At 42.0% G+C, this 144,179-nt stretch overlaps 1 protein-coding gene across 1 annotated transcript; it reads right to left on the reverse strand.

The window, feature by feature from the left end:
- Positions 1-10,599: 10,599 nt before the first annotated feature.
- RFFL (ring finger and FYVE like domain containing E3 ubiquitin protein ligase) lies at positions 10,600-95,885 on the reverse strand. The gene is made up of 7 exons (XM_063457224.1): positions 95,757-95,885; positions 34,634-34,803; positions 26,303-26,644; positions 24,632-24,694; positions 18,855-19,065; positions 14,095-14,115; positions 10,600-12,756 (listed from the first exon to the last, which is right to left on the reverse strand). Exons 2-7 carry the CDS (start codon positions 34,793-34,795, stop codon positions 12,578-12,580), a joined length of 978 nt encoding a protein of 325 aa, XP_063313294.1. The 5' UTR covers positions 34,796-34,803; positions 95,757-95,885; the 3' UTR covers positions 10,600-12,577.
- Positions 95,886-144,179: the final 48,294 nt, after the last annotated feature.

The following is a 144,179-nucleotide window of genomic DNA, read 5'->3' on the forward strand; positions in this document are numbered from 1 at the left end:
AAAAGAGAATGCACATCCAAGATACAATCCCTCATTAAAACCATTAACTATATCCACAGAGGACATAGCGTCCACCTTTGGGGACTTCTACCATGACCTTTACAATCTCCCACCACCAGCCTGTAACTCCTCAGAACTACGGGAATACATTACCTCGAATCTTCCACTCACAGTCCCTAGCGTAACAGACGCCCAATTAGAAACATAGAATGTGACGGCAGATAACCATTCGGCCCATCTAGTCTGCCCAGTTTTTTAAAATACTTTCATTAGTCCCTGGCCTTATCTCATATCTAGGATAGCCTTATGCCTATCCCACGCATGCTTAAACTCCTTTACTGTGTTAGCCTCTACCACTTCAGCTGGAAGCCTATTCCATGCATCCACTACCCTCTCAGTAAAGTAATACTTCCGGATATTATTTTATAAACCTTTGCCACTGTAATTTAATACTGTCCTCTTTTTGAGGTAGTTTTTCTTCTTTTAAATATAGTCTCCTCCTTTACTGCGTTGATTCCCTTTATGTATTTAAATGTTTCTATCATATCCCCCCCGTCTCGTCTTTCCTCCAAACTATACATGTTAAGATTCTTTAACCTTTCCTTGTAAGTTTTATCCTGCAATCCATGAACCAGTTTAGTAGCCCTTCTCTGAACTCTATCTAAAGTATCAATATCCTTCTGGAGATACGGTCTCCAGTACTGCGTACAATACTCCAAGTAAGGTCTCACCAGTGTTCTGTACAATGGCATGAGCACTTCCCTCTTTCTACTGCTAATACCTCTCCCTATACAACCAAGCATTCTGCTAGCATTTCCTGCTTTTCGATTACATTGTCTGCCTACCTTTAAGTCATCAGAAATAATCACCCCTAAATCCCTTTCCTCAGATGTTGAGGTTAGAACTTGATCAAATATTCTGTACTCTGCCCTAGGGTTTTTACGTCCAAGATGCATTATCTTGCACTTATCCACATTAAATGTCAGTTGCCACAACTCTGACAATATTTCTAGTTTACCTAAATCATTTGCCATTTGGCTTATCCCTCCTGGAACATCAACCCTGGTACATATCTTAGTATCATCAGCAAAAAGACATACCTTACCATCAAGACCTTCTGCAATATCACTAATAAAAATATTAAAGAGAATGGGTCCAAGTACAGATCCCTGAGGCACCCCATTGGTGACAAGCCCATGCTTCGAATATACTCCATTGACTACAACCCTCTGTTGCCTGCCACTCAGCCACTGCCTTACCCATTCAACAATATTGGAATCAAAACGTAAAGATTGCAGTTTATTGATAAGCGTTCTATGTGCAACAGTGTCAAAAGCCTTACTAAAATCTAGGTAAGCAATGTCTACTGCACCACCCTGATCTATTATTTTTGTTACCCAATCAATAAGATTAGTTTGGCATGATCTCCCTGAAGTAAACCCATGTTGTCTCTGATCTTGAAATCTATTTGTTTTTAGATGTTCAACAATCCGATCCTTTAACATGGTTTCCATTACTTTCTTGTGAATGGGCACAACATTCGCTAACTTCCAATCTTCTGGGACTACTCCTGTTAATGATTGGTTAAATAAATCTATTAATGGTTTTGCTTGTACACCACTAAGCTCTTTTAATAACTTGTGTATTCCATCAGGTCCCATTGACGTATTTGTCTTTAGTTTTGACAGTTGAAATAGAACCTCTTCCTCTGTAAACTCACATGTAATACATGACTAATTTGTCCCTTTTCCTAACTGAGGCCCCTTTCCTTCATTTTCCTCTGTAAATACTGAACAAAAATATTCATTGAGGCAGTCAGCTAGACATTTAACCTCTTCTACATACCTTCCTTCTTTTGTTTTTAATCTAACTAATCCTTGTTTTACTTTCCTTTTCTCATTTATATATTTAAAAAATGTTTTGTCCCCCCTTTTTTTTTTTTACTGACTGTGCTATTTTCTCTTCTGTGTATGATTTGGAAGCTCTTATAACTTGCTTAGCCTCTTTCTGCCTAATCTTATAGATCATTCTGTCTTCCTCACTCTGTTTTTTTATAATTACTAAATGCTAACTTTTAGTTTTTTACTATTTTGGCCACATCTGCGGAGTACCACAGTGGTTTCTTGAATTCTTTGCTTTTACTGACAAGCCTAATGCAATTTTCTGTTGACTCCTTTACACATATTCTAATTTTAGAAAAGTCTGTTTTTCTAAAATCTAAAATTTTTGTTTTTGTGTGGTGTGACTCAGTCACTGTTCTTATATTAAACCACACTGACTGATGATCACTGGATCCTAAACTTTCACCTACAGTAATATCTGATACCAAATCTCCATTTGTTAACACTAAATCTAGTATTGCCTCCTTACGAGTTGGCTCCTCAACGACTTGTTTTATAGACAATCCCAGTAGGGCTTTTTTAGATGAGCCATTCTCTATAGAACTCTACATAGCCATTAAAACCATGCCCAAGGACAAGAGCCTAGGACCTAATGGCCTGGCAACATGTTACTACCAAACCTTCCAATCCACATTGGCACCACACTACCTTAAGACTATTAATGGGCTGACCCCTGACTCCACACTCTCCCCCCCCCCCACCAATGCCGAGAGCCTCAATCACTATCCTCCCCAAACCAGGAAAGGTGCGGTAGCTACAGACTGATATCCCTCATTAACCCAGACCTTAAGCTGCTGCCTGGACTGATCCACCCTCCTGCCTGGACTGATCCACCCTCCTGCCTGGACTGATCCACCCTGACCAAGCTGGTTTTGTGCCGGGCCGTGAAGCCAGGGACAATACCATCAAACTCATGAGCATACTTCATGGGGTGACCACAACCAAAATACCAATGCTACTACTGGCGATTGATGCCGAGAATGCGTTTGGCAGGGTGGATTGGTCCTACACTGGAGGCATTGGGGCTTAGGCCGAGGCTGCAAAACTGGATCCAGGCACTGTATAGAGTGCCTGCGACCAGTGTTTGTGTTAATGGACAACAGTTCAGTCCCTTCGTAATTAGCAATGGCACACGCCAGGGCTGCCCCCTTTCTCCTCTCTTGTTTGTCCTTGCCATGGAATCTTTCCTCACGGCACTTCGGAACAATAGCAACAAGCCCTGTAGAACAGCAAGAGGTCTTATTCCAACAAAAATAGAGGAGAGGTCTATATATCCATATGACCAATAAAGATTGGATGCACCTGCTTGAGGCAAAGCCCCGGTCAGTAGTTCCAGAAAGGAGGCTATAAGAGGGTCACCAGATGGTACAGAACCCCTGCACAGCTCCATACTTACTGGCCCGCAGTGAGTGATAAATGTTGGAGATGCAATGGGGGATGCCATCCCAAGTCCTTCTAGGTTGGCCAAATTCCACTAGTGAGAAACCCAAACAACAACTACTGAACATACTGCTGGGTGAAGCAAATACCCTCATCCCTGTACACTGAAGAAAGACGAGTATACCCACTAGAGAACAGTGGGTGTAGAGGGTTAAGAGAGTGAGGGAGCTGGAGGAAATTCACTGGTCAACATTAGAAAAAAGGGATAAATGCCTAGGCACATCGTCACCCTGGATACGATATTGGAAAGATATACTTGGGGACTCTAAGTTAGAATTGAGTGAGCCTCAAGCTTGAAAAGATATGTAACCACACCATTACTAATACAGATCAGTGATGGAATAGCAGAGAACCTACCCAGTTGCAGAACCAGGCAGGCCCCTTACCTTACCTCTCCCCCCATGTGGTTCCCCCTGTCCCAACCTGCATGAGTCACGCAAGCTAGATATAGAGGCAATGTAGGGCACACACCTTGAACAACGACCAGAGATTGAAGCAGACCCAACCTAGTCAGGTTCGGTATAGCCCTAGCCAAGGGAACCCCACCAGTTCCATACAGGAGGGAGAGCGGGAGACAGATAGTCGAATGTACTTCAAAGGAACTCTCCAGGCAGCCCTTTTTACTCACCTGGTTCCAGCGCCGGGAGCCTCGTGAAGCCGCGCCCCCTATTTCGTCAAAATGATGGAATAGGCGGGCGCGAGCAGGGAGCAATTAGACACTTCCATTCGGAAGTGTCATTGCTCCCTTGTGCACATGCCTGGCTTCACCACACATACACACATACTTCATAGGGCGGCATTCATGCCGCCCTATGAAGTCCTGAGCGCACTACCGCGCATACAGCTCAGCTTGCGGTCTTTGCCCGCTCCCTCTCCTCTGCTGACAGGCAGGAGAGAGAAGGCACGCACACATTGCCTTCTCTCTCCTGCACACGTCAGACATATTTTAATACGTCTGACGTGTACATGGCCTTTTTAGGGCCATACATGATAGGAAGTCCCTCTGGTGGCCGTCTGAGTGACGGCCACTAGAGGTATTCCTATAAATCAATGTAAACACTGTATTTTCCATGTTGTCTCTGAAAATACAGTGTTTACATTAGATGCCTACAGGGAGCTATAGATCTCACCTGAACAACCACATTAAGCTGTAGTTGTTCAGGTGACTATAGTGTCCCTTTAAGAATTGATATTGAACAAAATAACTCCTGATTGTGAAATGCAACAGGGAATGATAGAGGTTGGAGCTGTATACATTTTTATTAAAAACTGAATGGAATGAAAAAGCCTTAGGATGTTATGATGACAACATGCTAATTCCCCTATTTTCTTTTGTATCCCAGTTACCTGTTGATACTAAAAACAATAAAAACTTATTTTAAATAAAAAAAAATGCCATGTAGAACTAAAAAAATTCCACATTTCTTCATTCCTTACTTTTTTATATATATTTTATTAATATTAAATTGTTTCTTATATAAATATTTGATGTGACATGGAAGCCCTATTTCTCCTGAACAAAAATACGGTTGAAGAGATTTATAGCACAAATTCAAGGTTTTGTTTATGTTTTGATCTGAACTTGGACAATTGCCTCAGTCCTTAAGGGGTAAAAGAGAAACTTTTAAATTGCGGTGGAATAAACACATTCAAGGATTTGTTTTGGTTCAGAAATTTTGCATCCCTCCTTAAGGGTATAACACTAAAATGTTTAGTAAAGGGGCAGTAGTCACCCAGACCACTTCAGCTCCACTTAGTCCTGCAATAATTTATGATAAGCACCTGAGTGACATCACAGAAAAGGGGTGGAGACAGATGTTGCTAGGGGAGCTGTTATTTTTTTTTTAACGAATGTCAATGTTGCTGCTGAAGATGGTGTCTCACCTCAAGTTAAGCTCAGCAATAAAGCTATGTTGAAACCAGCTCACCGTGTTATATGCATTTCATGATATGGTGTCAGAAGTACTAATCTGCACATCTGTTTGTTAATCTGTATAAATGTAAATTTACTCCACCTGAACCATTTTATTTTTTGCAGTCTGCGGCATGACCTACCTGGTGCCAGCGGTTTGCATGCTTTAGGATTCATCCAAGTTGGATAAGGAGAGTGGTGAATTTCAAGTTAATTCTATTTTATATTCAATGGGGAATCATGTGGAGCCTATCTACAATACATTTACATTCTGTGAGGGGGGAGAATTTGACTTTGAGATAGTTATGAATAAGCTCATTGCCCATTTTGTGCCCAGGAAGAATGCAATTCATGAGATGGCCTGTTTTCACAAGCGTGCCCATTTGTGCACAGCCTTTATGAATTGGCTTGAGTTGAGTTCTGTGAATTTGGTGCTGCCAAAGAGAAGCAGATCAGAGACAGAATTGTCATAGGAAGTGCACACTCAGAAGTCTTACTGAAGCTGCAGCTTGAGTCTGAGTTGACACTTGATGATGCTATATGAATAACCTGCCAGAATGAGCAGGTGTACTTTGTAGGGTCTGTGATTGAACAGTCCAGCTCTGATGAAGATTGTTGAGTTACTCACAGTGATTGGTGTAAGGATTGCTTTTAATATTGATACGGGAGCGGACATTACCGTTATTTGTTTTGCAAAGTTCATGAAACTGCCATGAGACCAAAACTTGTGAGAATGCAGGGTATGGATGTTATTGAGGAAGTCACTGAAGCAACTGACTGGTGTGCTCTCATTGTGCCTGTCGTTAAGAAAAATGGGAAAGTTTACATTTATGTAGATATAAAATGCATGAATGAGGCTGTGAAGAGGGAGGGATATATGCTGCCGACATTGGAAGGTATAGCTCGAAGGATGTCAAGAGTTGAATAATTTTGCATGCTTGATGAGTCCTGGGGAGCAGCAGGCTTACCTTTATTACACTGGTAGGTCGGTTTTGTTTCCACAGACTTCCCTTTGGGATATCTTCTACACTTAAGATCTTCCAAAGGAAGACAAGTTCCCCCTCATGAGTGACCATGAGAGCACTTTAGTAGTCCTGGACAACATCCTAGAGTATGGGTCCACTCAAGAAGAGTATGATTTGGAATGAAGCTGAAACAAAGATACATGTCACTTTGGGAAAATGGAACTGTGCTACTTTAATCAAATTATTAGTGGAGATGGCGTTAGACCAGATGCCAGTAAAATTTTCACTATTTAGAAAATGAAAAGCCCTTCTGACATAACTGAACTGAGACAAATACTGGGCCTTGTGAACTATGTGGGCAAATTTCTATGAGAATTATCCTCAGTGATACATCCTATTACAGAATTGCTAAAGAAGGATGTTGCTTGGACTTGGGGACCTCCACAGGAGTATGCCTTTGCGCTCTCGAACTTGGGTCTGTCCCTGTGCTGGGGTTTTATGACTTCTAAAAAGACAGTGGTTAACAAAGATGCTAGCAGTTATAGCCTAGGAGCAGCCCTGTTGCAACTAAATGAAGGAAAACTTGAGCCCATTACCTACCGCTCTTGTACACTGACAACGTTTGAAACAAGATATGTCCAAATTAAAAAGGAGTGTCTGGCTGGAGTTTGGGCCTGTTATGAGACTACAGGTAGTCCTCACATTGCAAACTACCTGCTTTACGACTGCTCTGACTTATGAACATCTCTCTTGCGTGGGGATTCAAGGGATTCCCCATATTAGAGAGTTAGTCTATATTGGGAATAATACACTTTGCCTATACTGACCCAAGGCTCAAGCTACAGATGAGAGGATGTTCAGTCTGTTTAAAATTGGCTAACTTGCAGCATGTCAGCCATTTGAAATAATATACTTTGTCTATATACAATGCTTAGTGAATATATCACTAGACAAGAGCTATAGAACATTGTGTAACAAGTGTTAGTATCATAGCCTCTGTGTTTCTCCCTTTGATCATAACTGCTTAGTAATGTGTAATTTAGAACTGCGTAGTAAATATCTTTAATTCTAAGTGGGTATTAATTCTAAGTGAAACTTAGCTTTGAGCAAGGCCCGAACATGAAGATACACCTGCAAGCTTGCTATAGGTTAAGATAAGATAGATGATTTTATTAGGATTGGATAATGTTTGTAAATACCACCCCTGTTTCCTGCTGTATATAACCTGTTACACAGCCCATTAAACATCAGAAGTCACCTCGAACCTTACATTGTCTTGTCTCGTTCATTGGGGCTCCTTACCAGCTGGTTTGGGGACAAGGAGAAATACAGAGAGTTGCAAATTGATACAAAAGACCATAGCAAGGGGAAATTCAGTCTATGTTCAGGGAACATAGATTTCAGAGATTCCCTGCGCTAATGAACTAATCTCTGTTCAGGGAATGTGATCACATTTAGAAGTTATTCATCTTTTAGGTGCAGTCTAGGTTTTGTTTATTTGAGCTCTATATTTTCACAAGGTTGGGAAATCTTTGTAAGGTTTGCTGCTTCTTCATAGTATTTACTGAGCACCTAATTTTTTTATTTGTTTTAGATAGATGTATATCTCTACCGTCCTATCCCAGTGAACGTGTGCGTATATTTTATATATAATGGATAAAAAAATTCTACGGTGTCCTAGCTTATAAAGAAGGCATGCTCTCTCTTGTGTTCAAGGTTGCTAGGCTTGAAGATGACACCTACATCTCCCCGTCTCTTTTTCTTGTAATCGCTGCATATAGTAGAGATGCACTGAATTTTTCGGCTGTCATTATGTACGTGTATAATATAACAGGTCAGTGGGTAGGTATCCAGGTTGATCGGTAGGTTCCCTCCCCCCCCCGTGTCATTGTGTAAGTTTGTAGCACCCCCCTCCCCCCAAATCACACAATGTATACAGATCTGTGCAACGCCTGATATACGGTGTTATATAGCTAGCCCTATGCTGCCAGTGTGAGTGTGTGTGTGTGTGTGTGTCCGGTGCCGTGCTCAGTGCTGCCCGTACCTCTCCTCCCAGCTCCGCCGCTCTCCGTCCCTTTGTGATCAGCCTCTGGCCGCAGCACCGCCCCGGAGCTTGCGGCCGTGATGTCAGAGAGCGCCTGCCGCCGCATGTGTGTAAGTGAGATCCCACGGCAGCACAGTGCGGCCTCCCAGTACACAGGCCAAGAGAAGGCTTATACTATGACCTGCTAGATCTATGGCTGGTTCAGCATTGTGGAAGCACTATCAGAGCAGTCTAGTCAGGGGTGTTTTGTTTCAGGGCCTACTTGTACAGCAACTCCCATCACGCTGAGCTGGCACAGCACAAGCAAGGCATGGTGAATAGCATGCCACTAATAGAGAACCAGATGGTGATGAGATGTAGTAAGCTACAAAAGTAGCTTACAGGTCCACAGGATTCTTTTAGTATTGAGGAGTCAAACACATCATAGGTTCCTGGTGATTCACTCTTATTATAGGTCTTATGTAACCAAAGTTCAATATGGCCCACATGGTCAATACAGGTCTCTAGATCTGTGGAGAAGTCTCTTGCTCCCAGCTCATCTTTGAGCCTCTTTGACAATTAACCTTGGTCACCATATATTTTACTACGATCATTCACTAAGAAGCTATAGTCACAATGCACCCAAATATATTGAGAGGATCACTGGCAGGATATCAAATCTACCTCACATCCAGTATCCTATGAAACCATATAAGTGAACATATCTCCATGGAGATGGACAACATACACCATTTTTGTTATGGGCATTTAGGCAGAGTACAGCTTGTATTTTATAATCTCATCTGAAATCACAGAAACTGAGTAATAAAGTGTAATACTACCTCAAAACAGGGTAATGCAGTGTAATATTACCCCTAAACTGGGTGATAAATACAATCTGCACACTGTACAGATATCAGCTGCTTTCTGTCTAGGTTATGGTATCTGCACACACTGTACAGCTTTTACCAGTATAGCTGCATAATTTTAATGTTATGGTATCTGCACACATTTATAGCTGTATACTGTCCAGGTTTTCATTTCTACAGATTACTGTACTAGTTTATATCTGCAGTTTACTGTACTGGATACAAAAAAAGAAAAACGTCTGTTAAAATCAGATTCTGTTACATAGAACTGAATGAAGAATTTATATTGATATTGAATTAATATTAACAATATATTATTATTCAGCCCTATATAACAAACAGATTTAACAGAGTTTTATTTATATTTAGAAAAAAGTTATTTTCTGTCCAATTCTGGAGTGTTACTTTTAATAAAAGTGTGGTTATTGTATTGGCTTTTAGTTTTTCATAGTAGATGCATTAAAAAGTCTAATAATAAAATTATAGAAAAAAAAAACTTTTAAAATCATTTGGGTAAAAAAAAAAAAAAGTAATTTTCGGTTTCGGTTTTTGGCCACAAATTTTCATTTCGGTGCATGCCTAGCATAAAGGATGTTGGATCATTGCTAACCAGGATTATAACAAGTTCACAGCGTATTCAGAAGAGAAATGCAATAATAAGAAAGCTAGGAGAAGACGCAGAGGAGAATGCATTAATAAAACACAACTAGGACGACAATATTAACATCTAAATCATGCTATATTCTGTTTTTGTAACAAGATGGTAGAAAGTTACAGATTACTTTCAAAAGGTTTATTTTTGGTAAAATTAGTATTGCTAATCTGCAACACATAGCTCCCCAGTAAAAATATAAATGAAAAGTCTGTAACCCCCTGGAAAACTACAAGTGGGCCAAGCTGGAAACCTGTTATGAAGAGAGGCCGCCTCAGTCACGAACGATCACGATCTACTAGTGAGTTGTCTGAGATCAACTGTTAGACCACCCCAATTTTAAACTATTCAAAAAAGTGATTTCTCTCCCCCACGCATTGGCAACAGTGACACTTATGTAAAGTTATTTGACTAGAACACGGTTTACTTACTTTCTTACTTTGCTATAAAACGGTTACATCAAAAGTATATTTGCATTACAACGATTTTGTGTAAGCTGGAAATAACTAAGCCCCTATCCCTTCAATGCCTACACTGTGATTACCAAGTTTGAACTGTGCACCGCATGTAGGTGTCATTTTGCTGTATTCCCTAACCCAGGGCTTCCCAACAGGTAGATCGCCAGAGGTAGCAGAACTACACCTCCCATGAGGTCATTCTAAATGCATGCAAAGCATCATGGGAGTTGTAGTTCCACAACATCTGGGGATCTACCTGTTGGGCAGCCCTGCCATACCCTTATACAGCTTTGTATGAAATTAAAGTTGTCCCAAACAAAAATTGCAGGGAATGTATTGGTGTGTCCAGCACAAAACATTAAATCACAAAACACTCATATTCTTAATCAACTTAAAACTTTATTACAAAACAAAATAAAGCAGAACTCTTTTGTAAAAATATCCCACAACACCTGGAGCGGGTTTATTAAACTATTAATCTTTCAAAGCTTTATTTAAAATTGGAGGCACTAATGGCCAAGGGACATACTGTCCACGAAGGCACAGCACCTAACTATTAGTCCAGTTGATAAATGTAGCCCTTTTATTATTGTAGTTATTACAGGTAGCAGCTGAGAAGGTCAAGCATCATCTCAAAGGGGACTGGTACATCAGTTATGTGTATGTGGCTTAAGATCTGCTCTATTGGTTACAAAACAATACATGCTGTACCTTTGTAATATATGAAATGAACCCCACTTTATGTAGATCTGCACAGGTGTAAGACTTTACCTTAATCTAATGGTTCATAAAAAGCAATGCCAATAAAGTAAAATTACTAAAAACAAATAAGAAAATGTTTGTGCACGTCTTCATCCATGCCACCATAACAGAGACAATGCACCAGCAACAATGTTGTTTATAAATAAATGGCTGCACATTTAGTCCACTATAATAAATAAATTGGCCTCTTGTGCTTTAGAATCTAATTTATTACATTCCTGAAGAAGATGACAGGTCCCATTTGAAAGTAAACAATTGCATCTGACTGGCCATTTGCTGTAGTGCCCTCTCATGCTTCGAATATGGTTAAAAGTCTGAACATGGCACTGGGACTCAATTGGTTACTAAAAGATTTACTTGCTGCATTGGATCATAAAGCACAGGTTAGGAATATAAAAGAAAGGCAGCAGCTTTAGGTTCTGGCTGGCAATCGGAAACAAAACTAGTATCAGAAACACTGATTTCAGTAAAATATTGCTAGTGTGTGTAGCAGATGTAATTTACGTTCTTATAGCAGTGTCGTCTATCAGTTTGTTTTGTGTGTGCTTTATGAATCACTGGCTCATAATCTGAACCACTTATGTAAAATCAGGGATATCCTAATATGCACAATTTGGGATTCATTTGCAGACCTCCAACAAAAGTTATTTATTTTTTAATAATGCTTTCCTTAAATGTACTTTCAAGCGGATGTCTGAAAAACATAATTACTTTTACCTAAAAAGTACTTGATAAACACCAGTTACTTTAGCTTCCTGGTAATTTATCAATAAACAGTGCAAATGCAAAGTAATCTATCATAAAATAATTATGTCTCTTGCCAAAGAGGCGCTTTGTTTATATAGAATTATGATGATTACTTTTAAGACATTCCTATTTTCTCTGTGTTAACAAAATGCTAGGTGGTGTTATTTATTCAGAAAATAGTGCATACATTTCCCTCGTAAAAATGATTTGGCCTGAGTTTCTAATGATCGCAATAGTAAAGAAATAAGATGAGCATTACTCTTTATATATTGAACTGTAAATTAAGTTTTGTAACTAATATACCAAAGCAAATATTTTCACCAATGTAATGGCTAAGGCAATCGTGTAAGGCACTACTGAATAAAAATTACAAAACATATATATGTAACTCCAAGCTCTCAGTAGCTAGTCATTTAGTCAAAATAATATTCTTACACCAAAACTGAATAATTGATAGATACTCATAGATCACATCTGAAAATTGTTTGTCTAAAAAGCACAAGTGAATGTTGTACAGTTCCTCATAAAATGGGTCGGGCAAAGGGGCCCATTTTTGATATGATAAGACTATTCATATATATGTCAGGGATGCTTCTGAGTTTATTTGTTTTTTTTCCTCTTATGGAATTCACTGGCATTAAGAAACCACTTCATAACATACAAAACCCAGAGAGCAGAATATTCTGAAAATAAAAAGTAAGACTATCTCCACCTTGTGGTGTGATGGATGGATGCAGCTGCCTGTCCTATTTCTCATGCAGCACTCTTCCAGATATAAATGTATAGCGCAGCATAATTGTTTGTACGAGGCTGTAAATATATTACTTTATGCCCCAGAAATGGAAAAATCAGGATCGGAAGACATGTACAGCCCGCACCACATACTGGCGGCATATGGGGCATTCACTCATTCGTTTGCCACACTTTGTACAGGTCACCATGTGGCCACATTCCAGCAGAACACAGTCGATGGGGGAGTCCATGCACACCTTGCATATGTGATCATCAAGTGCTGCACCAGGATTGCCTGTAGGAAGAATTGAAATAGACATACAAATAATTAAAAAAAAAAAAAAGCCATAAAAAGGACATTTTAGTACATGGCTTTCTAATGGATGAATGCCTTCAAAAACTGGTCTTTTCTTGATCTGGTAGCACATCCAGCAGAGGCATTTTCAAATTCCCAGTAACAGAAAACTACTGAGGTTTTGAACCATCGGTGATACATAAAAAAAAAAATTAAAAAAAATTTGAAGGAACTCCGTGTTAATTTCAACTTTTAGACCAAAAGAGCTGAACTGGGAGCAAAGCAATTCAGCTATTTTGGCCTTAAGTTTAAATTTCACTTTGAATTCCTGACAATTCTCATTTTTAATAAATAACCCTGCATTTTACTGGGTGAGAAAATAGAGGTAAAACCAAGAAAGGTTCAATGTTTGGTTTGCTTACGCAGCGTTCAGCTGTATGTTTTATAAATAAATCATTTAAAGATAATGCACAGTATGAATTTAGGTACTTAGAAAAGGAGGCAAAAAAGGTGTTGTGGAAACCACCACTGCTGCCAATCACCACTACGGAAGGAAGCAGCTTAGACCATACTGGGTAATAACTTGGAAAAATTCATCAAGAAGATATAGATGAAAAATAGCATTATCCAATGGGATTTGTGATTTATGGAATATTCGATATATTTGCTAGAGAAAATCCAGATTCCATGAGGAAATGGAAGAGAGTTTTAAAATATTTTTTATAGAAGTGATGGAATTAATTTTCTGCCAGAGAAAGTGCTTTTAAATAATTTAGATACAGAAATCAATTACATAAAATTCAGCAGAAAACGTTGTGGCATAAAAAAATGATTAATCACTACCAGATAACATTTAAAAAAAAAAAAAAAAAAAAAAAAAAGTGCAATTTTAGAAAACTACAAGACCATTACCTGCCTAACATTTTCCAGATATTTGACCATGAGGACACACATTGGCAGTTTAGTTATTTTATTGATCGCCCAACTGTAAGCTCTCAAGTTACTTGGATTTTGAGTAAAAGTACTGTACACAATATATTTTGGGCTCATGGGCAGGCTGTTTCTTTCTGCACAACTATTACATTGATTTTAAACCCAAGCTGTAAATGCATTCAACTATTACAGTGCGTCCTAACATTTTCCATTTTCATAATATAAAGTTAAAATATTTTATAAAAATAAAAAAAATGAGTTTACGCAAGGATTCTCCGCAAGGTCTTTACATTACAATTTCCTAATCGTAATTTTCTTACTACTGGGTTCTTCATCCATCTAGAAGATGGTAAGATCAAGCAAGATGAAACAATTGACAAGAAACAATATAACAGTTTTTCTTACCTCCTCCTTCAGCAACTGCAACTGAAAGATAAAAAAATATATATATATATTAATACATAATTGCATAAATTCAGCACTTAAACATTAGAGCAGAAGTATTCGAAAAAGGAAGGTACAGAATATGCATTTATATTCAATTACTTTGACTTTAAAGTAAGATCACTCTTTGAAGCTAGAGACTAAGAATAAGGAGATCTATTCTGCAAATCACTTTAATGTCAGCCCTGCTTCTATACAAGATTAAGAATTAATCAGATATATGAATGAAATTTTTACAAAAACTAAATTAAACCTTGAGAAAAGGGCTACGTGAAAACAGAGAGAATTGCAATTACTGAAAACCAGCTGCAAGATATTTTACAATATTAATAAAAGTCTATATTTTATCTCACCCCATGCATTTCTATGAGGAGGTGCTGATTGGCCAAGGCAGCGTTTGACCCTGCCCTTGTCCCGTCTCCTTGACAATTTCAACCAATCCAATGGTTTCCCTACGGGGAAAGCATTGGATTTGGCTGAAATCATAAATTCTGATGTCAGCAATGAGTCAGATTGCGGTAGGGCCAGCGCGGTGCTGGAAATAAGGTAAGTTTTATTACCTTTTAAGGGGATGTGTGTTCCTGACCCTATAGTGTTCCTATAATAGTAATTATTCCTCAGCACACTACTAATTAAGTGTTCTTGCATAGCAAGACCACTTAATGTTATCTCACATATATATTATTATTCTTATTATAGCCAAATTTACCATCTAACCCCTCCCACAGTTTTTACACTACATAGACAGTAATATACCGAAATGTGCGGATTGTTCCCGATCGCGAATGGTTCACGGAATATCGTCGTTCTTGTGGTGAAATTGGTCCCATAGGAATGAATGGCAAAATGTTCAAAGCTAGAGTGGGAGATGGCAAAAGCTGAAAAATCAGGACATGATTTCTAAACTGCCACCACTCCCTCATTTTCAGGCCCACCTACACAAATCTTATATCAAAACGTTCAGCTATCCCTGCTGTCACTAAAAATATCCAGAGCTAAGCCATAGTCCTGATAGTTTTTACAATATGACCATTTGTTTGCAACTCACGCCGTCCATTGACATTCATTGAAACTCCACTCTAGCCACCTAAAATTTGAAGGGCAATTTCTAAACTGCGACTGTGCCTTCATTTCTAATATTTCAGAGACATACTATACATGTAGGTCTGGGTCTTGTGATTCTCACAATATAAATCTCTTCGCTGTAGGATTTATTTTTTTAAAATACGGCCGTTTGAAGATGGCAACCGCCAGTGAAGTGAGCAATTTGGAGCAGTTTGTTTTTAACCGCTCTTCTCTGCCCTATTTGAAATCTATTAGTTCCTGTTGGCAGTTGGTGGAATGTTCGAGGGATTTGTCCTTGCTGTAGAGTGAGTAAACCACACTCCAACCTTTCCACAGTTACTCCAGCCAACTCCAGTTGTAGACTACTGGTGGAGGCAAGAACACTTCACACAATTTCCCCAGAAATTGTAGCTTTTCTAGTTTGTATTTAGTTTTATTAAGCCAGCAAAGCAAAAAATGCAGTCATGTTTCAACACCCTTCTGTTTCTTTCTCAAGCCATCAAATAAGTGCATTTCTGTTACATATCTTCAAATTAAATTTGACCTTGGTAGCCACCACATAATGCTTGGGTGCTTGCACAATATTCAGATTGTAGGGTTGGCTTTGTGTAATATTTTTATGCTTAACAATGTAAGAACCAGGATTTCCTGGCTGATGGAAGCAGTGGAAACTACTTTATAGAAGTAAAGAATAGGAAGTGGACAAAATAGTCTCATCCTGGTGAATAGTGAAAAAGGAACACATCAGACACACTTATATGTGAATAGCTAGGAAGGGGAAAGTATTCAAGTACAGTAATGTCAAGTCTACAGAATCTATGAAGTTAAAACACAGAATGTAATAAAGCATTTAAGTTCCAACTTAAAAGACGAGTAACAAAGCGAGCTACTGGAGGAATTTGATCAAACACTATACATTTGAAAGACCATATGCAACAAAAAATAAATGGACAGATGTCTTTTCTTTCAGAGTATTAGCGAACATGATTTTGCAAACTATGTTTTCGAGGATCTAAGATCTTGGCAATCAGACCAGGGATTGCAATGATATTGGTAAGAAAAACAACGCAAATAGGCTTTACTGTCGTACGTTTCTTACCTGCATGAAGGTGTCACTGATCTTGTCAAATATATAATTGGTACTCATGTAGCATTTTAGGGAAGTCAGTTAAACAGATCAATACATCAAAGGGGAACTGCACACATAAAAATATAACTCCACGCTCCACAAAGGGAGTGGTAGTGGTAGTGGTATTATGCACACTCCCAATACTCAATCATTCCAAGCAGAGATCAGGGTACATAACACGTAAGACAAATAGCTTTAATGAAACAGTGTTGCAGGACAAGCTTTCAAATCTAAAAAGTCTTTTTCACGTCACTTGGAATACAAAAGAGAAAATGTCTTAACTTGGTTCCATTAAAGTGGTTTTTACTGCATACAACATACCTTCTATATCTGGCTATACATGAAAGCTAACTTGCTTACACACTAACTATACAAAAAGTGTAAATTCAAGTAAGGGTATTCGTATTATGTACATACAACCTAACTGAAAAAGCCAAGTCTCCTGAAAGACAATTTCCTAAACAACCTACTCAACGAAAGCCGGTACCATGCAGAGATTAATGGGTGTCAAACACTGTGTAAACCCTATCAAAGAATATTCTCAGTATGAAGAGCTTAAGATTGTATATATTTTCTCTTAAATCAAAGTTATCTGTACAAACTGTAAAAGAATGGAGGGGAACAGCAAAGCTTAGATGGTTGAAATAGGTTATAGTAAATTAGAAAAATGTGCATCTGTGTGTATATGAGAATCTGTGTAACTGTTTCAGGGTGTGCATTTATGTGTGTATGTCAGTGTGCATATGAATTTTGTGTGTATATGTCAGTTAATGTTTATGTATGCGGCAGTTTGTGTACACATCCAAGCTGTCAAATACCAACACAATATGCAAACACACCCCTGCAATCTAACACTAATATTATATACAAATACACCCCTTCACTCAAACATCAATACTACCCACAGATGTACATCCACATTTAAAATCAAACATTACATCTAAACACAACCCTGCAATGAAAACGCAAACATTACATACAAACACCAACACTACACACAAAATCACACCTGTATTTAAAATCAATCACTACATACAAACACCCCTGGCATTCAGACACAAACACAACACCCAAGTGCACCACTACATTCCAATGGCAGCAGTACATACAAAAACATGCTTACATTCAAATGCTTAAACAATGCTCACAAATACAACCCTGCAACGGTGGGCAAATGGTAGATCCCCTGCTGGCACAGAATCACTGGAGTTTCCGACAGATGGGGATCTACCTTTTAGCCATACTTGCTCTAGAGGGGGGACCAGAAAACGTACTTGCACCAGGGCCCCTACATTAGTTCCACTACTGGGATACTCAACGTAAGGTGTCTGGATGAAAGAGTGGACAAAGCTCTTCTGAGTCTATGAGTAACCAGTTGTATGCCTCTTAAACGGATTGCCATGATGTGCCAAGTATATGCATCTAAAACGGATTGCCATGGTATGCCAATTTCATGCATCTAAAACCAATTGCCATAGTGTGCCAATTTTATCCATCTAAAGCAGATTGCCATGGTGTGGCAGTTGTATGCATCTAAAACTAATTGCCATGGTGTGCCATTTTTTTGCCTCTAAAGCAGATTGCCATGGAGTGCCAGTTTCATGACTCTAAAGCAGATTGTCCTAATGTGACAATTTTATACATCTAAAGTTCATTGTCACAATGTGCCAAGTTTATTCATCTAAAGCAGATTGTAGTGTGGCTTTAAATACTTGGGTACAGGTATTTCTGCAGTGAGTTTTGAGCAGCATCAAACTTGGATATACAATTTACAATGTGGCTCATGATTATACGCCTGTATGACCTCACTGGAGTGTGACCAAACAATTGTATTTTAATACATTCATAAGACCGGTAAAGTCGTGCGATTGGAAAAGTAAAAAGTTTTGCATCAAATCTGGAGAATAATACAGAGATCTAAGGATCCCACCAAGATTCATGCAAATTTAATAATGATTTTCAATATGGATGGCTTATGCCACAAGCCCCTTCTATGCTGCCTACATCAGTAAACACCAGTGAATATTTACTTGTGACACGGAACAGATGCTTTTTCACAGCATGCTAAATCGCATTGTTCAATTCAGCAAATTTAAAAACAGGTCAAAACTGTTCTGAGAATTGTCTGTAAGGACTAGGAATGTTCTTACTGATTTGAATACTTCATACTTCAAAGTTCATGAACCTTGGTGAAGCAGGCCTTGCATAAAAAAAGCCAAACTATATAATGCTATAAGGAAGTGCTTGCCTTTGAACAACACCTACAAAGTCATTAAACTACAAAACCAGAGCGGATCCAGAGATGCGTAATAAAGAAATCCTGTTTACTGAAATGCAGATGTACTCTTAGGACTTATACACAAGTGCACAGCGTCTATGCACACTATAATTATACTATGGTATCATGCACTGCTGCTCATATGCTATAATTATACTAGCTTTGCTACACATGGTTTGCGAATTAAAGGCAAAAAACGTAAGACTGTTAAGGTTCACTGATTCTAACAGTGTAGCTGATAAATGTCACCTTTTTCCTGAAGACCCTTCTGTTCAGTGTAGAGCCGCGTAACACGTTCCATCAGCTCCCACTTTTCACAGCAACCCTTGTAATTGACAAAGTTCCTGGCCAGGATCTCCTTCAGCTGACGCACAGTTAGGTCTTCAATTTCCTCTACGCTGTGGATGTCAGAGAGTGAGGCCCTCCGCCCGGGCACTAGTACCTCTTCGGAGTCTAAGGACTGCAAATAAGAAGTACACCATAAATCATTCCAGCCCCTTTGCGAACAATAGAAAGGGAACAGAATACCCTTTTTGAAACAGTCCTCATATACAGCAGATAATTAGCAACAAGGTATTAGTTGTTGATTTACGAGAAACTAATATCTGAAGTTAAAACCTAGATCAAGGGTAGGCAACCTTTTAGTAGTATGTGCCAAAATAAGATTTTTGGATTCACTTTGCGTGACAATCCTATTTTTTAAATTGTGTTATTTATTTATGAATACAGCAGTTGCTTTGTAGCCTTGAATGTGTGTGTGTGTGGCCTGTTAAATTGTACAGTATACATTCATCAATAATTTGTGGTACTGTGTATGATACCTATGAATGTGGGCATTGTATGGGGATTCCTGGTGTAATTGTGTGCGCGGATAATATGTCACATTGTCTGTTTTGTGTATGTGTGGGGCAGCTTGGGGTATTGCATGTGAGAGGTGGCTTGTCAGGTTGTCTGCATGTATGTGGATTGTCAGCGGTGTTGTTGTTGTAAGAACTGTGTGTGTTTGTGTTATTTTATGATGGGGAGGCTTCTTATGCAGGTCTGTGTATATCTAGAAGTGTGGATGGCTTTCCTGGAGTCCAGTATGAACTTTCCTGACCAGGTACAGGTAAAGGGCAGGAGCATAGCTGTTGCGGGTTGCTCTATTCCAGCAAGGATTCTTGTGATCGGAGATAACTTTCTCTAAGTGCTGCAATGGGTAAATTAAGGATGGTCCCTCACACCTGCAATCACCACTCAGTTTGCACTAGCAAATATCTAAAGTACCATTGGGGATCCTGATAGGTCAAAGCCTGTTTGTCTCTGGCATCCTGGAGTGCCACACAAACGTACCTCTAGTGCCATGCACAGCACATGTGCCACAGGTTGCTGACCCCTGATCTAGATATTCCAGCATGGAGAAACAAGGGATGAGATACCATGCATAATCTTAAATATTCCTACCTTTGCTAATGTGTGAGCACACACTGAAAGGGTAATGTAGGTTTACATTTTCTATGGTCCTTTGGAATCTTGGACAGATTTGGTTCAATTAAATAGTGACAAGAAGAAGCACATTTACCACTTCTATAAACACACACACATATATGTACAGAAATAAGTGCATTGGTTCCCTCAAAGGTCTAGGATCCATGAGACATCAGTTTGTAGAGCCATCATTTTAAATGGCTGTTGGCAACACGGAAGAAGCATTCTGGACAGAAGCACAGCTGCAGATTTTTGCTTTGTTAATTAAATGTTAAGGTTATCTTTAGGAGTAACGTCTACTATAAGTAGAATCTGGGCTACTGGCCTTGGACATTATTATTATTATTGCCATTTATATAGCGCCAACAGATTCTGAAGTGCTTTACAATATTATGAGAGGGGGGATGTAACTATAAATAGTACAATTACAAGAAAACTTACAGGAACAATAGGTTGAAGAGGACCCTGCCCAAACGAGCTTACAGTCTATAGGAGGTGGGGTATAACACACATTAGGACAGAAAATATCAATCAAATAGGGTGGGAGTGGAGCAGAGCTGGAGGAGAGAGTAAAGGAGAGAGCAAGAGACAGGTATGTAAGGTAGAGGTTACGCTAGGAGGCCATAAGCTTTCCTAAAGAAAAGGTTTTAAGACCAGGTTTTAAGACCCTTCTTAAACGATTGAAGACTAGGGGAGAGTCTGATGGGGGTAGGAAGGCTATTCCATAGGAAAGGAGCCGCCCGCGAGAAGTCCTTCAAGCGCGAGTTGGCCGTACGGGTGCGAGCAGCGGTCAGGAGGTGGTCACGGGCAGAGCGGAGGGAATGAGGAGGGGCATACCTATGGATCTGTGAAGAGATATAAGACAGGCAAGAATTGTTTAGGGCTTTAAATGTATCGGTTAGCACTTTGAATTGACTCTTATAGGATACAGGGAGCCAATGTAAGGACTGGCAGAGGGGAGAGGTGTGAGAGGACCGACTAGAGAGGAAAATCAGTCTGGCGGCGGCATTCATTACAGACTGTAGCAGGGCAATATGGATTTTGGGGAGACCAATCAGGAGAGGGTTACAGTAATCCATGCGGGAAATTACTAGAGCATGGACAAGCTCCTTGGTAGCATCTTGTGTAAGAAAGGGGCGGATGCGGGCTATGTTTTTAAGTTGGAACCTACAGGATTTGGCAACAAACTGGATGTGAGGCTCAAAGGTGGGGCCAGAGTCATGGACACTGATGTCGTCATGTTTCTGGCAGAGTCAAGTATGACGCCAAGACAGCGCGCTTGCAAGGATGGACTTATGTGGATATCACTGACTTGAAGGGAGAGCGAGAGAGGAGGATCAGTATTAGGAGGAGGAAAGACAAGGAGTTCAATTTTAGAGAGATTGAGTTTCAGAAAGCGTGAGGACATCCAGTCAGAGATGGAAGAAAGGCAAGCAGTGACGCGTTGCAGGACGGCAGGGGAGAGGTTTGGGAAGGAGAGGTATATCTGAGTGTTATCAGCGTACAGGTGGTAGTGGAATCCAAAAGAGGCAATACATTTGCCAGGAGGCAGTATAAAGAGAAAATAGAAGGGGACCAAGGACAGAGCCTTGAGGAACTCCAACTGAGACAGGACGAGGGGAGGAGGTATCCTTGGAAAAGGAGACACTGAATGAGCGTTGGGAGAGAGGAAAACCATAAGAAGACAGAGTCACAGAGACCGAGTGATTGAAGAGTTTGAAGGAGGAGAGCATGATCAACGGTGTCAAATGCAGCAGAGAGGTCAAGGAGAATTAATATAGAGTAGTGACCTTTCATTCTTGTAATCCATGTCCACTGGAGTTACAGTTGCATTTATTATCTTACATTAAAATCGATATGGACAGGTTTCTCAAACCAATTCAACCAATAGGAGGTGTATGAGCAGGAAATATGGCTTGAATTGCCAAGACTGAAACAAAGTTCAGATACTGCAACAAACCGTGCTACGGGAAAATTAGCAACTAAATAAACACAACTGAATAAAAGTTCCAAGATTATAATATCGCCATATATCAAAATATAATCTACAACGTTGCTCCTGGTATGGGCTTTGTATTATACCCTTATAATAAATGTTGACAGCTGCTGACAATGGATGACGTACAGAACTGCTGGTCTAACTACTAGTTTTCAGCATCACATATCAAAAAGGAAGGCACTTCAGTCTAGCAAAAATTTTAAAATGAAATGCAGGTGCTTGGTATATACTTCAACCTGTGGCAATATTTTATCAATTCTAAAGCCATTCTATAGAATAATAAACTCCCTGTACTTAGTTTTAGATACTGATGTGTGCAAGACCAAATTAAGAGCCCATTGGGCCTGGTGCTGACAATTATGATGGGCCTAATTACAGAATCTTATTGACCTAAAACACTAAAATAGTTTTAACTTCCAAGCGTCATGTTTCTGGCAGAGGTAGTGCAGGAGGGAAACTCATAGGATGTAGCTATAAGAAAACACATACTTAATCCTAATCTCTCGCTTTCATCTTTCCAGTAAATTCATACCCCCCAATACCAGTGTCCGGTGAAGCAGGATGTCTGTGAGCTGGGTGAAATGTTGGGCCACTGACACGAATCACGTAACCAGAACCGCTAAAAGGGTAAACATGCCCAAAAAGGGTAAGTGTCTGCATGGAAGGCCAACTAAGGGCAGACAGCACACTGAGCTTGGCATAAATGCATTTAATGATGCATTTGATCCACACTTTCTAAGGACAGTCCTCTAACACTCACTTGTCCACTCCTCACCTTCTTACTAGCAAGCAGAAGCTCCTGTTATACAGTCTGTGACAGAGAAAAGGTGGATTTAGTGAATGTAGAAGAAAGAAAGCATGCCACAGTGTTAGAGAGACTGAAGTAGCAAGAGCATTTGCATGGTGCACAAAGTCAGCTTTACATTAAAAGAGCACTATAGTGCCAGGAAAACAAATTCCTTCTCCTGGCCCTATAGGGTCATTAGCCCCCCCCCCCCCCCCCCCACTCTCAGGGCCCCCCTCACGCTGGTGTTAAAACCCCTTTAGCCACTTGCCTTTCTCCAGCACCGGGCTCCCTCTGTGCTGGGGAACTCTCCTCCCTCTGCCGAAGTCAGAACCGAATGCGCATGCGCGGCAAGAGCATTTCGCACGCACATTCAAACCGCCCATAGGAAAGCATTACTCAATGCTTTCCTATGGACGTCCAGCGTCTTCTCACTGTGATTTTCACAGTGAGAATCGCGGAAGCGCCTCTAGCGGCTGTCAGTGAGACAGCCACTAGAGGCTGGATTAACCCTCAGTGAAACATAGTAGTTTCTCCGAAACTGCTATGTTTTCAGCTGCAGGTTTAAAACTAGAGGGACCTGGCACACAGACCACTTCATTGAGCCAAAGTGGTCTGGGTGCCTATAGTGGTCCTTTAACTAATTTTATTGTCAGTCAGTCCACATAGGTTTTATTCCCCTACATAACAAAATACAAAAAAGTAATATTGTGTATTCAGGCGCTTACGATAGATAATAGTGGAGAAAATTGTGCCGCTACCACCAGTGCGCAATCCTCTCACAACTTAGCACAAATACATAAAATGTGATGGTAGACTGAATGGTTAATGAACCGACACCAGTCAATAGGTGGAGCGCTCAAAGTGAGGTAACTCACCCCCTCTTGGGCTGTTTGAATAACCTAGAGGTGGGGATGAGATAAAAAGCCATATCGTAGAATACGTTTGGGTGATAATGGAGTGGTAATAAAAGATATGAACCCACTCACGTGGTTCTGAGCCTTAGCAGGATAGGCTCAGATCACTTAGGCAGTTCCCCTACATCCCTTTTAAGTTTCGTTAGGTAAGAGCATGTGAAGATTAGTAAAGTTAAAAAAAAAAAATTAAAAAAAAACAGCCTTTATGTTAATCCAGCCCTGGATGTGTGTCATCTTCCAAAACGATAAGGGGGTGCGTTGGATTTTCATTTTTACTGTACTTATTGGCCCCAAGCAGCACCCCATTTAAGCATGTTCAGGTGAGTGCAGTCAGCCTCTTGTTTTCCCATATATATACATATATATATTTAGGAGTCTAGCCAGTTCCTTGGTTTTGCACCCCTCCCTGTCACAGGTGCCTCATCTCAGGACCCTATTTAGCCTTGTACTGCAGAGAACTCGAGATGGAAGGATTTCCCCAAGTGAGTAGCTCATTTAGTAGACAGTTGGTTGTTAGAGTAGGACCTGCCAAAGATGGGGTACATTGACGTTGTGGCAGGCTTATGCAATGTATGATCATATAATGTAACTAAATCCCCATTATTTTTTGCCTAGATTAGGTGTTTTTAATAAAACTAGCAACTTTTGTCAGCACCAAAGTAGCTGTTTAGTAGATAAGGGAGTGCGCTGGATTTTAATTTTTACAATCTTCCAAAACGATGACAGATTACAAAATTAAAGTGATGCATTTGTGCCAGGGAACAAAGCTTCAATGACTCATGCCAAAGAAATTCTGATATATAAAGGAGGTATCGACTATTAAACAAAATTACCATACATACACACACGCACACAGTACCTCAGTCTCTTGTTCCGCCATCAAATCTTCTCCATCCTCTGAAGGAGTTGTACTGCTATTTTCCTACAACAAGGAAAGTGTGAGTGAAATGCATCAATAACATACAGAATAAAAAAAATACACACACAAAAAAAATCTGAATACTACTCTTAGGTGCTGTATTAAAAAACAATTCCTAAGGAATTTAGGAAAGCACATACGTATATACACACAGGCCATTTTTAGAATGACTTAAGTTAGCATGGAAAGGCTTTCAAAAAGACTCAACTAATTTTGTAAAATTATAATTGTGACATTATTTCAGTTTTTTTACTTAAGCTATTTAAAATGAACACGATACAATGAATGAAGAGACCATATGCGCTATGGCTAAAATGTCTCATAGAATTTTTTTACCATCTACTTTAAGTCTAAGCTGAATTTAAGTCTTAAAGAGACACTGAGCACTAAAATCACAACAGTTTAATGAAGTGATATTAGCGCAAAGAGTTTATCTCTGGGGATTCTCATTTGTTAACCCCCTCCTTTCTGTGAAAAGGCAATGTTAACAATTGTCCCCATTGACACCTCTCACGGCCATCACTTGAGGTGCTTCTTATTACGCACCTGAAATCTGTGATTGACCTTCCACATCTTGCTTTCTCTGCAAGAAGACTATAAAATGCTCCCCACAGGCACATTAGGAGAGAGCATCTGAGGAGCTGCTGAATATCGCAGCAATGCGATCAACTTGCATGTGGTGTAAGCCCCTAATGCTGCTCTATGACGTAAACTCAATGATCTCGGCTGGGGCATAGTAGTGCGACCAGTGCAGCGTGGGATGATGTATAAGTAATAGGCTTTATTTCAGGCTAATGAGGTGGATCGTGAATCAAATGATTCCGAAAAAAACCTCTAATTTCTAGAAAACCACAAAATACATATTTATTGTTTCTTACATTAGTTTGCTTCTTTAAATTCAGGTGTTTCTCCCAACAGAGGTATTTTGACCCTAACTATTCAATCAAAGCCCTTGTTAGTTGATTTCATAGAATGTGACGGCAGATAAGAACCATTCGGCCCATCTAGTCTGCCCAGTTTTCTAAATACTTTCATTAGTCCCTGGCCTTATCTTATAGTTAGGATAGCCTTATGCCTATCCCACGCATGCTTAAACTCCTTTACTGTGTTAACCTCTACCACTTCAGCTGGAAGGCTATTCCATGCATCCACTACCATGCATGAATAACTTTCATGCATGGTAGTGCACGATTTATTACTAAACCTGGGGAGAACAGTCTAGTTATCTCTTTTCCTTGCTTAACAGGATGCAACCAACATAAAATGCCAGATAATATGAGGTCATAGAATTACATAACCATACACGGAAAATCCCTAAATCTTATTCAAGTTTAAATATGCTTAATTTTAACGCAGTTTAGCACCTCTAGTGTATGGATGATTATTTTTGGTTCTGACCCTTTCATTATAAAAGAGGTACTAGCATGGTCTCGATGGAATAAAACAAAACAAAATATAAAATGTTAATATTTGTGCTCTGTTCACAATAAGAAGAAAGGTACATATATAATTCTAAAATCATATGTGATTTTTGCATCTTTGACATATCAGATATCACAACATTTCCAAACTTTTGAAATATATTAATTGACACAGTCTATGCACACTCACCGTTTGTGGTTGTTGTGAGGGAGCAGGACCTTCATCATGATCAGCTCTGTTCTGATTGGATGTAAACTGTGGAATATCAGAACTTGGAATATCAGTATGATTCACTGTTGGTCTCTGGTTCAACACCAGCTGTATCAAGTCATCCTTCTCTCGACATAGATCAGTAGATATGCCTCTCATAGATAAATAATCCCTCAAGTCTTTCACCTTCATCTTCAATAACTCTTCACGGGAGAAAAAAGTTGAGCGGAACTTCCAGCAGAGTTGACATATGGGTTGACTACCATTTACTTGGGAAAAACACGATCCACAAAAGTTATTCATGCAATCCATGCAAGGGCTCTATAAAGATAGGAAGGAGAATAAAAAATGATGCCTACATATAACTTGGAAATTGTTAGTAATACTAACTACAGCACACTTTATATTCATCTGAAGGAGTGTATGCCATTCACTGTGGCCAAGGATAACCTGTGAGTCATCCAGCTTAACATATGCCCTTTAGAATGGCAGGTGCGTGATGTAATGTGAAGCTTTGTTGTATAATCATTGCAATTTTGTATTACACTGGAAAGATCATCTCTGTCTTCTACCATTATGATAATCACAACAAAAAAGCATATATTTATACATCTGCAAAGAAGGTTTGAAATGGACTGTAGAAATGCTGGACAAAATACAATAAGCAGAACGAAGAACAGATGACCTATACAGCTTAACCAATCAAAACCATTCTTTCCACATGTCAACTGCACATCAACTCATATCAGACACACTCACAGTCGGTCTAGAAACAAAAAGCTATTTTGTTTTCTATGCGAGATACAGCAGCCCCAGAAAATCATTTAATCCTTCTGAAGTACTTATAGTCCGTGTACTGCCCTTATATGTGGGGCAATACCAAGTGCGATTTGGCAATGTGGCATGCTATGTATTTATATTGTTATGGATAGTACTGATCCCTGGGTTTTAATGGATTATAAAATAGCTTTAAAAACACATAACGTCTGATGAATATCATTTACATCTTATATGTGTTTTACTGCTAGTTTGCTGGAGTCAACACTTTTCATATTCTATTTTGTTTGCTTTGCAAATTACCTACTGTCACCAATCATACCGTCTAGCTGTGCAACATATCTTATTTTCTCTTGCTTTGTATCTTCGGAAGTATAAAATAAACTACACTCACTTTCATGATCTGTATTCTAGAGCTATTGTCACTATTTATTTACTGTAAATGAGGCATTTGATTGGTGGGCTTCTTAATCCATTTGCCTCAAAGCTTCTCCCACTTCTTCATTGGACAATGATCATCAAGCTCCATACGAAGCTTGGGAAAAGAGTTGGTAAACAAGGCTTTGAAGGAAGAGGCTGTTCAGTTGCAGGAATAAAGGTAAGTTACGTGGTTTTATTTTTTTGTTTCTTTTTCGCTTTTCACTTTATTTTTAAAATGGGGCATAGTCTTAATGAGATACAACTTAAAATACAGATGGCAAAAATAAAAATAAAAAATAGCACGTAGTATCCCTGTAAATTTTATTTTATTGAGAGCCCTGTTACCCTGTTTCATGTTGGGTAGGTCAACACTTAAAAAAAATTACAATTCCTTGCTTTAAAGGACAACTGTCACCTGGAACCTTTTTTTTTTTTTTCCATTTCATCAAAGTTTTGAAAGGAAATATATATTTTTTTTTTTTTTTTTTTTTGTAAATATAATTTTTATTATTTTTGGAATAAGTATTGTCAAACGTAGAAATTTAACATGGAGACACGCAGGTCTCTAGCTCACATATGTATACATGGGCACGCAGGCCCGTTTATCGTCTGTTCTTAATTTTGGCTCGCAGGCCTCAAGTGATCTCCATAAGTAAAATGTTAACCCCTTAAGGACTGGACTTTTTTTGCGATGTTGTACATTTGCGACCAGGCATCTTTTTGACACTTTTGTGGTGTTTGTGTTTAGCTGTAATTTTCCGCTCTCTCATTTACTGTTCCCATACAAATTATATATTGTTTTTTTCAGGACAAAAGGGGCTTTCTTTACATACCATTATTTATATAATCTCATCTAATTTAATTTAAAAAAAATGAAAAAATATGATGAAAAATTGAAAAAAATACACGTTTTTTGAATTTTATGTGAAAAATCTTTTACTCATCTACAAAAGCGAATGAAAAAAACTGCTAAATAGATTCAAAATGTTGTCCTGAGTTCAAAAATACCCAGTGTTTACATGCTTTTTGCTTTTTTTTTGCATGTTATAGGGCTATAAGTACAAGTAGGAAATTGCGGTTTCAAAACATACATTTTTTAAATGTATCAATAGTGACATTGTAACACTGTTATCTGTCATAAATTGCTAAATAACACCCCACATGTACATATTTTTTTAAAAGTAGACAACCCAGGGTATTCAATATGGGGTATGTCCAGACTTTTTTAGTAGCCACTTAGTCGCAAACACTGGCCAAAGTTAGCGTTCATATTTGTTTGTGTGTGAAAAAAGTAAAAAACTAAATTGAACGCTAATTTTGGCCAGTGTTTGTGACTAAGTGGTTACTAAAAACGACTGGACTTACCCCATTTGCAATACCTTGGGTTGTCTTCTTTTGCAAATGGTATGCCATCATGGGGGTAATTCTCATTCCTGGGCTACCATATGCTCTCAAAGGCAACGTAACCAACCTGGCCATTTTCAATGTAAAAATATTTGACCTATATATTTGACCCTGTAACTTTCAAAACGCTATAAAACCTGTACATGGGGGGTACTGTTATACTCAGGAGACTTTGCTGAACACAAATATTAGTGTTTCAAAACTGGAAAATGTATCACAACAATTATATCATCAGTAAAAGTGCTGTTTGTGTGTGAAAAATGCAAAAAAAGTCACTTTCACTGACAATATCATCGCTGTGATATGTTTTACTGTTTTGAATCACTAATATTTGTGTTCAGCGAAGTCTCCCGAGTAAAACAGTACCCCCCATGTACATGTTTTAGGGTGTCGTAGAACGTTACAGGGTAAAATACAGTGATAGCAAATTAAATTCTCTGGTCTTTCGGCCTGGGTTGGCAGGCAGGTCCCTTAAATTGCAATCAATAAAATAACTTAATTATGTAAAAATATTACCTAAATACGCACGTAGAATTTAAATATATATGCATATTTATATATTTGAAGTCTACGTGTATATTTATATAATTATTTATGTAATTTTGTATATCGACATATGAATAGTTCGCATTCTTTTTATTTATTTAAATATACATAGATATATATACAATTTCATTCTAAGTGTATTTTGATATAAATATATATATATTAATATCAAAATACAGTTAGAATAAAATTTCGGATAGATATATAATTTTTTTTCAATTTTTTATTATTATTTTTAATTTTTTTAATTTAATTTAAATTATTTATTATTCGTATTTTATAATAATATATATATACAATATATATAGTTATTATATATATTATATATATACGTGTGTAAATTAATTATAAGTGTATTTTTATATTAATATATGTACATATTAATATAAAAATACACTTAGCATGACATTATATATATGATATATAGACATATATTATATAGGTATAATATATGTCTATATATCATATATATACACATATATAATAATATATTTTTTTTTTATTAACTATAACTTTAAATTTTTCTATGATTTTACACTTGCAGGGAGACTGCCTGTCAGCACAGACAGTCCCCCTGCAGGCAGAGTCTAGGACACCTATTGTGACCATGTGGTCGCCCTGTTGGGCGATCACATGGCCCCAGGGGTCCTAAACCGCCATGGGGAGACTGTCTGGGCTGCAGGCAGTCTCCCCACACCGGGAGCACCGCCGATCGCCGCCGGGGGAACGACGGCGATCGGGTAAGTACATTTTAAATTTAGGACGGTTCAGGACCGTCGTCGGTCGGCAACGCAAAAATGCCGATGACGGTCCTGAACCGTCCTGCGTCCTCAAGGGGTTAATAGAGAGACAGACCGATCTCAGTAGGATGCTATTATATTCGACATATCTAGACGTTTCAGGTCTCTGGAACGGCAGCTCATAGGAAAACCTTTACTACCCCTGGTTTGGTTAACACTCTGTTTCATGATGTTTGTGGAACAGCTATTTTCGCGCGGCTTGGCCGTGCCTGTCCCAGTCCCATCTGTGCTCTCTCGGAGTGTCTGGTTAGAGGTGTCGGTTATCGTCGGCCTGCCTATGGCAACCGTTACCTGTGCTAGCTTCTAGGTCGGTCCGCTACTCCCGTCAGGCCTGTCTGTTATTTCCAGGTCGTGGACTTGGTCCTTCTTGGTCGGGGTGAGTGGGAGAGGTCGAGGATAGAGGGTTAGGGTCATGGAATTAGGGGGGGGGTGTCGGGTGCGTCTGTAGTCCCTTATGGTTCGTTTCTGTCTATCAGTCTCAAGCGGTCCATAAAGTCTGGTTTCGAGGTCTGTAATATCCAGTGTGTCCATGTGTTAAAGTATGTCTGTTGTGTGTTTGCTGCTGTGTGTTGGAATTCCTCTAGGATTCGGAGGTCTTCCATATGGGCGAACCAGGTGGTCAGTGGTGGGGTTGTGGTTTGTTTCCAATATTTGGGGATAATGGATTTGGCCGTGTTCAGTATTCGTATGGACAGTGATTTTTTGTATGCGGATCTTGGTATCTTAGTATGGTGCAGGAGCATTTCTGCAGGTTTAAGGGGGGGTGGGTCATCTGAGAACAGTTGCAGCATTTTGTGGATTCCCTGCCAGAACGGGATGATTCCCTTGCATTCCCACCAAATGTGCATGTGTGTGCCCCTTGCCTCTTCACATCTCCAGCATTGTGGAGAGTGTGTCGGGGAGATCGCGTGTAGAGTCGTTGGCGTGCGGTACCAGTGTGTCATGATTTTGTATGCCGTGTCCTGAGTCTTGCTATAGCTAGCGCAGTGGTGTGTGAGGTAGCAGATTTTTCCCCATGCCACTTCGTCCAGTGTGTGCCCTAGTGCCTCCTCCCATTTTCCCATGAAGCCTGGTGTGGTCGTTGGTGTGTGAGTCAGTAGTAGGTTGTATAGAAAAGAGACGCCATGTGCTAATGGTTGGGGTTCCAGGCATTCCCTTTCGAATGCTGTGGGGGTTCTCGTGAGCGATGTGCCCTGAGGGAGTGTGGCAATGTAATGGCATAGCTGTCGGTATTTGAATTGCGTCAGGAATGTGATTGGTGTCTCTCCTCTAAGCTCCCTTAGGGTTTTAACGCCGTCGTGTCTAAGGATATGTCTGAGCCTGGGTATGTGGTTTGGGATTATGTCCCTGAAATATATATTTTTTAATTCGCACCTTGGGTCAGACAGTGTGTGGACATCAATAGTTAGTCTCTTTAATCTTCACAGCTTTACTCTCTGCACAAAAATAGGTGAGACCACAGAGGCTAACTTGACACAAGTTGCATGTATATGGCAGAAGGGTCCTGTATTATACTAAAGGTAGAGATTAGTTTGTTTTTATACTTCATTTTTAACATATATTTTAGAAAAATGAAAAATAAATAATAAAAACACTAACTCAATAGCACTTTAAACAATATTTATAGTGTTAGGAATATAACACTGTATTCCTAAACTATAGTACCCTCTGGTCCTCCCCTCGCAATCCCACCCCCTGCACATAAAGGGTTAAAAAAAAAAAAAAAAAAAAAGGATTTAATCACGTACCCAGTTCCAGCACCGATGGCCTTCAATGCTTAGTCACAGTCTGCCTCCTCTGACAGGGGACCTAATGCGCATGCACATTAGGCCTTCCCCACAGGAAAGCATTGCTTCACTGCTCTCCTATCTGGTTTTCTCTGAATCTGGACACTCTCATGCAGAGTGTGAGGACGTCCAGCGTTCAACTGACAGACAGCCACTAGAGGCAGTCAAATTACTGCAATGTAAACATTACAGTATCTGTAGAACTGCAGTGTTGTACATTGCAGGCTTAAGGGGGACATGGACAGGGCACCCAGACTACTTCAATGAGATAAAGTGGACTGGGAACCTATAGTGTACCATTTTTAAAGTCTGCTTCCTTCAATGTAGATCGATAAATTAAAAAGCAGATTAACCACAGTAACATGGTGACGAAAGCCAAGATGTCTGATTTCGATGATAGAGAAGGTAGTTTTCTTACACTGGCTATTAAAGTTTTGAACTGCAAAATAAAATAATTTAAGGGAGAAAAGTATCAAAACACACCTGGCAAAAATAAAAACTGAACGAATGAATGAATGAATAAATGAATAAATAAAATTTAAAAAAAAGAGGAAAGCAGAACTTGTCCTGTCAGGAGAGGATGCCAGAAGTCTTGAAACATGCATTCATCAATCAGATTGGTGGAGTGAATCACTGTGTGTGAACTGGTACAAATAGTACACACTTGACTTTAAACAATGGGTCAGCAGACGGCTAACCAAACAAAGAGGTGTTCTTGAAGATAATTCTGTGTGCATTGTTGCTTTGTTCATTCTTGTCTGAATGATTTAAAATTATATGGAGAAAGGCAGCTAAGTAACAAAACACAGATGGAATAAAGAAGTGGGTGTTTACTGCTCAGTACAGTGTGCGGGTGCTTTATATTTCCTAAGGTAACCATAAAGTCCTAAATTATTATTTAGTTAAATTCAATGGAGTCAAGATACAAATCATAGGATAAAAGACTCGGCTGTAATATTGTGTGCCCAAATTTATCAAACTGAATCTTTGAAATACACATTCAAAAAAATATTTTTTAAAAAATTGGTATTCTCACATTTTAAAAATTAAAGAGCTTTGCATTCAATATACTCTTTTTCCTCTAACTTGAATTAGGATCTGATAAAAAAAAAAAAAAAAAAAAACACCATGTACTGCTTGAGGAAATTATAGGTAAAAATGTTGGCCTTATCTTAGAGAAACAACAAGTAGTGCAACGATCCCGGTTTGGAACCCAGGCAAAAAACAGGATCCAAGTCAAAGACTGCTAGGCCAGAGCAATTATCTGAGAAACTCTAGGAGCTAACCAAATACACCTACTTCCTCCAGAATAGGATACAAATTTAAAGGGACACTATAGTCACCAGAACAACTACAGCTTATTTGTTCTGGTGAGTAGAATCATTACCTTCAGGCTTTTTGCCGTAAACACTGTCTTTTCAGAGAAAATGCAGTGTTTACATTACAGCCTAGTGATAACTTCACTGGCCCCTCCTGAGATAGCGGTCAGAGATCCTTCCTGGGTCATAGCTGCCTAAAATGCATCCAAACATTCAGTGTCTCCTCCCTCTGCATGCAGACACTGAACGTCCTCATAGAGATTCATTAATTCAGTTAGCAGGGAATATGTGACCAAGTTTACTATGTAGATTGTAGAAGGAGCATCACATTGAGAGGAAGCATCTCAAAATATTTGTATCAGAAATATTTCTAGATGATTAAACACAGGCCTTAAAAGACCACTATAGGCATCATACCACGTCAGCTCAATGAAGTGGTCTGGGTGTCAGATCCCCCTAGTTTTAACCTTGCAGCTGAAATTTTTTTTCAAAGAAAATCGCACTTATTTGACGCCCTCACAGAGTCCAGTGTCAAAAAAGATCCCCATAGGAAAGCATTGAGTAATGCTTTCCTCTGGCCGTGCATGCGGCTCCACTCGGGAGCGGATGTCGATGGAGGAGGAGAGGTCACCAGTGCCGAGGGAGTCCGGTGCTGGATTAAGGTAAGCAAAAGGTTAATTAACCATTTATTCACCGCGGAACGGGTCCCTAGTCACCATTTAGGTGACTAGGGCTCTATAGCGTTAGGATTCCTTTAAAGGAAATCTATAGTGTCAGGAATACAAACCTGAACAACTTGAAAAGTATGTAATAATTTAGACTGCATTGTTAAACATGACTCTCAGCCAAGGAGGTTTCTTCCGTCCCACCCACCCCTTTTACTAATTTCAGACTAGTCCACTAATGACAGAAACAGGGGATCATTTTGCAGCAGCAGTAAAGAAAAACGGACACCAATGCCTGTTCTGCATGATAACCCTGATTAGACACCCTTTCTTCTCCCCCTGGGGGTGGAAAGTAAGCAAAAGTTGCTTTTGTGACTATATGGTGTCCCTTTAAGGAGGTTTGCCTGCTTATTATGGCAGCTGCAGAATGTAAATGTACAAAACAAGAATAATTTTACAATTACTGGTGATTGAGTTACTTTGAAATGTAAACGCTTAACCCATAGGCAGCCACAAGTCCAAATAGTGTTGGTATTCAAAAGAAAAATGCAATTAATTAAAATGGTACAGGAAGAAAGTCTCCTGATCTTACCTTTCTGATAGGTAGCTGTGTGCCACAAGCCCTACAAGTGATATTTGGAATGGTAGAGGGGGGTCTGACGTTTGGGTTTGAAGAAGCCTGAGTTCTCCCACTGGGAATAGTGTCTTCCGGCTGAGAATCTAGACAAAGCCAGTTACAGCATGCAGCCCACATAATAGCAGCTGAAAAATACAGAGAAGTGCACTTTAATTCAGAGAAATGAGGCACTACAACAAGCAAAACTCAAAGGATCAAATTAAGGAAAAACAATAAGAAACTCCAACTTTCCATCTATTTTGAAATGTTATATACACATACCTCTGTAACTCTGATCCTAGAATATAATATGGGAAATCAGTTTAGGAGCTCAATCGAGAACATATCTAATAAATCACAATAATTTCTATAATCATTGAGCTAAAATAATATTTTCTTTTTCTGCTGTAAAATATTTTAACACATCAAGTTAAAATTACAAAATGATCAGTTCTCTATATGATAGATATTTAGAAAGTCATATCCTGTCAATGCTATTTCGATCCATAAATCAACTACAATGTGGTGCTGACCAACAGAAAATATCAAGATAACCACTTTTATTCTGTGTGCATATGATCCCTAAATGCAGAAAATAGTGACACCTAATGGCTGAATAAGTAAAACATTGTTTTATGTTGCAAACTTTATTTAAAGGGACACTGTAGGCACCCAGACCACTTCAGCTAATTAAAGTATTCTGGGTGCCGTGACCCTTTCGCACTTAGTTTACATTGCAGCTCTAAGTCTGCCCCCAGTGGCTGTCTGCCAGACAGCCACAGGGGGCGCTTCTGGAATCCAAACTGACTTTTGGTCCGTTATCTGACGCTGGACTTCCTCACGTCAGATTTTCCCCATAGGAAAGCATTGAATAATGCTTTCCTATGGGGAGGTCAAATGCTCGCGCGGCCATTGCCTCGCATGCGCATTAGGTCTCCCCCGCCGGATGACATCGGCGCTGGATTCAGTAATGTGGCTGAAGTGGTTTTAACCCCTTCCGCCCCACGGGAGGGGGGAACCTATTAACTCTTTAGTGCCAGTAAAATGGGTTTGTTTTCCTGGCACTATAGGATCCATTTAACCTTTAGAATCCAAGCAGAACTGAATTCAACAGTAGTAAAATACAAAAGTACATTACGGGGTAAAATTTTTATTTTTAAGATAATATAATAAAAAAGCATTACCGCTTTCTGGTCTATGGGGCCTTTTTTTCATTCCACAAACTCCTGTCCAGCAAGCTTAGTGCTAAACAATTATTTAAATATGTTTGTTTTTTTTTTAAACAAACACATTCTAAGTCACTCATATAGGCACCTAAACTAGAAACCACTTAATCTCTACCCCCCTTAATCCTGCGATGTAAAACATTGCAGTTTTATAGAAACTGCAATGTTTACACTGCAGTACTAAGACTGCCTCTAGTGGATACCTCTACCAGATAGCTACTAGAGGTACTTAATGGAGTTTCACAGATTTTAAATCAGTGAAACAACACTTGAAGTCTTCAAACGCTACGAGGACACCCAGCGTCAAGGAAAATCCTATAGGAAAGCATTGAGGCCTCCTCCAACTGAGGTCACAGAGTGCTACCCAGCGCTGAGGGACATGGCCACAGGAATCGGGTAAGTGACTAAAGGATTGTTGAACCCTTTACAGCTTTGTATTTGTAACACTGAAGTGTTCCTTTAAAGTGGATGGAAATAAGCACAGCATGCAACCATGCTAAGTTGTGATGCTGCTTGGTGTTCTGCCTCCAGCAAAAACCTTTGGAGACATTCAGTGCAGTTTCCTGTATTTGTAGCCTTTTGTTTATGGTTCTGATTATATACCAATTGTTACCTCTGTCCTTTGCAGTGGGCCCCTTACAGGAAACATTCTCTTATGTGTGAACATTCTACACTGTACCCTGACAGATATTTTAAATTTTATAATTTTTCATGCTACTTTATATTAGTATTTTCTGTGATGCAATTCTTTATCACTGATTTTAGTCTATTACTTAGTTTGTATTTCTTGTCAGTTTATGATCCAGGGCTCGAGTCCTGCAGGAACGCATGGGAACGGCATTCCTGCACTTTTTCCACAGCAGGAACGCTGTTACGGTAAGTAGTCCTGCAGGACTTGTTTGCCTGTGAGGCAAACTAAGCTCCAGGTGTGCGGCAAGGGAGTGCTGATTTGTGAGGTCTCCCTGCTCAGCTACCTCACACGCCGCAGAGTGATGCCGGGAGCCGGAATGTGACGTCACATTCTGGCTCCTGGCATCACTCTGCGGCGCGCGAAGGAGCTGAGCAGGGAGACCTCACAAATCAGCACTCCCGCGCCGCCTGCCTGGACCTCAACTGACCGACCGCCTGCCTTACTGCCCGGCCAGCAGCCCCACTGGACCCCAGGTAAAAAAAATCCACCCAGCTCTCCCAAAGGTAGGGAGGTTGGGTGGAATTAAATAATAAAATTTAAAAATCTGTGAGTGGGGGGGGGGGGGGGGAGGGGGAAGGAAGTGTGTGTCTGGCTGTGAGTCTGTGTGTGTATATCTGTCAGCGTGTGTCTGTGAGTGTGTGCGTCTGTCTGTCAGTGAATTTGTGCATGAATGAGTGTGTGTCCGTGAGCCCCCCTACCCACCTCACAGCTTTCCTACCCGCACCTTGTCACAGCCATCCCCACCCTGTCTCCCCGCACATCGTCACAGCCACCACCACACCCCCTCCATACAATATCACCATCCCCAATCACATTTCAGCCCCACACACTGTCACACCTTCACCCAGAGATATAGATACACACACACACACACACACACAATTATAATTTTTTGGGTGTGGGGGGTGAGGATGGATCTTAGGTGAGTTCCCACACTTTTTTCCCCAGGACTTGACCCCTGTTATGATCACTTTTACCTCAGTACATTAGCATAAGGGATGACGTTATATCTGTTATAATACTGCCTCATTGCTACTGTACACTACTTTTTGGTCCATTTTACTAATCTTACTCACTGAGCTACATCATATATCTGTATTTGTGTATTATAGTTTTACGATTTGCGTAATGCACTGCACTGGATTTGGTTATGTGTGATTTAACACAGGGCTGACATTAAACATGCATCACTTGATAATTATTTTTTATAAACCGGCAAACACTTTGAAAATGAATATACAAACCAAATAAACAAATAAAGCAAGATACATTTTTAAAAGTATCTAATAAATATTTTTAAACTTACTATAAAGTTGGTCAGATAGCATTATTGGGCACACCTCACAGGTAGGGGAGTTTCTTCAGCCTCCACCCTTTACCCACCCAGCTCAGTTTACACCAGTCCACTAATGACAGAAACAAGACATCATTCTCAGGAGTGAGAAACTGGACACCTGATCCTACTCTGCATGATCACACTGATTAGACTCCCTCTGTCAGGATGCTGCAAGGTAAAGCGGTCTTAACCCTGCACATGTGTAGGCATGCCCAGTGCAGACCTCGGGATAGGACTAATAGGTTAGATTAGGAGCCCCCTCAACAGTGGGTTTGGTGACCATACGAAAGAAGAATCAGGTTAACATGAAAAAATAAATATTTGCTTGCTTTTTTCAGCCTGTAGAGTGAGGCAACTATTTCAATCAAACCTATAACTTTTGAATGAGATAAGTTGACTTAAAGGAACACAAATAAGGCCAGGAAAACAAACATGTATTCCTGACCCTATAGTATTAAAAGCACAGTCTAGCCCCCCTGCCTCCTCCCCCTCTAAATATAGCAAAATCTTACTTTTATTTGAGTTTGCTGCTGCTGGCTCAGCCACTGATCTGCCTGCTTTGCGGACATCATCAGGAGTGTTATACAAAGCTAAACACTATGCTTTCTCATAGGATTGGCTGAGACTGTCAAGAAGCCAGATCAGGGGCAGAACCAGCACAAGCCAAACACAGCCCTGTTTAATTACCATCAATGCATCTCTATGAGGAAAGTTCAGTGTCTCTGTGCAGAAAGTGGAAATTGTGAATGGCAGTGCTGCGTGCTGTGCAGCACTTCCCATGGAAACAGCTCTAGTGACCATTGGAGGTGTCCCTAGGCATAGTGTAAGCACCGCAATTTCTCTGAAAAGACCGTGTTTGAATGCAAAAGTCTACAGGGACTGTCTAAAACTCACCAGAACAACTAAAATAATCTGTAGTTGCCCAGGTGACTATAGTGTCTCTTTAAAATCAACTATCTCAGCAAACAAATATGGGGATTGAGTGCTACGATAGTCATATTGTGTTAAGCCTACCACCACATTATCATAAGGGTATACGTGCACCAGCAGAGAAGGCACCTATTGCATTCTGCTCACATTATATTGATCTATGGTACATAAATAGTCTGCTTAGGCCATGTTGCGTTCACGTAGTTGATCCTCCAGTTTTGGCACCCTCCGGCCTAGGTAATAGTGGGATACAAAATACAGATTAAGGAACTGCGCAAAAATATGGTTTTAAAATTTTACAAGGTTACTTAATCATCTATCTCCCAAATAAGGGGATTAAGTTCCACCATATAGCCATATCATGTTAATCCTACCACTATGCCAGTGGTGACGTAGTGGTAGGCCTAAAGGAACACTATAGCGTTAGGAATGCAAATATGTATTCCTAATGCTATAGAGCGCTAGTCACTTAAACGGTATTTGTTTACCTTAATCCAGCGCCGGGCTTCTACGGAACTGGTGACCTCTCCTCCGCCATCGACGTCAGCTTCCGAGTGGAGCCGAATGCGCATGCACGGCCAGAGGCGCGCGCATTCAAGCCCGCCCATAGGAAAGCATTACTCAATGCTTTCCTACGGGGATCTTTTTTTACACTGGACCCCGTGAGGACGTCCATAAGTGTGATTTACTCCGCGTAAATCGCGGAAGCGGCCTTTAGTGGCTGTCAGGGAGAAACTGCTATGTTTTCAGCTACAGGGTTGAAACTAGGGGGACCTGGCACCCAGACCACTTCACTGAGCTGCAGTGGTCTGGATGCCTATAGTGGTCCTTTAACACTATATTGTAGAACTGATGACAGTTATTAGCTTGCAGTTGTTCACTAGATTTCTCTGTTACATACCTGAAAAAAAAAATCATAGATTTGATTTCAAGTGCTGTGGAATATGTTAGAGCTATATAAATAATAATTATCAGTCCTGCTTCAGGCTAATTTTTTTTCACAGGTATGTTACACAGTATTCTAGCGAACAACTGTCATCACACAAATACCAGTCAGGAAGGCCAGAGGGTGCCAAAGCTTGAGGATCAATTACATGAACTCAATACAGCCTAAGCAGACTATTTACTATAGATCAATAACTCATCTCACAGAAGTCAAAGCAAGAGTCAAATTATCTGTTGCCACCCTTTCATGTATTCACAGTTGCATTGTAGACTCGCATTCTGAAAAAGATTCATGTATAATCTCTGATCAGTTAGGCAGACATGCAGAGTTGCCTTTTATTCCAGCATATTTTGTTTAACCTAGTGAATGCCTAAACTAGCTATCAATGTTTAAAATGTACCTGTAATAATAAAACTATATAAAAAAAATTAAGTACATTAGCATATTAAAAATAATCTATGCATTGCGCTAGTAGAATTGCTAGAAAATGTATAGATAGTCATAGTCCTACAAATCTATATAAAAAAATGTGTTACTTTAGAAGAATGTTCTGAAGTGGATAATGGACCAAAAATGTCAGTGCAATCTGAATGGGCAGTAGGATATAGAGTTGTGTGAGGTGGGCACAGATTTACCATGAAAACATTGTTTTAGGGGGGGGGGGGGGGGGGGAATCTAAATTATACTAATTGTGATGCACACAAGCAAAAAAGATCTCATCATACTACATTTTTGGACTAATGCCTAGGCTAAATGAAATTAGTCAAGTCAAGTCCAAATTTATGAACTAAGTCTTGTGAACTGTTGTAATGTAACAAAATAATAAATGCAACAAAGATGTTATAGAAAAGCAACAAGCCAACACCAGTGAAACACTCCTTATTTATTTGGCTACAAACTCACCAAAAATTATACCGTAGTATTGAAAGCCTGAAAAATGGGTTTAGGTCGGTATGCCAGGCTGAAACAAAAACATTTTTAAAAATGCTACAGAGATTTCTCTTTTAATTGGATTAGTTTTTTTTTTTTACATTTGTTTTTGTTCTAAATGTATACAATTAAAGATTTTAGATGACTTTTTTTTTTTTTTTACATATTACAAGGGTAGGCACCCTTAGGGATCACATCTCCTATAAGGCTGGCAAATCATCCAAGGAGATATGGTCCACAACATCTGGCGTGTCAAAGGATTCCTAGTTAGGAACGGCTCTGTTTCATCTATACAAAAAACTTAAACTCACAGATTATGTTGTGTTAATACTCAACCTAATCCATACTGGATTAACTACAAAAAAAGATATTCAGATATCCCATATAATTGCATTGCTAATTGTAGTACAAGGTGTTTTGCCATACCGTTCTGTAAATAGTTAATACTAAGCAGACTGCATGGATGCACAAAATATGGATATGAACATGTGGTTTCCTGCTTTCCTTTTATTGTGCACATCACATAGTATGTAAATTAGGTCTTATGCCGTGTAATGATTTATTGGTCAATTTCATGCTTCCATTTTTATTTATTTATTTGCTTGTTTGTTTAAAGACTAATTTTGCAGCCATTTCCTATAGCTTTTATTTATTTATTTATTTTTTTAATTCAAAATAACTGGCATATGAGTTTATTAAGCAGTAATTTGAGGTGCATTAGCAAAGGAATTTGAAACATACCAGAAAATCCAAAAATAATTAAAAATCAGGCATTTTATCCAAAATGTTGGATTCCATGGTCAGTTCATCATACTCTAGAATAGGACTGGCCTAATAGTAGGTCCCTAGATGTTCTAGAAAGTAAATTGCCATGATGCCATGCCAGTCTATAGTCTGCAAAGACCGCAGATGTTGTCAGAGTGGCTTTAGAGATGCCAAAAAAAAAAAAAAAAACATTCTGCATACTTATTATCATGCAAACCTACTCCAGCACCATTCAAATCAAGCTAACAAGGTGTTCTACAGAGAACTATCTTATCACATCTCTCACAACCTACGCTGATCTAAACGTTTTTTTTGTTGGTTTGCTTTTTATTTGATTTTTCCAAATATGGCATAAAATCAGTTTTTTATGGGGGTTGTTAAAGTACTCAAGGTTGAATACCTTTGACTAGCTAGGCCATATGCCCTAATCAAGCGCGACACTTTATGAATGAAATTACACATGCTTTGGAATCTCACACATTTAATGTGTTTGGGTTTATAGGTCTGTAAATTACCTTGCAAACTGTTCACACAACACATCTGCTCTATTTTTCAGAGTAAAAAGTGTAATGATTTGGCAGATTTCTAGAATTGCGTGCACAATTTATTAAATCATTTTTTGGGGTTTTTTTTAGCTATTGTTTCTGTCATTTTTAATTCCAATGCAACAGATTTATCAATCTTTCCATCACTTTTCCAACATCTTTTACACACCACTTTCAGTTTGGTGATCTTTTCTGACATGGACTTTTAAGCAAAAAGTTGCAGAATTTAGGCAGAGAAAAGTGGACACTTTTTAGAACATTTTAATAAGTATTAAATAATAAAAGACTTTTCATATCACTTTGATATATCCAATGTTTCTGAAAGGTCACCGGAGCAGAAGCCATTTTTAAATTGACAGAAAAGAGAAAAGTTTAGTTTGGCAAGAAGTCAAGACAGAGGCACTCCGTTCTAAGATGGGAAAGGGATATTTACTAAAGTGAGAATTTAAAGTGAATTCAAAAGTAAAGGACCACTATAGGCACCCAGACCACTTCAGCTCAATGAAGTGGTCTGGGTGCCAGGTTCCCCTAGTTTTATCCCTGCAGGTGAAAACATAGCAGTTTCATGGAAACTATGTTTACACTGCAGGGTTAATCCAGCCTCTAGTGGCTGTCTCCCTGACAGCCACTGAAGGCCGCTTCCGCAATTTACACGGAGTAAATCACACTTATTTGACGCTGAACGTCCTAACGGAGTCCAGTGTAAAAAAAGATCCCCATAGGAAAGCATTGAGTAGCTTTCCTATAGGCGGGTTTGAATGCACCCGCCTCTGGCCGCGCAGGCAGCTCCACTCGGAAGCAGACGTCGATGGAGGAGGAGAGGTCACCAGTGCCGAGGGAGCCCAGAACTGTATTAAGGTAAGCAAATAAATGGTTAATAAGCCATTTATTTGCCGCGGAATGGTGCCCTAGTCCTGGCTCAATTGCGGTAAGAATCCATATTTGTATTCCGTGCCTTACTTACCTGGCGCAGCAAACATCGATACTCACAGTACCCCTGTGTGCGATATTCTGCTGGACAGAATAGCTGTCCAGGCAGTCCTTAGTCCCTAGTGCTTTGAAAAAGTTAAAACAATTACACACATCCCCATTATTAATTTTGTTTGCCTAGATTAGGTGTTTTTTAAAAAAAAACTTTTCCTAATAAAATCTGTCAACATTGAAGTTGCTGTTTAGTAGATAGGAGAGTGCGCTGGATCTTGTGTATTGAATATATATATATATATATATATTCTGTGAAAGTAAAGTTTCTGTGTGAAAAATACAAAAGAACAAATATGAATACCAACTTTGGTGTAGATAAGCAAGCCTTATGTTTGACCCTGTAACTTAAAAAATAAAACTATAAAAGTTTGAGATCGGGGGTACTGTTGTACTCGTGAGTCATTGCTGAATACAAATATGAGTGTTTTAGAGTGGTACAAAAATGTATAATGCGGAGGATATAATTTGTAAAAGGGCAGTTTTTTTGCAAAAAATAAATATGAACGCTAACTTGGCCAGTGTTTGTGACTAAGTGGCTACTAAAAAAGACTGGACATACCCCATTTGAATACCCTGGGTTGTCTACTTTTGCAAATTGTATACCATGATGGGGGTAAATCTCATTCTAGGCATAACATAATCAATCTGGCAAATTCCAATGTGTAAAAACTAAAATGGGTCAACCCTATATTTGACCATGTAATTTTCCAAAACCCTATAAAACTTGTACATGGGGTGGGGGAGTCAGGGGGGTGGGGAGGGAATTACGGTTGTACTCCTGATACATTACGGAATACAAATGTGTGTTTTATTCCAGTAAAGGTTAACAGTATTATGACATTCAAAGTTAAAGGACCACTATAGTGCCAGGAAAACAAACTCGTTTTCTTGGCTCTATAGGGTCTTAGGGTCCCCCCCACCCTCTGGGTCCCACTCCCGCGGGGCTGAAGGGGTTAAATTCGTACATTTCTTCAGCGCCGTGCGCGCATTCAATCAGTTCATAGGAAAGCATTCTCAATACTTTCCTATGGACGTCAGCGTCTTCTCACTGTAATTTTCACAGTGAGAAGCACGGAAGCACCTCTAGCGGCTGTCATTGAGACAGCTACTAGAGGCTGGGTTAACCCTAAATGGACCTGGCACCCAGACCACTTCATTGTGCTGAAGTGGTCTGGGTGCCTATAGTGGTCCTTTAAAATGCCATGCAGAACTAAACAAAACAAAATGTACTTTCTTAAACATTTTTTTTTATTCAGATTAAAATTGTTTCATATATAAAAATTTGATGCGACATGAAAGCTCTGTTTTTCCTAAACAAAAGTGATATATAGTAGGTGTGGGTGAACTTGATATGAAAGAGGTGAATAACAGTTGAACAGACATATAGCGCAAATTAAAGGTTTTGTTTTGATCAGAACTTGTACAATTGCCTCTATCCTTAACGGGTTAATAATATATGCCTTGGCAATATGTATAAAGAAGTATTCACTTATGTGCAATTGCTGTCCATAATTACCATTGCAAAGTAGCCTCCTAATAATCTAAATTGCAGTAATGACTCCAATTTGCAAAACCTGCTCAACTCGAGTGCAGAATGTCCGTTCCATACCACCTAAAACGAAGGTCTCATTATGAGGTTGTCAGGTTGTTCAAAATGTGACTCATTTTTCGAAACGTAGGAACAGCTTACCAAATGCTGATCTCACAGATCGTTCGGACATGCTTAAAGGGGCACTATATAATGATCCATAACATTATAATTTTATTGCCCCAAATTATTAGGGGGGGTCTTCTGTATTCTATGCCCCCCTTTGAGTGTAATAGGATAAATAAATTGACCCGTTCCTCAACTGGAATCCAGAGCTGAAACACTCTGCAGTCTCATCCGCCTCCACTGACGTCATCAGGCTTGTCCAGTCCAAGGTTTCTCATAGGAAAGCTTTGTGGACTTAATACTCATGAGTCGCAAGCATTGCAATGTGCAAATCAAATGCTTTTCTACATAAGAAGCATCAGAGGACTTTCGACATCCATATTAAATGCCTGGGGATATCGACTTCGTTGTGGGAACTGAGGGACTATCGATTGCCAGTCAGAGAGACAGCCACAAAGTTGTGTTTGTGCCCTGCAATGTACACATTGCCATATCTTCAAAACAGCAATGTTTTACATTGCAGGAGCAATACACCAGGGCCACTACAAACAAGCAACTTAATTGAGATGAAGTGGCCTGGGTGCATATAGTGTCCCTTTAATGGAGTCAAATTCCTATTTTTTTTCCCCCTCCATAAATGTTATTTTCCTAAATAATGAACTCCATTAGCCTAATGTATGATTGGTCAGGTATGTTTATATATAGTACTGTGAAGTGAAATGAGTTTAATTTTCTTCAGAATGCAGTGAAACTGTAAAGCAATGTTTAACAAAAGCCCTGTGATTTAGTTATTGCCCAAGGACTGTGACACAGTCACGTGATCAGTCATGTACAATCTTATGACCTGGAAATTCCAGTTAAACCAGTGAAGCAAATTTTAGACGAACAATAAAAAAAAATTAAAAAAAATAACATCCTTTCTAGTAACTTTATAGCTCTTCCCCAAACAGAATCGTGAGTGTGCAATTTCCAACAACAGAAAAGATCCATTCTATTGTTTGTGTGCTACAGACATACAGGGATGTAGAGCTCACAGTGACAAGCAATATCAGACTTAATACTGGTCTTACAAACTAAGCATGGACAAGGTGACACAAAAACACCAAGGGAAGAATAATCTCATAATGTGCTTAGATTAACTCCCAGGTTCAGCATGGGGATGACAAAACCTCTGTATCTCCATATTACTGTATGTTCAGAAATATATATATATGAAGTACACACAGTGTGTGTGTGTGTGTGTGTGTATTTCTCCTCTTGGGTATAACTATGCTTGGATTAAATATATATTAAAAAAAAAAAAAAAAAAAACTGTTTAGAATAGCGTTTATTGCTGTGGAAATGAAGGGTGTCGTCTGAAACAAGATGCCTGTCTAGAGAGATTATTTCTGGAAATTTCAAAGCCATGGGGGAAAAAAAAATAAATATATATATATATATATATATATATATATATATATATATATGTCAAGAGCATGTGAAGTATTGAGAACCTCTCTTGCCAATACACAAGAACAGGGAGCCACCTCCAAATAAAAAAAATATATATATAAAGAAAAAAAAAGAAAAATTAATAAAAAAAAAAGAGAAAACGAAGACACCATCAACATAACGAAAACTTAATTTTGTCCTGTCTAATCCTCCTGCTGATGCATAGTACCAAAGAGAGACAAAGAACCCTAAAGCAAAGGAGGACTTAGTCTTTCAATGTAAGAGAACTAAAGTTCCCTAGCCTAGTCAATGGTGGGTGAGGTTACCTTTACAATTAGCCCACAGGAGGCCAATAGGTGGGGGTAGAAGGGAATACAATAAATCCCCCTTATCACTTAGGGCCTCCAACCGCCGCTAATGGGTGGAGGCTTAGTGGATTCCCCATTATCATTTAGGGCCCCTAATCGCCATTCAATTCAGGAAGTCCCTCTAGTGGTTGTTTGGTAGACAGAAAATGCAATAATTACCACTGTAGGGTAAAGGGACATGGGACATTGCACCCAGACCACTTCAGTGAGCTGAAGTGGTCTGGGTGCTTACAGTGTCCCTTTAAAAGGGATACTCCACTGCCCAAATAAAATAAATAAAAACAGATAGCAAAAGCAGTAGTAGTGTTCGAGATACACATCTGTTACAGTGTTCCTTTAAGGCTGCTGGATGTCAAATGCAGAGGAGAAAAAACAGTTTTAAAATGGAGTCAGTAGAGCCATGTGATAACGTAAAAAGGATGGCCATGAACAAAGAGCACACACACACACACACACACACACACACACACATACATATATATATATATATATATATATATATATACAACCATGTGATTTACTTAGGGTCTCAGGAAAGTGACTCATAATAAGAATCAGAAATAAAGTGAAATGTCTAAACATGAGACAAAGCTCCCTTGAAAATTGAGTATATATTTCCTACCTGTTCTATGTCAAATTTTATATACCGTATATTGTGTATTAATATTGTTTTTGTATTTTATTGTACCCTATTGTATCAATGCAATGTTTTGTGGACCCAGGACAGACTTGAAAACGAGAGAAATCTCAAATGTATCTTTCCTGGTAAAATATTTTATAAACAAATAAAAGTTTGTGTATTCTCCTGCTTAATGGGGTTGACAATGTCAATTGGTAATAAAGATAACCCTATTTGGATGTATTTTATGGAAATGCCAATTGCAGTGGGAAAATGTAAATTCTGAGAAAATGTGCAAATCTTGAGCCAGGGAAGGGGAGAAGGAGTGGGGTGGAATTTTTTTTTTTTTAAATAAATAAAATTTTAAGCAATATTGATTTTATTGTGTGACAGGGAGAGTGGGAAGGGAGAAAAATGATTCCTCTTGAAGGCATTGCCTGCAAGGCAGAAGCTCTATACATCTGTTGGCAGCGTGCTGTGCGTGCTGACAAAGAACGCATTTTAAGTACATAATTTGAATTACGCCGTCCGGAACAGTGTTCCGGGCTGCCGAAGTCACGCATGACTGGGGTGTAACTAGGCCACGGCACACAAGTGCAGATTTCTCTACAGATTCCTACCACCATAACTACTACAAATCACTGAATTGGTCATGGTGGTTGGAGTAACCGTTTAAATCCCCTTACTCTCTCCCTTGTTCATCACAAAACTCCGTCCCTGGCTCAGAGTGCATGCTTTAATGAAAAATGGTTGGAAAAACCCTTTAAGTTTTTTTTTTTACTATGAGCATTAAAAGCAAAGCATTTTTTCCCAGTTGTAAACAATCTTCCTAAAACTACTGTTTCGTGGATTTGCACTTTAGAAGCAAATTAAAGTTAAAAAAAATAAACTGCTTTAGATAAACACACATGTTATGGACTGATTTTTGCTTTTCATTTTTGGATTTGATAGATCTCATTCAAGAAGTACAGGTGATCTGGCTGGTATACTAAATGTCTCCTATGCATTTTGCTTGATAAAAGGCTAGATGCCTTAGGATTGTGACTTTTTACCCAACATCACATACTAGAAACATTTGCAGTCACTGCAGTCTCATTCATTCTGTATAGTCATTATACCTAGCCATGGAAAATAGAGCTGAGTACATTAATACCTCAAAGAAACTGATGACTACAATAAAAGTATCTTAACAAATCTTTGTATGCTCCACAAATCTGTATTTTGTAAAATAAAATGGGTTACCATGTCTGTGGGACTCGAGGACTAGCATTAAACCTCCTATTCCATGAAGTCACCCACCGATACTTTCACAAATGTTAAATTTCATTCCCTATGGCAACATAAGATACACTGAAAGATCTTCAGAACATGTACTAATTAGTGGGTGTGCCTGCAGTTGCTGGGAGACAACTATAAGCCAGTACTACCAGAAGTGACTGTGCTCCGGGAACCCTCCGCAATATGCAGTTTGCAGTAATGAAAAGTGGTTATGCGCTTACTAACCCTTTAATGGGACACAATAGGCACCCAGACCGCTTCATCTTTCATCTCATTGAAGTGGTCTCACGGTAGTATCACTGTCCGTCCGTCCCCCCGTCCCCCCTTTTTAGTCCTACAATGTAAAACAGGACACTGTAGACAGCCACTAGAGATCGTCTTAGTACTGCAATGTAAACACTGCACCCTCTCTAAAACCGCAGCAGTACCAAGACCGTCTCTAGTGGCTGTCTACCACTAAAAGGCACTTCTGGGAGTTTAGTGGACTAAATGAAGCTGGATGTCCTCACGCTCTGCACGAAGACATCCAGCGCCCGTGAAATCCCTATAGGAAAGCACTGAGTAAATGCTTTCCTATGGGGAGGGCCTAATGTGCTTGCCACGCTCTAGGGTCCCTCTGTCGGTTGACGTAGGAGGAGAGGGACATCAGCGCTGGAATTGGGTAACTGAACAAAGAGTTCTTAACCCTCTATGTAAGTAGACAATCAGTTTCAGAACGTTTGGAGCTGTACAGTTTACCTCACTGGCTGAGAGTGATCAGCTCACGCTCTCCCCGAATGAGCCGACCCTGTACTGCAGCGCCCAGCTCAAGAGAGTCAACAGGACCTTCCGGCTCTGCAGAGAGGCAGGAAACGGCACCCGGCAGACCCCAGTTAAGAAGTCAAGAAGTCAAATGGTTCTAACACGGTTTGATTACTAGCAATGGTAGGGGAACATTGCCCTCACAGCACCAGACATGGTTATTACTTTAATCATAATTGATAACTACTTCTCTTCCAACTGTCATGGGTCAACTGTCAGCATACTTCCCAACCGTCCTGGGTCAAGAACAAAGACAGTTTAATATCCCAGCAGATCTAGGGCCTTTTGGAGATATACAGTTCTCTGTCTTTTGCTGGCAATACATCTTTAATAGGTTTCTCTATTTTTCCTCAGGTACCAAAAAGTTGTACCTTTCAAAGCGAAACACTGCACATTCCAGACTCCAGGCACCAGGACTACTTCAAATCACTGAACTGGTCATGGTGCTTGAAGTAACCCTTTAGAATAAACTTGTTTGTGTGTACCATGACTGGTAATATTGTTTTTGTATTTTATTGTATCCCATTGTATCAATGCAATGTTTTATGAACCCAGGACATTTTTGAAAACAAGAGAAATCTCAATGTATCCTTCCTGGTAAAATATTTTATAAATAAATGGCCATTACCAAGCATATGAATGCTGATTTAGGATCGATTTTTATTCCAGTGTCTCCGAGAAGACTAGAACAAGTTTATCACGAAACACTTCTTTTTCAATGAGGCAGGGATTTCTGTAACCAATGTTTGTCACTACTTAAAACCAGCCCTGATTGGCTACAGACCTTTATTCCATTATCATACCTTTCACAGATACAGCTATTCAATTTAATGACCACATGGTTCTAATAATTTTCTAAATGCAATTTAGATAATAAACTATAACAAAAGCAGTGTGTAACAGTGACATGTAAAAGATTTTTGTATTCACTATATATAGATGGTGAATGTAATAATACTCTGACCTCACTTGACAACAGCTGATGCAGGTTATGAAGGAGTGTTTCAGATTCTTTGACCCAGAGTATAATGATATAAAAACCCTGAGTCATATCAGGTATGTTTTTCTAAGCATGTACAAAGGTAGTTGAGTAAAAAATATATTTGTTTCTTAAACTAGTTTTTTTTTTCTTTATGATTTAACCCCTTAAAGGGACACTGTAGGCACCCAGACCACTTCTGGCTATTGGAGTGGTCTGGGTGCCTACTCCCACTACCCTTAACCCTGCAAGTGTAATTATTGCAGTTTTTTTTAAACTGCAATAATTACCTTGCAGGGTTAAGTCATCCCCTAGTGGTAGAGGGAACTTCCTGCTCTATAGCACACGCTGTGTGAGGACCTCCAGCGTCGCTCAATTCCCCATAGGAAAGCATTGACTATCGCTTTCAATGCTTTCCTATGGGGTGCGCTAATGCGCATGCGCGGCATTGACGCGCATGCGCATTAGGTCTCCTCGGCCGGTGGGCGGGATCAGTCTCGCCCACCGGCCAACGTAGGCAAAAGGTGGAGCGGCGGGGGAGGAGCAGGCAGCGACGTGGGACATGTCGCTGCCTCAGGTAAGTCACTGAAGGGGTTTTCACCCCTTCAGCAACTGGGGATTGGGGGGTGGGAGGGAGAGGAATCCTGCAGTGCCAGGAAAACTGATTTGTTTTCCTGGCACTGGAGATTCCCTTTAAGGACTGGACTGTTTTTGCGATGTTGTACATTTGCGACCAGGCCTCTTTTACACTTTTGTGGTGTTTGTTTTTAGATGTAATTTTCCGCTCTCTCATTTACTGTTCCTATACAAATTATATGTTTTTTTCAGGACAAAAAAAGGCTTTCTTTACATACCATTATTTATATAATCTCATGTAATTGAATTAAAAAAAAAAAAAAAAAAAAAAAACACGTTTTTTGACTTTTACTTGAAAAATCTTTGACTCATCTACAAAAGCGAATAAAAAAAACTGCTAAATAGATTCAAAATTTTGTCCTGAGTTTTAAAATACCCAGTGTTTACCTGCTTTTTTTTTTTGCAAGTTATAGGGCTATAGGTACAAGTAGGATATTGCGGTTTCAAAACATACATTTTTTCAAAGTTATCAATAGTGACATTGTAACACTATTATCTGTCATAAATCTATGAATAACACCCCACATGTACATTTTTTTTTTTTTAAAGTAGACAACCCAGGGTATTCAATATGGGGTATGTCCAGTTTTTTTTAGTAGCCACCTAGTCGCAAACACTGGCCAAAGTTAGCGTTCATATTTGTTTGTGTGTGAAAAAAGTAAAAAACTAAATTGAACGCTAATTTTGGCCAGTGTTTGTGACTAAGTGGCTACTAAAAAAGACGGGACATACCCCATTTGCAATACCTTGGGTTGTCTTCTTTTGCAAATGGTATGCCATCATGGGGGTAATTCTCATTCCTGGGCTACCATACGCTCTCAAAGGCAACGTAACCAACCTGGCCATTTTCAATGTAAAAATATTTGACCCATATATTTGACCCTGTAACTTTCAAAACCGCTATAAAACCTGTACATGGTAGGTACTGTTATACTCAGGAGACTTTGCTGAACACAAATATTAGTGTTTCAAACCTGGAAAATGTATCGCAACAATTATATCATCAGTAAAAGTGCTGTTTGTGTGTGAAAAATGCGAAAAAAAGTCACTTTCACTGACAATATCATCGCTGTGATATGTTTTACTGTTTTGAATCACTAATATTTGTGTTCAGCGAAGTCTCCTGAGTAAAACGGTACCCCCGTGTACAGGTTTTAGGGTGTCATAGAAAGTTACAGGGTAAAATACAGTGCTAGCAAATTAAATTCTCTGGAATTTCGGCCTGTGTTGGCAGGCAGGTCCATCAAATTGCAATTAATAAAATTACTTAATTATGTAAAAATATTACATAAATACACATGTAGAATTTAAATTTATATTCCTATTTATATATTTGAAGTCTACGTGTATATTTATATAATTATGTAATTTTGTATATGGACATATGTACATTTCATATTATTTTTATTTATATATACATAGATATATATACAATTTCATTCTAAGTGTATTTTGATATATATATATATTTTAATATCAAAATATAGTTAGAATAAAATGTCATAGATATAATTTTTCTAAAATTTTTATTATTTTAATTTTTTATTTAATTTAATCTACTTATTATTTCTATTTTATAATAATATATATATAGTTATATATATATATATATATATATATAAACACACACACACACACACACACGTGTGTAATTTAAGTATAAGTGTATTTTTATATTAATATATGTATATATTAATATAAAAATACACTTAGTATGACATATATATGATATATAGACATATTAAATAGGTATAATATATGTCTATATATCATATATCATATATATATATACACACACACACATATAATTTTTTTTTTTTTTTAATTAACATTAACTTTATTTTATTTTTTGATTTTACACTAGCAGGGAGACTGCCTGTAAGCACAGACAGTCCCCCTGCAGGCAGACACATGGACACCTATTGTGACCATGTGGTCGCCCGGTTGAGCGATCACATGGCCCCAGGGGTCCTAATCTGCCGCGGGGAGACTGTCTGGGCTGCAGGCAGTCTCCCCACACCGGGAGCACCGCCGATCGCCGCCGGGGGAACGATGGCGATCGGGTAAGTACATTGCACCATTAGGACGGTTCAGGGCCGTCATCGGTCGGCAATGCAAAAATGCCGATGACGGCCCTGAACCGTCCTCGGTCGTTAAGGCGTTAAAAAAAAATTATAAAGTTTCTTTAAGGGAACACTATAGCATTAAGAATACAAACCTGTATTTCTAACGCAAGTGTTTTCCTCTTTATTTAGATTCAGCACCCCCCCAAATCTAAAAAAAAAAAAAAAAAAAAAAAAAAAAGGAATTACTTACCTTTTGATCTAGCGCCAAGATAGAGTACAGTTGTTCAATCCACCTCCCCAAACGTCATGCTGGAACTTCTAAATGTCCAATCCAATGTTCCTCATACAGAAGCATGGGGACGAAAACTGTGTTTGTGGATTGCGCAATTAAACTGCAATGTTTTACATTAAAGTGTTGAAAAAAAATGAAAAAAATAAAATAAAAAGACCTCTGCACCCAAACCATTTCAACGAGGTGAAGTGGTCTGGGTGCCTCTGGCCTATTGTCCGCATAAAGTGGAGAGTTGACTGTTGCAGTTACTTAGACAAGGATTACTGCTGCCTGTCACATGAACATCTAGTTAAATGAAATAGCATAACATTGTATCTTGACATTCTGTTAACAGAATTGCTGGCAAATATATATATAGATAAAAAATAAATTTTAAAAAATGGCACCATACCCAAACCAATCCATAGCATAATAGGGCTATGCCAGCATAACAGATTGTATCCTGAGAAATGACAAGTAGGAGTGGGAAGTAGAGCCCTTCTCATCCTGCTTTCCTCCCTAACAACTACAGCAGATGCATTATTGTTGCTGTGAATATATCTCTGGCAAGGGCCTTTCATGATTTTTCAGATAAATATATGACAGTGGGAAAGACTGGATTCTTTTTATACACCAGTGCGCTAGCAATGAAGCCAATCTTTCTACATGTACACGGATCTAATAGGTCAGAGGGGACAGGTAAGTTGGTGCCTCTGACACTCAGAGGCAATTAAAATTATATATATGGTTTTATAATGTGAAATATGGTTGATACAAGCCACCCATGTTCATCATTTTAAAATATGATGCAATGTACAGGGTAGCAGTGATTGCAATCTAACCCGATATTGTGCAGTTCTCTTAAATTTCTCCTGTAAGAAGAGCCACATTCATGGCCTAGCAGTACACGGATGAAACCCAAACACTATATTCAGGTAGGCAAGCCCTGGCAAGAGAAGTTTCCCATACAAATACATTTTGCAAGACTAATGGGCCATGGCCTATGAATTAAAACAGAAATCCAGAATACTTGCCAGCTACATCGTATTAGCTAAGCAATAAACACAAATAGGATCAATGCGATGGAGAGATTATGTTCCTACATCCGAGCTGGGAGGCAGAACTAATCTGTAATTGTCTGTTAGTGCAGCATTGGTATGGCAAAAAAATAAAAACATTATCTTAGCATTTCAGTTTGACAATAACTTGGCATGCAGAGTTATTTAAAACAATTTCAGATATTATCAGATATGCTCTGATAAGATACCATTGATCGTGAAACTGTATTTTGCTGTGAACCAACACTTGTATAACTGAAATGCAAGACATTTCACATCATTTACAAATTACAGTGTACAGTGTTAGGAGTGCCACAGGGGACGCAATCTATACTCTCTGCACAGGTGTACAATAAAAGGAACACTAGGGCATCAAAACATCTTTAGCTTAATGAAGCAGTTTTAGTGTACAAATCATGTCCTTGCAGTCACACCACTTTATTTTCTGCCATTTAGGAGTTAAATCACTTTTGTTTCTGTATATGAAGCCCAAGCAACACCTACTTTGGCTGTGACTGACACAGCCTGCATGAAAACAATATTGTACTGTAACTTCCTTTAACCCCTTAAGGACGGAGGACGGTTCACGACTGTCATCGGCATTTTTCCATTGCCGACCGATGACGGTCCTGAACCGTGCCAACTTTAAGATGTACTTACCCGATTGCCGTCGTGCTCCCGTTGTGGGGAGACTGCCTGCAGCCCAGACAGTCTCCCCATGGCGAATTAGGACCCCTGGGGGTCTATATAATATATGTCTATATATCATATATATATATATATATATATATATATATATATATATATATATATATATATATATATATATATATATATATATATATATATATATATATATATATATATATATATATATATATATATATATCATACTAAGTGTATTTTTATATTAATATGTACATATATTAATATAAAAATACACTTCTAATTAAATTACACACGTATATATATATATAATTATATATATTGTATATATATTATAAAATACAAATAATAAGTAATTTAAATTAAACAAGTAAAAATAAAAATTAAAAAAATAATTATATATCTATACGAAATTTTATTCTAACTGTATTTTGATATTAATATATATATATATTTATATCAAAATACACTTAGAATGAAATTGTATATATATCTATGTATATATAAATAAATAAAAAGAATACGAACTATTCATATGTCCATATACAAAATTCCATAAATAATTATATATACACGTAGACTTCAAATATATAAATATGCATACATATTTAAATTCTATGTGCGTATTTATGTAATATTTTTACATAAGTTATTTTATTGATTGCAATTTAAGGGACCTGCCTGCCAACCCAAGCCGAAAGTCCAGAGAATTTAATTTGCTATCACTGTATTTTACCCTGTAACGTTCTACGACACCCTAAAACCTGTACATGGGGGGTACTGTTTTACTCGGGAGACTTCACTGAACACAAATATTAGTGATTCAAAACAGTAAAACATATCACAGCGATGATATTGTCAGTGAAAGTGACTTTTATTGCATTTTTCACACACAAACAGCACTTTTACTGATGATATAATTGTTGCGATACATTTTCCAGGTTTAAAACACTAATATTTGTGTTCAGCAAAGTCTCCTGAGTATAACAGTACCCCCCATGTACAGGTTTTATAGCGGTTTTGAAAGTTACAGGGTCAAATATATGGGTCAAATATTTTTACATTGAAAATGGCCAGGTTGGTTACGTTGCCTTTGAGAGCGTATGGTAGCCCAGGAATGAGAATTACCCCAATGATGGCATACCATTTGCAAAAGAAGACAACCCAAGGTATTGCAAATGGGGTATGTCCAGTCTTTTTTAGTAACCACTTAGTCACAAACACTGGCCAAAATTAGCGTTCAATTTAGTTTTTTACTTTTTTCACACACAAACAAATATGAACGCTAACTTTGGCCAGTGTTTGCGACTAAGTGGCTACTAAAAAAGACTGGACGTACCCCATATTGAATACCCTCGGTTGTCTACTTTAAAAAAAAACAGTAATTTTACTTACCGTAAATTCCTTTTTTCTTAGTATAGTGGCAGTACTTACAAGTGGGATGTTCCTTAGGATTCTGGACAAGAAGCTCCCCCTTCTTTAGAATTTAAATGCTGTGCTCCGCCTGCTGCCTCCATATAAGCTGTAACTCAGAGACACTCACCAGTAATACAAAATATCCAAAACGGAGACCGAATGATGCATAGAATTTAATCTATTTGAAAGCGGAGGGAAAGCCAGTACTGCCACTATACTAAGAAAAAAGGAATTTACGGTAAGTAAAATTACTGTTTTTCCCTTCGTATAGTGGCAGTACTTACAAGTGGGATATAGCAAGACCCCTGCATACAACAAAGGGTGGGAACTCAGCAGGCCACATCTTGTAGCACCTTACGCCCAAAGCAGCTTCAGATGATGAGAATACGTCCAGCCTACAATGCTTGATAAAAGTATGTAAGGAAGACCAAGCAGCAGCTTTGCAGATGTCTTCAGGTGAGGCAGCTGCATTTTCAGCCCAGGAGGTCATCACAGCTCTAGCGGCACGAGCCTTTAAAGGGAAACTAAGGGGAATCCCTTTGGATTGATAAGCCAACCTGATTGTATACGTTAGCCATCTGGCCAAAGAGGGTCCTGAGACAGCACAACCCCTGTTAGTGCCATGAAAGAATACAAATAGATCTAAGGATCTAATCCCTGAGTCTTCTGAAGACAGATTTTCAGGGATCTTCTAACATCTAGGAGATGTCACATTCTTTCCAGATCCGACGTAGGAAAATGACAAAAACCCGGTAGGACAATAGGTTGGTAATTGCAGCACTAGAAATAACCTTAGGCAAAAAAGAAGGCTTGGTGTGCAGGATCACCTAGTCTTGATGAAAAAAAAAAGGTGAATTCCGGAGAGAAAGAGAGAGCTCGGATCACACCTACTCAACTAGCAGAGGTGATAGGCACCCGGAAAACCGTCTTGAAGGTAAGAAACTTGATAGGAACCTCCAGTAAATGTTCAAATGGTGGTTCACAAAGGGCTCGAAGCACCAGAGACAGATCCCAAGTAGGGAAAGGTACTAACTTAGGAGGCCTCTTAAGCCTTATGGACTTAAGAAATCTTAGAAAAAAAGCAGGTTTGAGGCAAAGTCACGAACCAGGAAGTGATTTAGAGCTGAAATCTGGCCTTTGAGCGTAAAAAACTCCCAGGCCGGCTTCAAACCCATCTTGCAAACAAGAAAGACTTTCCGGGATAGAGGCTTTGGCCGGATCCAACCTCGAAGTGAACACCAGGTTCTGAACTTCATCCAAACTCTGAAATAGATTTACGAAGTGGACCAGCGGACAGAAGACAGCAACACATCACATAAAGGTCAGAGAGACCATGGCCTTGAAGGATCACCCTTGCAGCAACCATGCCGTCAGGTGAAAAATCTCCAGAGTTTCCACGGGAAGAGTCACATTCTCCAATACTTGAGAAGAGACTGGAGATGCCAACGCGAGATTGTCAAGTTTTCCACTTCCGAAAACCAACTCCTGTTCGGCCAGAAGGGCAGGACTGCCAATTACTTGCCTTCTCCATCTTACCTATGAACAATCCGTGGTATAAGAGCGACAGGAGGGAAAACATAAGCCATGTCGAAGGTCCAAGGTATCTATAGACTGTCTAGGACAACTGGGTAAATCCTGAATGGAGAGAAGCAAAACATTGTACTTTCCTGTTTCTCTTTGTGGCAAACAGGTCTATCTCCGGCCTGCCGAAGCGTGAACCCAGCTCCAAAAAAAAACTTGGCTTGACAGTGCCCAGTCTGCCTGAGACCAAAGTCTACGGCTGAGGCCGTCTGAAACAACGTTTAGAGACCCTCTGATATGGGTAGCTGATATAGCGAGAAGATTCGCTTGAGCCCAAGACATATGTGGTAGCAGAGCTCTTGCAGAGCTTTTACCTTCGTGCCACCCTGGCGATACAAAAAAACCACTGTAGTGGCGTCGTCCGACTGAATCCTCATTGCCTGATTGGTGATGGCTGAACGGAAGGAAACCAGTGCCTTCCAAACCGCATTTAATCCCTGAAACTCCAGGAAGCGCCTGCCTCCACTCTGTTCCAAGACCCTGACGGAACTGAGAAGCTAGATGGGCGCCCCAACCCATCTGGGAGGCATATGTGGATATCATAAACCATTGTTTCTGAGCAAACGATAGGCCCTTTGAGATTTTGCTTCTGTGTTTCCACCAGTTCAGGAGTCCTTTCACCCCTTTGGATAGGTGGAAGGGAGAGTCTAGATCTACCTGTTATCGTTTTCATTGGAAAAGGAAGTCCCATTGCAATGGTATTGCTTCTGCCTTTGCCCAGGCCACTGCTGGGATTGCAGAAGCGAGGAGGCCTAGAACCTCATAGCATCTCTGATTGAACTTAGGTTTTTATGCAGCTTTGATACGGCTTTTAAAATCCTCATTTGTTTCACTAATGGTAGAAAAAGAGAGAGGGACTGTGAATTTCCTCTAAGACCCAAGAACTCTAGACTTCGTGACGCAGTCAGCTTGGATTTTTCCAGGTTCAGGATCCAACCGTGATCTCTTAAAACCTTCATTGTAATCTTGAGATGAAGATTCAGCAGTTGTCTTTATCGGGCCTTCAGGAACCAAACGTCCAGGCCTGGAACAATCGAGATACCTTTCAGACGTAAAACCGCCGCTATGGGTGCCAAGATTTTCGTAAAAGCTCAAAGAGCTGAGGACAGGCCAAAGGGAAGAGTTTAATTGTAAATGGAGAATCCTTCGCTTTCTTGCTAGAACCGCAAACCTGAGAAACTTCCGGGAAGATTCTGAAACCGGTACATGGAGATAAGCATATTTAAAAAACAACTCTGCCATGTAATCTCCCTTTGTAAAATGTGTGTCAAAAGACAAAATACGTTCCATACGGAACTTCTGTCATGGTAAGCAGGTGTTTACTAGTTTCAGGTCTAGGATCAGCCGGAAAGATACATCTGGTTTTTGAACCAGAAAAAAAGGCGTGAGTAAACTCCCTGAAATTCCCAACGTTTGGGTACCACTCTACCACCTTTCTTAAAGAAGAAGAGCATTTGTTTTACTCCTGATAAATAGCTTGACAGAAGGAAGGATGGACGTGGTTTCGATGCAACTTTATTCTGTAACCTTCTGAAATGGTTCTTGTAATCCACCTATATGAAGCACTCTTTCCCAGTCTTGGGCGAAGAACCGAAGGCGTCCTCCCACTCTTATGGCGTCAAAAACTTCCTCTTTTGTCATGCCTGTTGGATTCCTAACTAGACCACTGGCTGTTTATTTGAGGTACCTAGTTGGTCTCCCATACAAGTACTAACCAGGCCCGAGTCTGGATGGCTTCTGAGATCTGACAAGATCAGGGATTTTCAGGCTGGTATGGCCAGAGGCCATCATGCTTTGAAACCTGCAAAACCGCCCTGGTAACGAAAGGACCTCTGACCCTTGTACTGAAAACTTTAATATCCCTGGGTTCTTGATTCCAGAGGCAGGGCTTTCTTCGTATCAGACATCTGTCTAATAATGTCTTCCAAAGGAGTGCCAATTTGTTCCTTTCAAAGGGTAATTCACATAAGGATGCCTTAGACGCAGAGTCAGCTGTCCATGTTGGTAGCCAAAGAGCTCTTCTGGCTACTGACGACAAATTCAGTAGGAACAAGAGATGGGAAGGATCTGTATCAGATTTCCCATAAGGGAATCCTCCAGGGCTTGTAGCCAAACGCTCTGAGCTCTGAGAACCGCAGAACCTGCAAATTCAGCTCAGCACTGATATCCTGCGGCCTGGAATATTCTACTACACGAAGTTTCGGCCCGTTCGTCCATTGGGTCATTAAGTCCTGAGACTTCGCCAATGGGTATAGTGGTTTTCTTTGATAGCTGGGCAATCTGAACATCCACTTAGGAAGATCTTCCCATTTTTCTCCAGACTGTAGCTTGAACAGCAGTTCAAAATGTTTTGAAATGAACGTACGTCTTCAGGATTCTTTCATTCTCTATGATGGAGATCCAAGATTTAAGGAGACATTGGGAAACCTTTAACCTTACCCTTGGTAGGTTCAGTTTCTTGTACCGCCGTCGTCACTTCTTTAATAAATTTCTTCAGCTCTTCTGGTGGAAAACCCTCCTCCACACTTGAAGCCAGGCTGGAAATATCCGAAGGTGAAGAGACGTCAGACACAGAAGGAGATCTATTCCTCCTATGCTGTGTGGGCAGTTTCTCCCGAATAGCCAGTTCTTTATACACAGCATCTTTATAAGCTTCAAATGTCTGGGACAAATTTTCCTGAAACCAGCCCAGGAAGGATGCCATATCAGTCTGCTCGGCTTTTTCTAGCCGATCCGTTGCGCACTGATTGCATGTATTTTTGCGACATCCGTCAGGTAGAGGTAACGCACATTCCAGACAACATAAGTGCTTAGATCTACTTGTGGTTTTCGGAACAGAAGTTGCCATCTTGTCTATATCTGTCTTATCTGGAGACATAGGACTTCTAGAAGCATGCATAAAGAAAGGTGAAAAAAAGGAGAGTTCAATAGTTAAATCTCACCTTAAATCACCTAAGATCCGTGTAGGAGGGCAGGTGACACGGAGAACCAGAACTGTACACCCACCCTTGGGGTCAGGAAGGTCCTGCACAGCCATGTATCCAAATCTTAAATTTGGCGCCAAACACCGTTTTGCGCATGCTTAGTAGCGCGATTCTGTGTTTGGTGGAACGCAAAGCCTCCCGGGCGTGCGTTCCACCGCTGTGCGCATGCGTAATGAGCAATGAAGGAGGACCGCCTGGGAACTCCGTCAGAAAAAAAACACAAAAGACAGTACCCGGTCACGTTCTGTAACGCGAACCCGGAAGTACTGTTGCCGCTCAGTTCCCGCCCGGGAAACTATCGGGCACTCACCTCCCGGTCAGCAACCTGTGCTGAACGCACCAAATCTCCACCTGCACTGTGGGGGAACCTGTCCGTCCCGTTGCCGGGACAAGAAGAACTGGTGAGTGTCTCTGAGTTACAGCTTATATGGAGGCAGCAGGCGGAGCACAGCATTTAAATTCTAAAGAAGGGGGAGCTTCTTGTCCAGAATCCTAAGGAACATCCCACTTGTAAGTACTTCCACTATACGAAGGGAAAAATATGTACATGTGGGGTGTTATTCAGCGATTTATGACAGATAATAGTGTTACAATGTCACTATTGATACATTTTAAAAATGTATGTTTTGAAACCGCAATATCCGACTTGTACTTATAGCCCTATAACATGCAAAAAAAATAGCAAAAAGCATGTAAACACTGGGTATTTTTAAACTCAGGACAACATTTTGAATCTATTTAGCAGTTTTTTTCATTCGCTTTTGTAGACGAGTAAAAGATTTTTCACATAAAAGTCAAAAAACATGTATTTTTTTCAATTTTTCATCATATTTTTTCATTTTTTAAAAATTAAATTACATGAGATTATATAAATAATGGTATGTAAAGAAAGCCCAGTTTGTCCTAAAAAAAACAATATATAATTTGTATGGGAACAGTAAATGAGAGAGCGGAAAATTACAGCTAAACACAAACACCACAAAAGTGTAAAAAGATGCCTGGTCGCAAACGTACAACATCAAAAAAAACAGTCCGGTCCTTAAGGGGTTAAAAGTCTTCATCTTCTACTCTATAAATTGAACTTTAATTACATACAGGAGGCTCCTGCGGGGTTTAGCACGCTATTATCAGAGAAAGAGATGAGAAATTCTACATTTAATGGAATTTCCAATAAAGGAAGTCTTTATTAGATGACTCTTTACAGGAAGTGTTTAGGAAGGCTGTGTACGTCACACGCAGAGAGGTGTGACTAGGGCTGCATAAACAAAGTAATTTAATTCTTAAAATGGAATAGATCTTAGCAATGAGACTGCATGATCTATACACCAAAACTGCTTCATTAAAATAAAGTTGTTTTGGTGCCTACAGAGTCTATTTAACCTTCTAGGTGGCAGAAGGTATAAAGCCAATGTATCATTCCAATCTGGATCTGACAGAGTTAACGTTGTACATCCAATAAAAATAAAGGATCTCAACTCATACTCTTGCCCCTCAGATGTTGATGAGAATCATGGGAGTTGTCATTCAGAAACATATTTTGGGCCAGAGTTTGAAAAGCCTGCAAGCAAGCAGTCACCTAAAGTTTAACATATATTCACTTTTGATAAATGCATACTATGGTTTTAATATAAAAATCCCACTACTCTTTACAAAACCGAATGTCGCAAAAGGAGCATGCAAATTCCTAAAACCAGAAAAAAAAAAGTTTTAGATGTTATTTTCTCCAAATCTGCTTTTGTAGGAAATATGTAATATAATACATAATAATAAATGGGTTATTAATTGTGTACATATACTGAATACCCTTGCCTATTAACCCTGACCTTTAATGAACCCCATGCTCCTACAAATGTCCCCATTTTAAAAATGACTGAAAATGTATAGTAAAAATGTTTGAATATCACTTACTTCATCATTGGATCTAAGCCAAAGTGAAAGTGTGGTGGAATCTCGGTAAAAATAAATTTAGTAGGCCAAGATTACCACGTGGCATGTGTACGTGCATATACTTGTGTATCGGTCGGTTGGTTGCACGTGGCAAAGATACGATCAGTAGTGTACGGAGCATGTGCGAGAATACCGGATATAGTATTCCCCTCCTCCATTGTGCTGGACAAGCCATGCGGTCAAGCAGGAAGTTAGTTCTTGTTCGTTTTGATTGGTTAAGAGAATGTGTGGGTGGAGCTTATTATGGGAGGAGTTATGTGCCTATATAAGGAGCCTACACTATTGTCCGGGGCTCAGAACTTGTTGTATTTTGGTGACATTAGTCCCTCTGAGTCCCGATCGGTGAACCGAATAAAGAATCTCTTCCTTCCTGAAGAAACCTGTGTCCATCTCTCTGTGCTTGGCTTCCGTCAGTTTCTCCGGTATCAAAAGCATCATGCACCTACAGCAGGGGTTGACCTACCAACCTGCAATATACTTTAATTTGACCAGCAGATGCCCTTCCCGAGTTAACTGAAGCAGTCCTAGAATAGAGAGGCCCTAAGCATACCTTGCTCTATTCCAGATTTCAGTGGCCTGGTCTGCAGCCCGCTTGGGCAGAATATCAGAAATATAAATGGTCAGACTTTTCCTGTATACCATCATCATCTCCTAGCTCACTTTTGCCCAACTTAAGTGTGTCCTCATTTTTCATTTTACAAAAACTTCAGATTTTAACAGAAATTGGCACGATACAAACAAACCGTTTTAAATAGGGCAATCTGGGGAGAGATTAGATACTAAATACTAAAGTGCAAAACAACATCTCCTTTTCAATGTACGTAAAACCTCTCAAAACCTTTTGGTTCTGCTATACCTTTATCCTTCCATAGCACCTGATGGATAGATTTTATTTAAAACATACTGACAAAACCGGGGATTCAGGAAAAACACATTTCCCACATATAGGGTAAGCTTACTTTTATGAATAAGTATCCAAAAAACTGCGGTATAGAAATTAACACAGCTGTACTCAAACAACTATTCCTATTTAGTGCTGTAATCCGGTCTATAACAAGATAAAAGTCTCAAAGCCGTTTTGTCTTAGGATGCCACAGAAGGTAAAAGCGAAGCCATTCAGTTTACTAATCCAGGTAATTTAAACCCTTGGGTAATGCCCAAATCATCCTTAGAACAATGAAAGTCTAGAAAGGTATGATATTGTGCCAATGGACTTAATTCATGACCTGCACCTACCCCTGTAAACCAATAAGTGTTTCTGGCTTCTACAATATACAGCAGGTTCTACATGTCAAACAGCAAGTGCAGCATAACCCTCAAGTCAAACAAAGTCTGAAGTGAGCGCTCACAAGACTCTGATTAGCATTAATCCTACCCTATGCATTTATTCTGCAGTCACAGAAAATACCTAAGCAATAATAATTCTTAACTTCCCACATCATATATAATTTAAATTATTTTGGCATGGCAATTTCTCTGCAATGGTGACAGAGGGCTTATTTCAAACTTGCTTGTCATACTGTGATGTAAAATGGAGAAAGAGTTAAAGCGACACAGTCACACCCCTTCCCCCTCTGCCAATAAGTATTTCATGAAGATAAAATCTTTATGATATTCTCATACTGACTGGGTTGGAATCTCACTGAAATTCCAACTCAGTCAAAAACATATATGGAGACAAAGTAGGGACTACTTTGTCTCAGTATATTTCCAACTTCTGACACTTCTAGACACTGATCTACCACCATCTTGAGATGGCGAGATGGTGGTTTTAACACTATAAGGTCAGGAATATAGGTTTGTGTTCTTGACCCTATAGTGCTCCTTTAAAATGTATTATTGCTCTATTTTGAAAAACAAAAAAAACCTTTTAGATAAGAGTTGCACAGACAATCATTAAATGAACACTGTATTCACTATAACTTAACTTAACTAATTAGAAGGTTTGGGAGTGCTGCTTCAGGATACACCTATAATTCCTCTGGGTATGAGAGCCGGTATGGTTACCTTCCAGCTCTCATATCCTAGCATATTATGGCATCAAGCGCATATATCTAATATCTAATTTTTAATCGGATCCATGCCTCTATGGACAGTCCAAGTTTGGGTTTATTGCTCCCTTTTACGGGAGTAACTGTATAAGATTTGGGTTGTTGTTTTCTACACAAACGTGTATTCCTGACCTTATAGTGTTAAAAACACTATTTTAGCCTCCTGGCTCCCACTTGACCTGATAAATATATAGAAAACTCACCTTAGGGGGGCAGAGCCTGACCGCCAAGCCGTGCGGACACGCAAAGCACGAGCTCCGGCCTGGCGGGCAGAAACCGGGGTAAAAGCGACGGCAAATCTGCCAGAAGACCACCGAGGGTACACCACCCACGTCGGGGGTGTCCCACGGACCCGATCGAGACCACCCCGGAGCCTGTCGGAGCTATGAGAGCAGAAATCCAAGTGCGGCCTACTGGGATTAGGGCCGGGGAGAGGCGGATGCTCTCCCCGACACGGAACCCTTAAGAGACCTCGCATCTCCCAACCCCCCCCCCCCCCCTGGACCGGTGGGGGACATCCCAGTTCACACTGGACAATCTGACTGGCACAGAGGGCAGCTGAACAGACCACACAGCAGGCAAGGGCACCAAACTAACAAGACACAACCAAAATGGCCGCCCAGCGCGGGCCTAACAAGCAGAGTACCTGCGCCCAGCCACCCGCATACCTCCTGGGGGCCTTAGACCAGATCTGCGCAAGCTTTTGGGACTCTCCAGCTGGCGGTGAAAACTGTAGCATCATGGGTCCGACCCGCAACGAGACGCCGCTACTACAGATACCTGCCTCAAGCTCCCAGGACAGCCATCCGGCGACGTAGATATCTGCGATACCCACGGCGGGAAAAGGTACCACGATACTCCCACTCCCAAATACACATAAGTGGAATAGCCTACCAAGCAGATCACGCAAGCACCCCAACTCACCTGAAACTATGCATCAAATGCAGCACGACCCAGCTCATCATAACCAGCGCTGCACACCAAGCAATCAAGCGGCTGCACATCCTACAGGTCACTGCAAGAGCAGACTCCCAACACAGAAGCACCAAAGACAGGGCACATCAAGACACCAAGAGAGACTTCCCTCCTATGGGCATAGGCTGAAGCACTCACATTCATGTCTAACGGCGGGCACACCGCTCCAGCACCCTGGGAGCCCCTTCTCGACTACCACTGTGTGGACAATAAGCACCTAGTATTTACTGAGAACATAGATACTAAACCCTTATAATCCTCAATTGTCTGCATATGCCTGAAGCAGACAAGCTAAGATGAATGATTGACAGAGAGTCCCAGCGTCAATTTATTTAGCCATAGCACTGTAACACTCAGCTCATTTAGTTAATTTTTTACTCTGTTTAGCATAGCTGGTCAGGGTGGAGGGTAATAGCTATCTGTTCTCAGCGGATTTTCTTTGTTCATTTCTTGTGTCTAGCGATTTTTTTTTAGATTTTTTTTTAAAGCAATACCTGAAGAAAATATGGCATTGACTAGCAAATAGTCAGGTTCAGTATCTGTATGCTTACCTAACCTTAGTCCACATCACCTGACACACAGAGTTTAATTAATGATGTTTTATAATTACTCAAGCGAGAATCTACACTGTTGAAATACTAATCCTAATAACTGAAAAATGTGCCTGACTAACATATGTCACAACCTGTATAGCAAATGTTTTCTAAACTTATCCTGATGTCGCTGTTGTGGCGCACCAGAGCGGTATGTTACTATTGTGCACAACAAAAATAAAGAATTAAAAAAAAAAAAAAAAAGAAAACACCTTATTTCCACCTTATGGCCCTGCACTGGATCAGCCTCCTTGGCTGACATCAACAAAACTGAAACTCAGCCAATCAAATGCTTTCCTACAGGAAGATATCAAATTATGTTGACCTCGGCCAAGGATGCGGGGTGAGTGGGCGGAGCCAAACACCTTGCTGGTCAATCAACATCTCCTCATAGAGATGCTTTGAATCCATTCAGACTACAAATGTTTTCATCCTTTCTTTCCCCCATCTTTGTACTTCCTATCCCCCTGTAGCTGCTACATTTTCATACTCCACAACTAAAAAAAAAAATAAAACAAGAATATGATCCTGCTCTTCTAATGTGCACATTTGCATCCTGCCAGGGCCGGATTAACAAAGGGGCTGATGGAGCTGCAGCTCCAGGCCCAGGCCCATGGAATAGGCCCATTTAAAAAAAAAAAAAAAAAAAGTCTTTTTTTTTTTTTTTTTTTTTTTTTACACACTACTCTTAGGTTTGCCACCTGACTGATATTTAAAGGCACATCTGTTATTTGAGGCTGCCTTGCCATGACGGTATTGCAGTAATACCAGCAATACAAATGCAAATATTTTCTCAGTTTAAACGATTAAGATTACTCTGCAATACCAGCACCGGCCAGTAGGGGTCACTGTGTATGGAGAGAGGCAGGGATAGAAAGTTACAGCATCTCCCTGCCTCTCTCTACTCACTAATCCACGGTGGAGCAGCTACACAGCACAGAGTCCAGACAGCAGCTCTCAGCCTGCAGAGACAGACTAAAGCTCAGGTATGTGAAGGATAGGGGGAAAGGCAGCAGGGAGACATGGGGACACTGAGACACTGAGACACTAGTGGACACTGGGAGACGTAGAGAAACATGGGGACACAGACACTAGGGGACACTGTGAGACATGGGGATGCTGTGAGACATAGGGAACACAATGCCCCCATGTCTTCCAGCCAGTGTCCCTAGTGTCTCAGTGTCCCCATGGCTCCCAGTGTCCCCTAGTCTCCTAGTGTCCCCTAGTCCCCCTGTATCCCCATGTCTCATTGTCCCCAAATGTCAGTGTCCCCAAATGTCTGTGTGTCCACATGTCTCCCAGCTAGTGTCTGTGTCCCCATGTCTCACATTATCCCTATGTCTCCCAGCCAGTCTCAGTGTCCCCATGTCTCCCAGTATCTGTGTCCCCATGTCTCCCAGTGTCCCCATGTCTATGTCCCCAAGTGTCTGTGCCCCCATGCCTCCCAACCAGTGTCCCTAGTGTCTGTGTCCCCATGTGTCCCCATTTCTCCCAGTGTCCCCAAATGTCTTATTGTCCCCATGTCTCCCATTGTCCCCATGTCTGTATCCACAAGTGCCCCCATGTGTCTCAGTGCCCCCGGGTCTCTGTGTCCCCATGTCTACCCCATCCTAGTGACACGGAACACACAGACATGGGGACACTGGGAGAAATGGGGACACAAACACTGGGAGACTAGGGGACTGGGCGACATAGGGACACTGACACTGTGATACATAGGGACACTGATGCCAGGCTGGCCTTCCAATTATTTGGATAGGCATGCCCCCTTTTTGGACATGTTCGCCCCTTTTGGCAGTTCTGATCACGTGATTCGAGTCAGTGGCCCACCCTTTTACCCCACCCATTGACTTCCTGCTTCACTTGACACTGCTGTTAATTAGATGAAGAGATTAGCATAGAGTATGTGTTTTCTTATAGCTGCATCCTTTGAGTTTCCCTCCAACACCAACTCCATCAGATACATGACGCTTGAGAGGTATGACTGTTTTAGTATTTTTGGTCGATAAGATTCTATAATTAGGCCCCATCATTATTGTCAGCACCAGGCCCACTGGGGTCTTAATCTGGCCCTGCATCCTGCACATAAAAAAAGAAAAAAGAAACACCATACATCATGGGGAGCATCAATTTAGCCATTAAGCTATTTCTCATAAATTTACTCTTGTTCCCAAAAAGAAATGTAATTTGAGTTTTTGGCAGCCATAAAAGGGTCAACTTTATTTCAACACTATAATCAACCACTGAGCCAACGAATGTCTAAAATAGTTTCAGTGACTCAACCTCTTCAGAAAGGAGAATAAAAAAAATAGAATAAAAAACACCACACACACCCACCACTCCACTATAAGGATATATGTAGAAATGCACCCGGCTCCCTTAATTAATGATGTTTAAGGGGTTATCAGGACCAATCAACTATGGTCCTCTACGGATCATACGGCACCTTTGAAAAGCATAAATTACATTATTGCATCATAATTAATTCTTCAATACAAAAAGTTATTGTGACATCCTGGATCTTTTCAAGAAGGGAACTTTAAGGAAAATATATGCATCACAGTACAAAATTGCAATAATAAACCACAATGATAGAGAAGCATGTAATTGCTCTCATTGCACCATGTGGATACTGTGCCGCCTTCTCTTTATTGTGATTAGTTCATCCAAAATAATCACTATAATCCTTAAAAAAAAAAATCTCGTTTTCAAACTATAATTGTATTAAAATAGAAATGTAAAAATAACCATTTGTTTGAAGAAGGAAAAACAAAGGTACTTTGGCTACAACAGATTGACAAAATAAAAAGCCAATGTTGTTAAAAATGACATAATTACTCCAGATGCATAAATGCTGTGTGTTTTGCTTTAGAATCAATCCTTATTTACTCCTACATTTTTAAAAATGCCTACAAAAGTAAACTCATTAAAGGACCACTATAGCGCCAGGAAAACAAACTAATTTCCTGGCACTATAGGGTCTTTAGGTCGCCCCCACCCTCAGGGCCCCCCTCCCGCTGGGCTGAAGGGCGAGGAAGGGGTTAAACTCTTACCTTTGTCCAGCGCCGGGCTCCCTCGGTGCTGGGGAACTCTCCTCCCTCTTCCGACGTCATCGCTGAATGTGCGTGCACAGCAAGAGCAGTGTGCGCATTCCATCAGTCCATAGGAAAGCATTGCTCGATGCTTTCCTGTGGACGTCCAGCATCTTCTCACTGTGATTTTCACAGTGAGAAGCATGCAAGCGCCTCTAGCGGCTGTCAATGACACAGCCACTAGCAGGGGTTCTCAACCTTGTCCTCAAGGACCCCCTACCAGTCCAGGGTTTAGGGATTACCTGGGTGTGTCTAAGGTGTTTAGAAAAAGGGGAAAAAACACCTTAGACTCTAAGGTGTTTTTTTCTTTCTTTTTCTAAAAACCTTAGACATGATGTAGAATTATTAAAAATCTTTATTGAACTTGTATTGAATTATTGTACTAACTCCATTTTAACCTTACACTGTGACAGACCCTCCATTTTGTCCTCATTACCTGACAGATCCTCCATCTTAAACTACATTACATGACAGAATTTCCCAGCAACATTTAATACAATGAACAGAGACTGTATTTTCTATAAAGACATAGCTGACTCCGGAATTATTGAATCTCCTGTAACATGCAACAAAGTATAACCAAGGCCAGAGCCAAGGCCATGAGAACACTGTACTAATGAAATGTTCTATTCATAAGAGACCTTGCACCTGACCACAAGACCTGACATCACTGACTGTGTAAAATGACGCTCAAGCCCCCCTTTCCACCGAGTAAACCTCATGCTAGGGAAGATGGCGCTTGAGCCCCCTGTCCACACCCGTGTCCAGAACAATACCACCTCCCGGTGGGAGGACACCTAGCTAGTCACTCAAATCCCTGAGCCAATTAATAATATTTATAGGTGGACACTAACCCAGACACTTAACATTTAATCCAATTAATGATGTTTATTTGTTATTATCTGATATTCAATGATGATGTCATTTTGCCTTTAAAAGGGTCTGCATACTTGTTTTCTAACCAGATGCCATTAAATTTTCTGAAGTGCTTTTAATCTGAACTCCATGTGTCAGTGTGAACTTACTTCTGCGTATACGCAATTTAATCATCTCAGATTTGGACAGGAACAGATAGACATTTAAACATATTTGTTTATTTCTAAATTAATCTACATCAGACACATCCAGGTAATCCCCAAATCCTGGACGGGTAGGGGGTCCTGAGGACTGGGTTGAGAACCCCTGCACTAGAGGATGGATTAACCTTAATGTAAACATAGCAGTTTCTCTGAAACTACTATGTTTACAGCTGCAGGGTTAACCATAGATGGACCTGGCACCCAGAACACTTCATTGAGCTGAAGTGGTCTGGATGCCTATAGTGGTCCTTTGATATATGGGAAAATAAATAAGCTGATCAGAATATGGACATCAGGCAGATTGACCTAAAATGTTCTTGGCGTCAATGACAAAGTAGATTATTAGAAAAAAAGATATCAAATTATAAAGAAAGTGAATGATCCATTAAAGCAGGGGTGGGGAACCTTTTATCTGCCAAGACCATTTGGATATTTAAAACAATCATTTGCGGGCCATACAAAATTATCAACTTAAAAATTAGCTTGCTGTATTTGGTCAAACATTTAATTAAAGGGACACTCCAGGCACCCAGACCACTTCTGCTCATTGGAGTGGTCTAGGTGCCAACTCCCACTACCCTTAACCCTGCAAGTGTAATTATTGCAGTTTTTCATAAACTGCAATAATTACATTGCAGGGTTAACTCCACCTCTAGTGGCTGTCTAGTGCCCCCCCCCCCCCCCCCTTTGATCTCCCCACCGGCCCGAAAAAGGCAGATGTTCCCCACCCCTGCATTAAAGGGACACACTAGGCACCCAGACCACTTTATGTCATTGAAGTGGTCTGGGTGCAGTGTACATGTTCCCTTTTCCCTGCAATGTAAACATTGCAGTTTCATTGAACTGCAATGTTTACATTGCAGGGTTAAAAGGACACTATAGTCACCAGAATCACTACAGTTTAATGCATGGGTCGTCAACCTGGTCCCTACCGCCCACTAGTGGGCGTTTCAGGATTCCAGGTGGGCGGTAGGGATTTTCAGATTTTCATATTTTTTACACATTGGGTGATTGATTGATTGGGTGAGCGGGCGCGAGCCGGCGGTACCCCTGTGACTGGGTACCGCAATCACCACTTGCGGCCCTGGCGGAAGTGATTCCCCGGTCACTCCTCCCAGCATACTGAGAGACGCGAGGGAGGAAGGAGGAGGAGGGAGTCAGAGTGGGAACACTGACTCCCACCCACCTGAGCCACCACTGGACCCCAGGGAAAGTCACCCTCCTGCACTTTAAAGGTAGGAAACAGGAGGGTGACTTAAATATAATGTGTGTTTGTGTGTGTGTGTGTGTGTCTGTGTCTGTATGTAGTGTGTGTGTGTGTGTCTGTATGTAGTGTGTGTGTGTGTGTGTGTCTGTATGTAGTGTGTGTGTGTGTCTGTATGTAGTGTGTGTGTGTGTCTGTATGTAGTGTGTGTGTGTCTGTATGTAGTGTGTGTGTGTGTGTGTATGTGTGTGTCTGTATGTAGTGTGTGTCTGTATGTAGTGTGTGTCTGTATGTAGTGTGTGTCTGTATGTAGTGTGTGTCTGTATGTAGTGTGTGTCTGTATGTAGTGTGTGTCTGTATGTAGTGTGTGTGTGTGTCTGTATGTATGTAGTGTGTGTGTGTGTGTGTGTATGTATGTAGTGTGTGTGTGTGTGTGTGTATGTATGTAGTGTGTGTGTGTCTGTATGTAGTGTGTGTGTGTGTGTCTGTATGTAGTGTGTGTGTGTGTCTGTGTGTCTGTATGTATGTAGTGTGTGTGTGTGTGTGTATGTAGTGTGTGTGTGTGTGTATGTAGTGTGTGTGTGTGTGTGTATGTGTGTGTGTGTGTGTATGTGTGTGTCTGTATGTAGTGTGTGTCTGTATGTAGTGTGTGTCTGTATGTAGTGTGTGTCTGTATGTAGTGTGTGTCTGTATGTAGTGTGTGTGTGTGTCTGTATGTATGTAGTGTGTGTGTGTGTGTGTGTGTATGTATGTAGTGTGTGTGTGTGTGTGTGTATGTATGTAGTGTGTGTGTGTCTGTATGTAGTGTGTGTGTGTCTGTATGTATGTAGTGTGTGTGTGTGTGTGTCTGTATGTAGTGTGTGTGTGTCTGTATGTATGTAGTGTGTGTGTGTGTGTGTCTGTATGTATGTAGTGTGTGTGTGTGTGTGTGTCTGTATGTATGTAGTGTGTGTGTGTGTGTGTCTGTATGTATGTAGTGTGTGTGTGTGTGTGTGTGTGTGTGTGTCTGTATGTATGTAGTGTGTGTGTGTGTCTGTATGTATGTAGTGTGTGTGTGTGTGTGTCTGTATGTATGTAGTGTGTGTGTGTGTGTCTGTATGTATGTCTTGTGTGTGTCTGTATGTATGTCTTGTGTGTGTCTGTATGTATGTCTTGTGTGTGTCTGTATGTATGTCTTGTGTGTGTCTGTATGTATGTATGTCTTGTGTGTGTCTGTATGTATGTCTTGTGTGTGTCTGTATGTATGTATGTATGTGTGTCTTATGCATGTGTCTTGTGTGTATGTCTGTATACATGTGTGTCTTGTCTTTGTATGTATGTCTTGTGTGTGTGTCTTATGCATGTGTCTGTATGTGTGTCTTATGCATGTGTATGTCTGTATACGTGTGTCTTGTCTTTGTATGTATGTCTTGTGTGTGTCTGTATGTGTATGTCTGTATATATGTGTGTCTTGTCTTTGTATGTATGTCTTGTGTGTGTCTGTATGTGTGTATGTCTGTATATATGTGTGTCTTGTCTTTGTATGCATGTCTTGTGTGTGTCTTTGTATGTATGTCTTGTGTGTGTCTTTGTATGTATGTCTTGTGTGTGTCTTTGTATGTATGTCTTGTGTGTGTGTCTTTGTATGTATGTCTTGTGTGTGTGTCTTTGTATGTATGTCTTGTGTGTGTGTCTTTGTATGTATGTCTTGTGTGTGTCTTTGAGGAGGAATTGAGGAGGGAGAAGAGGGAGCTGACGCACAGATGAGAAATCATATTATGCGCAAACAGAGAAGTCGTCTGAACATCACCGAAAGAGGAGACCTTCGTTTGTTCCTTAAGAAAATCGAACCAGATATCAAATATTTAGCCTTGCAGCATCAACCTCAAGGATCTCATTAATCACTAGTAAAGGTAATTTCAATTTACTTTATTGTTTTCTCATTAAACTTTATAAAGTTAAAAACATTATAAACATGCATTCATTGGAAATAAAAAGATAAATGTACGTACATTTATTTTTTTTAAAACACCCTCCTTCGAAAAAAATATTCCGCCCTTGCGCGAAAACTGGTGGGCGGTAAGGACATTTTTTTCAACCAAAAAGATGCATTAGTGGGCGGTAGTTAGAAAAAGGTTGACTACCACTGGTTTAAAGGGACACTATAGTCACCAAAACAACTTCAGCTTACGGGAGTAGTTTTGGTGCGTAGATCATGCCCCTGCATTCTCAATTATCTGTCATTTTGGCGTTTAATCACTTTGTCTATACAATCCTAGGCACATCTTTCTGCATGTGACTTACACAGGCTTACTAAACACTTCCTGTAAAAGAGTCAGGGTTGTCCTAGGATGTGTATTGACCATGTAGTCGCAAAAACACACTATAAAACCATAGTAACACATAGAAAACCATTAAGGTAACTTTTACCTAGTATTTCAACAGTGGTCTAAAGACAGTGTGCTATGTCAAGGTGCTTGGATACACCTTGGTTTGTGGAGGTTGTGCAAGGCCCTTAACCGGTGGGGACATCGGGGTTGAGATGAATTGCTAGCTGTCAGTGGGCTCTGATAGAACAGTCGCTTGTGTTTGTTCTATTTTAAGCACAGTCTTTTTCTGGAATTTCGAACAGGTGAAGAGCAGGAATTTAGAAGAGGAGAGATTAGATTAAGGAGGAGCAAGAGATAAACATAAACCGTGATATCTTATGGCACGGCTTCTTGTCCGTTTCATGGGGTGATATTGCCCATATCCCATGTGCTGTTGGTGGCTTGAGCCCTCCGCTCTCGCGGTTTGTCTCCTATTCCAATCGCTGCCAAGAAGGTGGTGGCCTCTGCCACGTCAGTGGCTTTAGTTTGCTTGCCTTCTTTGATGACCATAAGGGATCTAGGAGTATTCTATCTGTATGATATTCCTGCCACCTGAAGCAGTTGTGTGATGGGTTTCATAATTTTTCTCCATAAAAAAAGTGGAGCGGTGTAGGTCTTGGAAAAATCGATATCTTGAGAGACTCAAAGTCCATAGGTGACTTATTTTGAGCAGCTCTCATCAAAGTTTGTTTGTCTCGTCCCGCAGCACAGAATTACGTCCCTTGTAAAAAAAATGCAAAAAACATCACTTTTACTTAAAATATCATCGTTGTAATACAATTTACCAGTTTGAAACACTAATATTTGAGTTCAGCGAAGTCTCCCGAGTAAAACTGTACCCCTTATGTACAGGTTTTATGGTGTCTTGGAGAGTAACAGGGTCAAATATAGTGCTTGCGAATTAAATTCGCTGCACTCTCTCCCTGTGTTGTCAGGCATGTCAGAGACAGAGAGAGAGACTGTCTGATATTTTAGACAGTCCCCCTTTGAGAGCGATCACATGGCCCCTGAGAGCCTGATTTGCCGGGGGAGGGCTGCCTGGGCTGTGAGGCAGCCCTCCAGAAGAGGATCGCACATCTCTACTCCTGGGGGCTTAAGCCGTTACGGCGTTCTAATATTTGACCATCATAATATCTATGAGAATGTGATATTGTATTAGGATTTCTCTTGAGAGATGTGAGAATAAACATTAAAATAAAAAATAAAAAAGTCACAGTTTCATAATATCAAATGTTAGGGAGCCACAGTTTGTAAATGTGTTACTGGCGGATCCACTCAGTTTTATTAAATTTAAAACATGCTTTTACAGGTGAGCAAGTAAGGTTGAACTTTTAATATCATAAAAGATTACAAGCTTGTTAACCCACCCCTCCACACCCTCCCCCAAAAAACTAAAAACTGCCAAATGTACACTTTGTAAAAACCCAATAAAACCCAACACATTTATAAGCATTAGTTTAGATACGAAGAGCCATTATGAAAATTTCAAACAGATTTCATTAATGTGTCATGTTCTCTAGTAACATGAGTGCAAGACAACACTGTGAAAGGAAAGACATCATGCATGAAAGAACAATGAAGCAATCCATATATTCATCCTTCTAATTAAGCAACAGCCATATCTATGTTTTAAGATTCTGCAATGCCAATACCAAGTGCAATGCACAGCCAATTTATAGGAGCCCAGGAGTGTTATGTACATGTGCCAGGTTCCTTGATTATTTGTTAAAGAAGTCAGCAGCTTTCCTACACTGTAATGTGGTTCAGCTGGGTGGAAAAGACGAACTGATCCTCTAACTAGGTTGCACTAAAGAGTTGCAAGACAGAAGAGATCCATGCCTCTTAGCTCTTCCATAAAATTAGACGAGACTGGGGGGGCGGAGCTTACCAGCCGAACGAGCAAGTCGCACATGGCGGGAGCTCCCGCATCTGAGGCCCTGATTCTGGGCATTGCGCCCGACCACCGCAACGTGCCCGCGGCGGACAGCCACCTTCACACCCAGGAGGTCAAGCGGAGTCTGGAGATACCCGGTTCGGGACTCCCCGCCTCAGAATCGGCCGCTTCACAACCCGCGGCCTGCACGGGTGGGAGCCGTGGAGAGACGGCCGCTTTCCCGGATTCAGGCTAAAGAGGGGACACTCACGCACCGCTTCCCCCCCCCCTATGGACCGGTGGGGGATATCCCGGTCTGCACCAGCACGAGACACGCCAAACGGAGACATCAAAGCAGATGCTCCCCCAAGCAGTATGGAAGCTGTAGAGCCCAAGATGGCGGACAAGCCAAATACCACTACACGTGGCCTGCTGCAACCACAACGCAGCACTGACAGACACGCAACGAAGAAGATAAGGGAGACGAAACATGGCACAAGGGACACCCTAGTCACCCCACCCAGACACCCCCAGGAGTTCTTTGACCAAATCTGCTCCAGCTTTTGGCCACTACTTCGCTACAAGGTCCGGGCCTTCAAACAGGCAGCTCGAGCGGTGGCAGCATGGATCAGACCAGCTACCCGGCGGCACCTGTGTGAGTATCCGCAACGAGCCCCCAGGGCGGCCTCTGGTAAGGGACAAAGACAGAAGGCGAAGCAGCGAGCAGCGATGGCTCACATCTCAGACGCCAACACTCACTTTTTCAAGCGTCCACGACCAGCAAAGAAAGCATGCGGACGAGCAACAACCCAGCCCCAACAATATCCCGAAGCAAGCAGACAAGCTAAGGGGCCAGCTCAAGAGACTGCTCTCAGCCGGCAAAGTACAACCCCAACACAAGTGGTGTCCCCCATGTGGCAAGCCTCGGACCGCTTTCAAACCCACGCCATCAGCCTGCCGCCCACGGGCGTAGGGTAAAAGGGGACATTTGGGGACATTTGCCTCTAGATGGCATAATAGTATGACACTGTGCAAAACCAATAGGCTACCTAGCTCTCTTAGAACTTTCCACGCTATTTGTGTCTCTCCCAGATAGGCGTTTATTTTTTACCAACGTGCATTGGCTTATATCGGCATTTTAGACCGCAAGTTGAATATGTTGAAACATGTCTCTGCTAATATGCCTTCTCTTCTCTTCTCATCCTCTCACCTTCTCAGCCCTGTATTGCTATGAACTAAATTGCGCTCAGGCTGCTTATAGACGAAATCACTTTTGGCATTGTATACCTTTAAATACCTGATTCAGTTACGCTAGTTACCATACTATTTTGATATATGTCATTAAGTCTATCTGTATGTACTCCTGCATGTGCAATCCTCCCTGACACATCAGACTTAAGCGTAGCAAAGCATACATTAACATACAATCTACTGATAAGCGAAGATATGCAACAGCAACGTTCACCCTAAGCTACTGTTACCGAGCGATGATGTAACTTACTATAACTACTGCGAATAACCTATGTGTACCAAGCCTGCCTTAACATAAAAATTGTGATTGTTCCATTTAAATGCTATATAACAGTTGACAAATCTGTATTCTCAATATGATGTAATATGCTGTTGTGGCATTGCTGACAAACGGTTGTTATTCATGCACAACAAAAATAAAGAATTAAAAAAAAAAAAAAATTAGACGAGACTGTATGTCAATGCATATTGCACCTCAAATAATGGGTTTTATACATCTTCTAGAGACATTATACAATACTTGATGTTACACAACCTCAACATAGCCGCCGGTAGGCAGGAAGACAAGGTAAATGTATTTGTTGGAAAAACAGCTATAGTTACATGCCATAATATCGAAGAATATATACTTTTTTTAAAATGTATTTTATAAACATCAGAAAGGTATTTATCCATTAACCCCTTAAGACCGCAGCCAAATGTACAAGTTGTGAACAAAACAAAATGTAAACAAAACCTGGCATTTGCGCTATATGTCTGTCCAATCGTAATTCACCTCTTTCATATTAAATGCACCCCCCCTTATTATATATCATTTTATTCAGGGGAAACAGGGCTTTCATTTAATATCAAATATTTAGCTATGAAACATAATTTAATATGAAAAACATGGGAGAAAATAAGAAATGTTGTTATTTTTTTAGTTCTACATGACATTTTAACTGTCAATGTCATAATACTGTTTGCTTTTACTGCAATCAAATACACATATTTGTATTCAGCAAAGTCTCACGTGTAAAACAGTACCCCCTATGTACAGGTTTTATGGTGTTTTGGGAAGTTACAGGGTCAAATATAGCGTGTTACATTTGAAATTGAAACACGCACAGGTGATCTGTAATGCCGGGCGCATTTAAGCAAGCCACGAGGATCCGAAAAACACGCACAGGTGATCTGTAATGCCGGGCGCATTTAAGCAAGCCACGAGGATCCGAAAACCAGCACTGGAAGAAGGCTACCAAGCCGAAACGCGTTTGCTGTGACTATATCAATTGATTGTATTTTATATTTGTTCTTATATTCACTCCTACGGTTTACTTTGTTTGGGGTAAGTGGATACCTTCATTCTATACCATTTGTTGTTTGGGTTCCACCCCCTTGTAACCGGGAGTTTGATTTTTTATTCTTATTTAAAAAATAAATTCTTTTTTTACTACGGAATTCTTCATACTTCTGCTTTGGAGTCTCGTTAGCCTGTATTGGCACCTTTGAGCCTGCTATACAGAGCCTGGTACGGCTCTGGTAAATGTGAGTGGTAGTCCATCTTCATATTATTTATATATTTTCAGTATACAGTATACACTATGTTATGTTTCTAATTTATATTTTATAGAGAAGATTCTGCCACTCGCCTGTGTTCAGGTCGTATCTTATGTTTTTTGTTTACCACTACACCTGTTTTGGGGATTTTCACTCCCTATGTGGTCTTTGATACACACTTTTTACTTAAACTCACTGAAATTGAAATTCGCCAGATTGCTTACGTTGCCTTTGAGACTGTATAGTAGCCCAGGAAATAAATTTACACCCATAATGGCATACCATTTTGCAATAGTAGACGACCCAAGGTATTGCAAATGGGGTATGTCCAGTCGTTTTTAGTAGCAATTTGGTCACAAACACTGGCCAAAGTTAGCGTTAGTATTTGTTTGTGTGTGAAAAATGCAAAAAACACCAATTTTGGCCAGTGTTTGTGACTAAATGGCTACTAAAAAAGACTGGACATACCCAATTTGCAATACCTTGGGTTGTCTACTATTGCAAATAGTATGCCATCATAGGGGTACTTTTCATTCTTGGGCTACCATAGGGTCATAAAGGCAATGTAAGCAATCTGGCGAATTTTAATGTGAAAAAAATGAAACACAAGCCTTATATTTGACGCTGTAATTTTTGAAAACACCATAAAACCTGTACATGAGGGGTACTGTTGTTCTCGGGAGACTTCGCTGAACACAAATATTTGTGTTTCAAAACAGTAAAAAGTATTGCAGCAGTAATATCGTCCGTGTAAGTGCTGTTTGTGCGTGAAAAATGCAAAAAGCACGTCACTTTTACTGGCGATATCATCGTTGTAATACATTTTACTGTTTTGAAACACTAATATTTGTGTTCAGCGAAGACAGTATGTGTGTGTGTGTGTGTATATGTGTATATATATATACTTAGATCATATATTTTTTTTTTTTTTTTTTTTACACTTTTTTTAAGTTATTTTAATTTGATTTTCAGCTAGCAGGGGGACCAACTGTCATTACAGTTAGTCCCCCTTCTGGCAATGCACCAGGCAGCTATCCCGGCCATGTGATTGTGAGGTCCTCGCAAGGACCTCACTCGCACATGGTCCGGGGGGGCTGAAGAGGACGGAGGTGCCGCGGGGGGCTCCCTGGGAGTCCCCCCAACCGCGATCGCCGGCGTGGGATCGCCGGCGACTGGGTAAGTAAAAAAAATACCGGAGGGCGTACTATTACGTCCTGCGCCGTTTAGAGCCGCTTTAAATGGACGTAATAGTACGCTCTGCGGTCTTAAGGGGTTAAATGTTCTCTATTAAGCCCAGATATCGGATATATCGCACTGACAGAGGCTAGAGGCGCTTCCGTGCTTCACACTGAAAATCAAAGTGAGAAGACGCTGGAAGTCCATAGGAAAGCATTAAGAAATGCTTTCCTATGGGCGATTTGAATGCCCGTGTGGCTCTTGCCACGCTGACTGAGGAGAGTTCCCCAGCGCCGAGGGAGCCCAGCGCTGGAGAAAGGTAAGAAGCTGAAGTGGTTTTAACCCCTTCAGCCCAGCGGCAGTGGGACCCTGAGTTTGTTTTCCTCGCACTATAGTGGTCCTTTAATGCTGCAGTGTTAAAGGACCACTCTAGGCACCCAGACCACTTCAGCTTAATGAAGTAGTCTGGGTGCCAGGTCCAGGTAGGGTTAACCCATTTTTTTTTTTTATAAACATAGCAGTTTCAGAGAAACTGCTATGTTTATAAATTGGCTAAGCCTTCCCCCTAATCCTCTAGTGGCTGTCTCATTGACAGCCGCTAGAGGCACTTGCGTGATTCTCACTGTGAAAATCACAGTGAGAGCACGCAAGCGTCCATAGCAAAGCATTGTAAATGCTTTCCTATGCGACCGGCTGAATGCGCGCGCAGCTCTTGCCGCGCGTGCGCATTCAGCCGACGGGGCGGAGAGGAGGAGGAGAGCTCCCCGTCCAGCGCTGGAAAAAGGTCCGTTTTACCCCTTTTCCCCTTTCCAGAGCCGGGCGGGAGTGGGACCCTGAGGGTGGGGGCACCCTCAGGGAACTATAGTGCCAGGAAAATGAGTATGTTTTCCTGGCACTATAGTGGTCCTTTAATGCATCTCAAATGAGTAGTTGCTGTTTGGCGCATTGTTTAGCCATTCATGCACAATAGCTTCCCAATGATTTCCTATGGGAAAGCATTAAATTGGCTTACATCAATTTTGATGAACTCAACTAAAGATGTGAAGCAGGCAGGGCAGCGAGACCAGAATGGTATAGGAGAAAAGGGGGTGTAAAATAATTTTTTGAAAGCGAGGCAAGTGGGGTCGGCAACCTAAACCGTGATTTTACCACCTCGCTGACCAGGCCCAAAGAAGGCATAAACAATAATGCAGAGTTGTTGTATCTCTCATGCAGAGAGTACTTGCCAGCACTTCAGTTTTGGACTGCCCTTATGGGTGGGATCAGTCTGTTCTGAAATATGTTCATGGATTGCAGGATAAAACTTACCAGGAAAGGTTAAAGGATCTTAACATGTATAGCTTGGAGGAAAGACGAGACAGGGGGGATATGATAGAAACATTTAAATACATAAAGGGAATCAACACAATAAAGGAGGAGACTATATTTAAAAGGAGAACTACCACAACAAGAGGACATAGTCTTAAATTAGAGGGACAAAGGTTTAAAAATAATACCAGGAAGTATTACTTTACTGAGAGGGTAGTGTATGCGTGGAATAGGCTTCTAGCTGAAGTGGTAGACGTTAACACAGTGAGGGAGTTTAAGCATGCGTGGGATAGGCATAAGGCTATCCTAGACTTAAGATAAGGCCAGGGACTAATTAAAAGTATTTCAAAATATTGGGCAGACTAGATGGGCCGAATGGTTCTTACCTGCCGTCACATTCTATTTCTCATCATTTCTATGTTCTCTCTGTAATGGCACAAGTGAGCAAAAACTATTTTAAGACCTGAGTGGAGATTTACCAAATGGCAAGAAATTGAGTTTCTCTACGTTTTTGGCAATTCTCATATTCTCTGTTTTTGTTGCAATGCATTAACTTGGCTCTCCCAAAGTTAAAAGGGTAATCCAGATGTGGACCCCATGGTCACCATGTCTAAAAGGGGTATCAGCTGCACCTTGCTAAAGATGCCCAAAGAAGGTTGCTGTATCTCTGATGTAAAGTTGCTGGCATTTGGGTTCTAGACTGACATGCAATGGAAATGGAATGGGTTCGCTCTGTAATAACACAAGTGAGCAAAAACTATTTTGAGACCTAAGCTGGTATTTACCAAAGTGCAAGCTATTGAGTTTCTCTAAGGTTTTGTTCATTCTCAGAGATTTTACCATTGTAGTGTCAGGAATAAGTTTGTGTTCCTGACACTATAGTGTTCCTTTAAAAGGACACTGTATCATTGTATCTGCTTCATCTAATTAATCTGGTTATAGTGTCTGGAGTCCCCTGTTGCCATCATTTCATTCAGCATTAAACAGTTTTTATGTTTTAATACTAAACAAGAGTCCCCAACAGCCCATTCCTTTTTGCTGCTTTGGCAAACGAGTAGATAGATAGCAGTGATTGGCTAAGAGTGTCATCTGACTGCTTTAGCCAATCAGAACCATTGACTGTATGAATGGGTATGACTACGAGAAAGTGTGTAATCTTTGGCTTAGCCACACTTCCAGAAGGGGCCTGACTGTGGGTAGCCTGAGACTCTTATTTAGTGTTAAACTGCTCGAACATGGTTTAACATGTACCAGCACATTAAGCACTCTTCGCTCAGCACACACAATACAAAATCAGCACACACCACACCTGCTATGACAAAGTTAGAGAGTGTGGGAGGGCATAGGTTTAGAAACTCAAGTGGTTTTTACAAAACACTGATTTTTTTTCAAAATAAATCCAAATTTTGAGAATTTTCCCAATTAACTTTTTGCCTCCACTTCCCCATTTAGATTTATTTTTGCAAAAACTCCACAAGTTTAGCAGTCGATGTCCAGAACTCGTGGCAGCGGTCCCAAGCTTTGTAATTGAAGTTATTTTGTTTCAGGACAACCAGGTTGCAATGATGGACAAGTAGATTGACAACTACTTTAGTCCCTTGGACATTTATTTTTAAATTCCATGCTCCTGCCACACCTTTTTTGTCCTAGATCAATGGATTTTCCAGAACTATCATTTATGAACAATATATGACATTAACAGCAAATTTTGTAACTGTCATGGTTTTGTTCTGTTCACCTTCCTTAAATCACAGTCAAAATTCTTTGTTAGACCTGTATTTCTAGAATTTCTTTAATGTTTACTAGAGTCAAGGATACAGCTATGTAAACAAAGAGGATAAATAAAATACAATTGAATTTACACTGGTTTTTAATCCACTAATACAAAAGCCTTGGTATTCACAAGAAATTGAAAGTAACGGATTCAAAATATAAATATTTACCACATCAGAAAGCACCAAGAGGTTACTTGCAGTGCATATTTGTGCTGCCCAAAGTTTTTTGTTAAAACATGAACTGTTTGCAAAAAAAAATATACCATGAGTGGAGCAGTGAAATATATCACAAGCGGAGCAGGGAAAAATATACTAGGACAGGTTTTCAGTAAAGAAGAATTATCAGGAATTCAAAATTAATTTCAAATGTAAAGGAATACTCTAAGTACCATAACCACTACAGCACACTGTAATTATTATCGTGCCAGAAGTGTCCTGGCTCCCACAATGTACCTAGTAAAAATGGTTTAAACTTCTTACCTGGGGTCTGCCAGTCACCACCCCCTGCCTCTTCTCTTATGGTTATATACATACAAAAAATATAGTAAGCACTCTACTTTAGTTGGTAACGTAGTGCAACATGCACCAACTAAAAACAGGGTGCTAAAAGTGGGAGAAAATCTTGTTACCACATCAAGATCATATACAGAAATAGCTCAAGCACAGCAATTTATGCCAAAGAAAAAGTTCTTTATTAGATATATTCGATATACTAAACCGTTAGTATACAATTCAAAGTGCCAAGTGCAGAGTAAGCAAGTATATACACCGAATACCTATATTAATAAAGTGCAGGGCCGAGCCTAGGGTCACATGCGCCTGGGTGCAGACATTTTTTGGCGCCCCCAGCTGGGCATGGTCATCTTTCTAACCCCTCCCCTTTGCAACAACTCTACCTCTCCATCTAGACATAAACTCACTGACAGTCACACACTCTCACTGAGAAACACACACAAATGCTGCCAGACACAGTGATACACAAAACAAGAAAGTCCAGCAACATACATAATCACACAATTACACACACACTGCCCCATGCATACCTAGACCGTCACACACAATACAATACACACACATTCATATTCTCTTTCTCTCTCTCTCTCTCTCTCTCTCTCTCAGCATTGGGAGGAGGAAAGGAGGCCAATGTCTAGTGGGAGGCGGCTCTAGACTTGGTGATGCCCTCTTAAACATTTTTTTCTATAAACTCATTTGTATCAATATGCAAAGCTTCTATGTAAAATAGTTTTCCTTATTTCAGTTTGCTGTATATGTACAGTGATGTATGCATCCCATACACCAATACACAAATATAAATCCACAGATCATATCTCATACGTATATACATAGACATGTGCACATTCATATTCATACATACATACATACACTGTCACATACCAACATACACAGACACACACAGTCACATACCAATATACATACATACTGGAGTATTTACAAAAATGAGAATTGTCAGGAATTTATAGTGGATTTCAAAGTGGATGACAGAATAGTCAAACTGGAAGCAATGTATTCCTGACAATTGTTTTATTGAATAACCTTGTCAGACATAAATTAACACACACCATCACAGACACATATCATCATGGACACAGACACACCAAAACACAGTCACAGACATACACACATTAAGACGATTACAAACATTCATTAAAAAAAAAAAAAAAAAAAAAGAGGCACATACATTAAAAAACACAAACTCCCATACATAGACACACAACACACCCAGTCACATAGTTTAATTGAATTGGTGTTCAGGTGTGTTATGTGACAGGGTAGGTAGGTAGTTACACACAGCAGAGTACCGCTGGTGTAACACCACCTACACTCAGCAACTCCTTTGCCAGCTAAACACTGGGGGAGTTTCTAGGGTTGGGAGGTTTTTAAGGCTGCATTTTAGGCAGCCACTCACTCTCCTGAGTCCATGTTCCAAGCTGTGCCACTCTTCCCTGCAGCGCCCCTCTCATTCTAGTGCTCGGTCACAAATGCCCCCTCAAATGACCCTGGTTCTTCAGTGGTATCCTATATCCGTTCCCTAGCAGTCCGGTGGTGAATAGCAGGAAGCGCACATCCTGTTCCAGATCATTATACCCACTCCTTCACGGCTCCGGCTTTCAGTGTTGTCAGAGCGCAGGCTGAGAATCTCTGAGCCTGTTCTCTGAATAACTGAGCGCCAGAACCACAAGGGAGAGGGTATGATCTGACCACAAGGGAGAGGGTATGATCTACTACTTGTGCGCACAAGTGGACCACCAGGGAATCGTTTAAATTTAATATGCGGTGTGCCCAACTTGCGAGCTGTGTTGGCCACCAGGCGCCTCTATTGTTATGGAACCCTGCGTAACCACACAGCTTGCACACCCCAAAGGTTGGTCCTGCTGACAGACACATTGGCACTCACTCAATGACACACACACACACCCTGACAAACACCTTCTTACTTGACAGAAACACTTGCTGACAGACACACAAACACACACTTACTTAAAGTCACACTTACTGATGTATACACACTGACCGACACATTTACTGACAAACACACACAGACTCACTGACAGACACACATTTACTGACAAAAACACACGTGTTTACACATTTAATGAGTAACCTTACTGCACTTTATTAATATAGGTATTAAGTATATATATTTGCTTACTCTCAGTGGCCTCCCAAGAAGGGTGCATCATGGGGAGGGCTGGGGAGGGGTGACACCAGGGCCGGCCTTTGGGGTGTACGAGTACAGGGCGCCATGGCAACAGGGGAGGGCAGCCGACAGCTCACAGTCAGTCACTCACAGACCGGCCCTGCAGTGCAGAGCAAGTTAAGTGCACTTGACTTGTGAATGGTGATGGGAGAGCCGCGGACTGGAATCCACAATGGTGATGCAGAGGTCCTGTGCGTGTAGGAGGAGCATGGAGGCGCAACGTCGACGTGCTCCGCCTTCTCAGGGAGCCGCAAAATAATTCACTCAGTGTGTATGAAGGCGGCGCGGCCGGTGCGCTTAAGTCTGCGACTCGGTGGCGTGGGAAACTGACAGCTGGATCCAGAGAGCAGCAGCCTTTAATGTGAGTGCTTGATCTTATTGCTTTTTTTTTTGTTTACTAAATAGATTGTGTTTTATTGAAGGGGGGCTGGGGATTTGATGAAGGTGGATGTCGGGGGATTTGATGAAGAGGTGGCCATGGATTTGATGAAAGGAGGCAGGGGTTTGGTAAAGGAGGGCAGTGTTTTGTAGAAGGGGTGGAGGCGGCAGATTGTGAATATACTGCCTCCTAATAGACAGCAAATGTGGGGTGGGGGCGCCAAAAGATAGGTGTTCAGGTGCCTTGTGCGAACCAAAGACCGGTCCTGGGTGACACCACCAACACCAGCCAGGCAGGATCTTTAGATAGTAAACTTTAACCTGGCTGAGACCTGTGATGGTGTCACCTCTGGATCGGATGCATCATGCCGCTGTGCCCACAGCTTGAATATTATTTTTAAAAAACAAACAAAAAAAACACATTATTAAGGGGGTTGGGGTTACACCATTTGTTACCGCGCCTTGTGACACCATCCCTAGTGATGACACTGCTTACTCTGCACTTTGAATTTTATCACATGACAGGAGGCTTCCTATTTTGCATATCTCTTTACTAAAGTCCACAGCAGTAAAGAAAGTAAACGTTTAACCAATCAAAAATGCAATAGGGAGTAAGGTATTCCCAGCAGATAGGCTCCTCCTCCTCTTTCTTTACTGCTCCATCGCAGACAGGTCAGAGTTTTTGGGCTCTTCCTTTATATTCAATTACTATTACTGTTTTATGATGTGATTTATATTTATATTTTATCCTTATGCTAGTTCTCTGTATCTTTTACAGGGATCTAGCAGCATTTGCCAGCTGCCTCTGTACTCAACGTTTTTTCCTTCCTTATTCAGACTACAACTGTCTCGAGATAGATATATCTCTATCTATATCTATCTATCTATATCTATCTATATCTATCTATATCTATCTATCTATCTATTGAGCTGAGGCTCTCTATTTTCTGTTATTTAGTTCTCTGCTGGTTTATGTTTTATATTTCTAGTTTTGTCCGATTTTCCTTCCCGCCCACGGGCGGACTCGTTTCCCTCTCTCCCGACGGCTTCCCCACCGTCGGACACCTTCTCGCACCTACCCGGCCCTCCCCTGCCGCATCAGTGCGGTCTTTTAACTTTCACTTGCCGCTCTCGCGGCTCCCCGTCCTTCCCCCTCATACGCGCGGCGGCCATTTGCAATCTCGCAAGATTGCGGCCGCCATTTTTGTTTTCTCTAACAGTGCCGTGAGGGACACACACTAGAACGGAGCTGTTAGCTATCGATTTCGGAGGTCAGTCCATTCCAAAACGTACTTTTTTTTTTCTTGCTGTACATAGGCACTAGTGCCCATTATCCTGTGCCTGTCTGGGGTGCTGCCTCACATAATTTGCTGCTTTATTTAGAGGTCGCCCTGTGGCCACCACTGTCACCCTGGGTGGAACCCAGCATACTAAAAACCCCAATATTGTGGTGCCTGCCCTGTTAGGGCTACTATCCTTGACACTATCAGTGTCTGATGTATATAGTTATATCTGTTTAGGATTATTACTTCTGGCATTATTATTATTTTCACTATTTAGATCCTGCTGGGATCCTTTTCTATACAAATACACCACAGACCCTGCTAGGGCTATTATCGCATTATAATTGTTATAATTATATTTTATTGTGACTACATCTATTAGTACACCACTGCACCCTGCTGGGGTCTGCAAAGTGTTACTCATATAGAGAATAAAGTACAGCTGCACTGACCTCTAAAGTTAATTACTTTACGCCCTGTGCCACATATATATTATATCTATTTATCACAATGGAAGCCTCCCAGAATACAGTGGACTTCCAAAATATGATAAACGAGGCAATTGCAGCCTCCATGGAGAAAGCCCTCTCCAAAATGATGGCCTCTAATACCGAGAAGAGGATACCATCCAAAACCCACCAATCCCGACACGACTCAGATTCCGAGGATTCGGAACCGCATAAGAGCCAAGAACCCCCCACTGGCAAGCGCCACTGGAAAGGGGAAAAAGGTCAACAGAACCCGTCTAAGGGAAAAACCCAGGCTAAAAGACATAAGCCCTCAACGGTCGCTACCCTGACCCCGTTACTCAACTACAGACCAAGTCCTTGGCCATTTTAGATGAATGGCAAGCCGACGAGTCAGATGGACAAGAAAATGATTGGAGTTCCGACTCCGAATCCCAAGCTGGTCTGTTACCATATACATTACTGGGAGACTCCCAAGTGGCTGACACTGCAGATAATCCGCAGGAAGACGAGGAAGCCATTTTTCGACCCATCAGGTCAGAGATTATTCGACCCTAGAAACCTAAGACACCCTCGTGCAGGGGACTAGATGCCCCCAGATCACCTGGCAAAATGTATGCACCTCTGGCTTAGGAAATCCATGGATAAGACAGTTCGCAACAGACTCCGTTCCGAATGCCCAAGACCCTCTCTACCAGACCATGTAGCAGAGACACCCGAGTTTGACCAGGTGATGACCACCTTTATGTCCCGCGGTGGCCGTTACCCACGCAAAGGCGTGGAGAAAGGTTTCAGAGCAGTCCAGGAAAAACTACTGGACTCAGTGGGACCACTTTCCAGGATCATGTACCTGGCAGATGATGCTCTCACAAAAGCAGACCAATTCGACGCGACCATGGTTCGCGAATGGGCTCACGATGTATGGGAGTGGGCACAAAGATGCTTTTGCTTTGTGGGTAATACCAATGCCGCCCTTTTATTCGAGCGGCGTAAAGCAGCTTTACTCCGCATTGACGGAAAGTTGGTGGAATTGGGCACCAAAGAACTGGGTCCGCTGGCACAGGGCAAACTATTTGGGGACCCATTCCTCAAAGACTTAAATAAACATGTAAATATATTTACTTCTCTAAACAAAGCTCAATCGTCTATGAGGAGAGTGTTTCGACATAACCCCACCAGGGTTGTTTTTGGAAGTGCTGGCTGCCAAAGGGGTCGTGCTGCCAGCCGATTCTGGCCTTCAGGCCCCCACAATGCAAGACCCCAACCTTTTTACCCCGAAGTGGGATACCGTCAGCACTTCTCATACACCGGAGGAGGAGACAGAGGACGTGGACCACGTACCCGAGGCAGAGCACGTTTCTCTACAGGTAAGCAATCACCTAATCCATTGCCTTCCACTTTGTATTGCAGGTCGCATCTCCCTTTTCTTTCAGGAATGGCAGACCATTTCCACAGACAGCTGAATCCTGCAAACCGTGCAGGGCTACATCATCGACTTCACGACCCGTCCACGACAATCTGTCGCTCCAGGCCCCGTCAAATGCTCAACAGAGGACACCGAACTCATTCACAAGGAACTACAAGAACTACAAGCGAAAGGCGCAATCGAACCCGCCTCCGGGCCACGAGGATTCTTCAGCAACATATTCCTGGTGAAGAAGAAAACAGGGGATTTTCGCCCCGTCATAAACTTAAAAAGACTCAACGAATTCGTTACGTACAGGCACTTCAAAATGGAAGGCATAAACCGCCTGAAAGACCTGTTACAGGACAAAGATTGGTTCACAAGACTGGACATGAAGGACGCGTACTTCTCAGTACCCGTCCACCACTCCTGTCGACAATTCCTACGATTCCACTGGCAGGGCCACCCTTGGCAGTTCACGTGCCTCCCCTTCGGCCCCATGGTGCTTCACCAAATTACTGAAGCCCGTGGTCGCTCATCTTCGAGCACAAAGAATTCGGTGCATCATATACCTGGACAAGCTCCTGCTGTTCTGCTCCGACAAGTCCAGTCTGATACAGCACACAAACTATACCACAGACCTACTATCATCCCTAGGATTTGTAGTAAACTTCCACAAATCAGCCATGACACCCTCTCAAACAGTGCAATTCTTAGGTTTCGAGATAGACTCCACCACAAGTACCCTACAGCTACCGGCGTCAAAGATCTCGAACATTCGCAAAGAACTGCGCAAAACCATTCGCGCCCACACCATTCCACTCCGCGCCCTCGCCCGAATAGTGGGACTCCTGTCAGCTTCCATACAAGCTATCTTCCCGGGCACACTTCACTACAGGGCGATGCAGAGCCTCAAAACATCTTTCCTCAGACAAAACCCATCGTACGACCAACCTATCCCAGTGACGGAGGAGGTCAGGGACGAACTCAGCTGGTGGCTAGACAGCATGGAACGGTCGGGCCATCTTTAGGAGCACACCCGACATAGTCCTGGAATCAGACGCCAGCCTCTGGGGATGGGGCGCCACAAGCAACGGTACTTCGACAGGCGGAGCCTGGACATCCCAAGACCTCAGCATGCACATAAACTGCCTGGAACTCCTGGCAGGGTCTTTTGCCATCCGCAGCCTCGCAAAAGAATTGCTGCATCATTTTGAGGATGGACAACATCTCAGCGGTCCGCTACATCAACCGCCTGGACGGGGCACGATCCCAGTGGGGCTGAGCGGCTGGCGTGCGGGCAGCAAGGAAGCAGTGATCTTCCTGCTCAGCTCCCTCATGTGCCTCTTAGTGATGCCGGAGTAACTTCATATTCCGGCATCTGCTGTGCGCGCCGCAACAATTGAGGCGGGCGGTGAGGGAGCACACCCCTGCTCAGCTCCCATGCCCCCCGCCTCAATTATCGAGGTGGCCATTTTGGCAGAACCCCATTTGTGTTCTCGCGGACCCCAGGGTTCCATGGAACACCAATTGGGAAACACTGTACTACAGCAAAGGGCAGTGTTGATGAAACCAAAGATTGCTCTGAAAGGGCAGGGGGTCGAATTAAGATAACTTTTTGTTCTCATGGTGTGTTGGCACAGGGCGAGGAGTAACTAGTGTAAGAAATCACTTTGCTGCTTTGTAACTCTTCTCTGTGACCTGTTCTGTATTCCCATTGGTGAAGGTTTTGTGTAATTGTATGGAGACCTCCTGCTGGGGGTCTGTGAATAACTTGGCTGTACCAGGTCCCATTAAACAATTAATTCCAGTTGTACTCCCAGAACTGTGTCCTCTAGTTACTGGGGGATTTTGCCTTGGATATTTTACTGCTTCTTCAGCTACAAGGATTATACAGTTGAGATACCTTTGCTAGGTATTTGAGCTCCGCTACAGTAATATGTGCTACGCATACATACAGAGTATCAGAAGAAAGCTGCATCTGTCCTTTCATTAAACACGAAAAAAAAAAAAGATGCAAGGCCACAAATAGGGGAAATGGCAAATGGTATTAGGTTTGTTCACATCACTGTGGGCACATTTTTGATGTAAACATGTTAAGAGGTGTTACTCACAAAAACAGCATATTTTAGGGCATGGGTCTTGTAGAGGTATGATCTGGAATATTTGTCTGTTATGTTATTTTTTTCCCCAGTCTAAATAAATAGAGCAATAACACAAAGCTCCAATGGCTTTGGCGATTCAATGTTAACAAGCCTAAAGCAATCAATGCCACAGAGTACTTGCATGTCATGATCATACGACTTTCCCTAGAACTGGTAATGATTAATATATTATGTGCTAGGCCACAGGAAGTAGCAACTTCCTCCTTATTACAGGTTGGGAACCTTTCACCATATAGAAAAAAATGACCAATTTCCAATAACTTACTGTTCTAGTAAAACACAAATGGATCCAGCTCATATCTAATGTGGCTCATACTTAATTCAGGTCCTGTATCTCTCTTTTTTTTGTTTCCCTTTCTTTAATTTAAAGGGAAAGTCCAGGACAAAAAGAAAAGTGTGAAAAGACTAAGCTGTACCCAGTCTGACGCTTTCTAATTGAAGCCTCGGACCAATATAGGAATTGGTGGTGCAAAGGGTTTCGGCCCAAGCTTGAAGACTTTGGGATGAAACAATTAAAGTTTAACCCTTTCAGCTAAGCCAGTGCCCAAGACGTCCACACACCACAATAAATTGATTCAGATTCAGAAAGACACAACATATTGAAATGGTCATGGCGTCTGGCATCCAAAGGGAACATTGTTTTACATCACTGTTTAACAGGTCACTCAGTGTTTAGTAGAAATATTAAGTCACTGGCACCCTGCAGTCAAGCCCCTAATCACAATACTGCAAAGGCGGACTTATGATCTGCCACATTCTATGCCAATTCGTAAGCTCTCAGCCTATTACTGCCCACAATTTATGGCCATATGGTAACTGGGGGCTGCATCTCTGCTAAACGGAGAGCAAACAGTTTAACACTCTAGAGGGACATAGCACTTATAGACTCCAAGCACCATAATCACATCAAGCAGTTGAAGTGGTTATAGTGACTATAGTGTCCCTGTGATTAACACTGATTAAATGAATGCTCCAAGCTTGTAGTGTTTCCTACAATTAAATAGATAAACACTAAGCAACAACATTATAATCACCTCGCCAATCACCTGTAGGTAACCCTCATGCTGCGTAAAGAGGCTCTTATGCATCGAGGCATGGACACCACAAGACCTCTAAACGTGTCCTCTGGTATTTGGTACAAAAAAAACAAGAGTAGCAGATCCTTTAAGCCCTGCAAGTTGCAAGGTGGGGCCTCCATGGATCAAATTGGTTGTTTCAGCACATCCCACAATGCTCAATTGGATTGAGAACACGGGTGTATTTGGAGGCAAAACCTTGAACTTTTTGTCATGTTCTTCCACTCCTGAACAATTTCTGCAGTGTGGCAGGGTGCATTATCCTGCTAAAGGAGGCCACTGCTATCAGGGGACATCATTGACATGAAGGTGTGTATGTGGTCTGCAACAATCTCTAGGTAGGTGGTACATATCAAAGTAACATTCACATTAATGCCAGGACCCGAGGTTCACAGGCAAAATATTGCCCACAGCATAATACTGCCTCCACCGGCCTGTCTTCTTTCCCATACTGCCGCCATCTCTTCTCCAGGTAAAAGACGTGCACAGACACCCGGCCTTCCACCTGATTTAAGACCATCAGACCAGACACTTTCTGCGGTGGACAGGAATCATCATGGGCACTCTGACCAGACTGCGGCTCTATTCACAGCACACTGAGGTGCACAGTGTGTTCTGACACCTTTCTATCATAATCAGCATTAAAATGTTTTAGCAATTTGAGCTACAGTAGCTCTTCTGTGTGATTAGACGAGATGGGCAAGCCTTTACTCCCGACAATTCAATAAGCCTTCGGCCCCATGACCCTGACACCGGTTGTCCTTCTTTGCACCACTTTTGGTATATACTAACCACTACATACCAGGAACATACTAAAAGACTTGCCGTTTTGGAAATGCACTGACCCAGTCACCTAGCCATCACACGTTGGTCCTTGTCAAATTCACTCAGATATTTTTGCTTGCCCATTTTTCCTGCTTCCAACACATGAAATTAATGAACTGACTGTTCACTTGCTGCCTAATTATATCTCACCCCTTATTAGATGCTATTGTAATATCATAATCAATGTTATTCTCTTCTCCTGTCTTTGGTTTTAATGTGTCTGATCAGTGTAAGTGGTCTCACAATCTCTCAGGCTTCAATTAGAAACCTTGAGCAACTCCTGCACACATTTGTGAACTTGAAAAATTTGAAGGGGAATTGCCATTTCCCAGGATGTTTAAGATTTTGTTTAGTAACACTTTTGTTTGTGTAGTATCAAAAGAAATAGCTCTTTATAGGAACACAAACATGGGAACTATAGTATAAAAACAACCATCTAACCCCCCTGGTCCCCATTGCCTCCCTAAATATAGTAAAATCTTACTTGTATTCAAGTATGCAGCTGCTGCCTCTGATCTACCTGCTTACATCATCAGAAGTGATTCTGTGAGCCAATCACAATACTTTCCCATAGGATTGGCTGAGACCGTCAATGAGGCAGATCAGGGGCAGAGCCAGCACAAGTAAAACACAGCCCTGTCCAAGCAGCATCTCCTCATATAGATACATTGACTCAATGCATCTTTATGAGGAATGTTCAGTGTCTGCATGCAGAGGATGGAGAAACTGAAAGGCAGTACTACACATTGTATAGCACTGCCCCATGAAGCACCTCTAGTAGCTTTCTGAGGAGTGGCCACTGGAGGTATCCGTAGGCTGCAATATAAACACTGCCTTTTCTCTGAAAAGACTGTTTACTGCAAAATGCCTGAAGGGAATAATTTTACTCACCATTATAAAAACAATAAGCTGTAGTTGTTATGGTGACTATAGTGAACCTTTATCTTTTATGGCTGACTATGATAGAACTCCATTTTAGCTCTGTATTAAATGTTGCCCCTTTCGGTCACATATAGGCATTGATTTAATATATTTGAATACACTTCAAATTAGATTAAAACAAAAAAAAGTTTTCAAACTATTACATTTTTTTTATGCGCTTATCCAAACATATTAAATGGTTGAGAACCCAAAGCTGCAGGGGAGGTTTATCAAATAATTATGTTCTAGAAAGTGGTACAATTATGGGACAATCATGATGGAAATCAGAGGAACCAACACGTAAATCTTCCCATTTTAAAATCAGTTTGTACCAATTTTAGAACATGTTGATAATCTCCCCCAATGTTTCTGTTATCCTTTTTAACTGCATTGTGTGTACATTATCAAAGAAAATAGATCTTCACAGAAAGGGGGGGGGGGGGGGGGAGAAAATAGTTAAAGAAGCTATGTTCAATGTTTTATTCACTGATGCAATTTCCAGATTATTATTATGTTTTTATATAGCGCCAACAAATTCCGCATCGCTTTACAGTGGGTATATGTGACAGTTCCATTTTAAATGTTGAAGAAAGAATGAAAATAAATGTACTTGTAGCATGCTGTAGTGGTTGTGTGGTTAGGTGATGTCCCTGCCCCCCTTAGCCGTGCAATGCAACCGGTCGGAGGAGGCAGAGCGCCAACCCAGCGCCTGGGGACATCAGCACCTGAATCAGGTATGTGACTTAAAGGTTTTTGTTTTTTAACCCTTTACCTGTCTGAGGGGGGCCACGAGAGTGTGTGGAAACAGGGGGCTCTATAGTGTGTTAAGAATAGAGATGGGGAGGGGGAGAATTGCTTGGAGAGTCCCTTTAAATTTAAACAATAGTTGTGGTGAAATGAAATAGCCAATTTGTAAGTTTGGCTTAACTGGAGAAATTTAACTATTGTGGCCTTGGAATTCAATTCATCACAGTTCACTGTGATGAAGTTCACAGTTCACTGTACATTGTGTATAAATTACTTGTCTACTTTACTGCTATCTCATATATACTATGGACTTAATACATCGCAATATGTATGACTGCAACTATTTACACTCCGCATACATGCCAACACGGCCTGATCAATACATTCAGCCATTAGTTTAATTAAATAAACATCACCATAGTGATCACCAGGAACCAATACATTCCAAAGCTATGGACTTCAATAAACTAATAAACAGAAAGTGAAAGGTTCTGTAGAGAACATATATTGGAACACTCCTGGAACTACAAAACTAGTCTGGTTTAACGTTTCTACTCCTTCCTGGCATATTCCCTGAAAAGTGGTGTGTATCACGCCTGGTGTTTACCACACTACCTGCTCAAGGTTCAGTTCAGTCACCATGTCACACATTGACTACTTTGGGTTAGTTAGTCTGGCTTGCAGCACCTATGTCTGTGCCGGAATGCAGGGTGAGCACATGGAGCGAGGTGGTGCTGGTACCTGTGTGTAGTCCCCTTTGCTCTGTGCTGTCCTCACTCTCCCCCCTCCTCCGGGGGTCGCCCCTGTCAGTACTCTTGGTACGCTCCCGGCAGCGGCATGATACGTTCACCAGTAACCAGGAAGAGCCAAAGCTTGGGGGGGGAGGAGTGAGGCAGCTGCAAGAACACACCCCCTACCAGCGTACCAACCAATCAGAGAAGTGCCGATGGTAGAGACACGCCCCATTGTAAACGCACCGTTCAGGATCCGTAAACTACCACACCTTTAATGACGTCATCAAATTAAGCACCGCCCCTTCCAAACACGTGACATGTACTGTTTGTTGACGCGTCACCGTGTGACATCATAAGCATTCTTGACAGATAACCGTCGCGCTAGGGACCGGGGAGGGAGGTCCTGGCTGACTGCCATCTGGATATACTAGTACAGCACAAAGTAAACACAGGCAGTGTGTGTCTAACATAGCAAATACCAATTACAATGACTGCAGCATGCACAATATAATATAGCTGATACACTTCAGGGGTTATTCACTAGAAGCCAAATGCCTCCAATGCAGATTATATACCTCCCAAGTGACCCTATTTAGGAAGGACAGTCTCTATAGTGGGACCAAATCTCTTTGTGCCACTTGTAACAAAACTTGACCGCGGTAACTCAGCCTTTAGCCAGGTTTTGTCACCATGAGGATATTGTCATAAAACTAAGTAGGCGGTGGAGAAGTTCCAGAAACTGTGGGAACCATGGGACAACAGCGCATTAGGCTCAAATAGCGACTGACGGGGATTGGTTAGAGAGAAAGGATCCGATACGACAGTAGCAACAACAGAAGCCCCCTACTGAGGGATATGATATCACCCTTGTGAGAACCTCTGCCCCCCCTGTTATCCCTCTCCCCCTGCCCATTTTCTTCTTCTTACTCGTCTCTTTCTGTCACTAATTTTTCGTTTCTTTCACTATTCCTCTCTTAGCTTGAGCTTTCTTCTCTTTTTCATTAGAGCCGCCCCCCTGATTTCAGGAATGGGCGTGTGTTATACCGTTCGGTCTGTATTGTTCAAATTGAGGTTTTTTTTCACGTACTGTATCTCAGTTGGCTTCTGCGAAAGCTCAACAGTTACTGTATACTTGCTTTGTCTGTTGCGTAAAAATAAAGAATTTAAAAATAAATAAATAAATAAAACTAAGTAGGCCCTATTTTAGTTTTAAATCTTTTGACTGTGTTGGAATCTGTATTTAAACAGCAATACATGTGTTTAGAAATCAGTGTGTGTACACTGCTCTTGCTCTAAATTAGATTTTCATTAGTGAGTCACCAAAGGTTCCAGACAATTGATGTAAAGGGTCGATTCTACGTTTGACCACCTGCCTCCTGTGGAAATATCTCTGCAGCACACACCGAAACCATACAAGCTCGTATCTGACACTATGATCGGGTCTGGAGCCATGTCGAATATTGCGCGTCTAATCCATACCACCATGTGAAAGAGCTACCAGCAAAGTTTGTTGCTGGTTTGTTGCAGTCACTATATGTTCAAATGATGCGCCACCTCTTATGTAAAAGTCTTGTAATCGTTGACGAGCCCAGTAATACAGAGGGCCTAGGAATATGGCCTGTATAGAAGCACCAAAATGCCGATGATCTGAACCAAGTGCTTAAAAGAGAGTTGGGCTATAGTGAGTGCACATCTGATTACCTTCTTGATCTTCGACAATTTTGAGGTCGGAGGGTGGAGGGTCTGGTGAGTGGAATCGACAAGACGACCCAGAAATTCTTTGTGTTGTGTTGGCTCCTAGAGAGATTTTGCCCAATTGAAACCCAGGTTTTGCAGTAAGGTCAACATCCAAGACAGGTGTGTGAGCAAGGTGGACAGACTGAGCCAGAATGAGAATATCGTCCAGGTAAATTATATGGTGTACACCCCGACTTCTCAGCTGAGCGACTACGGGTTTCATGAGCTTGGTAAAACACCAACGATAGTCTGAATTAGAGGCACTTGAACTTCCATTTCTGTTTTTGCCAAGTGAATTGAAGGAAATCTTGATGCCTGATATGGACAGTGAGGTAGGCGTCCTGTAGGTCCAATTTGTCCGTCCAATCAGATGGTTGCAGTAAATTGCGTAGACAATATGTGCCTTCTATCTTGAAGTGATGGTATGCCACATAACCATTTAGCTGTTTTTGATTTATCACTGGTCGTACACCACTACCTATTTTGGGGACCAAGAAAAGATTGTTGACACAAACCAGGCTCAATTTTAAGTAAAATGCATTTGTGGTGATCAGTAGCAAGAGCAGTATTGCTGTTTCCCACCAAGCACATTAGTCTCAGGATCCATCCACGTATAGTATCATGATACAGCTCTCAGTCGTCCTTGACAACTTCAAATATCTTGGCAGCAAGAGTCCAGAATCCTATCCTGACAGTTCATTAGACCGGACCTTGCCTGGGCTTCCATCAATTTTTCCACAGAAATTGGACGATCTTGAGATTGACCATGGGTGTCTTGGAGAGGCCCCTGGGGACCGTGGGGCGTGGGCAATAATCCCATAGTTTATTGTGCTTTGCTTTTTCTAAAGGCTTTTGTAGTCTTGAAGTGATATGTGTAGCCACTTAACAGAAAGGCGCCATTCCGCTGAGCGTGGATAATGCAAATCATCAAACAGGGGTATACTCTATGGATTAAAAATTTTAGAATCACCACCAGAGTCTGGTAAACTAACCCATCCCCTAGTTAATTTCACCAGGAGCACCATTGGACTCCGGTTCAGACTGGTCGTCTAAAGTGCCCATCAGGGGCCCTCTATATCGCTGAGCTCAGACAAATCTAATTGGGTTCTTGCCCTCTTCCATAGTCTATCCAATTTTACCCAGCTAGAGGCACATTTGCGCAATGGTATATTAGATGCGCCATCATTGACAGGAGGTGTACTGTCCAGCTCCTGTTGTTTGAAGGATGTTTGGAGCTGCCCATTACTTTGCAGCCTGGTTGAGGCAGATCAGGTTGGATAAAGGTGCGGTCGCCTGAAAAGTCGTCGGAACCGACTGTTGGGACTGCAAAAGGGCCTGAGTGAACGTCTACGATAGGGATTTGGACATTTCACCCATCACAGAAACTAAGGCCTTCGTCTTGAACATAAGCATAGAGGCATTAAAGAATACTTGCATTTTAGCAGAGGCAGTAAAATCAGGTGACAAATAAGTCTCTTCACCTGAGGTCCTAGGGGAAACCCCAAGGTGACCCAGATGGGAAAGACAGATCCCTGTCAGACTGCATAATCAGGTGAACGTGTTACAGTGAACGTGTTACAGTAAAAAAAATAAGCTTTGGTTGAGCCAATAACACTTGAATAACCTATAGGATAGGTTTGATTAACCCACAGATGAAAGTGAAGCAATAAAAAAGTGGAAACAAATACTCACAGGATTATACAATAATAACAAAAAACACATGAAACTAAGACCTGTCCGGCCGAAAAAACTATTCTAAACCCCAACAGAGGTTTCAGGCCATTAGGGGACAAGGCTAAATAAAAAGTGTGTGAAAAATTGCAGAACAGCCGTCATGAAGTCCAAATTACATTTCAAAGACAGATGTGGCGAATCTTAGCAATATAAACAGTGTGCTAATGGAGCTGAACAAGCAAGCGTTCGGTCTCGAATATGCAAAACTAAAGGGGCAAATGTTGAGAAGAGTAAGTGTTCGTTGTCCGAATGCGAAAATAAAAAGCGCAAGCGCTAATTTCGGAAAGGCGAATATGGCGATAAACTGAAGGGACGCGCATGGGTGGCCAATTCGGAGAAAGAGGAGCATTAGAGTGGCCCAAGAAAAGGGGAAAATAGGAAGCGAAATTGACAAATAAAGGGAAAAATAATTTCAAGACGTCCCTAAGCCCTAAAAGAGTATAGGACCAGGGAGGTCGAAGGGGAAATCGAAACTAAGAAACAGAGGGATTTAAAACCAATAATGTAGTATAACAAAACCCCCTTAACCCCTTAAGGACACATGACATGTGTGACATGTCATGATTCCCTTTTATTCCAGAAGTTTGGTCCTTAAGGGGTTAATAATAATAAAGAATAATAATAATAAACAATGAAAGCAATGGTTAATAAGAGCAAATATGGATACCACAGTTAAAGAACACAAATGTGTATTCCTTACACTATAATCAGGGCCAGATTAAGAGCCCAGTGGGCCTGGTGATGACAATTATGATGGGCCTAATTACAGAATCTTATCGACTAAAAACACTAAAACACTCCCATGCGTCATGTATCTGATGGAGATGGTGCTGGAGGGAAAGAAAACAGAAGCTATAATAAAACAGATACGCTATGCTAATCTCCCTCTAATTTATGTTTTCATCTCTCAAGTAAATCCATAACCCCTAACAGCACTGTCCAGTGAAGCAGGAAGTCAATGGGCACGGTAAAAGGGTGTGCCGCTGAGGCAAATCACATAACCTGCCAAAAGGAGTTAACATGCCTAAAAGGGGGGCATGTCCGCCCAAAGAATTGGAAGGCCAGCCTGGCATGAATGCATGTAAGGCTGCCTGTCAATCATGCAAGCTGGCCAACTAAGGGCATACTATGCACAGGGCTGGCGCGTCCATAAGGCGGCACAGGCGGCCGCCTTAGGGCGCACTGGCTCTTGGGGCGCAAAATTCAAGTGACCGGCAGGAGGGAAGTGCTCCCTCCTGCCTGGTCACCTCCTGGATCCCCGGAGCGGCGCGGCGTGCGGCTGAACTGGATTAGGAGGCGGCGAGGGAGCTCTGATCTCTCTGACCGGCTCCCTCGCGCGCCTTTTGCTGAAAAGGTCATATTCTGGCTCCAGCGGCATCAGAAAACAGCCTGCGAGGGAGCCGGTCAGAGAGATCAGAGCTCCCTCGCCACCTCGCAATCCAGTTCAGCCGGACGCCTCCCAGCAGCCCCACTGGACCACCAATGAGAGACCCACGCCAGCTCTCCAGGTAGGGAGGCTGGGTGGGACATTTACATTTAATTTAGATTATTAATTACTGTGTGTGTATGTGTGTGTGCATGTGAGTGTGAGTGTGTATGTCAGTGTGTATGTGTGTCTGTGAGTTTGTGTGTGTCTGTCAGTGTGTGTGTGTGAGTGAGTGTGTGTGTGTGTCTGTCAGTGTGTGTGTGTGCATGTGAGTATGTGTGTCTATGAGTTTGTGTGTGAGTGAGTGTGTCTGTCGGTGTGTGTGAGTGTGTCTGTCAGTGTGTGTGTGTGTGTTCGAGTATGTGTCTGTGAGTTTGTGTGTGTGTGTGTGTGTGTGTGTGAGTATGTATTTTTCTGTATGCCTGTCTGTATGTATGTATCTGTATGACGGTATGCCTCTGTATGTATGTATGTGTCTGTATGCCTGTATGTCTTGTACGTATGTTTCTGTATGTCTCTGTATGCAAGTATGTAACTGGATGTATGTTTGTCTCTGAATGTCTGTATATATGTCTCTGTATGCATGTATGTAACTGTATGCCTTTATGTCTCTGTATGTACGTATGTGTGTGTCTGTGTGTCTCTGTATGCCTGTATGTCTTTGTATGCATGTTTCTGTATGTATGTATGTGTCTGTATGACGGTATGCCTCTGTATGTATGTATGTGTCTGTATGACGGTATGCCTCTGTATGTATGTATGTGTCTGTATGCCTATATGTCTCTGTATGCCTGTCTATATGTATGTGTCTGTATGACGTTATGTCTCTGTATGCATGCATCTGTATGTGTGTTTGTCTTTGTATGCCTGTATGTATGTATGTATGTGTCTGCATGCCTGTATGTCTCTGTATGTATGTTTCTTTATGCCTGTATGTCTGTATGTATGTGCCTGAATGTCTTTGTATGTATGTTTCTGTATGCCTGTCTGTATGTATGTGTCTGTATGACGGTATGTCTGTATGACGGTATGCATGTATGTCTTTATATGCCTGCATGTCTCTGTATGCATGTATATCTCTGCTTGTATGTCTCTGACTGTATGTCTCTGTATGATTATTTCTGTCTTTGTATGACAGTGTACCTGTATGACTTTGACTGTGTGACTGAAAAATTATGCCTGTGTGCCTGTGGCTTGGGAGGAAAGACACACAGGTGAAGATGCATTTTTTTTTTTTTTAATGAGGGTTGGGGGCGCCAAAATGCATCTTCGCCTGTGTAACTAAAAATCCTAGCACCGGCCCTGACTATGCAGACAGCACCCATAGCTTGGCATAAATGCTTCTAATGATGCACTCGCTCAATGCTTTCTAAGGACTTTCACTCGCTGGTCCACTTGTCTCGTTACCTTCTTACTGGCAGGCAGAAGCTCATGGTATATAGTCTGAGATAGATAAAAGCTATATGCAGTGAGTGTAGAAGAAAGGAGGGAACATGCCACAGTGTTAGAGAGACCAAAGTCAGCATTACCTTAACTAATTTCATTGTCAGCAAGTCCACACAAGACATGGTGACACTGGGAGATAGGGGGACACTGAAACACTTGGGGACACTGGGAGACATGGGGACCCAGACACTAGGGACACTGGTAAACTGAAACACTTGGGGACACTGGGAGACATGGGGACGCTAAGACACTAGGGACATTGGGAAACTAGGGGACATTGTGAAAATAGAGGACACTTGAAGACATGGGGACACTGAGACACCAGGGACACAGACACTAAGGACACTGGCTGGGAGACCTGGGGACATTGAGATACTTGGGGCACTGGGAGACATATGGGCACTGGAAGACATGGAGACACTGGGAGACATGGGGACACAGACACACTGGCTGAGAGACATGGGGACATTGTGTCCCTAGTGTCTCATATCTCCCAGTGCCCCCATGCCTCCTTGTAGCCTTTCGCCCCATTCCTCACTTCCCTGAGTTGCTGTCTGGACTCTCTGTAGCTGCTGTCATGCGGATCAGTGAGTAGAGATAGGCAGGGAGGAATATGCTGGAACTTTCTAATCCTGCCTCTTTCCACACACACAGCGACCCCTACTGGCCAGTGCTGGTATTGCATCGTAATTTCTGTTTATACTGAGAAAAATACCAGCATTTGTGGAAACCCTAAGAGTAGTGTGTAAAAAATAAAAATTTTTTTTTTTTACATTTTTTTAAATCAATGGGCCCATTTCATGGGCATGGGCCTGAAGCTGCATCTCCATTAGTCCCTATGTTAATCCAGCCCTGACTATAGTTCTAAAACAACCGTTTAGATAGTTGGCCCCCCTTACCTGGAGTTAGAAAGGTGATGAGGAAAGTTCAGCATCTCTGCAGCACTGCCCCAGAAAGCATCTCTAGTGGCCGTCTGAGGATTGGCCACTTGAGGTGTTTCTAGGCTGTAATGTAAACTCTGAAAAGGTAGTGTTTACATTAAAAAGCTTGTAGGGACATACAATACTAACCATAATACAATATATATATATCACAAAGTTACATGGTGTGTATTCTTGTCACTCCATTCGTATAATCCCTAGCTATGGATTTTCCAAACACCTGTGGGAGGTCTTTTCTGCTCTCCCTTGTCAGTCAATGCCTCGGCACGCAGAAACATTGACTGACAGCTGGGAGAAAAACTTATTTTGAAATAGGTTCTCCTAAAAATTTATTTGTGGCATTACAGTGGCTCTGTCACTTTCCGCGTTTTTTGCATACTTTGCACGGACCTGAAAAGCGACATCACTGCTTGTGGCCCTGGGTTAAAGGGAGGCTATAGGCAGCGAATCAACTTTAGTTTTATGAATCAGTTTTTTTTCCATAGCTCCTGTCGGAGGTTTGATACCTTTAGTGTTCCTTTGTAGCAGAGTTGAGTTATCCTTACCTGTACATATTTGCATATGCTGTGAAGTAGCTCTGCCCAACCGCTGAAGTGATTATAGCTGGTATAGCTTTCCCCCCATACATTAGTCGAGACTGCATGTTGGGAGTAGATCTGTTTATTTGGTCAAAGCACATTTATGCACAGACCCCCCCAGCATGGGGTCTCCATACAACACAGTACAAACTCCTCCCAGGCATCTCTGTGTCTGGGAGATAATTAAGTCAAAAGCCTGGTAATGCAATTATCTCCCAGCTACAGAAAAAAACATAACATTTTCACAAAAACACCCCAAAACCCCATTAATCCAAAACAAGAACACCACATGTCCTATATCCCCGGATAGCCTGGATCTCAGCCCCCAAGTTCTCCATATAGCGCTCAGATTCGTTTGGTGTAGTTGAATCGCCACCGTGGTAAAGTTTTGACAGGCCGGCAACAAGGTCATAGCCCAAAATAGTTCCAGAGAGAACGTGGCTATGACAAGTCAATATTTGAGAGCTCCTGAGCAAAAATTACCGAATTTCCACCTTAGGTAGCAAATGTTCCTCGTGGGTCACAGAGTCTTTTCCCCAAATAGCTCTCTTCTGGCTTGTCTGTAAATGGAGAAGGCGGCTGTATAAGTTCACCGGGATTCGTGAGCTGTAGTGTCCGAACATAGTTCCATGCGCTCAACGAGAAAATACAGCTGCCTATGTTCAGCAGACAAAATGACTGCCATTCCAAAGAGCACGTGTTTTCGGTTATATGAATGGCGGCCTCCCAGGGAGAGCACTTGTGTTAACGACCTTCTTTAACCCCTTAAGGACATATGACATGTGTGACATGTCATGATTCCCTTTTATTCCAGAAGTTTGGTCCTTAAGGGGTTAAGTTAATGAGCCAGGGGATGGTCTGTCTCTCGGGAGTATAAATAGGGCAACGTGAATTTGCATACGGTAACCGAACAGGTGGGGTATATATGAATTTGAAAGAGAAAGGGGTATTCCTTCACATATGCCTATAACAATGCTGTCCCCCAGAGCAGGGCCGGATTAACATAGGGTCTGATGGAGCTGCAGCTCCAGGCCCAGGCCCAGGCCCATGGAATAGGCCCATTTAAAAAAAAAAAAGAAATTCTTTTTTTTTTTTTTTTTATTACACACTACTCTTAAGTTTGCCACCTGACTGGTATTTTACTGGTACAGCTGGTATTTGAGGCTGCCTGGCTGTGCAGGTATTGCAGTAATTCCAGAAATACAAATGCAGGTATTTTTCTCAGTATAAACGGGGATAACTCTGCAATACCAGCACCGGCCAGTAGGGGTCACTGTGTGTGGAGAGTGGCAGGGATAGGAAGTTACAGCATATCCCTGCCTCTCTCTACTACTCACTGATCCATGGGGGGGAGCTACACAGCACAGAGAGTCCAGACAGCAGCTCAGGTAAGTGAGGGATGGAGGGAAAAGCAGCAGGAAGACATGGGGACACTGAGACACTAGGGGACACACAGGGGCGGACTGAGAACCCTCAGGGCCCCCGGGCAAAATAAATCAAGGGCCCCCTTACAGGCCCCACCCATACTCCGCAGCAAGCGCCACCCATGTCCCGCCTCCATGCACCGCCTCCAGCCACACCCTACACAATCTTTAGACACAAGGAACAAAAGTGAAATAATCCTTTCGAGGCCCCAATAGAGACTACAATTGAGGGCTAATGGGCCATGGAGGGGGGTCTTTCTAGCAGAGGCTATCTCAGTGTCCTTTAGAGAGTGTGTTAGAAAGAATCCCCTCAAAAGCCCTATTAGAGACTACAATGGAGTCTAATGGGGCCTGGAGGGGGGTCTCTCCAACACTCTGGTTCCTATTCACAATATAGCAACACAACAACTCGCTGATACCTAGGCCAAGTTGGCTCCTCTTACCTTAATTACTGTTGCTGGCTGGCAGTCTGTGGGCTTGCTGGAAGGCTGTGGGCTTACTGGCTGCGGCTGGCAGGCTGTGGGCTTGCTGGCAGGCTGTGGGCTTGCTGGCTACTGCCGGCAGGCTGTGGGCTTGCTGGCTGCGGATGGCAGGCTGTTGGCTTGCTGGCTGCGGCGAGCAGGCTGTAGCTTGCTGGCTGTGGCTTGCTGTCTGGCAGGCTGTGGCATGCTGGCTGCGGTTTGAGGCTGTGGGCTTGCTGGCTGTAAGCCTAACTGGTGGCCTGTGGGCTGGCTGGCTGGCTACTGGTCAGCCTGTGGGCTGGCTGGCCGGCCTGTGGGCTGGCTGGCTGGCCGGCCTGTGGGCTGGCTGGCCGGCCTGTGGGCTGGCTGGCCTGTGGGCTGGCTGGCTGGCTTGCTGGCTACTGGGGCACTTGTAGATTATTTAAAGAAATAATCCATGCACAATAACCACTACTGCTCTGTGTAGTCGTTATGGTGCCAGGTGGGGCCGGGCCCCCCTCCCAGAGTAAGTAGTCAAACCGTTTAAGAACAGTTTGACAACTTACCTGGGGTCTGCTGGGATATGAGGCTGTAGTAGGGTATAGGAGCAGGGGTGCAGTGTGTGTGAAAGGTTCAGTGTGTGTGAGGGGGTGTAGTGTGTGAATGTGTAGGGTGTCTGGGGCAATCAGGCCCGTCGCTACCGGACAGGCAAACCAAGCAACTGCTTGGGGCCCCGAGCTGGCCCGGGGCCCCAAGCAGAGCCGGCAGGTCGTCCGGACCCCACATTCAGTGGGTACATACCGGGTCACAGGGGGCCCTGCGACCCCGGTATGTACCCACTGGGCCAGCCTCTTCTCCTGGGGGGCCCAGCAGCCGGTCACCTCAGGGCCCCCCAGAGGCTGGCCCTGCTGACACCCGGCAGGCGCGCGAGGGAGCACTCTCCTCTGAGTGCTTCCTCTTCAGCTCCCTCGCGCACCGTACTGATGCCGGAGCCGGAAGATGACGTCATCTTCCGGCTCCGGCATCAGTACGCGGTGCACGAGGGAGCTGAAGAGGAAGCACTCAGCCAGGGAGAGTGCTCCCTCGCGCGCCTGCTGGGTGTCAGGGAGGACATTTCAGTGAGTGGGGGTGGGGGAGAGGGAGGGAGGAAATTTGAGGGGGGAGGGAGGAAATTTGAGGGGGGAGGGGGGAGGGAGGAAATTTGAGTGGGGGGGAGTATATTTGAGTGGGGGGGCGAGGGAGGAAATTTGAGTCCGTGGGGGGGGGCGAGGGAGGAAATTTGAGTGGGTGGGGGGGCGAGGGAGGAAATTTGAGTGGGGGGAAAGGGAGGAAATTTGAGTGGGTGGGGGGGAGAGGGAGGAAATTTGAGTGGGTGGGGGGAGAGGGAGGGAGGAAATTTGAGGGAGTGGGGGGGAGAGGGAGGGAGGAAATTTGAGTGGGTGGGGGGGAGAGGGAGGGAGGAAATTTGAGTGGGTGGGGGGGAGAGGGAGGGAGGAAATTTGAGGGAGTGGGGGGGAGAGGGGGGGAGGAAATTTGGGGGGAGGAGAGGAAGGGAGGAAATTTGAAGGGGGAAGAGGAAGGAAATTTGGGGGGGAGAGGAAGGGAGGGAATTTGAGGGAGGGGGAGAGGAAGGGAGGAAATTTGAGGGGGGAGAGGAAGGAAATTTGAGGGAGGGGGAGAGGAAGGAAATTTGAGGGAGGGGGAGAGGAAGGAAATTTGAGGGGGGAGGAAGGAAATTGGAGGGGGAGAGGAAGGAAATTGGAGGGGGAGGAAATTGGAGGGGGAGAAGGAAGGAAATGAGAGGGAGGGGGAGAAGAAGGAAATTGGAGACGGGGAGAAGGCAACTAGAGGGAGGGGGAGAAAAAGGAAATTGGAGAGGGGGGGAGAAGAAGGAAATTGACGGGGGTAGGGGGAGAGATTGACATCCATCACACACACACACAATGCACGTGCACCCCTTGCACACAGAAAAACACACAATGCATTACACACAGACACACATACACAAGCAATGCATCCCTTACACACAGCAACACACAATGCACCCCTTCCACACACTCAGTGCATCCCTTACAGCAGTGTTCCCAACCCAGTCCTCAAGGCACACCTACCAGTCCAGAATTTAGGGTTGACCCAGTTGTGTCTAAGGTGTTTTTTCTTTTTTTTCTAAAAACACCTTAGACAAAACTGGGTAATCCTTAAATCCTGGACTGGTAGGTGTGCCTTGAGGACTGGGTTGGGAAACACTGCCTTACAGACACACACACTGCATCCCATACATACACAAACTCACCTTGCAGCCCTTACACATACAAACACAGATGCACACAATGCATTCCTTACACACATCAGGACATTCCCTCCCCCCCCCCCCCCCCCCCACACACACACACCTGTGAACAAACTCATTGGTGGAACATGAAGGTGGACCCAGACCTTGAGCTGTGTAAATGGCCCTCAAAAAATGGAGCTGCTTCTCGTTCTCCCAGAACATTGATTTTTTGTGACCACAGTTACAAACCGCCTCCAGAGAGCCTGTTCTACACCAGACCAGTGGAGCCAGACGGCAGCTGAAGCCCATCATCATCCTCATCTGGTTGTAAGTAGGCAATCTACTATATTATTCGTGGCACTAATCTCTAATTTACCTCACATTAAAGGGACACTATATTCCCCAGAACCACTGCAGCTTAATGTAGTGGTTCTGGTGTCTATAGCCTGTCCCTGCAGGCCTTTTATTGTAAACACGGCGGCACTGCAGCACTGTGTTAGTTAACATGGCAGATCATATGGGTGGGGCACTGTGATGTCACATGGGGGGCGGCAACTTTACTTTTGCCTAGGGCGGCAAAAATCCTTGCACCGGCCCTGCAGACACTGCATCCCTGTGGGCGGACTCGGGGGGGAGGGGGGGAAGGACCCGGGTGCAGGCGCCCTGTAGGCCTTGCATGCATGTGGGGGGTGGGGGGGGGTTGGAGTTTGGGGGGCCTCCATGTCCGTTTTGCTTGGGCCCCCAAATTCCTTCAAACGGCCCTGGGGGCAATGTGTGTATGAGGGGGCTGTGTATGTGTGTGGCAATGTTAGTATGGGGGGCTGTGTGTGTATCGGTGGGCAGTGTATGTGTGTGTGTGTGAGGCAATGTGTGTAAATGTGTATGGTGTGTATGGGGGGCAGTGTGTGAATGTGTATGGTGTGTGGGGGCAGTGTGTTTATGGGGCTAGAGTTCACTCTCACCACTGCGACCACCAGGAATCCCTGGTGGTCACAGTGTTGAGAGTGAACTCTAGCCCGTAGCTCCAGGGCTAGAGTTTACTCTCGCAAGAGCCATAACGTTGCCGTGGTAACCGCGGCAACGATCTGTGCTCGCGCAAGAAGGACCCAGAGGAGCTGCAGCTCCCGGATCCTCTCTTCCTCCCTCCCCTGCCAGCTGCCCGCACGGTGCCTGCGGACAGGGGAGGGGGCAATTGCCCTCCTCTTACTCCCCTCTCCCCCTCTTCTTACCCCCCTCCCCCTCTTCTTACCCCCTTCTTACTCCCCCCTCTTCTTACTCCCCCTCACTCTCTTCTTACCCCCTTCTTACTCTCCCCCTCTTCTTACTCCCCCCTCCCCCTCTTCTTACTCTCCCTTCTTACTCTCCCCCTCTTCTTACTCCCCCCTCCCCCTCTTCTTACTCTCCCTTCTTACTCTCCCCCTCTTCTTACTTTCCCCTCCCCCTCTTCTTATTCCCCCTTCTTACTCTCCCCCTCTTCTTACTCCCCCCCCCCTCTTCTTACTCCGACCTCTTCTTACTCCTCCCTCTTCTTACTCCCCCTCTTCTTACTCCCCTCCCCCTCTTCTTACCCCCTCCCCCTCTTCTTCCCCCCTTCCCCCTCTTCTTACTCCCCCCTCTTCTTACTCCCCCCTACCCCCTCTTCTTACTCCCCCTCCCCCTCTTCTTACCCCCCTCCCCCCTCTTCTTACTCCTATCCCCCTCTTCTTACTCCCCCCTTCCTCTTTGTACTCCCCCCTCCACCTCTTCTTACCCCCTTCTTACTCCCCCCTCTCTTCTTACTCCCCCCTCTTCTTACTCCCCCGTCCCTCTCTTCTTACTCCCCCCCTCTCTCTCTTCTTACCCCCCCTCTCTTCTTACCCCCCTCCCTCTGTTCTTACCGCCTCTCTCTTCTTACCCCCCCTCCCTCTCTCTTCTTACCCCCTCCCTCTCTCTTACCCCCTCTCTCTTCTTACCCCCCTCTCTCTTCTTACCCCTCCCTCTCTTACCCCCTCCCTCTCTTACCCCCTCCCTCTCTTACCCCCTCCCTCTCTCTTACCCCCTCCCTCTCTCTTACCCCCTCTCTCTTCTTACCCCCTCTCTCTTCTTACCCCTCCTTCTCTCTTCTTACCCCCCTCCCTCTTCTTACCCCCTCCCTCTTACCCCCTCTCTCTTCTTACCCCCCTCCCTCTCTCTTCTTACCCCCTCCCTCTCTCTTCTTACCCCCCTCTCTCTTCTTACCCCCCTCCCTCTCTCTTGTTACCCCCCTCTCTCTTCTTACCCCCTCTCTCTTCTTACCCCCTCCCTCTTTTTACCCCGCTCCCTCTCTCTTCTTACCCGCCCCTCCCTCTCTCTTCTTACCCCCCTCCCCTCCCTCTCTCTTCTTACCTCCCCCTCCCTTCTTACCCCCATCCCTCTCTCTTCTTACCCCCATCCCTCTCTCTTCTTACACCCCCTCCCTCTCTCTTCTTACCCCCTCTCTCTTCTTACCCCCTTCCCTCTCTCTTCTTACCCCCTCTCTCTTCTTACCCCCTCTCTCTTCTTACCCCTCCCTCTTCTTACCCCCCCTCCCTTTCTCTTCTTACCCCCCTTTCTCTTCTTACCCCCCCTCCCTCTCTCTTCTTACCCCCCTCTCTTCTTACCCCCCTCCCTCTCTCTTCTTACCCCCTCCCTCTCTCTTCTTACCCCCTCCCTCTCTCTTCTTACCCCTCCCTCCCTCTCTCTTCTTACACCCCCTCCCTCTCTCTTCTTACCCCCTCCCTCTCTCTTCTTACCCCCCTCCCTCTCTTTTCTTCCCCCCTCCCTCTCTCTTCTTACCCCCTCTCTCTTCTTACCCCCCTCCCTCTCTCTTCTTACCCCCCCTCCCGCTCTCTTCTTACCCCCCTCCCTCTCTATTCTTACCCCCTCCCCTGTAGCGTGGCCGAGCTGCTCTCCGTCCGCGATGCCCGGTCGGAGTGATAGGAAGGTGCACACTAAGTGTGCACCTTCCTGTCAGTCCGGCCGGGTACAGGAAACAGAAACTCCGCGTGGAACAGGAGTTTCTGTTTCCTGTACCCGGCCGGACTGACAGGAAGGTGCACACTCAGTGTGCACCTTCCTATCACTCCGGCCGGGCACGCTACAGGGGAGGGGAGGGGAGGTGAAAAGCTGCAGCCGCCTGAGGCTCTTAAGAGTGTGCCGCCGGGCCCCCTGATGGCAGGCCCCTCTCCCGGCCGGGCCCTCGGACCATGTCCGAAGTGCCTGACCGGTCAGTCCGCCCCTGGGGACACAGACACTAGGGGACACTGGGAGACCTGGGGACACAGATACTTGTGGACAGTATCAGACTATATACCAGAAACTTCTGCCTGCTAGTAAGACGATAAGGAGACAAGTGGACATGTGAGTGCTAGGGGACAGTCCTTAGAAAGCGTGGAGTAGGCGCCTCATTTGATGCATTAATGTCAAGCACAGGGTGCTGCCTGCATAGTATGCCCTTAGTTGGACAGCCTGCATGATTAGCAGGCAACCTGACATGCATTCATGCCAGGCTGGCCTTCCAATTCTTTGGACAAACATGCCCCCTTTTTGGGCATGTTCACCCCTTTTGGCAGGTTTGGTGACGTGATTTGCGTCAGTGGCACACCCTTTTACCCTGCCCATTGACTTGCTGCTTCACTGGACACTGCTATTGGGGGTATGGATTTACTTGACAGATGAAAACATAAATTAGAGAGAGAATAGCATAGAGTATGTGTTTTCGTATAGCTGCATCCTTTCCCTCCAACACCATCTCCATCAGATCTCCACTGCAGCTTAATGTAGTGGTTCTGGTGTCTATAGCCTGTCCCTGCAGGCCTTTTATTGTAAACACGGCGGCACTGCAGCACTGTGTTAGTTAACATGGCAGATCATATGGGTGGGGCACTGTGATGTCACATGGGGGGCGGCAAACTTTACTTTTGCCTAGGGCGGCAAAAATCCTTGCACCGGCCCTGCAGACACTGCATCCCTGTGGGCGGACTCGGGGGGAGGGGGGGAAGGACCCGGGTGCAGGCGCCCTGTAGGCCTTGCATGCATGTGGGGGGTGGGGGGGGGTTGGAGTTTGGGGGGCCTCCATGTCCGTTTTGCTTGGGGCCCCCAAATTCCTTCAAACGGCCCTGGGGGCAATGTGTGTATGAGGGGGCTGTGTATGTGTGTGGCAATGTTAGTATGGGGGGCTGTGTGTGTATCGGTGGGCAGTGTATGTGTGTGTGTGTGAGGCAATGTGTGTAAATGTGTATGGTGTGTATGGGGGGCAGTGTGTGAATGTGTATGGTGTGTGGGGGCAGTGTGTTTATGGGGCTAGAGTTCACTCTCACCACTGCGACCACCAGGAATCCCTGGTGGTCACAGTGTTGAGAGTGAACTCTAGCCCGTAGCTCCAGGGCTAGAGTTTACTCTCGCAAGAGCCATAACGTTGCCGTGGTAACCGCGGCAACGATCTGTGCTCGCGCAAGAAGGACCCAGAGGAGCTGCAGGCTGAGCTCCCGGATCCTCTCTTCCTCCCTCCCCTGCCAGCTGCCCGCACGGTGCCTGCGGACAGGGGAGGGGGCAATTGCCCTCCTCTTACTCCCCTCTCCCCCTCTTCTTACCCCCCTCCCCCTCTTCTTACCCCCTTCTTACTCCCCCCTCTTCTTACTCCCCCTCACTCTCTTCTTACCCCCTTCTTACTCTCCCCCTCTTCTTACTCCCCCCTCCCCCTCTTCTTACTCCCCCTTCTTACTCTCCCCCTCTTCTTACTTTCCCCTCCCCCTCTTCTTATTCCCCCTTCTTACTCTCCCCCTCTTCTTACTCCCCCCTCCCCCTCTTCTTACTCCGACCTCTTCTTACTCCTCCCTCTTCTTACTCCCCCTCTTCTTACTCCCCTCCCCCTCTTCTTACCCCCTCCCCCTCTTCTTCCCCCCTTCCCCCTCTTCTTACTCCCCCCTCTTCTTACTCCCCCCTACCCCCTCTTCTTACTCCCCCTCCCCCTCTTCTTACCCCCCTCCCCCCTCTTCTTACTCCTATCCCCCCTCTTCTTACTCCCCCCTTCCTCTTTGTACTCCCCCCTCCACCTCTTCTTACCCCCTTCTTACTCCCCCCTCTCTTCTTACTCCCCCCTCTTCTTACTCCCCCGTCCCTCTCTTCTTACTCCCCCCCTCTCTCTCTTCTTACCCCCCTCTCTTCTTACCCCCCTCCCTCTGTTCTTACCCCCTCTCTCTTCTTACCCCCCCTCCCTCTCTCTTCTTACCCCCCTCCCTCTCTCTTCTTACCCCCCTCCCTCTCTCTTACCCCCTCTCTCTTCTTACCCCCCTCTCTCTTCTTACCCCTCCCTCTCTCTTCTTACCCCCCCTCCCTCTCTCTTCTTACCCCCTCCCTCTCTCTTCTTACCCCCCTCTCTCTTCTTACCCCCCTCCCTCTCTCTTCTTACCCCCCTCCCTCTTCTTACCCCCTCTCTCTTCTTACCCCCCTCCCTCTCTCTTCTTACCCCCCTCCCTCTCTCTTCTTACCCCCCTCCCTCTTCTTACCCCCTCTCTCTTCTTACCCCCCTCCCTCTCTCTTCTTACCCCCCTCTCTCTTCTTACCCCTCCCTCTCTCTTCTTACCCCCTCCCTCTTTTTACCCCCCTCCCTCTCTCTTCTTACCCGCCCCTCCCTCTCTCTTCTTACCCCCCTCCCCTCCCTCTCTCTTCTTACCTCCCCCCTCCCTCTCTCTTCTTACCCCATCCCTCTCTCTTCTTACCCCCATCCCTCTCTCTTCTTACCCCCCTCCCTCTCTCTTCTTACACCCCCTCCCTCTCTCTTCTTACCCCCTCTCTCTTCTTACCCCCCTCCCTCTCTCTTCTTACCCCCTCTCTCTTCTTACCCCCTCTCTCTTCTTACCCCTCCCTCTTCTTACCCCCCTTTCTCTTCTTACCCCCCTCCCTCTCTCTTCTTACCCCCCTCTCTTCTTACCCCCCTCCCTCTCTCTTCTTACCCCCTCCCTCTCTCTTCTTACCCCCTCCCTCTCTCTTCTTACCCCTCCCTCCCTCTCTCTTCTTACACCCCCTCCCTCTCTCTTCTTACCCCCTCCCTCTCTCTTCTTACCCCCCTCCCTCTCTTTTCTTCCCCCCTCCCTCTCTCTTCTTACCCCCCTCCCTCTCTCTTCTTACCCCCCTCCCTCTCTATTCTTACCCCCCTCCCTCTCTATTCTTACCCCCTCCCCTGTAGCGTGGCCGAGCTGCTCTCCGGTCCACGATGCCCGGTCGGAGTGATAGGAAGGTGCACACTAAGTGTGCACCTTCCTGTCAGTCCGGCCGGGTACAGGAAACAGAAACTCCGCGTGGAACAGGAGTTTCTGTTTCCTGTACCCGGCCGGACTGACAGGAAGGTGCACACTCAGTGTGCACCTTCCTATCACTCCGGCCGGGCACGCTACAGGGGAGGGGAGGGGAGGTGAGAAGCTGCAGCCGCCTGAGGCTCTTAAGAGTGTGCCGCCGGGCCCCCTGATGGCAGGCCCCTCTCCCGGCCGGGCCCTCGGACCATGTCCGAAGTGCCTGACTGGTCAGTCCGCCCCTGGGGACACAGACACTAGGGGACACTGGGAGACCTGGGGACACAGATACTTGTGGACAGTATCAGACTATATACCAGAAACTTCTGCCTGCTAGTAAGACGATAAGGAGACAAGTGGACATGTGAGTGCTAGGGGACAGTCCTTAGAAAGCGTGGAGTAGGCGCCTCATTTGATGCATTAATGTCAAGCACAGGGTGCTGCCTGCATAGTATGCCCTTAGTTGGACAGCCTGCATGATTAGCAGGCAACCTGACATGCATTCATGCCAGAAAGAAAAGTCCTGCGCTCAACTCCCATCACTACTGGGCGGCTGCAATGACTACAGTACACATCAGCCCCAATACATAGTAAAAACCAAAGAAAAACATGTTACTTGCGCTCTATCCTTTATCCCTATGTATTTTTAAAACAAATGGAGGTCTTTTAGTTACCTCCAATGGCCATGAGAGGATTGAGCCCACCTGCCACATCAAGGCAGACCCCCCTAGGTGGGTCCTAACTCTAACCATTCACCTTGCTTCCTTGAGCCTCTGGCAAAAATCTCTAATGAGACAGACTAAAAGACCTCCATTTGTTTTAAAAATACATAGGGATAAAGGATAGAGCGCAAGTAACATGTTTTTCTTTGGTTTTTACTATGTATTGGGGCTGATGTGTACTGTAGTCATTGCAGCCGCCCAGTAGTGATGGGAGTTGAGCGCAGGACTTTTCTTTCTGCATTTGTATCCAATTTTTGTATTACTCAGCCTTGTTACAATGCAGCCGCCCATCCCATGTGTTCCCTATTAAGGGTTAATAATGTATAGGGGTGTATATAAAAAATACCCCTTTCTGTCTCATTAGAGATTTTTGCCAGAGGCTCAAGGAAGCAAGGTGAATGGTTAGAGTTAGGACCCACCTAGGGGGGTCTGCCTTGATGTGGCAGGTGGGCTCAATCCTCTCATGGCCATTGGAGGTAACTAAAAGACCTCCATTTGTTTTAAAAATACATAGGGATAAAGGATAGAGCGCAAGTAACATGTTTTTCTTTGGTTTTTACTATGTATTGGGGCTGATGTGTACTGTAGTCATTGCAGCCGCCCAGTAGTGATGGGAGTTGAGCGCAGGACTTTTCTTTCTGCATTTGTATCCAATTTTTGTATTACTCAGCCTTGTTACAATGCAGCCGCCCATCCCATGTGTTCCCTATTAAGGGTTAATAATGTATAGGGGTGTATATAAAAAATACCCCTTTCTGTCTCATTAGAGATTTTTGCCAGAGGCTCAAGGAAGCAAGGTGAATGGTTAGAGTTAGGACCCACCTAGGGGGGTCTGCCTTGATGTGGCAGGTGGGCTCAATCCTCTCATGGCCATTGGAGGTAACTAAAAGACCTCCATTTGTTTTAAAAATACATAGGGATAAAGGATAGAGCGCAAGTAACATGCATTCATGCCAGGCTGGCCTTCCAATTCTTTGGACAAACATGCCCCCTTTTTGGGCATGTTCACCCCTTTTGGCAGGTTTGGTGACGTGATTTGCGTCAGTGGCACACCCTTTTACCCTGCCCATTGACTTGCTGCTTCACTGGACACTGCTATTGGGGGTATGGATTTACTTGACAGATGAAAACATAAATTAGAGAGAGAATAGCATAGAGTATGTGTTTTCGTATAGCTGCATCCTTTCCCTCCAACACCATCTCCATCAGATACATGACGCTTGGGAGGTATGGTTGTTTTAGTGTTTTTGGTCGATAAGATTCTGTAATTAGGCCCATTATAACTGTCAGCTCCAGGCCCACTGGGCTCTTAATTTGGCCCTGCCCCAGAGGCACTGTCATCTTTAGTCTTCAGTTCCTGGTGCTTCTTCCACCAGGAGCCCTCGTCAATTCTGTGCTGTCGCACATATGTGTAAATACAACACTGATGTCTATGGAGGAGACCGCGGTTGCCTGCTCAGTTATTATCTTGCGATAAGTGACATAATGCTTTATTCCCACAGCCATCGTTAGTGAAGGCTGTGAGTTGTAACAAAACTTGATTGCGTTAGCTCAGCCTTTTGTTAAGTTTTGTGAGCATGATGATATACAATAATACTAAGTAGTCCTGTATTTGTTTATGATATCTTTTGACTGTGTTGGAATTTCAATGACATTTCAACACATTCTTTATGAGCATTTAATAAAGATTTTATCCTTGAAATGTAAAAAAAAAAAATACATTTTTGGGGGAGCCACTTTAAGTTATTTAATGTATATAATAAATTAATATTATTGACATAGAGTACTTATTTAGAATTATTTAAACCACGTTTTCTAATCTAGGTTTAATTTGGACTTTAGTCAGTAATTACAAAATGTAGATAAAAATAGTTGATTTGTAAAAGTCTCTATTTTAGATATAGTTACAGCTTGAATTTTGCAATCTGGTTTCACTTCATCATAATTTGGTGTGTATAAAGAAACTGTCAGTTCCTTGTTCCTTCACCCCACTAAACACTATTACACTGTTTACTGGATGCACAGAGCAGCGGAGGTAAGTTAAAACACAACCAATAACTAACATTTAGTTAGTTGTTTGGTTGAGTTAAAGGGATTATCTGGCTCCCTAAAGAACTTTAACTTGCTGAAGAGCTTTATGTGGGAAGAGTGTGTCCTATTTTTTCATTTGCAAAAAGTGACACTTTTATAAATTAACCTGGTTACACCTCTTGGCTTTCACGCTTTCTGTTACTTCCTGGTTTGGTTAGCTCTTGGTTAAAGGGACACTATAGTAACTCAGACCACTTCAACTCAATGATGTGCTCTGGGTGCCAGGTTCCTCAGGTTTTAACCCTTCAGGTGTAAACAAAGCAGTTTGAGAGAACTGCTATGTTTACATTGTAGGGTTAATCCAGCCTCTAGTGGCTGTCTTCCTGACAGCCGCTGGAGGCGCTTCTGCGACGCTGGATGCGCAATTCGCATCCAACGTGCAGAACGTCCATAGGAAAGCCGTGCATGCGCCTTCCGCTCCACTCGGGATCTGACGACAGAGGGGGAGAAGAGGTCCCCAGAGCCGAGGGAGCCCGGCGCTGTATTAAGGTAAGTAACTGAAGGGGTTTTAACACCTTCAGCGCCACGGGAGGGGGGCCCTGAGGGTGGGGGCACCCTTAGGGCACTATAGTGTCAGGAAAACGGGTTTGTTTTCCTGACACTATAGTGATCCTTTAAACTCAAGAGGCAGCAATTGCTCAGAGCCCCTGCCTTGCAACTATGCTGGAAAGTGTGTGATTGGACAGTCACAGAAAGTCTGGGCGGGGTTAGAAGTGGAAGGCTTGCAAAGACAACTGCGGGTTTTGAAAGCTGATTTTAGATATACCCCAATGAAAAAGTACATAATTAAATATGCTAAGCAGTAATTTTATATCTACTAAACAGTAATTTCATCTATTTTGTATTTGGAAAGTGGAGTGTCCCTTTAAAAGCGAGGAAGTGACAGTTCCTCTGTAATGAATAAACCTCATCATGTCAGGATTTTATTAAAGGCATATTATGATGTACTTTCTTTATTTCCCTCAGCAAAGAAAAAAATATTGAAACAGTATATATATATATATAACAATCACATGTTATAGTAACAAGGTCAGCTAATCAGCACCTCTTCTGTGGTATAATGGATGGATGCCAAACCAACTACGTCCTCTTTGTTAGCTGCTAACCTCATTTATATACATCATGGATCCCACAGTTCTCATACTGTGGGATCTATTTTATCTATAGTATATCTATACAATTTTAATATCCACTATTATTATTGCTTTTTATTTTGTTTAACAAAATCTCGTTTTTTTTTATTCTTTATTTTTCTCTCAGGTAATAGCCTTGATATAAAACATCTTACGACAAAAGCATGTGTGAGACACCATGAACAATTGGTATAACATATCAAACAGGTCAACTGACACATTTGGGTGACAGGCCATGAACTGAGGTTTTTTAGTAAAGTGGAGGTACTAGAGATAGGTCTTAGACCTCTCCTGCTAGGATTATAGATTTTATCAGATGGGTCACATATAGTGAATATATATATAATTTATTTATTTATTTAAGGTCAGGGTAGGTTAAAAACGCTAGTGATAGAGAAAATGTATAGTCAGATTACCATGGTCAGATAGGCTAGGTTTTGCCTTAAGTTGAGACACTTAAACGGTGTATGAAGATTACCCCTTATCCAAGGGGGAGGAGGGGAGAAAGGGACAAATATGGCCTGATGTGTGGATATCAACTGAAGATTTGAGCCACTTGGATATAGGGAGAAGTTTGGCAATGGCTCGGCTGTACATACTCCACACCCTGCGTGTATAGGAGGGAAGCGAGCAAGAAACAGCCTTTGCTTGTTAATAATGGGAAAACGGGAAGTAAAAACACAAAATTATATAAAACAGCTCTAATAATGTGAAACAGAATACAAGGCACAGAATGCAAAATGGAAACAATGTAAGAGTTGGCTTTCATCATGTAATATAACTGGTTGCTTTAGAAAGAGGTAAACCTTGCCCCTCAGGCTGTCAGTTCTTCATCACGGCCGTTGGAGGACAAAGGTGGTCACCATAGTGGGATCCCGGGCATAGGATAGTGCAGAGGTAGTGCACTGCCCTGTCAGAGTTACGGAGTCCCACTGGCATCTCAAGGTGGGCAGGATATCCTTTGCACCTTGCCAATCTACGATGGAATGCAAGGAGTCGCTTTGGTGAATTAGTAACATGTGAGACACCCTCCATCTGTAATTGACTTTATCTAATCGGAGGAGAGATGTGAAGGGCTGGAATGAGCGACGTCAGGCCAGTGTGGTCCCAGACAGCAGTGCTGTGTGTTGTGCGTTTTGGCGGGAGTCTTGTTCCATGGTACTCATGCGGCTGTCTGACCCTGTAGGTCTTTGTGGATTTGAGACATGTCGGCCTGTAGCCTGTATGGTATGCTGTAAACCAGCCAGCAGTTCTTTCATGACTGCCGTGGTAAGTCATCTAAGATGTTGGAGCAGTCGTCGAAAAAGGCGGCCATGTTTGGACCCATGGCACTGTGCTCTTGTCTCCAAAGTTGCTACAACCTTACAACCTGAGGTTTTTTGCCAGGGCCAGAAGATCCAGGAGTTGTTTCTCCAGCCGTTTTCCCAGAGGTTCTCTTGTACATAACCAAGGTTCTTACACAAGATGACCCATCTTACCTGAGCAGAGATCCACACCAATTTGTTTCCTACTGCGTGACTGGCCCTGGGTTGCTTTCAGCACATTAGGTGCTCCTTCGGAATGACACCCCTGTGGTAAATGATTTCAATCACCATTCTTCCATACTAGCAGTGGGGGGCAGACTCACCCATTTTTCCCATGTATGGTCCCTTATTACATCAGATGCTTGGGTTCTCCAAACTGAATATTAAGGATGGTGAAAAATCAAAAACAATTGAAAATAAAGCATAACACTCTCACAGTGTAGTATTATCAGTTTTCTTTAGCGTGGATAAAAAAAGAATGGTGTACAGGACCAAACATATTTTCCAGAGCCACATATAGAAGGGTCTGGCTTCAAAAGTATTATGTTTGGTAATCTTAACATTCTCACTAGACATGTGCAATTCGTTTCATTACGAATGTAATTTCGGACGAATTTCGGCAATTCGGACATTCGGATGCTTCCGAATTTCGGAAGTGCCGAACCGAACTGAATTGCCAAAGAACTGAATTACCGAAGTGCCGAACCGAATTGCCAAAGTGCCAAATTTCGGAAGTGTCAAAACAAGAGAGGGAGGGAAAATTACATGAATGATGACAGGAATCTAACCCTAACCCTACTCCTACCCCTAACCCTACCCTTAACCCTAGATGTGTAAGTGGTTGTGGTGGATTGGGTTAGGGGTAGGGTTAGGGATATGGATTAGAGGTGGGGTTAGGGTAAGGGGTAAAGGTAGGGTTAGGGGTTACATTAAGGAATTGCCGAAGTCCTGAATTAACAAAGTCCTGAATTTCGGAAGTGCCGAACCGAACCAAATTTTTGGCCCATGCACATCCCTAATTCTTACCACCGCCTTTTCTTTAACTTTGAATGGTATTATCATTCTGCACCACCCTATGTATTTTGCTTGTCGTACAACTAAAAAAGGCTTAGTGTTTCAGAGTTTGTTGCCTTTACTTAAAAACAGCAAGCACCCCCAACTACAACATTGGCACACCAAGCTGACTTGATAACTCTAAAAATGCTCCAGAACTACTGAACGCTGGAGAAAGTAATTTCATTCACACTCACTACAGTGGAAGAGGTTTCTGATCTGCTCCAGTCCTCCTGATCCACCACCTGGTCCCTTGATCCTTTTCCTTCGCATCTCATCCGTACTCTGTCTCCTTCTCTTACTTTGCCTCTTGCTTTGCCTCTCTCTAAAATTCTCAATCTCTTCCTCTCCTCTGGCATATTTCATTACCCTTCAAACATGCAACTGTAACCCTGATTCTAAAAAAGCCCAACCTTGACCCTAACTCCCCGTCAAACTACCGCCTGTCACGTCCTGCTCTGTTCTGTGGAGATGTCTGGCAATGGCTTCTGGTATCCAGTACTCTTGTTACAATTCTTGTTTAGTTTTTCTTGTTTTTTTGGCTTTCTATTCCATGTCTGGTTTTCTTTATGCTGGGATTTCTGGGTTAATTCCTATAGTCCGTCCCTGGATTTCCCAGTCTCTTGGATTCATTTAAATGTTTGTTTTATGTTGCCACACCCGTTTGTTTTCCATCATTCCTTTTTGTTTCAGTGTCCTGCAGGCAGCTCATCAAGGCTTGCAGGTAAGTGCTATATATGTCTTCCTAGGTTGTTTTAGCATACATTAGGCAGTGTAGGATCTGCCAGATATGGGGTACATTGGTGTTGTTGGCAGGCTTATGCAATGTATGATCATATAGTGTGACTAAATCCCCATGATTTCCATTTGTAGTACTTAGTTATTTCTCCTCTTGTTTTGCCTATGTTATCTTGTCTTGTTTTAGTTTGTATACCTAGTCCTGTCCAGTCCAGTCATGCCCATGTTATGTTCATGTTTTCCTCATGTCTTGTGTATATGTTCTGGGTTTAGCTTACTATCTTTCTCTGGTTCTGGGTTCTATTAGTTCTGTCTTGTTTTCATGTTTGGTGCCTAGCTCTAGTCTTGCTTTGTTTCTAGTACTGGATACAATCTTGCTGCAGAGCCTCCCTATTCAGCTCCTGGGAAGTCTGCTTAATTTCTAAGCTCCTAGTTCCTGGTATCCGCTGAAGCTGATTCAGGGTCTTGGTATGTGGCTGCACAAACGCTGGTGCTCAACACCAGGGGGCGTGCGGTTACTCTGCATCTGACCCTGCTAATCCACCTCCACACTGTGACTTCTACTCTGAACATCAGGCATACTGGGTCCCGGTCCTGCACCGCCGCCCGGATAGTGTCTGGGTCCCGGGCACCGGACCGCCACCGTGACACCGCCCTATCTCGCTACTGCCTTTTGCATTCAAGATCCTTGAAAGACTTGTGTATGTGAGACTGACAGACTTCCTTGAGTCCAACTCTGCTCGACCCACTTCAATCTGGTTTCAGCACTCTGTGGAAACGGCTCTGACCAAAGTATCAAACGACTATTCGCTGCTAAATCTCATGGTCAGTACTCTATCCTAATTTTCCTTAACCATTCCACTGCATTTGATACTGTTGATCATAAACAGCTTCCTCTCATCCTATGGAATCTCGGTCTATGAGATATTGCTCTCTCCTGGTGCTCCTCCTACCTTACCCAGCGCTCTTTAAGTGTCTCTTTCTCTGGCTCTGCTTCTTCCTCCCAACCTCTCTCTGTTCGTGTCCCCCAAGGCTCAGTCCTTGGTCCCCTACTGTTCTCAATCTATACTTCCTCCCTTGATAAAATCATCAGCTCCTTTTGGCTTCCAATATCCCTTCTATGCGGATGACACGCAAAAATATCTGTCCTACCCTGCTGTCTCCCAGCCCCTCTTGACTAGTGTCTCTGACTTCCTCTCTGCTATTTCGAACTGGATAGCTGGCCATTTCATTAAGCTCAACTTGTCCAAAACAGAACTTCTGGTCTTTCCTCCCTCAAGTGTTGCTACCCCTGTTTCTGTCTCCCTCCACATTAATGGTGCTACCATCAGCTCCATCAGGCAGGCTCGCTGCCTAAGTGTTCTCTTTGACTCTGACCTATCCTTTAACCCTCATATCCAGTCAATCACCAAATCTTGCCGCTTCCATCTTAAAAACATTGCAAGCATTTACTTACTGCCAGATGCGGCTACGGTGCTAGTCCATGCCACTGTCCTCTCTCGTCTTGACTACTGCAATCCGCTTCTCAATGGTCTTACATGTTTCAAACTTGCCCCCAAACTTGCCCCAAACTTGCCCCTGTGGTCTATAATGAATGTGGCGGCGAGGCTCATCTTCCTGTCCTCCCGCACCTCCCATGCCTCACCCCTCTGTCAGTCACTGCATTGGTTTCCCATAAGATATAGGGCACAATATAAAATTCTGGTTCTTGCTTTCAAATCTCTACATAATGCTACTCCCACCTATCTATCCTCCCTAATAAACAAATATATCTCCTCTAGGCCCCTATGCTCTGCCAAAGAACTGCGTCTATCCTCTGTTCGTACCCCCACCTTTGATGCTCGCCTTCAAAACTTCTCTAGGACTGCACCATTCCTGGGGAACTCCCTTCCCTTTTCCATAAGATGCTCACCTAGTCTCCACTCCTTCAAATAATCTTTAAAAACTCACTTTTTAACAAAAACATATAAATTAAACTGTTAATGGCTCCAGCACCCCACACTAAGTCTTCATTAAATACTATTTTACCAATCTACTTCCCTAATACTTCCCTTACCTTTTGTGTGACTTTACCCTACTCCCTCCAGCATGTGAGCTCATTAAGCAGGGCCCTGAACCCCTCTGTTTCTGTGCGTCAAACTTGTCTGGTTACAATCACATGTTTACTTTGTATACCGTGGGTTATTCCCCAATCTTAGGGAAAGTAACTTTGGGCATTTTTTGGTACTGACCCACTAGCCCCCTTTTTGTATTGGGCCTCTTGGATCAGAACCAGTTCCTTCTTTATTTTACAATCACATGTTTGTTAGTCCACCCATTGTAAAGCGCTACCGAATTTGTTGGTGCTATATAAATATAATAATAAGAATAGTTATATATCATTGTCTCTCTTTTTGTTTTTTGTTTTTACAGATGTACGTCCTTCCTAGGTCAATTGCATTACTTGCTATTGCTCACCTCCCTTGAGAAATTTGCATTGAAGCTCTACGAGCCGTCATTGTCCTAAATGGTGCATTGTGCCTTCAATTTGTACACAACGCCCAAGTGGTGTAATTCATCCAATAAAAAATTGATACAGGATTGATTGATATAACCAGGCTCAATAAAGCCTGGTTTCTAGATGGTTAATGCCCAGTTTGTGACATGTAATTGTCTTAAAGTATTGATTGTGTAATTAGTTATTTGTAGGTTTGACACTCTTATCATTTTTGAACTATTTTGTCTAGGTAGTTAAATTTTCATGTAACAATATTTATCCTCCTTTTAATTTCCCTGTAACAGTAGATGATACTCAGTGATATTTAGCCTTCTCTGTGCTAATGAGTACACACTTCAAGTTTGTTAAGGTAAATAAATGTATATTGGCTGTGAGACAGTAAAAGGGTCAGAAAAAATGTCTGAAACATTGTCTATTACCTATTGGATACATAAATAGGTAATGGACAATTGACTCTGTAGAAAACACTATGTGGAATTGCACACATTGGCTATAGTTCACTCCTAAAATGAAAAATAAAATAAAAAAAATTGTAAATATAAAAATGCACACACCAATATGCATAAAGTCCATCTATATTATTACAAAATATATAAAACACCATGTAACAATTTACAAATGTGACGTAGGCTAGAAAGCAATAGTAGCATAACACACTTACCAACTGTCGCTATTTTGGAATAGTGCCTATTTTTGGAAATCCCTCTGACCCCCTTTTCGTTCCCAATGACCCTCTTTTGTGGAAGCTCCAAATTATTGTATCAACATAGATAGAAAGTCAGAAATCGTAGTAAAGATAGAGGGGGGAATTAGAAGAAGCTCAGTCTTGGACATAATAATCTGTAGGTTGTGGGATACGAACCTGGGAGAAATGGCAAATAAGCAGTCACTGGTGTTAGAATGGACAGAGGGAGGAAGAGGTTGGAAATGTAGTGACGAGTAAAGAAGACGGTAAAGAAAAAGACTTAATCCTCTGTGACTGAGGGGAAGAAGCAGAGAGTTGCAGTGGTGTTGACTTGGGGTGGAGGCGGTATTTATCAAGCTTGTGTTTCTTGTGAAATTATGTTGTATTGTATTATGATTGTATGGATGCACACGTGACTGAAATAAGCAAACACTAAGATTATTTAATTTCACTAATCTACGATCCCTCCACAATCAGTATGGTTTCTCACCTTGCTTCATGGAAACTATTTAATTCTCAAATTGAAGAATATCATTTAATATTTTCAAAAACTGCCTCTTTCAATATTGACCAATGTGTTTCTTTTATTAATTCTGTATATTTTATTAGCAATATTTTGCTAAACATTAGAAAAACTTTTCTGCTATTTCCATTTAAAACGTAGAACCGTTTCTACATTAAGTAGTTATATTCACTACTCTACTCCAATAAATTACAAATTACATTTGGTAGATTTTACTTGACATATAGCACCACCAAGTGATCAAATCTGGTGTGAATTCTCTCAGTGAACAGATTTCTAAGACTGAATAAGATCTATGTATTGCAAAGATATTAATCATATTGTTCCTATAATGATAATGTGATATGAGTTAAAATATAGTTCTTATCTTATAATGAAATTAAAATATGGTTATACCTATTGGCATTTTGGGGGCAACAGCATATAGCCCAACATTTCGAACTGACAATCTGGGACACTTTCATTTTAGTGGTGTGGGCTTGGTGTGGCCATGGGTGGGAATAGTATGAGAAATTATAGGTGACTTACTAATAAAAATGTTTGTAAATTAATAAAACAACAAAGTATCTTAATTACACAGACTGATTTCTAAAACACATTTTTCTGTAGTTTAAAGACTCATTACTGTGAGTATTATCGCTGTGGAGCTCTGCTATACACTCAGATACTCCAAATATGGAACTCATTCAAAGGAGGGATAGATAAGAGGGAGAGAGGGGTTTGGGCCAAATAGGGAATGTCCTTCCTAAATAGGGACAAATTAGAAGAAAGGTAGGAGCAGATATTTCCTATTTTGTAAGCTGCTAAAACTGAATAAAACAGAATGATCATTGTCTGTGTGATGTAGAGGTTAGATATACTTAAACAAAAAAGTATCAGAATAAGTCCCATGAGGGAGTCTGTTTAACTAGTAAAAAAGAGAAAATGATTTGGCAGCTCAGCTTCATCATGCAGGTTATTCTCATTCCTGGGCTACGATGCAGTCTCAAAGGCAACATAACCAGTCTGGCATATTTCAATGTGTATAAACTGAAAAATTGAATATTTGACACTGTACGTTCCAAAACACCATAGAGTACTGTTGTACTCGTGATGTTATAGGAGAATTCTGAAGAATTCTGTACATGGGGAGTACTGTTGTACTCGTGATGTTATAGGAGAATTCTGAAGAAATCACGCACAGAGAGTCCGGACACAGTTCAGTTCAGGAAGCAAAGGTCTTTATTCTTACCGATCGGGTCTCAGCTGAACTCATGTTCAAAATTTCCTAAGCACTGAGTCAGGGCCGTCATCAGGGGGTGACAACCATGACGGTTGTCACGGGCCCGGCGGCCCTGGGGGGCCCGGACTGCTCTGGCAGTCCCGGGCCCCACTTTCCCTCCCTGCACACATAGATAGCGAATATCGCTATCTATGTGTGCAGCCGCGGGCCCCCGGCTTCCCTGTTACCGCAGAGGGGGCCCAGGCAGCACACAGCCTCTTCTCTTCTCTCTGCTAATAACTCTCGCGAGACCCGGTTGCCATGGCAATGCTCCGCAGGTCTCGCGAGAGTTATTGGAGGAGAGAAGAGAAGAGGCTGTGTGCTGCCTGGGCCCCCTCTGCGGTAACAGGGAAGCCGGGGGACCCCACCATGCCACCGGACCACCAGGGATGGAACCTCCCCCTCCCTAGACACAGGTAAGCAGGGAGGGGGGAGAAACAATTTAATTAAATGTAATTATTAAAAAAAAATATATATGTTAAAATGCCCCCCTCACCCCAGATTGCACATTCACACACACACACACACACACTACATACACTGACACAACACACACACACACTACATACACTGACACAACACACACACTGCATACACAGACACAACACACACACACACACACACACACACACTACATACACTGAAACAACACACACACTGCATATACTGACACAACACACACACACACACACACTATGTACACTAACACAACACACACACTACATACACTAACACAACACACACACACTGCATACACTGGCACAACACACACACACTACATACACTGACACAACACACACTACATACACTAACACAACACACACACACACACACTACATACACTGACACAACACACACACTGCATACACTGACACAACACACACACACTACATACACTGACACAACACACACACACTACATACACTGACACAACACACACTCTGCATACACTGACACAACACACACTCTGCATACACTGACACAACACACTCTGCATACACTAACACAACACACACTGCATACACTGACACAACACACACTGCATACACTAACACAGCACGCACACACTGTATACACTAACACAAAACACACTCTGTATACACTGACACAACACACACACACTACATACACTGACACAACACACACTCTGCATACACTGACACAACACACACTCTGCATACACTGACACAACACACTCTGCATACACTAACACAACACACACTCTGCATACACTGACACAACACACACTGCATACACTGACACAACACACACTGCATACACTAACACAGCACGCACACACTGCATACACTAACACAAAACACACTCTGTATACACTGACACAACACACACACACTGCATACACTGACACAACACACACACTCTGCATACACTAACACAACACACACTCTGCATACACTAACACAACACACACTGCATACACTAACACTACACACACTGCATACACTAACACTACACACACTGCATACACTAATACAACACACACTGCATACACTAACACACACACTAACACAACACACACACTGCATACACTAACACAACATACATACTGCATACACTAACACAACACACATACTGCATACACTAATACAACACACACTGCATACACTAACACACACAGTGCATACACTAATACACTAATACAATACACACACTGAATTCACTAATACAACATGCACTCTGCATACACTACACACTAACACACTCACTGCATCCACAATACTGACACACACTCTGCATTCGCTACACATTAACACACTCTGCATTCACTACACTAACACACTCTGCATCCGCTACACACTAACACACTCTCTGCACTCACTACACATTAACACTCTGCATTCACTACACTAACACACACTCTGCATCCGATACACACTAACACACTCTCTGCACTCACTACACATTAACACTCTGCATTCACTACACTAACACACACTCTGCATCCGATACACACTAACACACTCTCTGCATTCACTACACATTAACACACTCTCTGCATTCACTACACTAACACACTTTCTGCATTCACTACACTAACAGACTCTCTGCATTCACTACACCCTAACACACTCTCTGCATTCACTACACATTAACACACACACTGCATTCACTACAAATTTACACACACACTACATTCATTACACTGACACACTCTACATTCACTACACCCTAACACACACTATTACACCCTAACACACACTATTACACACATTTATTACACACTAACACACATTCTGCATTCACTAAACTATGCACACACTCTGCATTCACTACACTAACATACACTCTGCATCAACTGTACACACAGCATCCACTACACAAACATCCTGCATTCACAGTACACACACTACATCCACCACAAATTGAAACACTCTGCATTCACAATACACAGACACTGTGTCTAATACACACACTACATCCACTACAGACACTGCATCCACTAAACACATTTCATCTAGTACATACAAACACTACATCCACTACACAAACACACACTACATCACTGTACACACACTACATCCACTACTCAAACACTCTCTGCATTCACTACACATTAACACTCTGCATTCACTACACTAACACACCCTCTGCATTCACTACACATTAACACACTGCATTCACTACACTAACACACACTCTGCATCCACTACACACTAACACACTCTCTGCATTCACTACACATTTACACACACTCTGCATTCACTACACACTAACACACACACACTACATTCATTACACACTAACACACACTCTGCATTCACTAAACTATGCACACACTCTGGATTCACTATACTGACACACACTCTGCATTAACTGTACACACAGCATCCACTACACAAACATCCTGTATTCACAGTAAACACACTACATCCACCACAAATTGAAACACTCTGCATTCACTATACACAGACACTGCGTCTAATACACACACTACATCCACTACAGACACTGCATCCACTAAACACATTTCATCTAGTACATACACACACTACATCCACTACTCAAACATACTCTGCGTTCACTATACATACTGCATCCGCTACACAAACACACACTCTGCATTCACTGCACAAACAGTATCTAATACACACAAACACTACATCCATTACACACATTCTAATTCACTTCCACTATACACACCACATTCAGTCCCGCATCATTGTCAGCGGACTAGGTAGGGCGTGGGCGGGCCCGGGAGGGAGGGGGTGGGGTGGGGGCAGACCTTGTGCTTTGTCAGGGGCCCCAAAATTTCTGATGGCAGCCCTGCACTGAGTACATGGAGTAGAGGCTTTTTATAGCTATTCATCCCCATCTGTACCCATACACGAATCAACAAACAGTATTTACAGCATTACCTTGGATAGGCAGTATGGTAGTAGGAGAAAGGAATGTGGATTTTCAAATATAGCACATGCTCAGTACATTGATGACAGTATCTTGGCTACACGCAACTAACTAACAGATACCTGCACTTGTATATGCCACATGGAGATTTTAGGCCTACTAAATTTTGGGCCTAGCTGAAATCCCATCACAGTGAGACATCACTGAATACAAATATCTGTATTTTATTGAAGTAAAAGCTAACATTCACAGACATTCACAGTTAAAAATACCATGCAGAACTAAAACAAATGCTAAAATCTTAATGTTTAACACTTTTTTTTAGATTTTATTCATAATAAAATATGATTCATATATGAATAGTTAATGTTATATTAAATCCCTGTTTCCCATGAACACAATTATATATATGAAAGAATTACAATTGAACAGACACATTGTGCAAATTCTGTATTGTAACAGTGTGCAAATTCCAGTTTTTGTTTACATTTTGTTTTGATCAGAACATGTACAATTGTCTCAGTCCCTAGGGGGTAAAAACAACTGAAGGTGAAGTGAATAACATTGATTATATTGCTACAATGGCACCTGTCAAGCGGTGAGATATGTTAGGCAGCAAGTGAACAGTCAGTTCTTGAATTTCATGTGTTATATATAACCCAAAACACCTTCACCCTCAAGTGTTAGATGTACCTAACTTTAACAATACAGCTTCCCCCAGGGGATATCCCATACAGGGCCGGCCTTTGTGGTGTGCGAGCTGTGTGGCCGTACAGGACGCCATGGCAACAGGGTGCCCGTGGTCCAACACAGCTCGCAAAAACAGGGACCACCTTAGGGCGCCCTGGCAGGGGGCACTGTATCAGAGGATACTGCTACCCCCCAATAAAAGAAGCATTCAATGTTTATTTAATACATTATATTAAATGAAAATGACTCCCTGGTGGTCCAGTGGTGAATCGCACTGTGAACCTCCCCCGCATAGAAAACTCTCCCTCACAGCTCTGGTGCTGGATTAGTGAGTCAGAGCTCAGCTGAGGGGATTCCATGCCTGCACTCTAACTCACTGAGTGCCAGAAACGCATTGGGACATCGGCGCTGGATTCAGGTAAGTGGCTGAAAGGGATTTACCCCTTCAGCCCTGCGGGAGAGGGGGCGTGAGGGAGGGGGGGGGGTCCTATTAACCCTATTGTGTCAGGAAAACGGCTTTGTTTTCCTGGCACTATAGGATCCCTTTAATGGGGAGCTCACTACATTAAATACAGTACATATACATTCATTCACTTACATTTCCTCCTCCTCACAGCCTTTTACCCCACATCTTGTCATAAAACCTATCCTGCGTTATATCCCTCACCTGCCATAAATCACCTAGCCTTTCTGACCCCTAGCCCCCACACATGTTCATAATACCCACCCTGCCATAGATCACCTAGTCACATACCATTTACCCCCCCACCTATTCATAATACTCACCCTGCGACGGATCACCTATCCCCCGACATATACCCCACACCTGCTCATAATACCCACCCTGCTATAGATCACCTAGCCCCCTGACATATAACATATAGCGAACAATAGGATTTTTGACATGTTTCAAACATTAGCAGAGATTTTGAAAGAGTCTGAACCAGGGCCTTTGTTCTCCCAGCTAGTGCATGGTCACCTATCTCAGCTTTCAAAAGAGTTTGAGCATTACTTCCCAACCAAGGTAATATTTTCAGAAATAATACCTGTGCCGCTACAGCAGAAAGGCAGTGGGAGATTAGAGAGATCTATGCAGGGCTGAAGTCTTGGTGCAGGAAAGAGGGTTTTGGGTTTTTAGAGCACTGGGCCGATTTTGTGCTTGGGTACAACCTGTATAGCAGTATCCTCAGTGTTTTTTTTCACTAAGGAGTTTATGCCAGTCGATATGTTGTAGAGCTGCCCTAATCTTATTGAAATTAGCTTTTTAAAAATTGTATGTTTTAGTATACCCCACGTGCTTTTGCTTTTTTGAGTTTTTATTTTAAAAATTACCATATTGTGATCACTATTTCCCAAATGCTCACCTACTTGAATGTTGGTAAAAAAAAAGATCAACATAGTTTGTTATAACGAGATCCAGACAAGCATCCTTTCTAGTAGTTGCTTGTACCAGTTGTGACATGAAAGTGTCATCTAACACATTCAAAAACCTGACTCCCATAGGATTTCAGCTTATTTTGAATGTTACAGGTCACAAAATAAAAGGACTAAAATAAAATTTCAATGTGAAACAATTTTAGAAGTTGGAATGTTTGTCTTGTAGGTTTAGTAACCATCACAGAAAATAAAATTGGCACACAAGAGTATATATTTATACAAAGTAGACATCATAGGATATTTACCCAAGTTTATTTTGACACTTTTTACATAGCAATTTCATCGCCAATCTCTGCTAAATATTGGAGTACAATTGTGTTTTTTCTCTGTTTTGGCATATACACATGTAACAAGGTTTTTGTAATGTGTATTTCATAAAGCTGGTGTGTGCTGCACAGAACCCCATATTATGTTCAGCTACATCTGCTGAGTATAACGATACCCCCATTGTACGCCCCTGGCACTATTCTGTGAAACTACAATGCCATATAAGAGACAAAGCTATTTCAGTTTCTATAGTTAGAATTTTCATAGATGGATATGATGGGCCTATGTTTCATTTTGGGGTATTATAGCAGTGTGACTGTTCAAATAACCCCACAGAGGACTTCCATTTGATAAAGCAGACACCCCAGGGTATCTTATATGGTGTATATTGTGCCTTAAAAATTTTTCACCAATTTATGTCAATGTTTGTGGTGACGGGAAAAACAATTGCATTTTTGCATACATGTTGCATTTTTGCTGAATATTTCTTACACTTGATATGTACCACTGTCATAAAATCCTACAAATTAGGATCAAATGCTCAGTTACATCTTCTGAATAAAACAATATGCTGAATGTATGACCTAGACGCTGTTTTGTGAAGTTACAGTGCTGTAAAAGAGACTTGACAAGTTCAGGTTTTTAAGTGTGAATTTTCCTGGAGGGTTTTGATGCATCTGTGTCCCACTTTGCAGCACTTAAGCAGGCTACATATTCCAGCTACACCATAGAGGCATACTATTTCTTAAAGAAGACATCCCAGGGTATTACAAAAGGCAAATTTTGAAGCTTAGCATGGGATCTTTCTTCTGCTAGCTTGTACCAAGCCAGATTTGCACAGTATATTTTGCAAACCTTATGTGTGCTACGACTGTATAATACTTCATATGTTGCTCAGCTATGTCATCTGAGTACAGTTATACCACCATCTGTACCTTTGCCAGGTATATATGGATATTGAAGGGGCACATTTGAGATCAAGCCATTCCAGCTTTTTTCAAACTTTGAAGTTTTACGCTGTGTCCATGTTTCATTTCGGAGTAGTTTAGATGGTCGGTTATTCAAACTTTCCCACAAACACATACTCTTTGTTAAAGAATACACCACAGGGTAATTCAAAAGGCATATTTTGAACCTTAGTGTGGGAACATTTTTTCGCTAGTTTGTTCCAGGTGTAGTGGTAATGAGCATTTTTTAATGTATTTTGTTACTGTTTTTAAAGTTTTTTTACTTTTTCAAACTTGTTTTTAAACTTTTTTGTTTACTAATTAAATTTTAAAACTTTTGTAAACTTTCTGCGATAGAGAACCAAATTTGCACCCCAGACGCCATGTGTCTCAGGGAAAGATTTCTCCCAAAAAGACATAAACAAATTGGCTCAACTGGGTGAAACTTGGTTCCCACCGCAGTACCCACCATCTGCATAAAAAATACCCATCAAACCAAAAATAGTTGTTGCGTAGAATAAGATCTATACTGTCCATAATAAAATCCATTTGAGCTGTAGGATACGAATGTTTAGTTAAAAAATGTTTCACCGATTCACAGCCATATTCATGAGAGAGAATAGTATATAAACTGGTGACATCACAAGTCACCAGAATGAGGTTCTCTTCCCACTTGATTTTATCCAAGTCTTTTAGGAGTTGCATAGAGTCTCTCAAATATGTTGGCTGTGACATGATCAGTGGCTGCAATTGTCTATCTACATATTCTGATAAGCAGCTTAATAAAGAGTCCACCCCGGAGACTATAGGTCTTCTTTATGGACCTTAGGGATGGTATAGAAGACTGGTATCCTACATATTTGAATGATGTTAAGATGTTGGAATTCCTTAATGTTCAGGATTCCTACCGATTTTCCCTTCTCTAGAAGATTTTGGTATACTACTTTAATTTGATCTGTGATCTCTGCCTACATACATTTTTTTTTTTTAATCAGAATTAAATACCCATCACACACAGCCAATAAATCCTTAACAAATATCACACAGCCAACACACATCACAGATAACCAACACACACATCACAAACATATTACACTTAACCAACATTTACATCATTATTGGGATTTATCACTGTGGATCTCTGTCACCCAAAATGCACATTACGTCCGCTGGGTGGAGATCTCAGGAGCTCCAGCCAATCAAAGCAGTACTGCAAATTACCAGAGCAACAGTCTGACACTGTAAGTGCTAGAGCATACGAGACAGTTATTCAAGGTCTGCACTCAACAGAGGAGCAACCGGGTTCCCTGCAGGGGAATGAGTTTACTTTTGTTTTTGTTTTTAAAACCATTAACACAGCCCCTATACACACACTACATTCATACACCCCTACTATACCCCTATACACATAGTGCACCCTCTATACACACACTATACTCCTATACATCCACACTACAGCACCTTTAAACACACTACAACAACTTTACACACACTGCAGGCCCTATATACAAACACACACTCTACAGCTGCCATTCACACATACTTTTATTTCCATCAATCTTTCTAATCCCTTTGTTTAGAGGTTAATACAAATGGGAGTCTTTGAATAGTTGAAGGTATTGGATGAGGGGAAGTGGTCAGGGAGAGGTGTAGTAAGGAAGGGGCGCTGTGAAGATTTTTCACACAGGGTGCTTAAAGGCCTAAGGCTAGCCCTGGTCCCATGATATGCCCCCTCCCACAAAACATTTTGCTGATACTGTTAATCTACAAAGCCAACATAGAATAACAGTGTAATACATCAACATTGAAAAGTACGCTGCACAGATAAATGTGCACTCATGAGACTGAGGACTTTGGAACACTCCACTTAGATTCCTGGGGGGCCTTCCAATCAGTGGCGGAATTACCGCCGGTGCAGTCGTTGCTGCTGCACCAGGGCCCGCACGTCTTGGGGCTCCAATCAGGTGGCCCATGCACTAAGGGCCTCCACAAGAGTATTTTTCTAAACATGGGCCCAGTTGGGTTCCGTGTCCCTTTAAGAGACTGAATGAGCCACTGCAGAGTCAGCAATGCAGAGAGGAATCGCCCCCCCCCCCCCGGTAGGTCTTATCAGGGACCCTGTCGGGTGCTGCAGCCTGCAGCCCTTGGCAGTGTGACTGAGCCCCTTTAATGTTTGCACAGAATGCTGAGAGGAAGTGATTATTTGTCACTTCCTCTCAGCTTGGATACCGCGCAGGAGGACACAGGAAGCACTGTGAAGGGTCTTCAGGCTTCAAAATCTCATCAGTGGCTGCCAGCCCCACAAAGTATCCTCCCTGCAACTAAAAGGTATGCAAGCATAGGGATGGTTATTAATATGTAATTTACAATGCATGTGTTCCAATGTGTATGTTGAGGTATGTGTGTATCTGTGGGGGGGCACTGTGTATATGTGTTTCTCTGTGTGTGACTGTGTGTATATGTGTGTTAGAGTGTATCTCTATGAGTGTCAGTGTGTATTTGTGTGTGTCAGTGAGTGTATGTGTATGTATGAGTGTGTCTCTGTGTCTATCTTTGTGTATGTTTAGGTGTGTGTGTAGGCATGTGTATCTGTATGTGTCAGTTTGTGTTTCTGTGAGTGTCAGTGTGTATCTCTGTGTGTGCCATTGTGTGTATCTGTGTGTGTGCCAGTATGTGTATCTCTGTGTGTGTGAATATCTGTGTGTGTGTGTGTATTTTAAGGTGCATGTATGTGTCGCTATGGGTATGTATAGGTGATGTATATGCCGGTGTGTGTTTCTGAGTGTGTCTGTGTGTGTATTTGTGTTTGTATATCTGTTTGTCATGGTGTGTGTATATGTCAAGGTGTGTATTTATGTGTCAGTGTGTGTATGTGTCAGTGTGTTTATATGTCTGTATCTGTGTGTTAATGTGTATGTATATTTGTGTTTGTGTATGTTTGCATACATCCCAGCAATTAACCCCTTAAGGACTGAGCCAAATGTACACGTTGTGAACAGAACAAAACGTAAACAAAAGCTGGCATTTGCGCTATATGTCTGTCCAACCGTAATTCACCTCTTTCATATTAAATGCACCCACCCTTATTATATATCATTTTATTCAGGGGAAACAGGGCTTTCATTTAATATCACATATTTAGCTATGAAACATAATGTAATATAAAAAAATGGGAAAAAAATAAGATTTTTTTAAATTTTTTTAGTTCTACATGACATTTTAACTGTCAATGTCATAATACTGTTTGCTTTTACTGCAATCAAATACACATATTTGTATTCAGCAAAGTCTCAATTTGGGAAGTTACAGGGTTAAATATAGCACGTTACATTTGAAATTGAAATTCGCCAGATTGGTTACGTTGCCTTTGAGACTGTATAGTAGCCCAGGAATTAAATTTACACCCATAATGGCATACCATTTGCAATAGTAGACAACACAAAGTATTGCAAATGGGGTATGTCCAGTCTTTTTTAGTAGCCATTTGGTCACAAACACTGGCCAAAATTAGCGTTACTATTTGTTTGTGTGTGAAAAATGCAAAAAAAGCCAATTTTGGCCAGTGTTTGTGACTAAGTGGCTACTAAAAAAGACTGGACATACCCAATTTGCAATACCTTGGGTTGTCTACTATTGCAAATGGTATGCCATCATAGGGGTAATTTTAATTCTTGGGCTACCATAGGGTCACAAAGGCAACGTAAGCAACCTGGCGAATTTTTATATGAAAAAAATGAAACACAAGCCTTATATTTGACGCTGTAACTTTTGAAAACACTATAAAACCTGTACATGAGGGGTACTGTTGTACTCAGGAGACTTCGCTGAACACAAATATTTGTGTTTCAAAACAGTAAAAAGTATCACAGCAATAATAGCGTCCGTGTAAGTGCTGTTTGTGCGTGAAAAATGGAAAAAACTTAACTTTTACTGGTGATATCATAGTTGTAATACTTTTTACTGTTTTGAAAGACTAATATTTGTGTTCAGCGAAGTCTCCCGAGTAAAACAGTACCCCCCATATACAGGTTTTATGGTGTCTTGGAAAGTTATAGGGTTAAATATAGTGCTAGCAAATGAAATTCCCTATACTTTCGGCATGGGTTGTCAGGCAGGTCCCGCTAATTGTAATTAATTAAGATACCTAATTATGTAAAAATATTACATAAATATATGTGTAGAATTAATATATGTATATATATATATATATACATATGTGTGTATGTATGTATATATATATATATATATATATATATATATATATATATAATTTTTTTTAAATATTTTTATTTATATATAGGTATATATACAGTGATATATACGTATATATTTATGTACATAGATGTATATATATATATTTTGTTTACGTGTATTTTGATATAAATATATATATATTAATATCACAATACAGTTAGAACGTAATAACACACATCTATATATTTTTTAATTATTTATTTTTAATTATTTATTTTATTTTATTTTTTAACGTATTTACATATTTATTTTTTATATTATATATAAATATATATATATATATAACAAAAATTATATATATATATATATATATATTTAATTAGTATCAGTCTACGTGTAATTTGATATTAATATATATATATATATATATATATATAATTATATATATATATATTAATATTAAATACACCTAGACAGTGTATGTGTGTGTATGTATTTGTGTATATATATATATATATATATATACTTAGATCATATATATATGTAATATATATGATCTAAGTATATATATATTTTTTTACACTTATTTTACTTTTATTTTATTTTATTTTCAGCCAGCAGGGGGACTAACTGTCATTACAGGCAGTCCTCCTGCTGGCAATGCCTGAGCCAGCTAACCCGGCCATGTGATTGTGAGGTCCTCGCAAGGACCTCACTCTCACATGGCCGGGGGGGCTGCTGGAGGGCGGACGTGGCGCGGGGGGCTCCCTGGGAGTCCCCCCAACTGCGATCGCCGGCGTGGGATCGCCGGCGACCGGGTAAGTAAGAAAAAAATGGAGGGCGTACTATTACGCTCGGCGGCATTTAGAGCCGCTTAAAATAGGGCGTAATAGTACGCCCTCCGGTCTTAAAGGGTTAAACATGAACACACCCTTGCAAACATGGGCATCCGTGGGGGGGAGGAGAGGGGGGGGGGGTGCAAGAGGGGGCACTTGCCCCCTCCTGGATTTTTCAGCTTGCGCTGCTATTTTTGGTTTGTGTGAGAATACACTGCAATACCGGCGCCGGCCAGTAGGTAGCGCTGTGCATGGAGAAAGGCACGAAGCTACAGCTTATCCCTGCCTCTCACTCATGACTGAAACCGCAGGGGAGCAGCACAGAGGCAGCCTACAGATCAGGTAAGTGAGGGATGGGGGGCACTATTACCCCCCTCACCACCCTCAGCATCACCCCCCCACCACCCTCAGCATTACCCCCTCACTATTACCCCCTCACCACCCTCAGCATCACCCCCTCACCATTACCCCCTCACATCACTCCCTCAGCATCACCCCCCCTCACCACTACCCCCATCACCCCCTCCCTCAGCAGCATTACCCCCTCCATCACCATCACCCTCTCCCTCAGCATTACATCCCTCTCACCATCACCCCCCTCTCCCTCTCCCATCACCCTCCTCCCTCTCACCTCCACACAACACACTTCAAGCAGCTACCCCATACACATAGGGTACCAGACAAAAACGCAAACATGCTCACAGAGACATACATTCACACACACACACACACACACACACACACACACACACACACAGATACTCTCTGTCAGACACACTCTCAGGCACATACACAGGTAGACTGTGCATCAATGTGTATATGTGACAGTGTGCATATATTGCAACTCTATTTTTTTCACTTTTTTGTTAGTGGGGCCTCATGTTTGAGTTTCGCCTAAGGCCTCATAAAGTCTAGAGCTGCCTCTGCAGAAGGAGCCTCAGAAGAAAAAAAAGACTGTGTCAAATGAAGGAGAAGAAAATGAGATTGGAGCACTTCATTCTGGACACCACATCATAAGGCGTTGGTACCTGGGCCTGGCAGGGAATCTTTGGACCTTCTCATCTCCCCAGGTAAAAAAAAAAATATCAGTGTTAATGTGTTCACTTTAATTTACTGAGTGTCAGGAAACACAGAGGGCCGCTGGGTAGGGGTGCCGCTGATTGGCTAGAGAGTCAGCTGGCACTGTAAGCCAATCAGTAGCTCCCCATTCATGAAAACTTAAAAATGTTTATGAATCGGGAACTAGCGATTGGCTTAGAGCGTCAGCTGACCATTCTAGCCAATCAGCGGCACCCATGCCTGACGTCAATCTGCACTACCTGACACTCCGTTTAAAAAGCTGAATACCACTGAGCGACCTTGAGATCTGGAGCTGGAGGAAGTTTTTGGGGGTAAACCATTTGAGAGTGGTTTCACCCCTTAAAGGAAAGAGAGCGTCCAAGGGCCTCCTTGCATCATAGCATTTTCATTTAGTTGAAGTTTTTATGGTGACCAGAATGTTCCTTTAATTTGATTAAAGGAACACTATAGTGTCAGGAATACAAACATATATTCCTGACATCATAGTTGTAAAAATGCTATTCACCCTGGCTTTATGTGAAAATGACTATGCTCCTTCCCTTTCATGACACTGTCAAAAAGGGGCCAAGCATGGATGTCATTACAATTATGCTCCCCCCCCCCCCCCCTGGAAAAATTCCTGCGGACGCCCATGCTTGCAAACACAAATATTACAAACACACCCCTGACTTCAAACTTCAAAATTATGTAGAAACACACCCCTTCACTCAAACACCAATACTACACACAATGTACATCTGCTTTTAAAATACTAACACACACCTGCACGCATAGGCAATTATTACATACAAACACACCTCCTGTATTAAACCTCTAAAATGAAATAAAAACACAAACTCTACACACAAAAGCCACCCGCATTTAATAGCAAACATTACATACAAACACACCCCTTCATTCAAACGCAAACACCACACACAAGTATACAACTGCATTCTAATGGCAACATTACATACAAATACACCCCTACACACATCTCTATACAAAAACACACTATTATATCTAACAGGAAATTCTTCCGCTTCAATTTCATGTGTTGGAAGCAGGAAAAATGGGCAAACGAAAAGATCTTATTGACTTTGGCAAGGGCCAAATAGTGATGGCTAGGCGTCTGGAACAATGCATCTCCAAAAATGGAAAGTCTTGTAGGGTGTTCCCAGTATGCAGTGGTTAGTAAGTATCAAAAACAATGCAAGGAATGACAGTTGGTGAACCAGTGTTAGGGTTATAGGTGCCCAATGCTCATTGATGCATATGGAGAGCAAAGGCTAGTCCTTCTGGTCAGATTACACAAAGGAGCTACTGTAGCTCAAATTGCTGAAAACCTAATGCTAGCCATGATGGAAAGGTTTCAGAATACACGGTGCATAGCAGTTTTGTTGCATGTGAGGCTGCGTAGCCACAGACAGGTCATTGGCCAATCGAAACGTAGACAGATGGATGTCTACGTTCCGATTGGCCGATGGCGACCCGGAACGCAGCATTGTTTGGGTTTAAATATGACCATAACACACTTCATTGTCCCTGAGGAAGTCTCTAAATTGAGACGAAACGCGTAGGACTGTTCCATGGGTGCTGCACATATATTTTTACACTTTGATTTACATTGTTATTTATTTTATTTTGTATCCTTCCATCTCCATCTACTTTGGTGAATGATTTAAGGACGATTGTATCCAGCCTCCAGAGGTTATTTCATGGACTTTTTATCTGCACATATCTTGTAAGTGTATACAATAAAGCAGTGTATTTTATATTTAAAGTTCTGCACTATGGTTTTTATTTTTTATCTTTACTTGCATCTCTGAATATATGAAGGATTATCTGGAAAGGTCTATACCACCTACATTTTGATAAGCTTTATATATCAACTACACTAGTGAGTTTAACCTTAAATCATTAGTATTATTTTATGTGTATACAGTATTACACTATCCTTGTGCCTTTGTATTACCCCTTGTAGATAGTTTTGCTGTATGAAACTCCTATAGACTGTAAGCTTGTTTGAGCAGGGTCCTCTTCAACCTATTGTTCCTGTAAGTTTTCTTGTAATTGTCCTATTTATAGTTACATCCCCCCTCTCATAATATTGTAAAGCGCTATGGAATCTGTTAGCGCTATATAAATGGCGATAATAATAATAATATATGAACACACTTGAGATATTTCTTTTTTTACATGTGAGCATACATTTTAAACCACTAGATGTCAGTATTCAAACAAAAAGCAATTCTTCTATCACAGTGTTATACCAGCAAGTCTTTATTTTAACAATAACTCACTCAACAGTAATTTTATTTACCTTGAAATGATAAAGATCTATAATAAACCTGCAAGGCAAAAAATCGGTTGTTCTGCAGTTCTGGAAACTAATACTGCAGTGAGTATTGCACAGCCGGGGTCCCCATCTTTTGTGCCCACTTCCACCTCCACATGTAGTAATTCAGCCTAATGTATCTCAACATCTGTTCTATTCTTTGTTATCTTATTAAACCTTACTTTGATTGTTTCCCTAATTACAATCCTTACCTCCTCTCCACTATTATTAATATTTGGGATTTTTTATAGCTCCATTGTGTGGTACATATTCCATTGTGTGGTACAATAGAGAAAATACAAACACATAATAATAGAAACAGTGGCTCCTACCACAAGAGGGGGAGATAGACTAAAAGTTTTAGGACAAGGAAAATCATATTGGATTTTTAATTTAGGTACTTTATATAGTGGGGGACTTAACAAAGATCTTGATTTGCCAGCTTTTTCGTCTGTGATTCATGTCAGTGTAGCATTTATAGTTTTTATTGTATATATATTTATTGGTTAATAACACTTTTTAATGTATAAATGTGTAACCATCCTTTAAATGGATGGCAGGTGCATATGGGTGTAAGTTTAAAGTGATTTATATATCTCTTTTTTTAAAGTAAAAATATGTATTTTTACAAATGTAAGGCTGTTCCAAATTTTTTTCGTTGTTTAGAAATAAAAATGTTTTCATTTTATTCCTTAGTTTTAATCTCACATATACTTTGTTATGGTACAAACTTAATTTGTTCATATGTCAACTTGTGGTATATCACACCGGTATATAAAAACAAAATAATCCCCTGCACTCACGCTTAGAAGTTCTTCAATTGCTGGGTGCCAAAACCTGGACTCCAAAGATACAATGCCAAAAAAGTAGCTGCTCACCGGTCTTTTAAAAAAATCAATTCTTTATTAAGTCAGGATAAAAACAGCGACCAATGTTTCAGTCCCCGTTCGGGACTTTCCTCAGGGTCAAATAATAGGACAACAGGTCATTTTTACATTTATTACGTTTTCTACATATGTTAATTAATTTTGAATAACATTTTAAGGACATTTTCCAAAGTAGGAGCACTTATATCCAATATAGGAGTTCATCAGTACTATAAGATATTTTTATCTATTTTTTTTTTCTTCCTGGGTTACCTCCCTTTATTGAACTTTCTATTGAATTCTTCAGTAATATTCATATTCTACACTATTTATATATATTATTAGTTATCTAAGTTACGTCTGATTTTTACAATATTATGCGCATTTACTTCTATTTAACAACCATTTGAATCTGTCTATATTTGCTCTCAAAAACGAAGTTGTTACCAACTAGTTGTATTAATACATTTTAGCCTGCTTTTTTAACAATTGAAATCAGCACTATTCATGAATCATTTTTAAACTAAAAAATTGTCTACCTCTAAAGAATTAATCACATTTCCCCATACATTCTCCAACACCAAGTCTTTTAACCATAAAAATCATAAAAATTATAATTTTCTATAATTAAGAATATATAACAACTTGTTCTCCTATCAGCTATATACATACATATGTTCAAATATCTAGCTTTTTACTAATTATGAACATTTTTTTCCATTGCTTTTAAACATATCTTTAATCTTATGAGAATACATTGTAATCTGTATAATGAATAATACCCATAATCAAGTTTTTACGTTTATATATGTGATTGTTTTTAATAAGTTTTGAATTGAACAAGCATGTACAATCTGTATAACAACGGGTTAATACAGCCAAAAGGACTTCATCGGCTATTTAAACCAGATAGTTGTACTTGCACGTCATCCTCTGATGAAGTGAGACATTGCTCATGAAACGTGTAAGGACAGTACTCTTTTCGGCACTTACCGCAAATAACTACCGAGTTGTGTTTGGAACGCAGAAGGGGAGAACGGTGACACGCACGCAGCTCCATACGGTTTCTTTCCATCTACCGGCCGAACTGAAGGACCCATGATACACTGCCCCAGCAAAACAGCTTTTCCATGAACACTTGGTACTAGTCTACAAATTGTGAGTGCATTTTTAATACTGCAATTTCTATTAAAGCTTTTTGTACAGTAAACACTATGGATTTCTACTTTATCTCCTTGTAGAACGGAGGCACAATCCACAACTTAAGACCATTATTTATGATCTTAAAGTTTATTAAATGTATATGCAGTGTACAAATCCTTAATATTACAGCATTTGAAGAAGACATTACTGTTTTTGTACTATATTATTATTATTTTTATTATTATTATTATTATTATTATGGTATTTATATAGCGCCATCAAATTCCGCAGCGCTTTACAATGGGTGGACGAACAGACATGTAGTTATAACCAGACAAGTTCGGTACACAGGAACAGAGGGGTTGAGGGCCCTGCTCAATGAGCTTACATGCTAGAGGGGGTGGGGTAAAGTGACACAAAAAGGTAAGCATAGTATTAGACTAGTGACAGTTGCAGAACAGGTATCAGTCAGGAGCTATTAACAGTTTAATTGATACGCTTTTATGAAGAAGTGGGTTTTTCCTGATTTCTTTTTTTTTTTTTTGAAGGAGTGAAGACTGGGTGAGCATCTAACGGAGGAGGAAAGCGAGTTCCACAGGAACGGTGCAGCCTTCGAGAAAAGGCGAGCATCAGAGGTGGGAGTACGGACAGAAGATAGACGTAAGTCTTCAGCAGATTGTAAGGTCCTAGACGGGACATACCGTATATACTCGAGTATAAGCCGAGTTTTTCAGCCCATTTTTTGGGCTGAAAAACCCCAACTCGGCTTATACTCGAGTCAAGGTCTGTATTATGGCAATTTGCATTGCCATAATACAGACCGGGGTAGAGGGGGGCTGGCAGAGCTGTAACTTACCTTTCCTGCAGCTCCTGTCAGCTCTCTCCTCCTCTGCGCCGTCCGGTCAGCACCTCGGTCAGCTCCCAGTGTAAATCTCGCGAGAGCCGCGGCTCTCGCGAGATTTACACTGTGAGCTGACAGAGGGAGCTGCACAGAC

This window comes from Pelobates fuscus, chromosome 1 (genome assembly GCF_036172605.1).
Source record: "Pelobates fuscus isolate aPelFus1 chromosome 1, aPelFus1.pri, whole genome shotgun sequence".
NCBI lineage: Eukaryota > Metazoa > Chordata > Amphibia > Anura > Pelobatidae > Pelobates > Pelobates fuscus.

Coding starts and splice junctions, on each gene's coding strand:
- RFFL (XM_063457224.1), bottom strand. CDS start 34,795: ATGTGGGCTGCATGCTGTAACTGGCTTTGTCTAGATTCTCAGCCGGAA. Junction 19,066..24,631: donor TGGCGGAACAAGAGACTGAG/GTACTGTGTGCG, acceptor TCTTATTTGCAG/TCCTTAGACTCCGAAGAGGT. Junction 14,116..18,854: donor GAAGGGTCTTCAGGAAAAAG/GTGACATTTATC, acceptor TTTATCTTTCAG/TTGCAGTTGCTGAAGGAGGA.